The sequence below is a fragment of the Musa acuminata genome, chromosome BXJ1-10 (assembly GCF_036884655.1).
Source record: "Musa acuminata AAA Group cultivar baxijiao chromosome BXJ1-10, Cavendish_Baxijiao_AAA, whole genome shotgun sequence".
Taxonomy (NCBI): domain Eukaryota; kingdom Viridiplantae; phylum Streptophyta; class Magnoliopsida; order Zingiberales; family Musaceae; genus Musa; species Musa acuminata.
The window spans coordinates 934,095-1,078,273 of NC_088336.1; the positions used below are offsets into that span (position 1 = coordinate 934,095).

The window sequence follows — 144,179 nt, forward strand, 5'->3', positions numbered from 1 at the left end:
CCGGAACATTTCCTACGCTATTGATATGCTCCAATTACTCTATGCTCCATTTGTTATGAACCAAATATGTTTTGAATGACATGACACATATGATTTTATATCTAATGAGATGGTATCCTTGAGAATTCTTGAATTCTGCCTTACATTATGATACCTTACTTGTTTGAAATCGTTCCTTTTGTTCTGAATATGCTTTGTCACTTGCTGAGCTGTTTTTAGCTCACTCCGTTGTTATATAAAATCTTTCAGGTCAGCTTGTCACTCTTTGAGATGTTTGAATTGGGTTGAGGCAGTGGAGAGCTATTCAGAATTATGGGCAAGTTTTGTTGGTTATTATGTTATTGTTGTATAAGTATATTTTGTATGTAATGAAATGTTGTCGATGAACCGAAATGGATATACCTTGTAAAAGTGTTACAAGATCTCTTTTATTTGGAATTTCGGAATGTTAAGTCTAGTTTACGATGATATGAACTTCTGGTAAGTGGTTGGAGTTCTGATTGTATAAATTACTTAGCTTATTGATTTATAAATATTGTTCATGTTTGTTAAGTTGGCTTGGGTTGATATAAATGTGAATTATCGAGTGATATGATATATATTTATAAATTGCACAGGTTTTATAGATGTGAATTTGATAAAATATTTTTCAGTGTCCTTAAATGTTAGTTTGGATCCTGGATTGGTTTGTGATGAAAATTTTTATATCATCGATATTTTTGAGGGGCGTGACAGGTTTGGGCCGGATTCAAAGCCCAAACAGGACCTAGAAATCCTAGCCGGCGGTGGCACCGCTTGGGAGACTCGGTCTCCCAAGAATTCTAGGCGGTGGTACTACCCCTGTCAAGCGGTGGTATCGCCGGCAGTTATTGTTGCCAATGGTGGTACTGCTATAGCTCGGCCTCTTAGCTCTGTCAGGTGGTGGTACCGCCCAGTAATGGCGGTAGCACCGCCAGGACCCCGAAAATTCGGGATTAGACTTTTTTGGCTCCATTTTTGAAGTTATTGAAGCCTATAAAAACCTCACCATTTCCTACATGAAAGGACACGAAAGCATTGAGATAATCTTGAGCTATTGGGGTGTAAAAGTGTTGTAAACAAGTGCTAGAGTTCTCCTCCCTTTTTGAGTTTTGAGATCATTCAAGAGAGGAGTGAGACTTGTAAGGGTTGTCTCCTAAACCCGGCAAAAGGAGAAAAGTTGTAAAAGGTGGTTGGCCTTCACCTATTGAAGGAAGGCCTCTAGTGGATGTCGGTGATCTCGTCGGAGGAGGTATCTGAAAGTGGATGTAGGTCACGTTGACCGAACCACTCTAAAACTCGGTTTGTATTTACTTGAGCAACTTTCTTTTATAGCAAACTGCCTCTCCTCCTTACTGTGCTTTAACTACGTTTACATATGCTTTCAAGTAAACACCTTCCGAGATCAGCTTTAATCGTACGAAGATTTTATGAAAGCTTTCAAGTTCAAATTCTTTCCGAAACGGATTGAATCGAAACCATTCTCGTCGGAATCATTTTAAACGAAACAAGTCTTTTGAAATAGTAAAAGTTTTCACTCTTGTTTGGTTTAAAACCCAAGAGAGATGGCATTTGCCAAAAATCTAGAGGGTCATTCAATTACACGTCCGCCCATATTCAATGGGACGGATTATACATATTAGAAGACTAGAATGAGGATCTTCCTAATTTCAATGGATTTCGAACTATGGAATATTATAGAAAATGGATTTCAAAAGTCTTCTCTTCCGATGAATGATTGGAATGAGTTGGAGAAGAAGACTTTCGCTTTAAACGCAAAGGCTATGAATGCCTTGTTTTGTGCATTAGATAAAAATGAGTTTAATCGAGTATCGATTTGTGAAACGGCTTTTGACATTTAGCACACACTTGAAGTGACTTATGAAGGCACTAGTAGAGTGAAAGAGTCAAAAATTAATCTTTTAGTGCATTCTTATGAGTTGTTTCGAATGAAACCGAGTGAAACCATTGGAGAGATGTACACCCGATTTACGAATGTCGTCAATGGTATAAAAGGACTTGGTAAAGGTTTCTCAGATTTTGAACTCATTACTAAAGTTTTAAGATCCCTTTCAAAGAGTTGGGATCCTAATGTAACGGCCATTCAAGAGGCCAAAGATCTAAATAATTTTCCTCTTGAAGAACTAATTGGGTCACTAATGACCTATGAAATGACATATAAAGCCCATGAAGAGCTTGAGGACACCCTTCCAAACAACAGGAAGGATATAGTACTGAGAACACAAGAAGACCACTTGAAAGAAAACTCAAGTGATGAGGACTTTGATGAAGACTTGGCACTATTAACAAGAAAATTCAAAAAATTTATAAAAAAAATAAATTAAAAAATGATACTAAAAATAAATTTGAACCAAAGAAAGAACAAGTGATATGCTATGAATGCAAGAAGTTGTGATACTTCAAGAGTGAATGTCCCCAAGCAAAGAGGAGGCGACCAAAGAAGAAGGCGCTCAAAGCTACATGTGATGACTCAAGTGCTTCCGAAGAAGAGGAGCTAACCAACACTGAGCAAGTTGCTCACTATGCAATAATGGCCATTGAAGATTAGGTAACAAGTTCATTAGATGCAAATTTAACTTTCGATGAACTTTCAAGTGCTTTTCATGAATTATTTGATGAATGTAGAATTTTGAGGAAAAAGTACAATTCTTTGAAAAAGGAACATGCTTCTCTTATTAGCAATTTTGATAAAATAAAAATTAAGCATGAAAATAGCTTAGCTCCCTGCACAAAATGCCATGATTTAGAAATACTTCAAAAGGAAAACTTGCTACTCAAAGATACCTTGAAGAAATTTGAGGTTGGTAGCAAGTCCTTGAACATGATCCTTGCCAACAAGAGTCACGTTCATAGGAAAGTCAGAATTGGACTTGTGAGTAGCTCTCATCAAAATCCAACCACATTTATTAAAGGTCCTACCTTGCATGTATCACCTCACACCAAATGCAACTTTTATTACAAACCTGGATATGTTGCATACAAATGATGTCCATTCAAGAAATATAATCCACATAAATTGATTTGGGTTCCTAAAAGAATCCACATACAAATGAGATTCCTAAAAGAATCTCAAATGACTCGATGCAAAATGATAAACTATGTAGATCGAATTTTTAGGCACCCAAGGTGAAATGGGTATCTAAAAATCATCTTTTTTTTTGTAGAAAAATGTACCATCATAAGCTAGGAGCAAGAGATGATACTTTGATTTTGGATGCTTAAGGCTTATGACCAAAGATCCAAAAATAACTCATAAAGCTCTCTAGCCAAAATAATAAAAAGGGGATCATAGGAATTAAAACTGTTAGTTACAAAATGATACTTATAAGATCATGATGTAATAATTATTTGAAACCTTGTGTGTTAAACACTTGATCTTGATCTCTCAAACATAAAAACTCTTATGCACAAGTTCCCTTTCTAACTTCTTCTAGATTCCTAAATTTCTAGGATACATTCCCTCATAAATTCTTTTTTGGATTGAATTCTATCTAACAAGGTCATGAATCTGTGTTCGGACCTTCTTTGGATCACTCACATGAATCATGATCTTATAGTATGCGCAATGAGCCATATACATTTTTCCATACAAGTTTTTACGATGCTTGCGTATAAATTTTATATGATGAATCATGAACTTATTATAAACATATGAGTTCTATATAATGTTTGAGTATGGTATACATTTTATATGATCAATCATGAATGTACGAATCTTCTCCTCTTATGATGCAAATTTTTACATGATGATATAAATAAGGTTGTGTGCTTCACAAACAAAAATTTCTTTCAAGTTAAAATCACCCATGACAGCCCCACAAAACTATGTGAGTAGTGCTCACTACCTGTAGGCGGTGGCACCGCTCAGCTAGCGATAGCACCACCAGATGTTATGGGTGGCAGGCAATAGCACCGCCCAGCTAGCGGTGCCACCGCCCGCAACCTGCCCCCTTATAAACTTAAGTTAGGGCCGACGGTAGAACCGACCCCAACACATTCTGCACTCCTCCAAACAGCTCCAAACCGATTGCTCTCCCTCCAACTCAAAAATCCTCACTTCCCACTAGATCAAGGATCAATCTCCGACATTTTTTAAAAGATCACTAGAAAGGAGAACTACTAAGGTAATCTCTACACCAAACTGATTCTTCTTTGTATTACTTGTTCTTGCTCCTTATTTGCCTTTATTATTATAGTCTCAATGGCTTCTAAAAGATCCTCTAGGGACAAAGGAAAGAGGAGATTAGATGAAAATTATGACTCCCTATTTTTCGATTCTAATCAACATGCCCTAGAATTTTCTTCCATAGAGTCTAGACATGTTCATAAGGGTAAATATGTTGATTTAGATGAGTTAAGTGATTTGGAACCTATTCAATGGTTTGCTAATCTAGACATTCTCCCTATTCTTCAAATTAGTGAACCTATTTACCCTAGACTTGTTAGGCTATTTTACAATAATTTACATGTAGATGAAGAAGAAAGGGTATCTACCTATCTATTAGGTCATCAAATACTCATTACGGATATATCAATTTGCAACATCATAGGAATTCTGGTAAAAAAAAGGGGGTGTTATTTTAGAGGACAATGGGATGATGAAACAGTTGGGACTACTTACGTTGATGCCTTAGAAACAATTTTTGGCAATCCTAACTTAACGATTCTTCTAAAAAGCTGTGAAATTTTACTACCTTTAAGCACCAAAATACTTCATCACATCTTGATAAGTATCATTCTCCCAAAGCAATATCATCATGATGAAGTAAGCCAAATGGAACTAGGCACCATGTATTGGATCATGAAGGGATATAATAATTGTTTTGGTTACCTAATCCAACAAAACATGATAAAACTATAAAAAAGGGTCATGATGCTTCCATATGATGGCTTAATCACAAGACTAATCCATGCCTATGATATTGCTATTCCACCCGACGAAGAAATTATAAAACTAGACAGATTTAATATCATAAATAAAAATATATTTCGATGGATGAGATGTATATTTAGAAATGGTATATGGACTAGACTACTTGGAAGGACTAATCCCCTCCAACTCGAACCAGAACTTGAAACACCAATTTTTATGGGTAATCTATCTCCTCCAACTGGTCCCTTTGAGGAATCACCTCCAGTAGAGCAAGCACCTCTCACATCTATCGAAGACATAGGGATTCAGATGGATCGTTTTGAACAATGACAAGATTGACTTGAACAATGCCAAAATCAAATCTTAACTGAGTTATAGCAGATTCACCAACAGTTTGATACATTGTTTAGACACTTTAACTTTCCACCACCTGAATAAGCTGAGTATGTATTTGGGAAAAGTAGACACAATTCCTCTTTGTTATGTTGTAATCCTATGTTGTTTACCTTAATGTTGTAAACTTAAAATGCTACTTACTTTGATGATCGCAATGTTGTGCTTTGATGCTTAAAATGCTACTTACTTTGATAGTAAAATTCTACGCTAACTAACTTGATGGTTAAATTCTAAGCTTACTTTAATGAATATATCACTCTAAGAATTAGACTTAATATATCTTTTGAATGGATAAATTACATAATATATTTAATTGTTGGTGTATTATTTGATGATCAGTTGTGGAATTAGGAATGTTAAATTTGTCCAAATGCATGAGAAATGTATATATTTTTTAGACCATCTTTACGAATTTCTTGAATGGAGCTTTCATAAGATTATGCCATATTAAATTTACTTCATACTCTTGCTCCATCATTTTTGATACACTCAATCACTTCATGGATTTTATTGACAAATGCATCTCTCGGATTTATCTCTTGTGAATTTTTATTGAGAAATGGATTTGATATGATAATCCTCTCAATATGAAGGTTTATTCATGGAATTTCTTTTATCCTTCGTATGATGATTCTTTCACATAAATTCTTTCTTAAAGAAGGAAGAATTTTTTTTTATGAGATGAACACTTGCAATAGTGAGGATTTGATTTCACATGAATATCTTGATCCTTATGAAAATTGAAGCATGATTTAATGAAACTCTTTTATCATTTTTGACTTGATTCAAATCATTTCACAAAGAAGGTTCTTAATGAATTTCCTCCTTCTTTCCTTTTTCATGCATAGTTTTAATGAAAAAATGGGAGAAGTTGATGAAAACTATCTCTTTAACTATTAAATGTTGAGAACTTTTGAATGATAATATGAATGCTTGAAATATAATTGGTATGAATTTTTACAAATTGAAATGTGGCATGAATTTTTATCACACTTGTATTGTTGAATTGTTCTCCTTTTTGTTAATGATAAAGGGAGAGAAATAATATCAAAATGTGATAAATTGATGACAAATGTATGCAATATATTTCATCATATATACTTGAAATGTTTGCTTGATAAAATTTCTTCATTATGATAAGATATTTAGAGCTTAACTTGTAATTTTATAAATTGATATCTTGCCATAGAATAATGAATTGCTATCTTTGTCATCTTTCATATTTGAAATATCAGACTTGAAAATGGATGTCATGTCTTGACATTATTTTGAGAATGTTAGATCATGATAGGAATCATGATGTGCATATTGATAAGTTTAATAAATTTAACTTATCGGTTTGATTCTTGAATTTAAAGGCCTTGAATTCAAGAATGTCTTTTCTCAAGTATGACATATAGATAGGGGGAGTTAAGGTTAACTCCGTCATCAATTGATTGTCATTATCGAAAAGGGAGAGATTGTTGAATCTCAGATTTTGATGATGAAGTCAATTGTAAATTATTTTATCTAATCTATATGTTGAGAAAAGTGTGCAGGATTAACTATGATAGCAGTAAGACATAAAGTAGGTATTGCCGGAGTTAAGATCGAGATCTCATTGGGAGTTTGAGAGTTCGTCGGAAGTCCGGACGTTCGTCGGAAGTTCTGCCGAAACCAACCGAGAAGTCCAGAAGCTTGCCAAAGAAACTCGTCGAAGCTTGCCAAGAAGGTTGTCATGAAGTCCGGGAGCTTGCCAAGGAGTTCACCGAAGTATCATCGAGAGTTCATCGGATGTTCGCTGGAAGCTCGTCGGAAGAGCAATTGACACACCAGAACATGAAGTGCAGAAGTCATGTCTTAATTATCGTAGTTAGAGCGAAATTAAGTTAAGATTGGGAGGTAATCTCACTAACTTAATTAGGGGCCAACTGGGCCCTAAGTTGGGCTGGTTTGGGCTTGGATTTAAGGCCCAACCAAGACCTAGAAATCCTGGCCGGCAATGGCACCGCCAGGGCCGACGGTGGCACCGCTTAGGAGACTCAGTCTCCCAGGAATTCTAGGTGGTGGTACCACCAGTAATTATTGTTGCTAGTGGTGGTACTACCCCTGTCAGGCGGTGGTACCGCCAGAGCTCGATCTTTGAGCTTTGTCAAGCGGTGATACAGCCTAGTAATGGCGGTAGTATCGCCAGGACCCCGGAAATCCGGGATTAGACTTTTTTTGGCTCATTTTTGAAGCCATTGGAGCCTATAAAAATCCCACCCTTTCCTACATGAAAGGGCATGAAAGCATTGAAATAATTTTAAGCTATTGTGGTGTAAAAGTGTTGTAAACAAGTGCTAGAGTTCTCCTCCTCCCTTTCCAAGTTTTGAGATCATTCAAGAGAGGAGTGAGACTTGTAAGGCTTGTCTCTTAAACCCGGCAAAAGGAGAAAAGCTGTAAAAGATGATTGGCCTTCCCCTATTGAAGGAAGGCCTCTAGTGGACCCCAGTGACCTCGTCGGAGGAGGAACCCGAAAGTGGATGTAGGTCACATTGACCGAAACAATCTAAAACTCGGTTTTCATTTACTTTGAGCAACTTTCTTTTATAGCAAACTGCCTCTCCTCCTTACTATGCTTTAACTATGTTTACATACGCTTTCAAGTAAATACCTTCCGAGATCAGCTTTAATCATACGAAGATTTTATGAAAGCATTCAAATTCAAAATTCTTTCCGAAACGGATTAAATCCAAACCATTCTCGTCGGAATCGTTTTAAGTGAAACAAGTCTTTTGAAATAGTAAAAGTTTTTCACTGCACTAATTCACCCCCCCTTTTAGTGCCGCTCTTGATCCTAACACTCTTTTCCTTAATTTCTTTCTTTTATTGCTTACTTAGCTGCTTACTTCACTTTGCATTTACTCTAAGTCAAACTTAAACACTTTCTGATACGGGCTTTATCGAAACAGTTTTTCTACATTGAACAAGTTTTCAAATCGACGTAATTTTTACATCAGCACTAATTCACACCCTCTTCCCACCCACCCTCTCTTAATGCCAACCTGGTCTTAACAGTTCCATCTAATCAAAGTGATCATGGCCCGAGGAGATATAGTAGTGGAAAGAGTTCCATCCGAAGATAACATCATAGATCCACTAACAAAGTCATTGTCTCATATTGTCTTTAAGCGGGTCTGATGGGGATCAAATACATAGGTGATTGGCTTGAGATCAAGTAAGAGAGTGTTGGTCATAGGTGCCCTACAAGCCAATCACGTGAATGATGGCACATGTGACATGATATGCATTTTTTTTCTTATTATATTATGATATTTTATCACTTTATATTACTTGTTGCATATATATATATATATATATATATATATATATATATATATATATATATATATATATATGATATGCATTTTTTTTCTTATTATATTTTGATATTTTATCACTTTATATTACTTGTTGCATATATATATATATATATATATATATATATATATATATATATATATATATATATATATATATATATATATATATATATATATATATATATATATATATATATATATATATTGTGATGTCCATGGATCTATGCAATGAGAATCAGATCGTGATGAGATCACGATAATGAGACTGATTCGCCTTTAAGCACAGATCCTAAACAATCCCAATCATAGGTTACTCAAGAGGAACATCGAGATAACCGGACAGATTGGTGTATTGTATACCCGTACATATGATGGAGGCAATTGGTCTCATAGCTGCTCATGTAAGGATACTAGAGCTACAATGCAGGTGCTCATTGGAGAATGAGTTTACTAATTGATCAGTTCACGGAATGCTGGATGGTTAATGATACCTCATTGTAAGACAATGATTCCATTATCCCAGTAGTGTATTTGATCCTTAAACTTGAGATACCAAGGATGTCCTGTATGAGTACTTTACTATTTGATAGTGGAATTATAGGTCAAAAAGTTCTAGATCTAGCACAATCTATGATCAGGAGTGGTAGCCAACCTTACAAGGGCTATTGACTATCGATAGAGGATCATCCACTCTCGGTATCATGAGAGAAATATCCCATGTGTTCTTGCTCAAACAAATCCTTGGCTAGGAGAATTCAATTAGAGTGATACTCGAGGAGAAACCGTATGGGCTGTTAGGATCTGAGCGGCACTAAGAGGGGGGGTGAATTAGTGCAGCGGTAAAGTACGATAAACTTTTAACGATTTAAACACTTTCGGAAACTTCGTACGATAAATGCAACGTTTTGTTTGAAACCGTTTCGATTGCATTTTAACTTGAAGAGATACGTAAGGAGACAAAGAAGTAGGGCATTAAAGTGCAAATGGTTTGCAGTAATATAAATGACAATAAGTAAATGCAAACCAGAGATCACGCCGATTTTAAAGTGGCTCGGTCAAATGACCTACATCCACTTGCGAGGCCCCTCTTCGATGAGGCTCCCACCTTCCACTAGCAAATTTCTTGAAGGGGAAGGGTAAATACCCCTCTTACAACTTTTTACAAGCGGTTCACTCTCTTACAGATTTTCAGCAAGAAAGAAGGAGGTGAACACTAGTAAATTGAAAACAAGACTAGCTAAGACTTTTCTAAGACCTTTCTCTCAATCAATTGCTTCTCAAAAAGTTGTAATCTCAGCTGAGATTTGAGGGGTATTTATAGGCCTCAAGAGGATTCAAATTTGGGCTCCAAAATTTGAATCCTCTTTGGTTCCCGATGCTGGTGGTGCCACCGCCTGTCAGTTTCTGACACTGACAGTGGACTGGCGGTGCCACCGCCCAGCTCTCGGGTGCTGGGCGGTGCCACCGCCAGACCCTTCGGTTCACTGGTTGGGCTTTAAATTTAGCCCAAACCAAGTCTAATTTTGGGCCTAGTTGACCCCTAACTAGGATATAGGATTATCTCTTAATCCTAATCCTAATTACAAGTGAACTACAAAACTAAAAACATCCTAAGCAAGTTTTCAACCGCGAACGTCGAGTCTTGTTCCGGCGAGCTTTCCGACGAACTTCTTCCGACGGACTCCTAACAAGCTCCCGATCTTGTGATGACTTTAACGAGTAGCCGAGCCTTCTCGGTGATCTCCGTGAACCTCCGACGATCTCTTCGGCGAACTTCCGAAAATTCCGACAGGTTCCCGATTTCTTCTCGGTTGGTTCCGGCAGCATCTCCGACGATTCTTTGGACTCTTAAACGTCCATCGAACTTGACTCCGGTATCCTTGCTTTGTGTTTTCTGGTTATCGTAGTTAATCCTGCACACTTAACTCAATCATATGGATTAGATCAATTGACCCATCAATTTATTTTATCATCAAAATCCGAGATTCAACAATCTCCCCCTTTTGATGATGACAATCAATTAATGATGGAGTTAAACATAACTCCCCTTATCTATGTGCCTAACACTTCGATTTTAATCAAAATCTTTCGTACGTTAAGAACGGAACTTGAGAAATTTAACTTGAAGGCGTATTCTTAAAGTTGCGCAGCAAGAGTAATACAAACTAAAGCAGTAAGAAGATTTGCAGTAATGTAAATGACAATAATAAAAAGCAAACCAGAGATTACGCCGATTTTTAAAGTGGTTCGGTCAAATGACCTACTCCACTTGCGAGGCCCCTCTTCGATGAGGCTCCCACCTTCCACTAGCAAGTCTCTTGAAATGGAAGGGTAAACACCCCTCTTACAACCTTTTACAAGCAGCTCAACCTCTTACAAATTTTCAATAAGAAAGAAGGAGGAGAACTCTCTAGCAAATTGAAAACAAGACTTGCTAAGACTTTCTAAGACTTTTCTCTCAATCAAAATGCTTCTCAAAAGTTGTAACCTCACCTGAGATTTGAGGGGTATTTATAGGCCTCAAGAGGATTCAAATTTTGGGCTCCAAAATTTGAATTTTCTTAGGGTTTCCGGTGCTGGAGGTGCCACCGCCCAACCAGGCGGTGCCACCGCCCAGCGCTCGGGTGCTGGACGGTGCAACCGCCCAGCCAAGGAGGTGTCACCGCCCAGCTCTCGGGTGCTGGGCGGTTCCACCGCCCAGCTAGGCGGTGCCACCGCCTACAGTGTTTTCAGCCCGACTACAGTGTTTTCAGCCACTAGTTGGGCTTCAATTTTGGCTCTCTAGTTCGCTGGTTTAGCTTAATTTTTAGCCTAAACCAACTCTGACTTTGGGCCCAGTTGGCCCCTAACCAGGATATAGGATTATCTCTTAATCCTAATCCTAATTACAAGTGGACTACATAACCAAAACACATCCTAAGCAAATTTTCAACCGCGAACGTCGAGTCTTGTTCCGGCGAGCTTTCCGATGAACTTCTTCCGACGGACTCCCTGCAAGCTCCCAATCTTTGTGATGACTTTAACGAGTAGCCGAGCCTTCTCGGTGATCTCCGCGAGCCTCCGACGATTCCTTCGGTGAACTTCCGACACGTTCCCGATTTCTTCTCGGATGGTTCCGGCAGCATCTCCGATGATTCTTCGGTCTCTTAAACGTCCATCGAGCTCGACTCCGGTATCCTTGCTTTATGTTTTCTGGTTATCATAGTTAATCCTGCACACTTAACTCAATAATATGGATTAGATCAATTAACCCACCAATTGATTATATCATCAAAATCCGAGATTCAACAATCTCCCCCTTTTTGATGATGACAATCAATTGATGACGGAGTTAAACATAACTCCCCCTATCTATATGCCATATTATGAGAAGATAAAAAAACACTTGAATTCCATCCCATTGGATTCAAGCATAACCCGATAAGTTCTAATCGTAGAACTCTATCGTTATCCTCATTAAACAATAGTAAGTACGAAACTTTGATGAAAATCTTTTTCAAGTTGAAAGATAAGAGACAAATTTTACTATGACAAGAGATAAAGATTTTCAACTTGAATTGCATGATTATACATTTTAGACATGCATTCAATATGATCAATCAATCTTACGATATTTTCAAGGATTTTGCAAGGCATATAAGATAATCATCGATCGATCACTTTTCTCAAGGATTTTGCAATTCATATTTTGTCATGCTATTAAGAATGATATAAGTCATCACTTTTCTCCCCCTTTGTCATCAACAAAAAGGAAAATGAGACTTGAAGCACATATTTTGTCATACAACGATTTTATCATTGAAAATTAAGTATGCAAAAATATTTACGCAGAGTTCATTTTAGAGGAAAATTCAGCATGCATTCATATTATCTAATCTCTTCTTTCTATGAATAATAGAAATTGTAGATGTATAAGAGAGAGATTGGGATAAAAAATTCAAGTAATAATTTCACGAAGTCAAGATCATAATTCGAATACAAACTCATTCAAATCGTCAAATTCATGAAAATCTCAACATTACTTTTTAATCATCACATAAGGCATTTAAAGAATTTTTGAAACATTAAGCATACAATGTTTCAATCAAATTCAAGTCATGAATGCCAATACTTTCATATTTGTAAGTATCAATTCATGAATGCCAAAAGATATTATTTGTGATTCCAATTTTGCAAGATCAAGATTATGATTTAGATAAAACTTATTTAAATCAAATCGCTAACTTGAAATTCATAATCAAGTCATCAAAGTCGATTTCGAGATTTCACAACATGTCATATGGAATTTGAAGGAGAATGAGAGATGGAAAGAAGATGAAAAACTTTACGGAAAATCCAATCAAACAAGTTTATTGTTTAGGGACAATTTAACATACCTAATTCCCTTCTAATGAATTCAAATTGGTCTTCATTCAAGGCTTTTGTGAATATATCTGCTAATTGATGCTTTGTGTCAATGAATTCTAGAACAACATTATTGTTAAGGACATGATCGCGTATGAAATGATGCCTAACGTCGATGTGCTTAGTTCTAGAATGCTGAATTGGATTTTTAGTAAGGCATATGGCACTAGTATTATCGCATTTTATGGGAATATTTTCAAGGTGAATTCCATAGTCTTCTAATGTATTTTTCATCCAAATTACTTGTGCACAACATGCACTTGCAGCAATGTATTCGGCTTCCGCCGTAGATAGTGCAACTGAATTTTGTTTCTTGGAAGTCCAAGAAAAAAGTGCATGTCCTAAAAATTGGCATGTTCCGGATGTACTTTTTCTATCTATCCTGCATCCGCCAAAATCAGCATCTGCATAAGCTATTAGATCAAATTTTTCAGATTTTGGATACCACAATCCTAAATTTGGAGTTCCTTTAAGATACCTAAATATTCTTTTAACACTCTTAAGATGAGATAATTTAGGATTAGATTGAAACCTAGCGCAAAGTCCTACACTAAACATAATATCCGGTCTAGTCGCAGTGAGGTAGAGTAGACTACCTATCATTCCCCTATATATTTTTTGATCGAAACTTTCACCATTTTCATCCATATCTAACTTAGTCGCAGTACTCATATGGGTGTTTATTGCTTTTGAATTATCCATGTTAAATCGTTTTAACAATTCTAATGTATATTTGGATTGGTTAAGAAATATACCATCACTAAGTTGTTTGATTTGTAATCCCAAAAAGAAAGTTAATTCACCCATTAAACTCATTTCAAATTCAAGACTCATACATTTGGCAAATGATTCACATAGTGATTCATCCGAAGAGCCAAACACAATATCGTCAACATAAATTTGCACAATAAGAAAATTATTTTCAAAATGTTTAATAAACAATGTAGTATCAACCTTGCCTTTGGTAAAATTATTTAAAATAAGAAAGGAACTAAGCCTTTCATACCAAGCTCTAGGAGCTTGTTTTAAGCCATAGAGAGCTTTAGTCAATTTGAATACATGATTAGGAAGAAGAGAATTTTCAAATCCGGGAGGTTGTTCGACAAATACTTCTTCGGAAATAAAACCATTCAAGAAAGCACTTTTAACATTCATTTGAAATAGTTTAAAATTATTACTACTAGCATAGGCAAGGAGCATCCTTATGGCTTCTAATCGAGCCACGGGAGCGAAGGTTTCTTCGTAATCGATACCTTCTTCTTGGTTGAAACCTTTGGCCACTAATCTAGCCTTGTTTCTAACCACGATACCATTTTCGTCTTGCTTGTTTCTAAAGACCCACTTAGTACCTATGACTAAGTGGTCACTTGGTCTAGGAACAAGCTTCCATACCTCATTCCTCTCAAATTGGTTCAATTCTTCTTGCATTGCAATGATCCAAAAATCATCTTTTAAGGCTTCGTCAATGCATTTAGGTTCAATTTGAGAAAGGAAAGCGGCGTTATCACAGAAATTTTTGAAAGAAGAACGAGTTTGAACCCCTTTTGATGTATCTCTTATAATTTGCTCTTTTGGATGAGCATCTACATACTTCCATTCTTTTGGTAAAGAAATTTCGGAAGAAGATGCATTCAAATGGCTATTTTGAGGAGAGGGTTCATTTAAATTCAAATTATCAAAACCAAGATCATCATCAAAATCATTTTTCTTTAAATCAGAAATTTCATTAAAAACTACATGAATAGACTCTTCAATTACTAAAGTTCTTTTATTAAAAACCCGAAAAGCTTTAGAAACGGAAGAGTAACCAAGAAAGATGCCTTCATCGGATTTAGCATCAAATTTTCCTAAAGCATCCCTTTCATTTAAAATAAAGCATTTACAACCAAAAACTTTAAAATAGGAGATGTTTGGTTTTTTGTTATTCCATAATTCATAGGGAGTTTTGGATAAGGATGGTCTTATTAGGACTCTATTCATGATGTAGCAAGCCGTATTTACGGCTTCGGCCCAAAAGTACTTAGGTAAACTATGTTCATTCAACATAGTTCTTGCCATTTCTTGTAGGTTTCTATTTTTTCTTTCAACTACTCCATTTTGTTGAGGATTTCTTGGAGTTGAGAAGTACCCATTACTTTCGCAAAAATTTTGAAAGTCACGGTTTTGGAATTCACCACCGTGATCACTCCGAATTGATGAAATCATGAAGCCTTTTTCGTTTTGAGTGAGTTTACAAAATTTAGAGAAACACTTGAAGCAATCACTTTTGTGAGCTAAGAAATAGGTCCAAGTGTATCTAGAGTAGTCATCCACAATCACAAAAGCATATTTGCTTCCACCTAGACTTGTTGTATCAATTGGTCCAAATAGGTCCAAATGGATCAATTGTAATGGTCTAGTAGTGCTAATTTGATTTTTTGGTTTGAAGCTTGTTTTTATTTGTTTGCCTAGTTGACATGCATCGCATACTTTGTCCTTAATAAACTTTATATTTGGAATTCCTCGTACTAATTCTTGAGATGAGATCTTAGATATTGTTTTCATGCTTGCATGGCCTAATCTCCTATGCCAAAGCCAAGCATCATTATTTACGGCGGAGAAGCACATTTCATTACTTAGTTCATCAAGATTGATGGTATAGACATTATTTTGTTTTAAAGCAATCATAGTCATGTTATGATTTGGTTTTTTAATAATGCACATATTTGATTCAAATCTAACGATGTAACCTTTATCGCATAGTTGACTAATACTCAAGAGATTATGTTTCAATCCATCAACTAGTAAGACATCATCAATGGAAAAATTAAATTTGTTACCAATAGTTCCCTTGCCAATGATTTTGCCCTTGTTGTTGTCTCCGAAGGTAACGTACCCTTCTTCTTTGCTAGTGAGCATAGAGAAATGAGATGGATCTCCAGTCATATGTCTTGAGCATCCACTATCGAGATACCATCTCTTGCTCCTAGCTTGTGGGTTTGTCTACAAAAGAGGATGATTTTTAGGTACCCATTTGATTTTGGGTGCCTCAAAAATTGACCCACTAACTTTGTTATTTATTATTGAATTCTTTATAGTTCCTTTAGGAACCCATATTAATTTTTGTGAACTAATTTTCCTAAATGGGCATTTGTAGGCAATATGTCCGGATTTGCAACAAAAGTTGCATTTCATATAAGAGGAAACATGTAATGTAGGTCCTTTTATGAAAGTGGTAGGATTTTGATGTAATCCTTTTACAAATCCAATTCCATTTCTATTTGCGATGTGACCCTTGTGTGCAAGGATCATATCTAATCCTTTGCTACCAACCTTAAACTTGTTTAAGGTTTCCTTAAGAAGCAAATTTTCATTTTTTATTGCTTCTAAGTGCTCAGCATGGAGGAGTTTGAAGACTATCAAACTTATCTTGTAGCAAAGCATGCTCTTTCTTTAAGATACTTAACTTCTTGCTAACAGCTCTACATTCATCAAATAATTCATGAAAAGCGATAGATAGTTCTTCAAAAGATAACTCTTCATTAAATAAATCACATACCTCTTCTCCTAACGCCATTAGCGCGTAATGAGCAACTTGCTCGGTGTTGGACTCCTCTTCTTCGGATGCGCTTGAATCATCCCACGTTGCCTTGAACGCCTTCTTCTTCGATGTTCTCTTTTTGGCTTGAGGACAATCGTTCTTGTAGTGTCCCGGTTTTTTGCATTTATAGCAAATCACTTGGTCCTTCTTTTGTTCAAATTTGTTTTTAAATTTGTTCTTTCTTAAGTATTTCTTAAATTTTTGAGTCAAAAGTGCAATGTCATTATCACTGTCCTCATCACTTGATGTTCCTTTCAAGTGGTCTTCTTGTGATTTGAGTGCCATATCCTTCCTGTTCTTTGGAAGGGGGTTCTCGAGCTCGTCATGAGCTTGACATGTCATTTCGTAGGTCATTAGAGACCCAATGAGTTCTTCAAGAGGGAATGCTTTAAGGTCTTTGGCCTCTTGAATGGCCGTAACTTTTGGATCCCAACTTTTAGGGAGGGATCTTAAGATTTTAGTTACTCGTTCAAAGTTAGTAAAATCTTTACCAAGAGCTTTGAGTCCATTGATGACATCCGTAAACCGGGTGTACATGTCTCCGATGGACTCACTTGGTTTCATTCGGAAAAGTTCGTAAGAGTGCACAAGGATGTTGATTTTGGACTCTTTCACTCGGCTAGTGCCTTCATGAGTGACCTCAAGAGTTCTCCAAATATCAAAAGCCGAATCACACATTGAAACACGATTAAATTCGTTTTTGTCTAGTGCACAAAACAAGGCATTCATAGCCTTTGCATTTAAAGCAAAAACCTTCTTCTCCGATTCATCCCATTCGCTCATCGGAAGAGAAGATTTTTGAAATCCATTCTCGACAATAGACCAAAGCTCAAAGTCCATAGAAATGAGGAAGATTCTCATGCGAGTCTTCCAATATGTGTAATCCGACCCATTAAACAAAGGTGGTCGTACAATAGAATGGCCCTCTTGCATGCCGGAGTAAGCCATCTCTCTTGGGTATTAAACCAAATATGAGAGATAACCTTGCTCTGATACCACTTGTTAGGATCGGAGCGGCACTAAGAGGGGGGGGGTGAATTAGTGCAGCGGATTAAAACTTCGATTTTAATCAAAATCTTTCGTACGTTAAGAACGAAACTTGAGAAATTTAACTTGAAGGCGTATTCTTAAAGTTGCGCAGCAAGAGTAATACAAACTAAAGCAGTAAGAAGATTTGCAGTAATGTAAATGACAATAATAAAAAGCAAACCAGAGATTACGCCGATTTTTAGAGTGGTTCGGTCAAATGACCTACTCCACTTGCGAGGCCCCTCTTCGATGAGGCTCCCACCTTCCACTAGCAAGTCTCTTGAAATGGAAGGGTAAACACCCCTCTTACAACCTTTTACAAGCAGCTCAACCTCTTACAAATTTTCAATAAGAAAGAAGGAGGAGAACTCTCTAGCAAATTGAAAACAAGACTTGCTAAGACTTTCTAAGACTTTTCTCTCAATCAAAATGCTTCTCAAAAGTTGTAACCTCACCTGAGATTTGAGGGGTATTTATAGGCCTCAAGAGGATTCAAATTTTGGTCTCCAAAATTTGAATTTTCTTAGGGTTTCCGGTGCTGGAGGTGCCACCGCCCAACCAGGCGGTGCCACCGCCCAGCGCTCGGGTGCTGGATGGTGCAACCGCCCAGCCAAGGAGGTGTCACCGCCCAGCTAGGCGGTGCCACCGCCTACAGTGTTTTCAGCCTGACTACAGTGTTTTCAGCCACTAGTTGGGCTTCAATCTTGGCTCTCTAGTTCGCTGGTTTAGCTTAATTTTTAGCCTAAACCAACTCTGACTTTGGGCCCAATTGGCCCCTAACCAGGATATAGGATTATCTCTTAATCCTAATCCTAATTACAAGTGGACTACATAACCAAAACACATCCTAAGCAAATTTTCAACCGCGAACGTCGAGTCTTGTTCCGGCGAGCTTTCCGACGAACTTCTTCCGACGGACTCCCTGCAAGCTCCCAATCTTTGTGATGACTTTAACGAGTAGCCGAGCCTTCTCGGTGATCTCCGCGAGCCTCCGACGATTCCTTCGGCGAACTTCCGACACGTTCCCGATTTCTTCTCGGATGGTTCCGGCAGCATCTTCGATGATTCTTCGGTCTCTTAAACGTCCATCGAGCTCGACTCCGGTATCCTTGCTTTATGTTTTCTGGTTATCGTAGTTAATCCTGCACACTTAACTCAATAATATGGATTAGATCAATTAACCCACCAATTGATTATATCATCAAAATCCGAGATTCAACACCATATTATGAGAAGATGAAAACACTTGAATTTTATCCATTGAATTCAAGCATAAACCGATAAGTTCTAACCGTAGAACTTATCGTTATTCCCATTAAGCAATAGTAAATACGAAACTTCGATGAAAATCATAAGTCAAATGATAAGGGAAGATTTTTACTACGACAGGAGATAAAGATTTTCAACATGAATTTCATGATATAGATGTAAGGCATGCTTTCAATATGATTAATCAATCTTGTGATATTCTCAAGGATTTTGCAAGGCATTTTGCAAGGCATATAAGACATTCATATCACACAAGCTTTTGCAATTCATATAAGTCATGCTATCAAAATGGTACAAGTCATCACTTTTCTCCCCCTTTGTCATCAACAAAAAGGGAATGAGACTTGAAGCACATAATTTGTGATTATAACATCAGGAATTCAGCATTGATCATACAAAAATTTTATCATTCAAAATTAAGTATGCTAAAATATTTACGCAGAGTTCATCTTAAAGGAAAATTCAGCATTCATCCATTTTATCAAATCTCTTCTTTCTATAAATAACAAAAATTGTAGATGTACAAGGAAGAGATTGTGATTAAAAAAAACTTTCAAGTAGTAACTCCAATAAGTCAAGATCATAATTCGAATACAAATCCATTCAAATTCAATTCGTCAACTTGAAACTCATAATCAAGCCATCAAAATCAATTTCGAGATTCATAAAATATCATAAAATCATTAATCTTGATCAGATGGGAGCGGTGTTTGACTCAAGATAGGATAAGGTAATTTAACGTGTCATTTAGAATCGAAAGAGAAGGATCAAATTCACCGAGGAACGGAGAGAGGATGAAAAACTTTACGAAAAGTCCATTCAAACAAGTTTATTCTTAGGGACAATTTAACATACCTAATTCCCTTCTAATGAATTCAAATTGGTCTTCATTCAAAACTTTTGTAAATATATCTGCTAATTGATGCTTTGTGTCAATGAATTCTAGAACAACATTATTGTTAAGGACATGATCGCGTATGAAATGATGCCTAACGTCGATGTGCTTAGTTCTAGAGTGCTGAATTGAATTTTTGGTGAGACATATGGCACTAGTATTATCACATTTTATGGGAACATTTTTGAAGTGAATTCCATAGTCTTCTAATGTATTTTTCATCCAAACAACTTATGCACAGCATGCACTTGCAGCAATGTATTCGGCTTCCGCCGTAGATAGTGCAACTGGATTTTGTTTCTTGGAAGTTCAAGAAACAAGTGCATGTTCTGAAAATTGGCATGTTCTGGATGTACTTTTTCTATCTATCCTACATCCGCCAAAATCGGCATCTGCATAAGCTATTAAATCGAATTTTTTAGATTTTGGATACCACAATCCTAGATTTGGAGTTCCTTTAAGATAGTTGAATATTCTTTTAACACTTTTAAGATGAGATAATTTAGGATTTGATTGAAACCTAGCACAAAGTCCTACACTAAACATAATATCCGGTCTAGTCGCGGTGAGGTAGAGTAGACTATCTATCATTCCCCTATATGTTTTTTGATCGAAATTTTCACTATTTTCATCCATATCTAACTTAGTTGCAGTACTCAAAGGGGTGTTTATTGCTTTTGAATTATCCATGTTAAATCATTTTAATAATTCTAATGTATATTTAGATTGGTTAAGAAATATACCATCCCTAAGTTGTTTGATTTGTAATCCTAAAAAGAAAGTTAATTCACCCATTAAACTCATTTCAAATTCATGACTCATACATTTGGCAAATGATTCACATAGTGATTCATCCGAAGAGCCAAAAGTAATATCGTCAACATAAATTTACACAATAAGAAAATTATTTTTAAAATATTTAATAAACAATGTAGTATCAAACTTGCCTTTGGTAAAATTATTTAAAATAAGAAAGGAACTAAGCCTTTCATACCAAGCTCTAGGAGCTTGTTTCAAGCCATAGAGAGCCTTAGTCAATTTGAATACATGATTAGGAAGAAGAGAATTTTCAAATCCGGGAGGTTGTTCGACATATACTTCTTTGGAAATAAAACCATTTAAGAAAGCACTTTTGACATCCATTTGAAATAGTTTAAAATTATTACTACTAGCATAGGCAAGGAGAATCCTTATGGCTTCTAATCGAGCCACGGGAGCGAAAGTTTCTTCGTAATCGATACCTTCTTCTTGGTTGAAACCTTTAGCCACTAATCTAGCCTTGTTTCTAACCACGATACCATTTTCATCTTGCTTGTTTCTAAAGACCCATTTAGTACTAATGACTAAATGGTCACTAGGTCTAGGAACATGCTTCCATACCTTATTCCTCTCAAATTGATTCAATTCCTCTTGCATTGCAATAACCCAAAAATCATCTTTTATGACCTCGTCAATGCATTTAGGTTCGATTTGAGAAAGGAAAGCGGCGTTAGCACAAAAATTCTTGAAAGAGGAACGAGTTTGAACCCCTTTTGATGTATCTCCTATAATTAGCTCCTTTGGATGAGCATCTATATACTTCCATTCCTTGGGTAAGGAAATTTCGGAAGAAGGTGCATCCAAGTTGCTATTTTGAGGAGGGGGTTCATTTAAATTCAAATTATCAAAACCAAATCATCATCAAAATCATTTTTCTTTAAATTAGAAATTTCATTAAAAACTACATGAATAGACTCTTCTATTACTAAGGTTCTTTTGTTAAAAATCCGAAAAGCCTTAGAAACGGAAGAGTAACCAAGAAAGATGCCTTCATCGGATTTAGCATCAAATTTTCCTAAGGTATCCCTTTCATTCAAAATAAAGCATTTACAACTGAAAACTTTAAAATAGGAAATATTTGGTTTTTTGTTATTCCATAATTCGTAGGGAGTTTTTGATAGGGATGGTCTTATTAGGACCCTATTCATGATGTAGCAAGCCGTATTTATGGCTTCGGCCCAAAAATACTTGGGTAGACTATGTTCATTTAACATCGTTCTTGCCATTTCTTGTAAGTTTCGATTTTTTCTTTCAACTACTCCATTTTGTTGGGGATTCCTCGGAGTGGAGAAGTTGTGATTGTATCCATTAATTTCACAAAAATTTTGAAAGTTATGGTTTTGAAATTCGCCACCGTGATCACTCCGAATTGATGAAATCATGAAACCTTTTTCGTTTTGAGTGAGTTTACAAAATTTAGAGAAACACTTGAAGCAATCACTTTTGTAAGCTAAGAAATAGGTCCAAGTGTATCTAGTATAGTCATCCACAATTACAAATGCATATTTGCTTCCTCCTAGACTTGTCGTGTCAATTGGTCCAAATAAGTCCAAATGAATCAATTGTAATGGTTTAGTGGTGCTAATTTGAGATTTTGGTTTGAAACTAGTTTTTATTTGTTTACCTAGTTGACATGCATCGCATACTTTGTCCTTAATAAACTTTATATTTGGAATTCCTCGCACTAATTCTCTAGATGAGATCTTAGATATTAGTTTCATGTTTGCATGGCCTAGTCTCCTATGCCAAAGCCAAACATCATGATTTAAAGCGGAGAAGCACATTTCATTACTTAGTTCATCAAGGTTGATGGTGTAGACATTATTTTATTTTAATGCAATCATAGTTATGTTATGGTTTGATTTTTCAATAATACACACATTTGATTCAAATCTAACGATATAACCTTTATCGCATAATTGACTAACACTCAAGAGATTATGTTTCAATCCATCAACTAGTAAGACATCATCAATAGAAAAATTTAATTTGTTACCTATGGTTCCCTTGCCAATGATTTTGCCTTGGTTGTTGTCTCCGAAGGTGACGTACCCTTCTTCTTTGCTAGTGAGCATAGAGAAATGAGATGGATCTCCAGTCATATGTCTTGAGCATCCACTATCTAGATACCATCTCTTGCTCCTAGCTTGTGATGGTGTATGTTTCTACAATAAGGGATTATTTTTAGGTACCCATTTTCTTTTGGGTGCCTTAAAAACTGATTTAACTTGTTCATCATATTGCATAGAATTGATCATGGTTCCTTTAGGAACCCAAATTAGTTTGTTCGGACTAATTTTCTTGAATGGACATTTATAAGTTTTATGTCCATATTTGTAACAAAAGTTGTAATTGCTTTGGTGCCGAACATGTAAGATGGGGCCTTTAATAAAGGTGGTTGGATTTTGGTGAGTACTTCTCACAAATCCGATTCCACTTCTTTTAGGAACGTGACCCTTATTTGTAAGGATCATGTTCAAAGATTTGCTACCAACCTCGAATTTCTTCAAGGTGTCCTTAAGTAGCAAGTTCTCCTTTTGGAGAGATTCTAGATCATGGCATTTTATACATGGAGCTAAACTATCATGATATTCAATTTTTAATTTATCGATATCACAAGTGAGACAATCATGCTCCTTTTTTAGCAATTTGTATTTTCTACTAATTGTCTTACATTCATCAAATAACTCATGGAAAGCATTTAATAATTCATGGTAAGGTAAATCTGCATCAATTAAATCTGTTACCTCTTCTCCGATGGCCATTAGGGCGTAATGAGCAACTTGCTCGGTGTTGGACTCCTCTTCTTCGGACGCACTTGAATCATCCCACGTTGCCTTGAGCGCCTTCTTCTTTGATGTTCTCTTTTTGGCTTGAGGACAATCGTTCTTGTAATGTCCCAGTTTTTTGCACTCATAGCAAATCACTTGGTCCTTCTTGTGTTCGAATTTATTTTTTGTATTATTTTTAAATTTATTCTTTCTTAAATATTTTTTAAATTTTTGAGTCAAAAGTGCAATGTCATTGTCACTATCATCATCACTTGATGTTCCTTTCAAGTGGTCTTCTTGTGATGTGAGTGCCATATCCTTCCTGTTCTTTGGAAGGGGGTTCTCGAGCTCGTCATGAGCTTGACATGTCATTTCGTAGGTCATTAGAGACCCAATTAGTTCTTCAAGAGGGAATGTCTTAAGGTCTTTGGCTTCTTGAATTGCCGTAACTTTTGGATCCCAACTTTTAGGGAGGGATCTTAAGATTTTAGTTACTAGTTCAAAGTTAGTAAAATCTTTACCAAGAGCTTTGAGTCTATTGATGACATCCGTGAACCGGGTGTATATGTCTCCGATGGACTCACTTGGTTTCATTCGGAAAAGTTCGTAAGAGTGCACAAGGATGTTGATTTTGGACTCTTTCACTCGACTAGTGCCTTCATGAGTGACATCGAGAGTTCTCCAAATATCAAAAGCCGAATCACAAATTGAAACACGATTAAATTCATTTTTGTCTAGTGCACAAAACAAGGCATTCATAGCCTTTGCGTTTAAAGCAAAAACCTTCTTCTCCGATTCATTCCATTCGCTCATCGGAAGAGAAGATTTTTGAAATCCGTTTTCAACAATAGTCCAAAGCTCGAAATCCATGGAAATGAGGAAGATCCTCATACGAGTCTTCCAATAAGTATAATCCGACCCATTAAACAAGGGTAGACGTGTGATAGAATGACCCTCATGTATGCCGGAGAAAGCCATCTCTCTTGGGTATCAAACCAAATATGAGAGTGAGCCTAGCTCTGATACCAATTGTTAGGATCTGAGCGGCACTAAGAGGGGGGGTGAATTAGTGCAGCGGTAAAGTACGATAAACTTTTAACGATTTAAACACTTTCGGAAACTTCGTACGATAAAAGCAATATTTCGTTTGAAACCGTTTCGATTGCATTTTAACTTGAAGAGATACGTAAAGACAAAGAAGTAGAGCATTAAAGTGCAAATGGTTTGTAGTAATATAAATGACAATAAGTAAATGCAAACCAGAGATCACGCCGATTTTAAAGTGGTTCGGTCAAATGACCTACATCCACTTGCGAGGCCCCTCTTCGATGAGGCTCCTACCTTCCACTAGCAAATTTCTTGAAGGGGAAGGGTAAATACCCCTCTTACAACTTTTTACAAGCGGTTCACTCTCTTACAGATTTTCAGCAAGAAAGAAGGAGGTGAACACTAGCAAATTGAAAACAAGACTAGCTAAGACTTTTCTAAGACCTTTCTCTCAATCAATTGCTTCTCAAAAAGTTATAATCTCAGCTGAGATTTGAGGGGTATTTATAGGCCTCAAGAGGATTCAAATTTGGGCTCCAAAATTTGAATCCTCTTTGGTTCCCGATGCTGGCGGTGCCACCGCCTGTCAGTTTATGACACTGACAGTGGACTGGCGGTGCCACTGCCCAGCCAAGCGGTGCCACCGCCCAGCTCTCGGGTGCTGGGTAATGCCATCGCCCAGCCCAGGTGGTGCCACCGCCCAACTCTCGGGTGCTGAGCGGTGCAACCGCCCAATCTGGCGGTGCCACCGCCAGACCCTTCGGTTCACTGGTTGGGCTTTAAATTTAGCCCAAACCAAGTCTAATTTTGGGCCAAGTTGGCCCCTAACCAGGATATAGGATTATCTCTTAATCCTAATCCTAATTACAAGTGAACTACATAACTAAAAACATCCTAAGCAAGTTTTCAACCGCGAACGTCGAGTCTTGTTCCGGCGAGCTTTCCGACGAACTTCTTTCGACGGACTCCCAGCAAGCTCCCGATCTTGTGATGACTTTAACGAGTAGCCGAGCCTTCTCGGTGATCTCCGTGAACCTCCGACGATCTCTTCGGCGAACTTCCGAAAATTCCGACAGGTTCCCGATTTCTTCTCGGTTGGTTCCGGTAGCATCTCCGACGATTCTTCGGACTCTTAAACGTCCATCGAACTTGACTCCGGTATTCTTGCTTTGTGTTTTCTGGTTATTGTAGTTAATCCTGCACACTTAACTCAATAATATGAATTAGATCAATTAACCCATCAATTGATTTTATCATCAAAATCCGAGATTCAACATGGGCCTGATAGTACCATGCCCAGTATACGATATTTGGGATATTAGATGGATGAGGAATAATAGATACATGGTAACTGAGGACAGACATGTCCAATGGATTATATTATCCTATATCGTTTGGGGAATATGACGTAATGACCTAGTACATCCATAGTCGATGAGTCGAGTGAATTAATATGAAGATAATAATTCACTAAGCTAGAAGGAGTTCTGACAAGTATAACTCACGGCCAACTCGATATTGGGCCTAGAGGGTCACACACATATAGTAGATATTGCAACAAGTAGAGGTTCAGGTATGAGATATCCATCGGAGTCCTTTTCTTATTGGATATCCAATAAGCCCCTGAATTATTAGATATCCAATAAGCCCCTGAATTATTGGATCATCTGGATGAGATCCAATAAGAGCAAATAAGAGATTATTGGACAAAGATCCACTAATCTAAGAGGATTGGGTAATTTGATGGAGATCAAATACCCAATAGGGCAAGATCCACTTGGGTTAAGTGCTAGTCATAGGTGTCCTACAAACCAATCATATGAGTGATGGCACGTATGACTTAACACACAATCTTTTTTACTTATTATTATTATTTGACATTTTATCATTTTATATTGCTTATTGCATAAATATATAGTGATGTCCATGGATCTATGCAATGCAAATCGGATCGTGATGAGATCACGATAATAAGACCAATTTGTCTTTAAACACAGATCCTAAATAATCTCAATCATAGGTTACTCGAGAGGGACATCGAGGTAACCAAATAGACTAGTGTACTGTATACCCATCCATATGATGGATGCAGCTGGTCTCATAGCTGCTCATGTGGGGACACTAGGGATATAATGCAGGTGCTCATTGGAGAATTAGTTCACTGATTAATCCGCTCATGGAATGTTGGATGGTTGATGATGCTTTATTATCAGACAGTGATTCCGTCGTCCTAGTGGTATATCTAGTCCTTTGACTTGAAATACCAAGGATGTTCTGTATGAGTACTCCACTCTTTGATACCAAACTTATAGGTTTGGAAGTTTCAGATCTAGCACAACTGATTATCGGGAGTGGTAGCCAACCTTACGAGGGCTATTGAGTGTCGATAGAGGATCATCCGCTCTTGATGTTATGAAGTACTCATATAGATTATCGTGATGTATCTATAGTCCCTCATCCATCTAATATCCAAGAGATCGTATACCGGGCATGGTGCTGTCAGGCCCATATAGTTTCTACATGAGTTTCAATTTAATTGGATTCTCCCAGAGAACTCTTTTTCTTTCAATCCGAATGACCCTAACCAAGGATTTGTTTAAGTAAGAATATATAGGATATAGATCATAACAATCAAAGAGTGGTATATCTAGTCCTTAGACTTGAGATTCCAAGGATATCCCAGTGGTATATCTTCGCCCATTGAAAGAAGATCATTAGTGGACGCTGGTCGCCTCAATAGAGGAGGAATCAGGAGTAGACATAGATCACGATAATCGAACTACTATAAATTTGGTGTGTATCTTCTTTTTGTTCTTCATTACTATTATTTTTTCTACTTTAACTGCTTATTACATTTACTCTAAGTTATACACACTTCGATATCATTTTCGATACGGTTTTATTGAATCAAGCTTTTTCAAATCATTGAAGTTTTCTGAATCGATATCGTTTTCCGAAAAGCACTAATTCACCCCCTCTTAGTGCTAATTTCAATCCTAACAATACTCACAAAATTGATTCCTTCCTTTTACGTATATGATTTTTATTAGCAAGAATCATGTTTAATGATTTGCTATCAATTTTAAAATTTTCTAATGTTTATTATAATAATAAATTTTCTTTTTTTTTAATGAATCTAACTCTTCACATTTAGGAGTTAATATGTAATTGTCATATTCATTTATCAAGTTTACCAGAGAGAGAAACATGATCCTTTTTTAGCAATTTATATTTCTTACCAATTAATCTAAATTCACATATATATCATGAAATGCATCAAGTAATTCATTTCTTATCACCGCTTGACACAGCTTGGGAGACTGTGTTCTAGTAGTACCACCACCAGTTTGGGTGGTACCACCACCTAACTGTGGCGGTACCATCGTCGGGTTTTTTAATAAATTACAATTCATACTTTCTAACTCACAAGTGGTACCATCTCTTGGCCTGACAGTGCCACCGCTTGGCCCAACCTCAGGTCATTGAATTGGCCTTCCAATTGGCCCAATTCAATCTTTATTTAGGCTTAATGGGCTCTTAATCAAGTTGGCATAATTACACCTAAGACCAACTCAATTAAACACTTACACTAATTTGATCAAGACACAACAATTATAATCATAAAGTCTATGTTATCTAGCATATCATTAGTTCATTTGGCATTTCATCAGAACTTCTGGCATGTCGTCCTTTCCTTCGGTGTATTGCCCGATCCATCGGCATATTGACCTCCCACAACATCCGATCTTCTTGGCGCAATACCTGATCCTTCTAGCCCGATGCTTGATCTTTGACATGATAAACTCCGACCCAATATTTGATTCTCCTACTTCAATCGATTTGTCTTTCCATAATCGAAGTTTGTCCTGTGTCACTTTTCTCAAACGCTCATTAGTTCATAAACTCATCAATTGATTTCATCATCAAAATCCAGGATTCAATAAGAGAAACTAGAGATTGGTCCCATCGACCTTGAATACTATAAGGAAGATTCACAATTGATGATAGAATAGGTTGAAGCAAAGAAGAACTAAGAGAATTGTTTACTTGATGAGGTAGGAAATTCTGTCCTTCACGTTTCATCACTAAGGCAATAGAAGAAGAGGAACAACATCCCCAAAAGGAGGAAGATCTGCCTTCGTCAGAACATGGTGGAAGGAGTTAGATAATATTGACTCAGACTACTTGAGAAATAAGAGACATTCAACCATCACAATCGTTTATCCAATATGCAAAGGTAAAGGGGAAGGCAGCAATATTAGCTGCACCATGAGAAAGAATCAACTTGGGTGATGAGACACATTGTCAATTACATTTAGTAATCTGCTCACTTGTTGACATGATAGTGACATGGACAATAGTGCCTCGACCAATGATAGTAACGATGCCGAAAAATCGATGATCTCGTATATTAAGTTTGAGGGTCGTGCATCGACCGAGGAGCAGTATTTTACATATGCCACCCTTGATACAAATCATGGGGCTTGAGGAAGTAGTCATCAAGTTGACACACGAAAGGGAAAAGAGAAGGTAATGGATGATTTTGAGCAAACGCAATAGAGGCTACATGATGTAGATTCATAGCGAAGCTTATTATATTCCCAACCATCATATTATGGAAGATCTTACAGCCAACAATAGTATAATAATAGTTGGTCATTCTTCTCCAAGCAACAATACGATGATCAGTTTTATGATACAAAGCAATAAGTTAGTGGCAAAAGTAGAAGTTTTGACGTTCTCCAACCTCCGCACCAATACATTTCACAATCGTACTTACCATAGAAGCTGCCTCATACATGTGTGGTTTACAACAATCAGACTATGACTATCACCACATTGATGCACTAGTGGCATATAGTGTATCAGTATACTAAGTCGTGGGATCAATTTTAGAATTGAGTTCGACAAACATGCCATATTGATTATGCAGATATATAGGATCGAGGACCTTGATCCACCACTCATGGAGTCTCATTGTTCTTTTTTTGGTAAAACTAGTATATCCATCGATCGATCTATTTTTTATTTGATTCATTTGAAACTTAAAGTTTAACTCGTAACCTAATAATTCAAATTATTTCTTTTTAGATAATTTAACATCAACGAAAGAATAATCCTAAACGTGCCACAAAACTACTCCTTAAAGCTCGAAAAAGATGTATATTACTATTCCTTCCTAATTTAGAATATTTTAATAAAATTATACTAAATTTATATTGACTTCCAACTTAAAAACCCTAATCTATTTTTTTTTTATAGATAATTTTAGATATCTTTCTGTGTCATCGGCATGCACCACCATGCCAATTATAGATCGGTTGAACCTTCTTTATGATAATATTTTTAATGTTGAATAATAAAAGTTGAAATGAGCTTGAATTCTATATGATCGTTTTGTAACTCTCAGATTAAAAGGAGTATTTTATATTATCGAACTATATATCGTTTAGGATTTAGATAATTGGAAAAGAACACTAAAACAAAAGTAGCTGTTGAGCTGGATATTTGTAACCATTAAAAAAAGAATGGATAGGAAAATATGTTCGTGAATAAATGCACTTTTTTAAGATGAAACTGTTTTATGATAAGTCGTGCCAAGAAGGAGATTTGTCAAATTGCTTTTAGTTTGACTAATGACATTGTTATAGATAGATACCAATAACAAAAAGGACCAAGCAAAAGGGACGAAAAGGCAACCGCTAAAGAGAGCAGTAATGTCCCCTCTCAGATATATGACTTGTATTCTTTTCAACAAATAAACATGCGTCGTTGTACATTATCGAGTTATAAAACGTTAGGAGTAAGTCAAAAGGGTTTATGTGAGTTCTGAGCCGAGTTTTGGAGTTTCAAGGTGCCATTATTTAGCTTACTTTCCCAGGTGCCGTTGCAGATATGATATTCTTCGACTTATGAGGTAGATGGAGGGCTTCAGTCCTTTGAGTGCTTGGTCTGCCTCTGGAACTCTATGAGGTAGATGGAGGGCTTCAGTCCTTCGAGTGCTTGGTCTGCTTGGTCTGCCTCTGGAACTCTACAACTTGCTTGTTTACTTGTTGAATATCATTTGTGTAACATATAATAGCTTAATGTTAATTACTCTCAGATAGTCAAGCCGAAATAATAGAAGCTTTACCGTTTGCAGTTTTCCCGATAAGCCCCAATAATTGGGAGCATATTCTCCCAAGATATGATTGACTACTACAGCTGATGAACAAGCAGTAGCAGACTTCAGATCCATCAGAAAAATAGCCTCCAATTCACAAATTCCCTTGAAACACTAAATGAAAGGAAGCAACAATAATCAATGGCAGATACCAACACAGTAACCACAAAAGAAATGTAATTTCTCAGCTGTTGCAATAACATCAATTCTATTGTCCTTTTCATATTAGCGTTTTTCTTTGATCATCATCATCATCTTTGGCAAGCTTTTCGATCAGTAGTTCCATCATCATTTTATACATAGGCATATAATGATCATTTATCATAGTTCTCGAAAGCCTAATCTTACTATACAGATATCTTGGGGATTCATAGATCCCAACATTCTTTTCATCCATTATGACATTCTCCGTTGGATCAGACTCTGAAGTTTGCAACACCACCATATGCATGATTCTCCCGGGAGGGTAAAACTGGTGCGTTTCGAATGCAACTGCTGAAATTTGCTGCTTGTTAGCTTGCAGCACTGCATTTTCCTCATCCATTATTTTTTTTACAGCAGCCACTACATCCTCCTGACCGTCACCAACAGTAGAGTCAGATTGCTCATTGATTTCCTTTTCCAATTGAAACCATAAATCACCATCTGTCAATTGATCAACAGCAGAAGCACCACCAACTTGATCTTGTTGTATTAGCTCCTCTTTCTCTGTTTCCTCATCGTCTGAATCTTTGGAACTATCAAATTGTGGTTCATTCACCATCTCATTGTCGCAATAATCAACACTAATTTTCTCTGAATTTCTTTGTGGTGCAGATGGCAGAATAGGTTCCTTCTCTTTAGTGACTGTGCCAATAGCACGACGCCGTGCACCCATGCATGTCCAAGAGGAGAATGATGACTGGCTTCTAGCAACTGCTTGTGCAACATATTGTGCACGTTTAACCATAACCTAGTAAGAACCAAGAAAGTCATAACCTCAATAAAACTGATAGTCTAAGACCCCAACTAATGAAGCATGACACAAAATTTAGTCAGATTATAGCAATTCAAATGGTTTAAATAATGCAAGTGCACAATTGCTCAAGATTGAAAGAAGAAACTGCATGAGGTGGTAAATAATTGATCAGTTTGCTGAAAAGATAGTCCAAGAAATGGAAATGGAAGATCGCGTTTTATGACTGAAAGAGAAAGGAAAATGACTAACAAAACACGTGAATAGATAAGTGATATCAGTAATATTTGTTGATAGACAAGTATGAGAAGTGGACTAAAGCTATCATTCATTAGCAAGCAGGTAACAGATTGTCAAGCATAAACCATAGTTGTAAAAAATGTTGTATCAGAGTTACCAAACTCCCAGACCATACAATTCCAAAGTATGCTGCAACATGCATCAATCAAATCACTATTTCTACACATTCTGTGTAACTTGAGCTCTTATTACCTACTTTCACATATTATAAGATGCTTTACAAGCACAAAACCTAAACTTTCTCTGATATATATATTCATCTACCAGTTCAATGTATAAGTCAACAGATGACATTTAATTCATACAATCTGAGACGACCATCAAACAGTGATTCCAGTCACAAAGTCTATCTACTTTCCATATTGCATGATAAATATGATTCATCACTATGCTCTTGGAAACTTTAGAAACTATAACTTTCTTATATTATAAAACTGCAGTGTTCATATATATCTTACCTGAGTTTTGCTGGATACAGGCCGAAGTAGAGCACCAGCACCTGCAACCTTAGCCCTTGCACTAGAAATGGATGGCAAATGAGATCCTAGGGCAGATGCGGAGCGATAAATAACATTTAAGATTCTAGTACGCTGTATTTGATCTCTCAAATCATTTAACCATGATGATGCCGTCACCTAAATGAAGTTGACAAAATAAATATATAGTTATAAAATAGAAGATCAGCAGGAATAACATCAGTGGTGCTGGAAAGTCCTCACAGCAAATATTCAAAACAAGTAAATTGCAATGTGAGAACCTTGTACATCAATAGGATGGTTTATCTTGAATCACAGTTTTAACATTAGGTTCCATAATCAGCATTGTTCAAGGACAACTTGATTATCTTGTAACTTGAACATTCATTGGCTTGTCTACATGCAAAAAGAAATTAAATATTTGCATGACATGGTATAGATGTAGACAACTCAAAAACAGTGTTGTGCATGAACTTGATGTGATCAGATTGATTTGTGTCAGGCTTCCTTTCAGGCTAGATAGAGAAAATTTTCACATTACTGTCCAGCCATGTACCTAGCTGCTGGTCACTTTCACTTTCCTGTATCAGCGATGTACAACCGAATGAGTTCTAAAGAACATACCTTAATATTGGTGTTAAACAAATAGATGTAAATATACTAGAAAAGCACATGCCTATACTGGAAAAGACTACGTCAACAAGATCTCATGCTAAAAACTTTTACTTTGCCAAAATATAATACAATTCACATATCAAAAAAGCAACATTTAAAGCAGGTATTCCAACAGAATCTGAAGATACTTTCTAGGATTATGGGAGTAATTAGACATTGCTCAACAACAATCATGTCTGAGACTCGGTACAAATTTGCTAAACTAGATAATAAACCAGTAGATAACAAACCAGTGACAAAAGTATGATTGGTCTAGCAGACTAAACAAATACAAAATGCACATGCCATTTTCATCTTATCATCAAGGCCAGAAATATTATATAATAAATAGAAAAACTATGACTACCTCAGAAAACTAGATCACGACTACTAAACTAGATTCGACTAAATAAAGGACTCGATGATACCTCAGACCGAAGATCATCTATGGAAGCAGTTGAAAATGTTGGAACCAGGTCTGAGCCATTGACAACCGTAGTAATGAAGTCCTTGCCAGACTCCGCCAACTCCCATGTCATGCAAGCAGCTGGCATATAAAAAAAAAAAGAATTTAACAATGAAACTGCAATTACTAAGCATAATCTTGTATTATTCTCTGATTTTTCACAGGCCAAAATAAATTTATCATATGTTTATATCTTGACATCAAAGAGTCAGCATGGATCAGCTTGGGAGCTAAAGCTCCAGAGAACAGAGATCCATGGATGCTTCGACAAACATTTTGTATACGATTATCAACACAAAATTTCATTCACCAAAATTCTAGCCAAGATAGATTTAAATCCTAGTATGCTGGTGGGTGAAGATAAGCCAAAGTGTCCAATTGATAAAATTTGTTCCATCAACAAGGTGCAACCACAAAAAAATGCAAAGGTCCTAGCAATTTATTTGTAATAAAAATTATCTTTCACTGGAACCTCTACTTTGAAACAAAGATCATAATATGCAAAAATCATTCATGGTTACTAGCAAAGTGATGAGATGCTCTGTCTAGACCTGAATCGGAACCAAACCAGCATGGCAGTTTGCCAGTTCCAAACTGAACAGGAATCGGCCCTAGGGGGTTCGGTTTCGGTTCCTGGTTTTGGAAAATCGGAACTGATGGTTCCTAAACCGACAGTTCAGGTTTTGGATTGAATTGCTGATTCACAATTTTTTAAAAAAACTAAAAAGGCTTGATCAAACGAGCTTAACCGATCGTTGGGCTGACCATTTGAGCCCAAACAGTCCAACGATCGATTGTTAGGGGCAAATGACTAGTTTGCCCCTCCCAAAGTCATATAATGGTTATTTTCAAGGGTATTTTGATCATTTCATAATTAAAAAAATAAAATAAAATGACAAATTTACCCCTTTCAACAGCTAAATAACTAATTTTGGGGGCATTTTAGGGATGAAAAAACTCTAAAACCTATAAATACCACCTAACCTATCATTCTTCCTTACACATTTGATTAAGCATTCATAAGACTCTCTTTAGCTCTTTTACGCTCTCTTACGCTCTTTGATCACACTCTTTAAGCTCTCTCCCTGATTTTGATGGCAAGCGGAAACCATCACTTCACCGAGAAGAGTTTTGGAAGTTTGACTATAGTAATTCAAGAAATCTAGCACATTATCATCAAGATGAAGGAATTCAATATAGGAGCCAAAGTAAAGGCGAACATCTTGAAGCTTCATTTCAAGAAGGTCCGAAATATCGATGGCTCCTTCCATGTCATCTGCAATTACTACGGCCAGATTTTCAAATTCAACTGAAGTGGATATAGAACCTTTCAGAAGCATCTTCAAAAGAAAGAAAAATCCAATAAAAAAAATCAAACACAAATTTCCAAGTACCCCACTAATCCTACTTTTTATTTTTCCGTTGAAAAAATTTGCAAAGAATTATCTAGATTTATTTCTGTCGAACAATGTTTTTTAGTTTTGGTAAAAAAAAGTCGATTTTATTGATTATTGTCAAAACGTTTAGAATCTCGCTGCCAATGTATTCCTCGAACTACTCTTACCCACGTTGTATATAATCTTTTTAAAAAAGGAAAAAGGGTTTTACAAAAGTTATTTTGAGCTTTTGACGGTCGTGTTTCTATTTATTCTGATATTTGGAGTAACAAATACACTCCTCTAGGGGTACCACTTATTATTGGATTGATAATCAATTGGATCATGCAAAAATGAATTATTGCTTTTAGAGTTTTTGATGAACGACATACTACCGATAACATCTATAAAATGATAAAAACTATTTTAGAATGAATTTTTTTTTTAATTGGTTTTGACAATGCATTTGCAAATACCGCTTGTATTCCTGAACTAGAAGAAGTGTAACAACCAACTTTTGGTGGTGTTTTTCCAATATTAGGTGTTCTTGCCGTGTTTTACATTTATGTGTACAATATATGATGTCTTGAAAATTTTCTTTCTCCAATTAAGCAAGCAATTTCATACTTGTGAGGTCATCCACAAATAATAAGAGTGGGCTAGATTTTGCAAATTAAATGGAAAAAGACCCAAAAGATTTCCTAAGGACGTTCGTACCCGATTTAATTCTACCTATGAATTCTTTTAATGAATATTTTTTAATATAAAGAATTATTATGTACTTTTATTGCAAATAATGTTAGACAATTTATATCCACAACAATGACAAGTCTGTGTCAAAATTTTACTTATACTTTATGTGGTTTTTATTATCCTACTGCTTATATATTTTTAATTGTTTGTTTTATATGCAGTGCCCGAGATTCACACACACTAATTACAAATAGCAAGCCAATAAAAGTACAAATAATATATATATGTTACCCTCACTTCATAATATAATTTGTGATACCTATACTTAATAAATATAATAAATGATATGCTCATATTTTCAACCTTTAAGATTGAAGTACATGCTTTCCAAAAATATCATTCTCGGTATTCTATATAATGTTAGCTAAGCATGCATAAGCTTTAATGTTTACGTTAAGTATAGTGCAAGAAGCCAAAATGTGCTAGCGAACTTGAATATGAGGTTCAATTATGGTAATAAGCGTACATATAGTGACTAGAAGTGATGATTGAATTGTAATCGATGTTAAGTGAATCTTAAGACCTAAATAAGTTTTAACCAAGGATTGAAATATAGTACCATACCGGAGTTTCGACATTCGTTCGATACAGTACGGTACTGTATACCGAGCGGTATACCGTTTGGTATGCCGAAGCGACGTTGCCTCTCTTCTCCCCAAGTGGGGCGACGTCGCCTCTCTCTCTCTCTCTCTCTCTCTATATATATATATATATATATATATAAGTAAAAAAAATCATATATATATATTTATATTTATATATAAAAGTAAAAAAATTGACAATGTTGTCGAGGCGACGTGACGTCGCCTTTTTCGGCAACACTACCGAGGCGACGCGACGTCGCTTTTTCTTGCTTAGGGAGAAAGAGGCGACGTCGCATATTTATATTATATTATATTATATATATATATAATACTGCTCGATAGTGGGCGTTCCGTGTACCGATCTGCTGACGGACCGGTACATACCGCCCAATACGAGCGGTATTATTCGAAATTGTAATCCTTAGTTTTAACATAATTAAAATAAGAAAGTTTAGGTTTTAAACCTCATGTATATGGAGGATCATAAGCTACTTACTCATGGATGAAGTAATGAAAAATCAAATACGGATGCAAAACAAAGAGAAGTGTTGCACTATATGTTGAGATATTTAAGTGAGATTGAAGGATAAGTTTAGATAAAAAATGTTATATTTGTCCAAACCAAATTAAACTCAATTAGAATTGTTGTAACATTAAAATTATATTACTAAAAAAAATAAGAAAATAAACAAAAAGTTAAACTTAAAATGAGGCCTAATGGGATTAAACCATAGACCTCAAGGCAACCTCCTAAGCACCTCTACATTAATGTTGGCCTCATCCTCTTTAGCCAGCTGATAACCCACAATCCTTCCTCTCCTTCTTCAGCCATTCTCTCCTTTTCTCTTAGGGAGGCCAAGAAACTCCAGCTCTAAGGAAGATTAAGGTAAGAAAAACTCAACTCTTCCCTTGTCCTAGGGTTTCAGTTTTACAGATTATATGCTGATATTTCTAGCTGCTTTTGAGTAACCTAGACTTCAAATTTATCTGTGATGTTTGGATATGTTTTGGATGATTCTCTTATGGTTCTAAGGCCACTAATATGACCTTAATCTAAGATCGATGCATAAAGTTATTATGGTCCCAATCTATGGTACTCAGAATCCTCTGTTCTCTAAGAAGAGATTCTGTTCAAACTAAATTAACCCCCTTAAGGATATGATTAGGATCTAGCCTTTTGATATGTTTTAAAAAATTCTCTTTTCTGTGAGATTTGGAATCGAGTTAATACCACCTCTATACACTAAAACATGAGGTTTATAAGTTCAGACAGTCCGAACACAATTTCAGCAGAGTAAAATAGGTGTTGGTATTTGAATTAGAAGGGTAGTTTAAACTCCAAATGATTTGGTTTTAAATTGAATTTTGGTGTGTACTTAGTTTTATATGTTCTTTAGTTTTCTACAAAATTTCATGATAATTCAAGATCATTTGATCAGCTAGAATAGTAAAGTAAAATTTCTCCGGAGAATTGTGCGATGGTTTGATTGATGCTAGCTAGTTCATTTGATTATAAAGTGACTTGTTAGAAAATTTGGTGATGGAATCTATATAAATTTTTAGGTTAAGTATAGCATATTTTGTGAGGGATTTTATCAAAATTTTCTATCGATTATTGCAATGAATTGTTATAAATCGATAATTCAAAAGGTAAGGTTCTTAATTAACGTATCTCATGACCATATGCTGCCAATTTGATAGGTGTATCACTCCCTAGCACACTCAATCGTTAAGGAACGTAATCTTTCCTTAACATATTTATTTTTAAGTTCAATTAGATAACTATAAATTCAATTGACTACAAAATAGTGATCGTATAAATTATCATATCCATAATATATTTTGGAAAACATGTTTCGACTGATATGATCGTCATGAGCTAAATGTAAATATATATATTTTGTAAACATAAAAATATATTAATTACAATAAGAATGTCTTATATGCATGGATATCTAATGACGTGCAATGTGGGAGCGCACGTGTATTCTATGACATATGGTGTGAGAGTGTACAGATATGTTACGACATGCAATGTACGTATGTGTTATCAGATGCGGTGTAGGAGTGTATATATATATTATGAAATGGTGTGGGAATGCACGTATATATGATGGCATGCAGCGTGGGAGTGCACGTATATATAATGATATAAGGTGTAGAAGTTAAGGAATTTGGTACATTTCCTATACGTGCATATAAATATTCTGAATTATTTCGACATAGAATTTTACCTCTTTATTTTGCATATGTTATGTTCTAGGGTTATGCTTACGAAAAAAGTCATAGGATGAGGTGTTTATTGTTAAGTATCTCATGACGATGATTTTAAAATATGATATACATGACATGATGCATGCTCACTTGAATAAAACCATAAAGGCTTATACTTATTAAGTGATTACTCACTATAGATCATATTTTGTAAGTAAGGATACAAGTACTCCACCCAAGTGATTCGAAAGAGAAGTGAGCACGTGTAAGCCCATGCCAACGCAGATATGGACGTTGACCTATGGGCATTTAATGTGTATAAATTTTAGACATGTTATGTTTGGGTTTTCTTTCAGTTAGATGTTATAATTATGTCCAGGTGTCAAAAACATTGTGTATTAGGGGAAACCCTATCAATTTTTAGTAAGTTAGCATATTTTAATTTTTAGATTACCTACTTTCCGTTGCATTAGTATCGATAGCAGCAATGAAAAATTAAAATGTGACATCCTACTTTAGTCATACATAGTTAGCACTAATGCCTCGAGGGTAAATCAATTTCTATAAGGACTCAGAGTAGAAATTTATCAGGATGTAAAGATGATGATGAATGCCGTAGATATTCTTTATTCCCTAGTAGTAGAAAAGGCATTAGAGGCAACGGAGGTTGAATAAAGAATTCTCCAAGCCTAACAGATGCGTCGCAGCCAAGATATGCCAAGGAAGGGTAGGCCCCCACAATAGATTTTTGGCAACAAAAGAAAATGGCACCTAGGTCAAGGACAACAATAGAGGCAACCCAAATGCCCTACAAAAGGAAAAGTAGGCCAAACCAGGGTCTGCCGTACCGAGCCGTACCGCCCGGTACGGGCGGTACGTACCGGACCGACAGGTTTTCGGTACACGGACCGACTGTTACCGTTCCGAGGTACTATAGCACTATATTAGTTACTGTAGCACTGTAACAGTGCTACAGTACTCGGTACACCTGGGTGTACCGCTCGGTATACCGTACCATACCGGTACCGAGCCCAGGTCGAAATACCGGTACGGTACGGTATTGCGAACCTTGGGCCAAACGTCCTAATCTTCTCAGCTATTTCAAGCATAAAGACCCACTTGCCCTGAATGTGAGAAGCATCATATGGGGGAATATTTTAAAGGTAAAGGGCTATGTTCTCGATGTAGAAAGCCAGGACATTTAGTAAGGAACTGCATAACAATTTCATCATAATAGAGAAGAGTACTAGACAAAGTCTTTGTGATGACCAAGAAAGAAGTAGAGGCTAACTTATCAATAATCTCAAGTGAGATATTTATTTATGACATTTCCTTACATGTATTAATTGATTCTGGCGCCACACATTCTTTTGCATCACTAGCTTGTGTGAAGAAACTAGACAAACCATCTAAAACACTAAATGTGATATATTGCATAGTTGTCCATCAAGGGATATAATGTATTCAGGTCAGGGATTGGGATCATGTCCAATTCAGATTCCCAACAAAGAATTAATTGCAAACCTGATAATATTGAACATACAAGATTTTAATGTTATACTGGGCATGGACTAGTTGTCCAAGCATCATGCTTTCATTGATCGCAATACGAAGATGGTAGTATTTCAACCTCCAGGTTCAGTAAAGTTTGTATTTGCTAGTTTTAAAGAAAAGACATCAATCCCTTTTATCTCGACAATGAAAGCAAGGAGACTTTTAAATGGTGGTTGCATAGGATATCTAGCAAATGTGATTAACACTGGGGCGGAACCGAAGTTCAAGCCAAAGGATATGCCAGTTGTGAGCGAATTCCTTCAGGTGTTTCCAGAGGATCTTCTTGGATTGCAGAGATTGAATTCGTCATAGACTTAATGGCAAGCACTGAACCTATTTCCAAAGCACCTTATAGACTTGCTCCAATAGAACTGAAGGAATTAAATATGCAATTACAGGAGCTCCTTAATAAAGGGTTCATTCGCCTTAGCTTTTCACCATGGGGAGCACTAGTCCTATTTATAAAGAAAGGATGGGACGATGCGATTGTACATAGACTATTAGGAGTTGAATAAAGTAACTATTGAGAAAAAATACGCACTCCCCAAAATTTATGATTTGTTAGATCAATTGCAAGGTGCATCAATGTTTTCCAAAATTGATTTGAGATCAGGGTATCATCAATTGAAAATCAAAGACATTCTCAAGATAGCCTTTAGGACTAGATATAAGCACCTTAAATTTCTTATAATATCATTTGGTTTAACTAATACATTAATAACTTTATGGACTTAATGAAAAGGGTATTCAGGGAGCATCCAAACAAATTTGTGATTATTTTTATTGATGATATTTTGATATATTCACACTCTAAGGAGGAACATGCAAAACATTTAAGAATAACTTTGAGTACCTTTAAGGAAAACCAATTATATACAAAGTTTAAGAAGTATGAATTTTGGCTAGAGAAGATAATATTCCTTAAGCATAATGGATCCAATAAAGGGATATCGGTGGATCCAGCTAAGGTAGAAGCAATTAGTAACTAACCCAGGTCGACAATTGTAATGGAGGTAAGGAGTTTTCTTGAGATGGTAGGTTATTATCGATGTTTTGTAGAAGGATTCACAAAGATGGCATCACCTCTCACCCAACGGACAAGAATAAATATTAAACTTAAATGGACTGATGTTTGTGAAAATAATTTTCAAGAACTTAAAAGGAGATTGATTTCAACCTCAATTCTTGTTGTACCATCAAAGATAGGAAGATTTATAGTGTCTAGTGATGCATCCAAAAATGATCTAGGATGTGTTTTGGTGCAGAATGATAGAGTCATAACTTATACCTCAAGACAACTAAAACATTATAAAAACTATCTAACCCATGATATAGAATTGGCAGCAGTGGTGTTTGCCCTAAAACTTTGATGCCATTATCTTTATGGTGAGAAATACGAAATATACACTAATCATAATAGTTTGAGATATTTCTTTATTCAAAAGGATCTAAAAACGAGGCAGAGGAGATGGTTAAAGTTAGCAAAAAATTATGATTGTGTGATCAATTATCATCCTAGGAAAGCAAATGTAATTGCAGATGCATTGAGCAAAAAGTCAACCAATTTAACTACTTTATCGATGGTTCAAAGACTTCTCTATATAGAATTGCAAAAATTTGAATATGAGATGATCCTTAAAATTTTAATTAGGAGATTAGCAACTCCGTCACTGCAGCCCAGTGATTTAAAAAGCGTTAGGCGCCGAAGTCCCAAAACGCCCGAGGCGCTAGGTGATACTCGAGTAAGCAAGGCGCTCTAAAATATTAAAATAAAAAATATATAATATATTTAAAAATACAATTTATTTAAATAAAAATATAATATTAAATTCAAAATATACTATTAACAATATATTACTTAAGATAGAAGAGGAGAAAAAAATATTCTCTGAAATATTAAAATATAAAAATAAATAATATAATTAAAAATATAATTATTTAAATTAAAATATAATATTAAATTAAAAATATATTGTTAGTAGTATATTACTTAAAGGGGAGGGAGAAAAAATTATTAACAAAGAGAAATAGCAACAGCAACGATTTAATATATTGTTAATACTATATTACATAAAGTTAGAGGGGGGAGAAAAAAATGTTAACAGTAACATAGATAGCAGCAGTGCTACGAACGACACCAACGGTAGCGACGGAAGCTGCGGACAGTAGCAGTGACAGCGGTGAAAGTTGCGGATAGCAACAGTTGCAACGGCAGAAGCTGCGGACAGCAGCAGCAACAGCGGCGAAAGCTACGGATAGCAGCAGTGACAATGGCGAAAGCTGCGGACAATACCAGCGGCAACGACGGAAGCTCCAAAGGGTGTCCGTCGGTGGCGGAGGAACCTGTGGTCCTCTCCCTCGATAGTGGAAGTTCGCAACAGCAGAAGGAAGCTATGGGGGCCGTCGGACTTGTCCGTCGACAATAAAGGAAGGCTTGGTCCGCTGTGTCTGCAACGAAGGCAGAAGGAACGCTAGGGTTCCTCGGGGTCGCGCAGGCGTGAAGCGTGGTTTTGAGGTAAGAAACTACAAACTGAACCAGCCTTAAACCGGTTCGGTTTACCTAATAGAGTCGAGCGCTCGCCCGAAGCGCCCAGCACTTGCGTTCGGGCGAGCGCCCAAGCGATGCCTCATTGAAGCATGCTGCTTGGTGCACACACGAGCGCTTAGGCGAGTGCCTATTTAAATAACTGCTACAGCCAACCCTTTTGGGAAAAATTAAAGAGTTACAAGTTAACAACCTTTATTTGAACCGATTGAAGTATGATATTAAGATAGAAAAAAGAAAATATTTTCACATTGATGAAGGGGTAATCAGATTTCGGGATAGATTATGTGTACTAGAGGAGCTTGGACTAAAGCAAGAAATTTTAACAAAGCACATTCATCTCTATACTTGGTGCACCCTACAACAACCAAGATGTACAAGAATATAAAAAAGCACTACTGGTGGCCAAGAATAAAGAGAGATGTGATCCAATTTGTTGAGAAATATCTTACGTCAACAAATTAAAATCAAACATCAGATGCCAGTAGGTGCCTTGAGACTATTGCAAATACCCTAATGAAAATGTGAAAAGGTCAGTATGGATTTTGTCATGGGTTTGCCAAGACCAACAAGAGACATTATGGAATTTGGGTCATTATAGATAGATTAACCAAGACAACCTACTCCGTTAACTATTAGATGGATCAATATGCTCAATTATATACCCAAGAGATAATTAGACTCCATAATGTGTTGGTGTCCATTATGTTAGATAAAGACTCTAGATTCACATCAGGATTTACTAAGAGGATATACTAAGAGCTTGTGTCATGGACTTTAAAGGATCATTGAACAAATATTTACCTTTAATAGAGTTTGCCTACAATAACAGTTACTAGACAACCATTGGGATGGCACCATTTAAAGCACTATATGACAAAAAGTGCAAATCACCTGTTCATTAGGATAAGATGGGTGAAAGAAAATATTTGAGATTAGATTTGGTGAGAGAAACAACAAAAGTAGTAAACAAGATTCGCCAAAAGATGAAGGTAGCACAAAGCAGACAGAAATGTTATGCCGATAACAAGAGACCTTTGAAATTTAAAATAAATGATAAAGTATTCTTAAAGAGTCATGAGGTTTGGGAAGAAATGCAAGTTAAGTCCTCAATATATAGGACCATATGAAATTCTTGATAAAATTGGTGATGTGGCTTACAAACTAGACTTACCTCCTGCATTAGCAAAGGAGCATAATATATTCCAAATATCAATGTTAAGGAAGCCCATTTTAGATCCTTCACATGTCCTAGAAGAACAACTAATATATTTGGGTGAAAATTTAATGTACAAATTCTTGATAGTAAGGATAAAGAACTTTATAATAAGGATTACAATTTTGAATAATATCGCCCGTACCGAGCGGTACGTACCAGTCCGTCAGTTGACCGTTATACGGATCGCCCGTTACCGGATGAAATATATCAGGGTTTGTCGTACCGAGCCGTACCGCCCGGTACGGGCGGTACGTACCGGTCCGACAAGTTGTCGGTACACGGACCGCCCTGTACCGGTCCGCACTGTAGCAGTGCTACAGTACTCGGTACACCTCGGTGTACCGCTCGGTACACCTCGGTATACCGGTCGGTACACCCGTACCGTACCGTACCGAGCATGAGTCGAAACGCCGGTACGGTACGGTACGGCGAACCTTGAAATATATATATATATATATACATGATTTGCAGTACTGGTCTGTACCGCCCGATACGGGCGGTACGTACCGGTCCGACAGGCTTCCGGTATGCGGACCGCCTTTTACCGGTCCGGTACTGTAGCAGTACTGTAGTACTGCTACAGTGCTCGACACGCCTGAATATACCGCTCGGTACACCTGGGTGTACCGAGCGGTATACCGTACCGTACCGGTACCGAGCCCAGGTCGAAACTCCGGTACGGTACGGTATTGCGAACCTTGTATATATATATATATATATATATATATAAACGAGGCGACGTCGCCTTTTTCGACGACGTCACTAAGGCGATGCGACATCACCTTTTATAAATATATAAATATATATATATATATATATATATATACTGAGCGGTATACAGTATCGTACCGTACCGAGCGAATATCAAAACTCTTGTACAGTACAATATTTCAATCCTTGCTTTATAATAAGAAGATTAATTTAGTCAAAGTGCTATAGAGGAATCAGGCAATGGATGATTTACTTGGGAAAGGGAAGAAGAGATATGCGAGAAATATCCAGCTCTATTCAGGTACGAAATTTTACGGACAAAATTTTTATTAGGAGGGGAGGATTGTAGTGCCCGAGTCTCACACATACTAAATTACAACTAGTATGCCAATAGAAGCACAAATAATATGTATATGTACCCTCACTTCATGATATGATTTGTGATGTCTATGCTTCATAAATATGATAAATAACATGCTCATATTTTTTACTTTTAAGATTGAAGTACATACTCTCCAAAAATATCATTCTCAGTGTTCTATGAAATGTTGGCTAAGCATACATAAGCTTTAATGTTTACTATAAGCATAGTGCAAGAAGCCAAAGTGTGCTAGTGGACTTGAATATGAGGTTAAGTTATGGTAATAAGCGTAAATATAATGCCTAGAAGCAAGGATTGAAATTTCATACCATATCGAAATTTTGAGACTTATTCGATACGGTACGACACTATATACCGAGCGGTATATTTCGATATACCGCTTGGTATATATATATATATATATATATATATATATATATTACATATATATATATTACATATATATATATATATATTACATATATATATATATATTACATATATTTTGGTAAACCTCTCAGTTTACCTCTATGCGAGGCGACGCCGCCTCTCTTCTCGAGCGACGTCGCAAATAAAAAAAAATTACGATGTCGCAGATTAAAAAAAAAATTACGACATCGCCTCCCTTCTCGAGTGGCGTCGCCAAGGCGACATCGCCCAAGAAGTGAAGAAAAAAAAATCTTCGCCTTTCTTCGTCCCACGATGCTGATGCCTCTTCTTCGGCACACGGATAAGAAGTCGTCGACAAACGAGGAGAAGAGTAATCTCCAAGTTCTCCCTTTTTTTTCTTATTTCTTTCTTCCCCTTCTCCCTCTTCTTTCTTCTCCCTCGGTCACTGTCGACGATAACGCCTCAATCGACAGTACCGCTTGGTAGCAGGCGGTCTGTGTACCAGTCTGTTGACAGAGTAGCGAGTGGTATCATTCGGTATTGCAGACCTTGCCTAGAAGTGACGATTGAATTGTAATCGACCTTAAGAAAAAGGTCAAAAATATTAAATATATGGAGGATCATAAGCTACTTAGTCATGGATTGAGTAATGAAAAATTAAATGGGAGTGCAAATCAAAAAGGAATGTTGCACTAAATATTGAGATACTTAAGTGAGATTGAAGGATGAGTATAGATCAAAATTTTCATCTTTGTCAAAGCCAAATTAAACTCAATTAAAGTTGTTGCAACATTAAAATTATACTAGTAAAAGAAGAAAAGAAAAGAAAAAATTGAAATGAGACTTAATAAGATGGAACCCTAGACCTCAAGGCAACCTCTTAAGCATCGCTACCTTAATTTTGGCCTTATCCTCTTTACCCAATTGAAACCTATGATCCTTTCTCTCCTTCTTTAACTATTCTCTCAGGGAGGCTACAAAACCCAACTCTTAAGGAAGATTAAGGTAAGAAAAACTCAACTCTTCCCTTGCTATACATAGGGTTTCAATTTTACATATTATAAGCTGATTTTTCTAACTACTTTTAAGTAACCTAGACTTTAAATTTATTTTAGGTATTTTTAGATATGTTTTGGATAATTCTCTTATGGTTCTAAGGCCACTAGTATGACCTTAATCTAAGATCGATGCATAAAGTTATTATAGTCCCAATCTAAGGTACTCAAAATCCCTTGTTTTCTAGGAAGGGGTTCTATTCGAGCTGAATTAATCCCCTAAGGAATATGATTAGGCTCTAACTTTTTGATATGTTTTAAAAGATTCCCTTAGGGTTCTGTGAGATTTGGAATTAAGTAAATACCACCTCTGTACACCAAGATATGAGGTTTATAAATTCAGACAGTCCCAACATAGTTTCAGCAAAACAAAATAGGTGTTAATAATTGAATTAGGAGGGTAGTTAGACCTCTAAATGATTTGATTTTAAGCTGAATTTTGGTATGTCCTTAGTTTTATATGTTTCTTAGTTTTCTACAAAATTTCGTGATAATTCAAAATCGTTTGATCAGTTAGAATACTGAAATAAAATTTTTCCGTAGAATTGTGATGGTTTAATTGATGCTAGCTAGTTCATTTGATTATAGAGTGAATTGTTAGTCGATAATTCAAGAGATATGGTTCTTAATTAACATATCTCATGACATTATGCTCCCAATTTGATAGGTGTATCACTCCCTAGCATACTCGATCATTAAGGAACGTGATCTTTGCATGACATTTTCATTTTTAAGTTCGATCAAGTTTAATTCACTATAAAATAGTGGTCATATAAATTATCATATGCATAATATATTTCAAAAAGCATGTTTCAACTGATATAATAATGGGCTAAATGTAAGTGTATGTATTTTTTAAAAATAACAATATATGAATTACGATAAAAATATCTTACATGCATGCATATATGATAACGTGCAGTGTGGGAGTATATGTGTTTTCTATGACGTGCGGTGTGGGAGTGCACGGATATGTTATGACATGCAATGCACGTATATATTATGAAGTACGGTGTGGGAATGCACATATATATGATGACATGTTATCACAAACGATCGTCGCGCACCCGCAATAACTTCGTTCAATGAACCGTTCGTCGCTTTTGCATGCTTGTATAGAGACATGGCAGCATGTTTTGCCTTGGTTTTATGTGTTTTTGCTTAGAAAATGTAAGCGATGACAGTTCGCAGCGCTGTAGTGCGACCGCTCGCCGCGCCGGGCCGAACTGCCCCAAAATGGCTCCGTTCTCGCGTGCCACGGCTTGATTTCTGTACGCCGCAGCTGCACGCGAAACATCAACCATCTCAGCACCTTGGAACCCCCTGGGTGGCACAAGGCTGGATGGGGCTTCGCTATATTGTCAGGCGTTGAACAATCTTCACAAGTTCGCACGTTAACTTAACGGAAACTTGCCTTTACGCCCGGCACCCGGTGAGCAGTTGTTTATGGACTTGCAACTGTTCGTTCTACCTTCTAAATTCCTAGTTTTCTCCTTCCTCTCTTTTCTTTGTTGCACTTAAGGTGCTTGCTGAATTTCTTGTAAAGCTTCCCTCTTTACGAGACGTCGAGAGTTGTCCGTCACTCATTTTCAATTTAATCAACTTTCTATTTTATAAGTCCTTCGGGACCTGTACGAGGTTGCACCTAGGTTGAACCTTTGCGAACGCATATGTCGCAAGGGCGCCTCATGACTTAGGTGTTGAATCTCGGATTTTGATGATGAAGTCATGACTTAAGTGTGCAGGATTAACCACAATAGCAGTAAGACATAAAGCAGGTGTTGTGCCGGAGTCAAGATCGAGATCACGTTGGGAGTTCGAGAGTTTGTCGGAAGTCCGAACATTCGTTAGAAGTTCTACCGGAACCAACAGATAAGTCCAGGAGCTTGCCAAAGAAGCGCGTCGGAACTTGTCAAGAAGATCGTCGTAAAGTCCAGGAGCTTGCCGGGAGTCCGCCGGAGCATTGCCGAGAGTTCATTAGATATTCGCCGGAAGTACGTCGGAAGCTCGCCGGAAGAGCAATTGACGCATCGGAACAAGAAGTGTTGTGATCATGTCTTAATTATTATAGTTAGAGCGTAAATTAAGTTAGGATTAGGAGGTAATCCCACTAACTTAATTAGGGGCCAACTGGGCCCTTAACAATGCTGATTTGGGTCGGATTGAACAGCCCAATCAGCCATTGAAAACATGGCCGGCGGTGGCACCGCCCAAAAGACCCAGTCTCCCAGGTGGTCTGGGTGGTGGTACTGCCGGTAGTTATTACTGCCAACGGTGGTACCACCCCTGTCAGGCGATGGTACCGCTAGAGCTCGATCTTCGAGCTCTGTCAAGCGGTGGTACCACCGACAGTTATTGTTGCTAGCGGTGGTACCGCAGCTGTCAGGCGATGGTACCGCCAGAGCTCGGTCTCCGAGCTCTGTAACGCGGTGGTACCGCCCAGTATCAGACTGCAGGCGATAGTACCGCCCAATAATGGCGGTCGTACCGCCAGTATCCCAGAAATCTGGGATGAGACACTTTTTGGATCCATTTTTGAAGTCATTGGGCCTATAAAAACCACACCCTTTTCTGCATGAAAGGGCACGAAAAGTATTGAGATAATCTTGAGTTATTGGGGTGTAAAAGTGTTGTAAACAAGTGCTAGATTCCTCCTCCCTTTCTAAGTTTTGAGATCATTCAAGAGAGGTGTAAGACTTGTAAGGGTTCTCTCCTAAACTCGTGAAAAGGAGAAAGCGTTGTAAAAGGTGGTTGGTCTTCACTTATTGAAGGAAGGCCTTTAGTGGACGCCGGTGACCTTGTCGAAGGAGGAATCCGAAAGTGGATGTAGGTCACATTGACCGAACCACTCTAAAACTCGGTTTGCATTTACTTTGAGCAATTTACTTTTATAGCAAACTGCCTCTCCTCCTTACTGTGCTTTTACTACGCCTACGCCTCACATACGCTTTCAAGTAAACACCTTCCGAGATCGGTTTTAATCGTACGAAGATTTTACGAAACCGACGCTTTACATTACTGCAAATTTCCTTAATCTTCTCTTACACTTTTACGAAAAGCTTTCAAGTTCAAATTCTCTCCCAAACGGATTGAATCAAAACCATTTTCGTCGGAATCGGTTTTAATCGAAACAAAGTCTTTCGAAATCGGAAAGTTTTCCGCTGTACTAATTCACCCCCCTCTTAGTGCCACTCTTGATCGTAACAATTGGTACCGAAGCAAGGTTCACTCTCATTCGGTTTTAAATCCAAGAGAGATGACATTTGCCGGCAACCTAAAGGGTCATTCAATTACACGTCCGTCCATGTTCAATGGGACGGATTATACATATTAGAAGACTAGAATGAGGATCTTCCAAATTTCAATGGATTTCGAATTATGGAATATTGTAGAAAATGGGTTTCAAAAGTCTTCTCTTCCAATGAACGATTGGAATGAGTTGGAGAAGAAGACTTTCACTTTAAATGCCAAAGCTATGAATGTCTTGTTTTGTGCATAAGATAAAAAACGAGTTTAATCGACGATCGATTTGTGAAACAGCTTTTGACATTTGGCACACACTCGAAGTAACTCATGAAGGCACCAGTAGAGTGAAGGAGTCAAAAATTAATCTTTTGGTGGATTTTTATGAGTTGTTTCGAATAAAACCGAGTGAGACCATTGGAGACATGTACACCCGATTTACGAATGTCGTCAATGGTCTAAAAGGACTTGGTAAAAGTTTTTCGGATTTTGAACTTATTAATAAGATTTTAAGATCCCTTCTAAAAAATTGGGACCCTAAAGTAACGGTAATTCAAGAGGCCAAAGATCTAAATAATTTTCCTCTTAAAGAACTAATTGGGTCACTAATGACCTATGAAATGACATGTAAAGCTCATGAAGAGCTCGAGGACACCCTTCCAAAGAACAGAAAGGATATGGCACTGAGAACACAAGAAGACTACTTGAAAGAAAACTCAAGTGATGAGGACTTTGATGATAACGTGGCACTCTTAACAAAGAAGTTCAAAAGAATCATAAAAAGAAATAAATTTAAAAATGATACTAAAGGTAAATTTGAACCTAAGAAAGAACAAGTGATATATTATGAATGCAAGAAGCCGGGACACTTCAAGAGTGAATGTCCCCAAGCAAAGATGAGGCAACCAAAGAATAAGGCTCTCAAAGCTATATGGGACGACTCAAGTGCTTCCGAAGAAGAGGAGCCAACCAACACCGAGCAAGTTGCTCACTATGTGCTAATGGCTATTAGAGATGAGGTAACAAGTTCATTAGATGCAAATTTAACTTTCGATGAGCTTTCAAATGCTTTTCATGATTTATTTGATGAATGCAAATTAATTAGTAAAAAATATAAATTGTTAAAAAAGGAGTATGCTTCTCTTGTTAGTGATTTCGATAGATTAAAAGTTAAGCACAATGATAGTTTAGCTCTATGTACGAAATGTAATAAACTAGAAATACTTCAAAAGAAAACTTGCTACTAAAAGAAACCTTGAAAAAATTTGAGGTTGGTAGCAAGTCCTTGATCATGATCCTTGCCAACAAGGGCCACGTTCATAGAAAAGGCGGAATTGGATTTATAAGTAGCTCTCATCAAAATCCAACCACCTTTATTAAAGGCCCTACTTTGCATGTCTCCCCGAAACAAATGCAACTTTGTTGCAAATTTGGGTATGTAGCTTAACATTATCCATTCAAGAAATGTAGTCCACATAAATTGATTTGGATTCCTAAAAGAATCTCAAATGACTCAATGCAACATAATAAGCTATGTAGATCGATTTTTTAGGCACCCAAGGTCAAATGGGTACCTAAAAATCATCTCTTTTTGTAGAAAAATGTACCTTGATAGTGGATGCTCAAGGCATATGATCGGAGATCCATCTCATTTCTCTAAGCTCACTAGCCTAAATGAAGGATACATCACCTTCGGAGATAACAACAAGGATAAAATCATTGGCAAAGGAACCATAGGTAACAAATCCAACCTTCTTATTGAAAATGTATTGTTAGTTGATGGTTTAAAGCATAACCTTTTGAGTATTAGTCAATTATGTGATAAAGGATATATCGTTAGATTTGAATCTAATGCTTGCATTATTGAAAAACCATACAAAAACACATCTATGATTGCCCTAAAACAAAATAATGTATACACTATCGAGATTGATGATCTTTTTAATGAAATGTGATTTTCGGTTTTGAATGACAATGTTTGGCTTTGCCATAGGAGATTAGGTCATGCTAGCATGAAACTAATCTCTCAAATTTCATCTAAAGAACTTGTAAGAGGAATTCCTCATATCAGGTTCGTCAAAAATAATGTGTGTAATGCATGTCAACTAGAAAAACAAATAAAAGGTACCTTCAAACCTAAGAACCAAATAAACACCTCTAGACCTTTACAATTGATCTATATGGACTTATTCGGACCAATTGCTACATCAAGCCTAGGAGGTAGCAAATATGCATTTGTCATCGTGGATGATTATAGTAGATACACATGGACTTATTTTTTGACACACAAAAATGAATGCTTTAGGTATTTCTTTAAGTTTTTTAAACTTGTTCAAAATGAAAAGGGTTTTATGATTTCGTCAATTCGAAGTGATCACGGTGGTGAATTTCAAAACCGTGATTTCCAAGAATTTTGTGAATCTAATTGATACAACCACAACTTCTCTACTCCAAGAAATCTTCAACAAAATGGAGTAGTAGAAAGAAAAAAAAGAAACTTATAAGAAATGATAAGAACCATATTAAACGAACATAACCTACCCAAATATTTTTGAGCCGAAGCCGTAAATACGACATGCTATGTTATGAATAGGGTTCTAGTAAGACCATTACTTTCCAAGACTCCTTATGAGTTGTGGAACAACAAAAAACCCAACGTTTCATAGTTTAAAGTTTTCGGATGTAAATAATTTATTTTGAATAAAAAATATGCCTTAGGTAAATTTGATGCAAAATCCAATGAAGGAATTTTTCATGACTATTCTTTTGTTTCTAAAGCATTTCATATCTTTAACAAAAGAACTTTGATTATAAAAGAATATATTCATGTTGTTTTTAATGAAGTTTCCGAAGTTAAGAAAAATGATTTTGATGAAGATGTTAATTTTAATGCTTTGAATTTAAATGAAATCCTTTCTCCATCTAGCAACTTGGATGCATCTTCTTCCGAAACATCCTTACCCAAGGATTGAAAGTTTGTAGATGTTAATCCTAAGAAGCTAATCATAAGAAAAACATCAAAAGGGGTTGAAACTCGTTATTCTCTTAAAAATTTTTGTGCCAACACCGCTTTTCTCTCCTAAATTAAACCTAAAAGCATTGACGAGGCTTTAAAAGATGATTCATAGGTCATTGCAATACAAGAAGAGTTGAATCAATTTAAGAAAAATGAGATGTGAAAGCTTGTTCCTATACCAAATGACCATTTAATTATTTGTACTAAATGAGTCTTTAGAAACAAGCAAGATGAATTTGGTATCGTGGTTCGAAACAAGGTTAGATTAGTGGCCAAAGATTTCAACCAAGAAGAAGGTATCGATTATAAAGAGACCTTCGCTCCTATGGCTCGATTAGAAGCCACAAGGATGCTCCTTGCTTATGCTAATAGTAATAATTTTAAGTTGTTTCAAATGGATGTTAAAAGTGCTTTTCTTAATGGCTTTATTTCCGAAGAAGTTTATGTTGAACAACCTCCCGGATTTGAGAATGATAATCTCCCTAATCATGTGTTTAAATTGACTAAAGCTCTTTATAGATTAAAACAAGCCCCAAGGGCTTGGTATGAGAGACTTAGCTCATTTCTTATCAAAAATAATTTCTCTAAAGGCAAGGTCGATACTACATTGTTTATCAAAAATTTTGAAAATAATTTTCTTATTGTTCAAATTTATGTTGATAATATTATTTTCGGTTCCACGAATGAATCTTTATATGAATCATTTGCTAAAAGTATGAGTCTTGAATTTGAAATTAGTTTAATGGGAGAATTAACCTTCTTTTTAGGTTTACAAATCAAACAACTAAGTAATGACATTTTTCTTAGTCAAACAAAATATGCTTTAGATTTGCTAAAAAGGTTTAATATGGATAGCTTAAAAGCTATCAAATATCAATACTCCCATAAGTACCTCCACTAAGTTAGACATTGATGAAAGTGAAGAAAGCTTTTATCAAAAAGCTTATACGGGTATGATAGGAAGTTTACTATACCTCACCGCAACTAGACCGGATATCATGTTTAGTGTAGGTCTTTGTGCTAGGTTTCAATCTAATCCTAAGATATCTCATCTTAAAACAGTTAAGAGAATTCTTAGATATCTTAAAGGTACCACTAATCTAGGATTATGGTATCCAAAATCCGAGAACTTTGAACTAATTGCGTATGCTGATGCGGATTTTGCTGGATGTAGATTAGATAGAAAAAAAGCACATTGGGAACATATCAATTTTTAGGACACGCACTTGTTTCTTGGTCTTCCAAGAAACAAAACTCGGTTGGCACTATCTACAACCGAAGCTGAGTACACTGTAGCTAGTGTATGTTGTGCACAAGTTGTGTGGATGAAAAACACTTTAGAGAATTATAAGATTCATCTTAAAAACATTCTTATAAAATGTGATAACACAAGTACAATATGTTTAACAAAAAATCTCATTCAACACTCTAGAACTAAACATATTGATATTAGGCATTACTTTATATGAGATCATGTTAATAATCATGATGTAATCTTAGAGTTTATTGATACGAAACATCAATTAGCCGATATTTTTACAAAGTCTTTAAGTGAAGAACAATTTGATTTTATTAGAAAAGAATTAGGAATGTTAATTTGTCCGAATGCATGAATTTAATGTATTTTATGAATCGAACTTTCATGAGTCTATTTCGTTTTTTTTTTTAATCTTCCTTGGTATCAAGTTTACTTCATGTCCTTGCTCCATCATGTAATAATGTTGGATACATGGAATTCATTGACAAATGCATCTCTCACGAATTTCACTCTTATGAATTTTTTTTTTATGAGAAATGGATTTGATGTGATTATTCATGAAATTTCTTTTATTCTTTCACATGAATTCTTTATTAATGAAAGAAAATTTTATATTAATTTTTTAGTATGAGATGAACACTTACAAGAGTGAGGATTGATTTCACATAAATATCTTAATCCTTGTGAAAATTAAAGAATGATTTAATTAAACTTTTTTATCGTTTTTTAGTTGACTCAAATCATTTCACAAAGTTGGTTTTTAATGGATTTCCTCCTTTCTTTCCTTCTTCATGTAAAGTCATGATGAAAAAAAAAGGGGAGAAGTTGATGGAAGCTATCGCTTTAATGTTGAGAACTTTTGAATGATACCATGTCATGAATGCTAGAAATATGATTGGTATTGTCAAATACAAATTGAAATGTGCCATGAATCTTTACCACACTTGCATTGTTGAATTGTTCTCCTTTTTGTTGATGACAAAGGGGGAGAAATGATACCAAAATGTGGTAAATTGATGACAATGTATGCAATTTATTTTATTATAAATGCTTATATGCTTATCATTTGAAACATATTAAAATATAGAAAAAACATATCTTATAAAATTGATAAATGTCTTTCATATAAGATATCATGAGTTGAAATATGGCAAAAACATATCTTATCGTATCAAATTGATAAATGTCTTTCATATAAGATATCTAAAGCTTAACTTTCAATTTTATAAATGATATCTTGCCATAGAATAATGAATTGCTATCTTTGTCATCTTTCATATTTGAAATATCTTACTTGAAAATGGATGTCATGACTTGACATCATACTTATCACGGTATCTTGAGAATGTTAGATTATGATAGTAATCATGATGTGCATGTTGATAAGTTTAAATGATACTAACTTATCAGTTTGATACTTGAATTCAAAGGCTTTGAATTCAAGAGTGTCTTTTCTCAAGTACAGCATATAGATTGGGGGAGTTAAGGTTAATTCCGTCATCAATTGATTGTCATCATCAAAAAGGGGGAGATTGATGAATCAGATTTTGATTATGAAGTCAATTGTAATTTGTTTGATCTAATCTATATGTTGAGAAAAGTGTGCAGGCTTAACTACGATAGTAGTAAGACATAAAACAGGTGTTGTGCCGGAGTCAAGATCGAGATCACGTTGAGAGTTCGAGGGTTCGTCGGAAGTCCGGACATTCTGTCACGGACTTAGCTGGTTTTGCCTAAGTCGTGCGGCACCCTTGCGTGTCCGTCCGTAAAGGTCAGCCTCCCCGAAGCCTCCCATGGTCTCTTAGGACCCACAAAAGAGAGAACGAGTTAGAGAAAACGCCTCACTCGGGATCCACAAGCAAACATCTCTGAAAAACACTTTATAAACAATGCAAATTACAAACAGACTTTACAAGCTCTGAACAGTTGCACAACAAAGGGTAAAATAGTCCATTACAGACCGAAAATCTCTCGCACGTGTCCACATGACACAACCTTTATTTACAAGCCTAAAAAAGCCACCAACCTAACTAAAATGGGACTATTAAGCCTTCGGCCGTCCCTCTACATGTTGTGCAGAGCATGAACATACCAAAAGACACGGACATACATAAGCATTACATCAAACATCCTGTTTAGAAGTTTGTCCGTGACATTCTCCCCCACTTATTCCTTCGACGTCCTGTTTAGATATGCCTTTGTGGCACTCCTCCGAGTCCACCTCCATTCTAACTGATGCTTGATTTTGGGTAGCTAAGTCCCTCTGGACTCGTTGTCGCTTCCTCGCCCCTTTCGACCCCCTGCTTCAACACCTCTGTGTTCTCCAAGCAGCTCCCTTTGGTCGATGGAAAGACAGACTGCAACTCCCATGCATGGCCTCTACCATCATGTTGCAGGGTTTGCACCGATTCTGTTCTCCTTAGCTTCCTTGGTAGCAACGTTCGCTTACTCGACCTTGTCCTCTGACTTGTCGGGCACCCTTAAGCGAATATGGGCTCTTGAGCAATCCAACTCTCCAACTGCTTCGATCATACCACTGCATGATCAAGTCCCTCCTATGGGACTCACTGGTACTTGCATTCGAACTTTTCCCTTGGTGGAACCCAACCCCCATATGCTGATGACCAAGGTTTTCATCCGATGCACGCACGGAAGACCCGCCTCTGCGGTACCATGGCCTTCACTCCTTAAATCCATAGCCCTTCTTGCCGTCATGTTGTTCACCGAAGTGGAGCTTCCAGTAGCTCTCGATTATACCTCCGTATGATCTAGTCTCTCACGGGACTAGGTTGTGTGTATCGCATTGTCACGAACTGTTCCACCACGATCCACTGCACCATGTCGTCTCCTGGTGACATCTCTATTGCATTCTGATCCTTGTGGGATGAACTCGAATTGTGAACCCTTCATGTGTGGCCTCTGCCAATACATCGCAGGGTCTCTTCCACCTTCGATTTTGTTCGCTCCTTTGGCAATCGACCTTCATCCACCCACTCTTGGGTCACACCTAGATGAAGCACCGCTCTAGGACAGTCCGTCGCCTAGTAGCTCCCGAAGTCCCCCGACTTCGCTACAATTAGTGCATCGCTACAATTAGTGCACCATTGTCTGGATCCTGGGCCTCTAACCCTACCAGCACAATCTTCGCTGCGCACCGCTTCCTTCATAGCAACTTGAATGGCAACACTGTGGCATATTCTTCAAGAGCACCCGCCTCTGCGTCCTCTTGCCCCGTGCTAAGGCCTTCTGAACCTAACTTCGCCTCCGCAAATTGAGTCGCCTTAATTCCTCCATCAAATGCTCCTCCGAGATAAGGTGCATGTGCCCAGAAGCTCCCTTCGTCTTTGGCATCATGCAAGATGAGTCCGCTCCGTCAGAATGAATGACCCATGGAACAACATGATCCTACTCTTGCCTCTGCAAGAGTTCATGTCCTTGACCTCTGTCCAAGGAAAGCACTATGCCTCCGCTCCATGTTCCATCTTCTATACTAGCTCCCTTCATGCGGCTTGGGTACTTTGCCAAGTTACACCCAAGTTGCTCCGCTCCTCGTTTTACATTGAGTTGATGGTGGCCCTCGCGCCCACCATTCCACGGGTCAGCCCTCCCTTGAGTCCGATCTCCATATCGACTCCAAGTGTGCCTTCATTTGTGTTGCTTTGGGTCGCTCCCCCACTTGATCTCGCAATGCATCCACCAATGCATTCTCTCAAGCGAGATCATACGACGACTCCTCGCCACTTGCTCAGTCCATTGAGCTTCGTGGAGCTGTTGTTTGTTGAGGTATTCATCCTCAACTTGTGAGATTCGTCCCACATGATTCTCCCTTTGGAGAGCCGAGACTTATCCCTCCTGAATAACTATCCCGTTGGAGCAACATCTCTCTTCGTTTCGGAGACCACCATCCCCTTGGACTACTCCGATCTGCTGAACAAACTGTGCATTGTTCTGCCTCCTGCAAACACACTTGCTAGATTGCAACTCCACGTTAATACAGCCCCCGCTGCACCACTCAAGGCCTAGCAACATGCTGAACTCGTTGCACACTTCAGCCTCCTACGAACATATCCTTCACATGCCGAAGAGAAAGTTTCAATGCTCCATGGCGCCGAGTTTCGGTCGCCTTAGGATGGCCGTGAACATTCCATTGTCCGCATATAAGCCCATGCATGAGTACTGAATTCTTTGAGTTAGCAATTCCCCTCACCTCTGTGAGCTTTACCTCTGTGAGCTTTGCACAACTCTTTCGGTCGCTGAGCAACTCATTCCACCTTGGATGGTCTCATCATTTACCAAGCGCCTCGCTTGCCTTGAGCACCATCAAGTATGGTTGTCAACGTTGAGCCATAGCTCAAACTCAACCATCCCAACCTTTGTGCGCTCCGCATTCTTCCAAGCTTGTTTGTTCTCGTGGTGCCTCTTGCGCGAAGGGTTGGCCATTCCTCTGAATGCCAATCTCAGATGCCCGCTCCTCCGAGTGACTCCTTTTCCCTACATCTCCATGCCCGTTTTCCCCCAAACGGTCGCGCGTGTGCTGACTGCCCTCAACGCAGCCCCGCTAGGTCCCCCACGTTTGCATGCTAAGTGTTTCTATAAGTGCTTGTCCTGCTCTGATACCATCTGTCACGGACTTAGTTGGTTTTGCCTAAGTCATGCGGCACCCTTACGTGTCCGTCCGCAAAGGTCAGCCTTCCCGAAGCCTCCCATGGTCCCTTAGGACCCACAAAAGAGAGAACGAGATAGAGAAAACGCCTCACTCGGGATCCACAAGCAAACATCTCTGAAAAACACTTTATAGACAATGCAAATTACAAACAGACTTTACAAGCTCTGAACATTTGCACAACAAAGGGTAAAATGGTCAATTACAGACCGAAAATCTCTCGCACGTGTCCACATGACACAACCTTTATTTACAAGCCTAAAGCGACCACCAACCTAACTAAAATGGGACTATTAAGCCTTCGGTCGTCCCTCTACATGCTGTGCAGAGCATGAACATACCAAAAGACACGGACATACATAAGCATTACATCAAACATCCTGTTTAGAAGTTTGTCCGTGACATTTCGTCGGAAGTTCTTGCGGAACCAACCGAGAAGTCCAGGAGCTTGCCAAAGAAGATCGTCGGAACTTGCCAAGAAGATCGTCGTAAAATCCAGGAGCTTGCTGGGAGTCCGCCGGAGCATTGTCGAGAGTTCATCGGATGTTCGCCGGAAGTACGTCGGAATCTCGCCGGAAGAGCAATTGACGCACCGGAACAAGAAGTGTTGTGATCATGTTTTAATTGTTAGGATCGGAGCGGCACTAAGAGGGGGGGGGGGGTGAATTAGTGCAGCGGATTAAAACTTCGATTTTAACAAAATCTTTCGTACGATAAGAACGGAACTTGAAAAGTTTAACTTGAAAGTGTATTCTTAAAGTTGCGCAGCAAGGGTAATAAGGAACTAAAGCAGTAAGAAGATTTGCAGTAATGTAAATGACAATAATAAAATGCAAACCAGAGATTACGCCGATTTTTAGAGTGGTTCGGTCAAATGACCTACTCCACTTGCAATGCCCCTCTTCGATGAGGCTTCCACCTTCCACTAGCAAATCTCTTGAAATGGAAGGGTAAACACCCCTCTTACAACCTTTTACAAGCAGTTCAACCTCTTACAAATTTTCAATAGGAAAGAAGGAGAACTCTCTAGCAAATTGAAAACAAGACTTGCTAAGACTTTCTAAGACTTTTCTCTCAATCAAAATGCTTCTCAAAAGTTGTAACCTCAGCTGAGATTTGAGGGGTATTTATAGGCCTCAAGAGGATTCAAATTTGGGCTCCAAAATTTGAATTCTCTTAGGGTTCCCGGTGCTGGAGGTGCCACCGCCCAACCAGGCGGTGCCACCGCCCAGCGCTCGGGTGCTGGACGGTGCAACCGCCCAGCCAAGGAGGTGTCACCGCCTGGCTCTCCGATTTCACTGGTTTGACTTAATTTAAGCCCAAACCATATCTGACTTTGGGCCCAGTTGGCCCCTAACCAGGATATAGGATTATCTCTTAATCCTAATCCTAATTACAAGTGAACTACATAACAAAAACACATCCTAAGCAAGCTTTCAACCGCGAACGTCGAGTCTTGTTTCGGCAAGCTTTCCGACGAGCTTTCCGACGAGCTTCTTCCGACGGACTCCCATCAAGCTCCCGATCTTGTGATGACTTTAACGAGTAGCCGAGCCTTCTCGATGATCTCCGTGAACCTCCGACGATCTCTTCGGCGAACTTCCGAAAATTCCGATAGGTTCCCGATTTCTTCTCGGTTGGTTCTGGCAGCATCTCCGACAATTCTTCGGACTCTTAAACGTCCATCAATCTTGACTCCGGTATTCTTGCTTTGTGTTTTCTAGTTATCGTAGTTAATCCTGCACACTTAACTCAATAATATGGATTAGATCAATTAACCCATCAATTGATTTCATCATCAAAATCCGAGATTCAACAATCTCCCCCTTTTTTATGATGACAATCAATTGATGACGGAGTTAAACATAACTCCCCCTATCTATATGTCATATTATGAGAAGATGAAAACACTTGAATTTCATCCATTGAATTCAAGCATAAACCGATAAGTTCTAACCGTAGAGCTTATCGTTATTCTCATTAAGCAATAGTAAATGCGAAACTTCGATGAAAATCATAAGTCAAATGATATGGGACAATTTTTACTACGATAGGAGATAAAGATTTTCAACATGAATTTCATGATATCGATGTAAGGTATGCTTTCAATATGATCAATCAATCTTGTGATATTCTCAAGGATTTTGCAAGGAATATAAGACATTCATATCACACAAGCTTTTGCAATTCATATAAGTCATGCTATTAAAATGATACAAGTCATCACTTTTCTCCCCCTTTGTTATCAACAAAAAGGGAATGAGACTTGAAGCACATAATTTATCATACAAAGATTTTATCATTGATCATACATCACTCATCTATATTATCATTGATCATACAAAGATTTTATCATTCAAAATTAAGTATGCTAAAATATTTACGCAGAGTTCATCTTAAAAGAAAATTTAGCATTCATCCATATTATCAAATCTCTTCTTTTTATAAATAACAAAAATTGTAGATGTACAAAGAAGAGATTGGGATAAGAAAAAAAAATTTTAAGTAGTAACTCCAATAAGTCAAGATCATAATTCGAATACAAATCCATTCAAATTCAATTCGTCAACTTGAAACTCATAATCAAGCCATCAAAATCAATTTCGAGATTCAAAATATCATAAAATCATTAATCTTGATCAGATGGAAGCGTTGTTTGACTCAAGATAGGATAAGATAATTTAACAAGTCACCGAGGAACGGAGAGAGAATGAAAAACTTTACGGAAAATCCATTCAAACAATTTTATTCTTAGGGACAATTTAACATACCTAATTCCCTTCTAATGAATTCAAATTGGTCTTCATTCAAAGCTTTTGTAAATATATCTGCTAATTGATGCTTTGTGTCAATGAATTCTAGAACAACATCATTGTTAAGGACATGATCGCGTATGAAATGATGCCTAACGTCGATGTGCTTAGTTCTAGAGTGCTGAATTGGATTTTTAGTAAGACATATGGCACTAGTATTATCACATTTTATGGGAATGTTTTTAAAGTGAATTTCATAGTCTTCTAATGTATTTTTCATCCAAATGACTTGTGCACAACATGCACTTGCAGCAATGTATTCGGCTTCCGCCGTAGATAGTGCAACTGAATTTTGTTTCTTGGAAGTCCAAGAAACAAGTGCATGTCCTAAAAATTGGCATGTTCCGGATGTACTTTTTCTATCTATCCTGCATCCGCCAAAATCGGCATCTGCATAAGCTATTAGATCGAATTTTTCAGATTTTGGATACCACAATCCTAAATTTAGAGTTCCTTTAAGATACCTAAATATTCTTTTAACACTCTTTAGATGAGATAATTTAGGATTAGATTGAAACCTAGCACAAAGTCCTACACTAAACATAATATCTGGTCTAGTCGCGGTGAGGTAGAGTAGACTACCTATCATTCCCCTATATGTTTTTTGATCGAAATTTTCACTATTTTCATCCATATCTAACTTAGTCGCAGTACTCATAGGGGTGTTTATTGCTTTTGAATTATCCATGTTAAATCGTTTTAACAATTCTAATGTGTATTTGGATTGGTTAAGAAATATACCATCACTAAGTTGTTTGATTTGTAATCCTAAAAAGAAAGTTAATTCACCCATTAAACTCATTTCAAATTCATGACTCATACATTTGGCAAATGATTCACATAGTGATTCATCCGAAGAGCCAAAAATAATATCGTCAACATAAATTTGCACAATAAAAAAATTATTTTCAAAATGTTTAATAAACAATATAGTATCAACCTTGCCTTTGGTAAAATTATTTAAAATAAGAAAAGAACTAAGCCTTTCATACCAAGCTCTAGGAGCTTGTTTCAAGCCATAGAGAGCTTTAGTCAATTTGAATACATGATTAGGAAGAAGAGAATTTTCAAATCCGGGAGGTTGTTCGACATATACTTCTTCGGAAATAAAACCATTCAAGAAAGCACTTTTAACATCCATTTGAAATAGTTTAAAATTATTACTACTAGCATAGGCAAGGAGCATCCTTATGGCTTCTAATCGAGCCACGGGAGCGAAGGTTTCTTCGTAATCGATACCTTCTTCTTGGTTGAAACCTTTGGCCACTAATCTAGCCTTGTTTCTAACCACGATACCATTTTCGTCTTGCTTGTTTCTAAAGACCCACTTAGTACCTATGACTAAGTGGTCACTTGGTCTAGGAACAAGCTTCCATACCTCATTCCTCTCAAATTGGTTCAATTCTTCTTGCATTGCAATGACCCAAAAATCATCTTTTAAGGCTTCGTCAATGCATTTAGGTTCAATTTGAGAAAGGAAAGCGGCGTTAGCACAAAAATTCTTGAAAGAAGAACGAGTTTGAACCTCTTTTGTTGTCTCTCCTATAATTAGCTCCTTTGGATGAGCATCTACATACTTCCATTCTTTGGGTAAAGAAATTTCGGAAGAAGATGCATTCAAATGGCTATTTTGAGGAGGGGGTTCGTTTAAATTCAAATTATCAAAACTAAGATCATCATCAAAATCATTTTTCTTTAAATCAAAAATTTCATTAAAAACTACATGAATAGACTCTTCTATTACTAAGGTCCTTTTGTTAAAGACACGAAAGGCCTTAGAAACGGAGGAGTAACCATGAAAAATGCCTTCATCGGATTTAGCATCAAATTTACCTAGGGCATCCTTTTCATTTAAAATGAAGCATTTACAACCAAAAACTTTAAAATAAGAAATATTTGGTTTTTTGTTATTCCATAATTCATAGGGAGTTTTTGATAGAGATGGTCTTATTAAGACCCTATTCATGATGTAACAAGCCGTATTTACGGCTTCGGCCCAAAAATATTTGGGTAAACTATGTTCATTTAACATAGTTCTTGCCATTTCTTGTAGGTTTCTATTTTTCCTTTCAACTACTCCATTTTGTTGAGGATTTCTTGGAGTTGAGAAGTTGTGATTGTACCCATTAACTTCGCAAAAATTTTGAAAGTCACGGTTTTGGAATTCACCACCGTGATCACTCCGACTTGATGAAATCATGAAGCCTTTTTCGTTTTGAATGAGTTTACAAAATTTAGAGAAACACTTGAAGCAATCACTTTTGTGAGCTAAGAAATAGGTCCAAGTGTATCTAGAGTAGTCATCCACAATCACGAAAGCATATTTGCTTCCACCTAGACTTGTTGTATCAATTGGTCCAAATAAGTCCAAATGGATCAATTGTAATGGTCTAGTGGTGCTAATTTGATTTTTTGGTTTGAAGCTTGTTTTTATTTGTTTGCCTAGTTGACATGTATCGCATACCTTATCCTTAATAAACTTCATATTCGGAATCCCTCGTACTAATTCTTGAGATAAGATTTTCGATATTGTTTTCATGCTTGCATGACCTAATCTCCTATGCCAAAGCCAAGCATCATCATTTACGACGGAGAAACACATTTCATTACTTAGTTCATCAAGATTGATGGTATAAACATTATTTTGTTTTAAAGCAATCATAGTCATGTTATGATTTGGTTTTTCAATAATGCACATATTTGATTCAAATCTAACGATATAACCTTTATCGCATAGTTGACTAATACTCAAGAGATTATGTTTTAATCCATCAACTAGTAAAACATCATCAATGGAAAAACTAAATTTGTTACCAATAGTTCCCTTGCCAATGATTTTGCCTTTGTTGTTGTCTCCGAAGGTGACGTACCCTTCTTCTTTGCTAGTGAGCATAGAGAAATGAGATGGATCTCCAGTCATATGTCTTGAGCATCCACTATCGAGATACCATCCCTTGCTCCTAGCTTGTGGGTTTGTCTACAAAAGAGGATGATTTTTAGGTACCCATTTGATTTTGGGTGCCTCAAAAATTGACCCACTAACCTTGTTATTTATTTTTGAATCCTTTATAGTTCCTTTAGGAACCCATATTAATTTTTGTGAACTAATTTTCCTAAATGGACATTTGTAGGCAATATGTCCGGATTTGCAACAGAAGTTGCATTTCATATAAGAGGAAACATGTAATGTAGGTCCTTTTATGAAAGTGGTAGGATTTTGATGTAATCCTTTTACAAATCCAATTCTATTTCTATTTGCGATGTGACCCTTGTGTGCAAGGATCATATCTAATCCTTTGCTACCAACCTTAAACTTGTTTAAGGTTTCCTTAAGAAGCAAATTTTCATTTTTTATTGCTTCTAAATGCTCACACTTAGAGTATGGAGGAGTTTGAAGACTATCAAACTTATCTTGTAGCAAAGCATGCTCTTTCTTTAAGATACTTAACTTCTTGCTAACAGTTCTACATTCATCAAATAATTCATGAAAAGCGATAGAGAGTTCTTCAAAAGATAAATCTTCATTAAATAAATCACATACCTCTTCTCCTAAAGCCATTAGCGCGTAATGAGCAACTTGCTCGGTGTTGGACTCCTCTTCTTCGGATGCGCTTGAATCATCCCACGTTGCCTTGAGCGCCTTCTTCTTTGATGTTCTCTTTTTGGCTTGAGGACAATCGTTCTTGTAGTGTCCAGGTTTTTTGCATTCATAGCAGATCACTTGGTCCTTCTTTTGTTCAAATTTGTTTTTAAATTTATTATTTCTTAAGTATTTCTTAAATTTTTGAGTCAAAAGTGCAATGTCATTGTCACTGTCCTCATCACTTGATGTTCCTTTCAAGTGGTTTTCTTGTGATTTGAGTGCTATATCCTTCCTGTTCTTTGGAAGGGGGTTCTCGAGCTCGTCATGAGCTTGACATGTCATTTCGTAGGTCATCAGAGACCCAATGAGTTCTTCAAGAGGGAATGCTTTAAGGTCTTTGGCCTCTTGAATGGCCGTAACTTTTGGATCCCAACTTTTAGGGAGGGATCTTAAGATTTTAGTTACTAGTTCAAAGTTAGTAAAATCTTTACCAAGAGCTTTGAGTCCATTGATGACATCCGTAAACCGGGTGTACATGTCTCCGATGGACTCACTTGGTTTCATTCGGAAAAGTTCGTAAGAGTGCACAAGGATGTTGATTTTGGACTCTTTCACTCGGCTAGTGCCTTCATGAGTGACCTCAAGAGTTCTCCAAATATCAAAAGCCGAATCACACATTGAAACACGATTAAATTCGTTTTTGTCTAATGCACAAAACAAGGCATTCATAGCCTTTGCATTTAAAGCAAAAACCTTCTTCTCCGATTCATTCCATTCACTCATCGGAAGAGAAGATTTTTGAAATCCGTTTTCAACAATAGACCAAAGCTCAAAGTCCATAGAAATGAGGAAGATCCTCATGCGAGTCTTCCAATATGTGTAATCCGACCCATTAAACAAAGGTGGTCGTGCAATAGAGTGGCCCTCTTGCATGCCGGAGTAAGCCATCTCTCTTGGGTATTAAACCAAATATGAGAGATAACCTCGCTCTGATACCACTTGTTAGGATCGGAGCTGCACTAAGAGGGGGGGGGTGAATTAGTGCAGCGGATTAAAACTTCAATTTTAACAAAATCTTTCGTACGATAAGAACGGAACTTGAAAAGTTTAACTTGAAAGCGTATTCTTAAAGTTACGCAGCAAGGGTAATAAGGAACTAAAGCAGTAAGAAGATTTGCAGTAATGTAAATGACAATAATAAAATGCAAACCAGAGATTACGCCGATTTTTAGAGTGGTTCGGTCAAATGACCTACTCCACTTGCGATGCCCCTCTTCGATGAGGCTCCCACCTTCCACTAGCAAATCTCTTGAAATGGAAGGGTAAACACCCCTCTTACAACCTTTTACAAGCAGTTCAACCTCTTACAAATTTTCAATAGGAAAGAAGGAGGACAACTCTCTAGCAAATTGAAAACAAGACTTGCTAAGACTTTCTAAGACTTTTCTCTCAATCAAAATGCTTCTCAAAAGTTGTAACCTCAGCTGAGATTTGAGGGGTATTTATAGGCCTCAAGAGGATTCAAATTTGGGCTCCAAAATTTGAATTCTCTTAGGGTTCCCGGTGCTGGAGGTGCCACCGCCCAACCAGGCGGTGCCACCGCCCAGCGTTCGGGTGCTGGACGGTGCAACCGCCCAGCCAAGGAGGTGTCACCGCTCAGCACTCGGGTGCTGGGCGGTGCCACCGCCCAGCCAGGCGGTGCCACCGCCTGGCTCTCCGATTTCACTGGTTTGGCTTAATTTAAGCCCAAACCATATCTGACTTTGGGCCCAGTTGGCCTCTAACCAGGATATAGGATTATCTCTTAATCCTAATCCTAATTACAAGTGAACTACATAACAAAAACACATCCTAAGCAAGCTTTCAACCGCGAACGTCGAGTCTTGTTTCGGCGAGCTTTCCGACGAGCTTCTTCCGACGGACTCCCATCAAGCTCCCGATCTTGTGATGACTTTAACGAGTAGCCGAGCCTTCTCGGTGATCTCCGTGAACCTCCGACGATCTCTTCGGCGAACTTCCGAAAATTCCGATAGGTTCCCGATTTCTTCTCGGTTGGTTCTGGCAGCATCTCCGACGATTCTTCGGACTCTTAAACGTCCATCAATCTTGACTCCGGTATTCTTGCTTTGTGTTTTCTGGTTATCGTAGTTAATCCTGCACACTTAACTCAATAATATAGATTAGATCAATTAACCCATCAATTGATTTCATCATCAAAATCCGAGATTCAATATTAATTATCGTAGTTAGAGCATAAATTAAGTTAGGATTGGGAGGTAATCCTACTAACTTAATTAGGGGCCAACTGGGCCCTTAACAAGGCTGATTTTGGTCGGATTGAATAGCCCAATCATCCCCTAAAAACATGGCCGGTGGTGGTACCGCCAAGGCCGACGGTGGCACCGCCCAGAAGACTCAGTCTCCCAAGTGGTTTGGGCGGTGGTACTGCCGACAGTTATTGCTGCCAGCGATGGTACCGCCCCTGTCAAGCGATGGTACCGCCAAAGCTCGGTCTCCGAGCTTTGTCAAGCCGTGATACCGCCTAGACTGGGCGATGGTACCACCCAGTGTCAGACTGCAGGGGGTAGTACCGCCTAGTAATGGCGGTGGTACTGCCAGTACCCCGGAAATCCGGGATGAGACACTTTTTGGCTCCATTTTTGAAGTCATTGGGGCCTATAAAAACCCCACCCTTTTCTGCATGAAAGGACACGAAAAGTATTGAGATAATCTTGAGTTATTGGGGTGTAAAAGTGTTGTAAACAAGTGCTAGAGTTCTCCTCCCTTTCTAAGTTTTGAGATCATTCAAGAGATGTGTGAGACTTATAAGGGTTCTCTCCTAAACCCATGAAAAGAAGAAAGCACTATAAAAGGTGTTTGGTCTTCACCTATTGAAGGAAGGCCTTTGTAGGAGGAGGAATCCGAAAGTGGATGTAGGTCACATTGACCGAACCACTCTAAAACTCAGTTTGCATTTACTTTGAGCAATTTACTTTTATAGCAAATTGCCTCTCCTCCTTACTATGCTTTTACTACGCCTATGTCTCACATACGATTTCAAGTAAACACCTTCCGAGATCGATTTTAATCGTACGAAGATTTTACGAAACCGAAGCTTTTCATTTGTGCAATTTACATTACTGCAAATCTCCTTAATCTTCTCTTACACTTTTACGAAAAGCTTTCAAGTTCAAATTCTCTCTGAAACGGATTGAATCAAAACCATTTTCGTCGGAATCGATTTTAATCGAAACAAAGTCTTTCGAAATCGGAAAGTTTTCCGCTGCACTAATTCACCCCCCCTCTTAGTGCCGCTCTTGATCCTAACATTAGGTAATCCCAGCTAAGTCCAAGGAGTTGGCGCAAGGGTGCTTCACGACTTAGGCAATTTCAACTAAGTTCGTGACTTTGTCGTAAAGGTGCCTCACAACTTAAGCAATTCCAGCTAAGTCTATGACAGTGCAGTGTGAGAGTGCACATATATGTTATGACGTACGATGTGGGAGTGCACGAATATATTACAATGATGTGGGATGTGGGAGTCTATGTATATTATAATATGGGGCGTAGATCTTCATGAATTTGTTATGTTTCATACATGTGTATATAAGAGTCCTGAATTATTTTGACGCAGAATTTTACCTCTTTATTTTGCATATACTATGTTGTAGGGTTATGCTTGCGAAAGAAATCATAGGATGAGGTGTTTAATGGTAATTGTCTTATGACGATGATTTTAATTTATTGTTTTTATAATAATAATTTCTCTCCCTTAAATATTTAACTAATCCTTTTAACTTGATCCATAGATGAAAAAGTTTTGGAGGTGGTCCGTTTACTAATGATTAGTTTTTTTATTTCTCTAATTTTATCATCGATACCAACTTCTATTCCTAAACTTTCATTTTAAATAGTTAAATAATCACTTAAACCATCTATTCTAGTTTGACAATAAAAAACACAAGCAACAAGAGAAGTTCATGGAATATCAAGAAAATAATTTGTCCATTTTGATTTTGTTGTCATGATAGTCATATTTAAATCATGATTATTTTAATATGCTTTCAAAGCACCAACAATATATAACATCCTACTCCTAGTTCCACCTATACCCTATATGCATGACTAAAGTAGGATGTCATATTTTAATTTTTCATTATTACTATCAATAGGAATGTGACGGAAAGTTGACAATCTAAAAATTAAAATATGTTAACTTACTAAACAAAATTGACAAGGTTTTCCCTGGTACACAATGTTTTTGACACTTGTACATAATTATAACATCTAACTAAAAGAAAATCCAAACATAACATATCTAAAATTTATACACATAAAATGCTTATAGGTCATTGTCCATATCTACGCTAGCATGGGCTTGCACATGCTCACATCCCTTCCCAATCACTTAGGTGGAGTACTAGTATCCTTACTTGCAAAATAGGGTGTATAGTGAGTAATCACTTAGTTATAAGCCTTTGTAGTTTTATTTAGGTGAGCATGCATTTATCAAGCTCGAAATCCGAGCTCGAAATTTATTTGACTTCTTTTAAGTTTGGTGTCAGCACTACAGTATAAATTTTCGATTCTTGAATGGTCGATGTGATATATAACAACCTTTCTTATTTTAGTGATGATTGCAAAGCAAATACCAATAGCTCCAATGTCAATAGTACAAGCCTTTAGTGTGGGGGAGTGCATCTTGGATGAAACCCATTCGAGTATGATCCCCGAATCAGATGAAACTCAAACATGCATTAACAACTAGACAAAGACAGAGAAATGGAACTAAGAGATAATCCGTGAAGAGAACGACTGCTTATTCGGTTTAATGGGATAATTGAAACATTCAACATCGAAAGCTATTGAAATTTTATAATTTTACTTTTTTTTATATCTTTTTTGTCATTACACATTATACACTTATTTTCAAATTGTAAAAATAAAATTATGAATTTTTTTCATGTTTTAAATTATTTTTAATTAAAATTTAAAAAAAGTTGGTGATTCAAACTAGAACCGCCGATGGTTCCAATTCAGAACCGGACTATCTGTTTCGAAACTAAGGTCAAGGCTAGGTCTATCACCTACTTAGATTCATCAAGGAGATGATACCCAATAAAGCAAGGTGGTGATCCTCTACTCTCAAAATCACAAAGCAAGACAATGTCTATTGCTTTTTTTTTTAATTAACAAGCTTTAATAACTTATTGGTAAAAGACTTGTACCATATTGCACTCAAAAATTTGCTTCCCTAATTTAAATATTATATCAATAACACCACATCAATAATTAAAAAAAATGTCCCTTTGTGATTATAAAAAAGTAATCTAAGGTAATTTAATTATTGTATCTTCAGCAAGTAAATTAATGTACAGAGACAATAGATCAACAATAGAAGTTATTTATCTAATAAAACAATTAATGAAAAAGAATAGAGAAAAAAAGATTTACATATGATTTTTATTGATTTTGAGAAAGCCTATAATAGAGTTCCTAGAGATTTATAATAGTGGTTTTAAAAAAAAAATGTATTCACTAATTATATTGATGTTATTAAGGATATATATAATAATGCAACAGAAGAGATTGAGTCTTAATAGATTTAATAATTGGATAGGAGTCTGTTGGAGTACAGTTAATTGGTTCACTATACTAGCTTCTTCAGATATTAAAAAAGCACAACTATTAGTAAATCATCACATTTTACTCAAACAATAAAATGATAAATATAGATATATTAAGCCTTAACAGCTTTAATATTTAGGTAGGAGTATGTAGGAAAGAGTTAATTGGTTCACTAGCCTTACTTTTGGTTTGTAGGGGAAGGTTAGTTTGAAGGGATGCGGTAAGCATCAAATCACTTATTTTGATCATTGAGGACAAAATAAAATGTTTGACCTTTCTAAGTAAATTTGCTTTAAAGTCATGTGGTAAGCATTGAATCACTTACCTTGATCACAGAAGACAAAATAAAATGTTTGACCTTAGCATGTGAATTAGCTATTGTATTTAACTGAACCTGAATGATGACAAAAATTAACTATGAACTCATTGTTTTTTTTTTGAAGTTTGCAATGAAAATATTTTAGAACTTTTCTTGAAATGGATTCGAGAATAGCATGCCTTAATTTTTATTTGTATTTAGTTTCTCATTTTGTCAAAAAACCTGTTTTGTTATTACCCATCAATAAATCCAAATAGTATACACGCTTCTAAAATGGAAGACGATACCTTTTGGTAAGTTCTGAAATCTAAGCATTCAACAATAACAAAGAAGCTGTGAGACCCCAGCTATTTGGGGTCAGAAATATGACCTTTTTCCACCACTTGGTTCTGTTGAGAAAATTAACACTCTCCAAACTAAGAACCATTGGATTATTGTTCCTTACAATGATTTTGTCTTCCTCGGTCTCTTCTGATACCACTAATCTCTTTGAAATCAGACATACTAGTTATTTTTCTTCATATATACACCTATAGAGGATGTACATGATAACAGACACATTTTATATGGTATTACACATACTGTTTAATTTCAATGGAAAAAGTAACTAACAACAAACTTCCGTAAGATAGAGGATATTACCAATTATTTCTATCTATGTATACCAGTTGCATGTTTATAATAGATAAAGATTTAAAATTTTGGTCCAGTCCCAATACCAGTCAATGGCTGGATCAGCAAGGTACCAAAATGATCAGCACATTGACACTCAATGAGTCAGATACTGATTGTAGGTAGGAGTGAGAGATTGTGTGCTAAAACAGAGGAGAGTAGGACAATAAGGTGGATGTGGAAGAGGAAGAGGAGAAAGAGGAAAAGTAGGAGAAGAGGTCGAGAGGGAGGAGGTCTACTGACAAGAAGTGAAAATGGAGGCAGAGTGGTAGGGAGGGGGCAGCTGCGATAAAACAGAGAGAAGTCCATGAAGGAGGGGAGAAAGAGAGAAAGAGAAAAGAAAATATGAAGGTTAAAAGAGATTTGTGACAGGTATAAAAATTGAAAAAAAAAAAGATAATGATATTGGACAATAAGCTTATAACGTAGAATATTTTGATATTGTTTTGCTTACCACTTGATAAAATCCATAAGGTGAACTTACCATGTTGAGGATCAAACCCAACAAAATCATCTGATCCACATTTCGGTTGGAGCGGTAAAAACCAGTCCCATACCAACTAAGACAGATGATATTCTAAACTATGTAGTGGGTAGTTATAGATCCAATAAGAGTGTTACCAATATATAGGAAGAATGTTTGTAGAAAATTGCTAACGAAACATATTTCAGAAAATATATTGAAACCATATAACACTGACGTGCATGACGAAGTAACAAATGTATTTGTGAGAAAGTTATGTTGGTTATGTCACGTATCAACTTTCTAGGAAGTCTCTTGCTACTTTGATTCAAATTTATGCACAAATCTGACACATGATGGTGCATACTGCATAGAGCTAGCTTTTCCAAGAAGTATGTTAAAATATTCTAGTGGGTTATGTGGTCATCAAGTAAAAAAAAAATCATGACTTCTTTTTCACCATCTTTGAACTATATTAATACATTTTTTGATTCAGAAAGTAAAAAATATTGGATACTTGTAGGATTTCGTTTATGCTTGTTAAACCACAGAAAAAAGTAAGAAATCACATTTCAAAACTGGAGTTCCTATAGGGTTTTTGTTATTCCAGCTTCAAGTCAAATCTAAAAGTGACGACCAATTATGTAAAAACACTTCCAAATTCCAATCATACAAGGAAAATGAGAGATCACTAACTGAAAGAACATCATCAGTCCATTTATCATGGTTTATAACCTAGTTAAATGCATAGCTACTAAAGAACCCACATGATAAGGTTAAGTGGTATACACTATCACTGCCCTCATATCACAAACAAAAGCATTCCACATTTCAGATAGTTATGGTAGAAATATGTACATTGAAGTCAGCAACTTAAGACCATGAAACAAGGAGCACCTATGTAAAGTCCTGTAACAATAAGGGAAATGACATTTTGCAATTTGGAGAAATATTCACGAAAAATAAATCAATAGACTAGTGAGAGAAAACCACAAACCAAATCTGCCATTTATTGGAAATTGTTAAGGCAGTTTTTCTTACTACCTAAAAGATGTTTTAACCGATTGTAAAAGATATTGGAAATTATTAGGTTCTCCATGTGACAAGTATTTCAAAGGTTTCCATTGGACTTGCTGGAAATATAATCAATTGGTGATGAGATATTGGTATCACTATCATCATTTTCTTCACATGCCATAGTGGGTCGATAAATCAGATATCAGATTCTGAACTAGTGGGTTACATTGCTGGGGAATATGAAGATATGATGACAAAACAGATATATGGAACAAGGTAAAATGGGACTTAGTGAAATTAATTATTATAAGTTACATCTTCAATAGAATTTATGATCATATGCAATGGATGAGATATGTAGGTACATGCTTTATGCATTTATATGTGTTGCATAACAAACAATATGCAAACTAAAGATAGAATATACACACCCGGAGCAAATGCCACACAAGTGCTTGAAAAGAATTCTTTCCGCTCCCGAAGAATATATGTTAACAGTGCAGCAGTGCCACCTCCCAATGAGTGCCCAACAATCTAATAATAAAGAAGTAAATATTATGCTACATACCCATTACTCACAGGGCAGAGAATTATATGAAGCTACAAATGTGATAGAATAGCACCTAACAGGTGATACACAAGACAATTATTTTTAATTATTGACAAAGTTTTCTAGGTCAAAAGGCTCCATTTGCTAATTAGAATAATACATATACTTAATGACACAAGAAAATCTCTGAAATACACAATATGAAGTTTCCTGTCATGTTCATGTTGGTGGTAGTTGTGGAATATGTTCAACACATGTAAGATCTACTTATAAAAATATATACACATACAAAAACGCTGATGAGACTTGCAAAATGGCAAGACATGATGAACAAGTCATCTCATTTTAACACATTTATGTCAATGACAAAAATTATCTTGGACTGGAGATCACATAAAATTATTTACAGTAATGAATTAGTTGATGTACAACTACTAGTAGGACAAATGTTTATCATCCAAATAAGGCACCTAGACAAATTATAAAGTTTGGAAGTTTTGACTTACTATGGACATGGATCATCTAGATAGATGTCATAAACCTGTTTGGGTGATTGTTACGGCTATACTGAATTATAAATCATGTACAAGTATTATTTAAACATCGTAATGAATTTGTTGATATAAGAAATACTAGTAGGACAAGGGTACATCATCCACATAAGGGCTTCTAATATATTTTATACCTTTGATTCTTTGACTCACTATCAATATGAATGATCTGTGTATTTTCCATATACCTTTGTTCTTGAAATAAGTGTATTTGGGTGATTGTTATGGCTCCAAGTTAACATTATAGTGATCACAGATTGTTGAAATTGTACAATGACATAGAAACTTATAAAATCTGTGAAAAAGTGTATTAATAAATTTTAATGTCCATGTCCTATTTTTACAAGAATTTCCATATTAAATGTATCTATCTCATGTAGTTCACTGTCCATGCCTTGTAGCATAAAATTCACAACATGTATGTAACACCCTAGTTTAGTCTCATATCAAAAGTGGACAAATACTAAAATTGACTTATTGGATATATTATTATTAACCTAAGCTTAAGTATTTTAGACTAGTGGTTTAGGTTCAGCGAAATTAATGGGTTAGTTATCCCATCTGATCAAGTCGTAACAATTGGTGCCCCAATGGTAAGAGGCTTTAGTAGGAAAGAATCTTAGGATGAGGCCAAAGGACATGTCATAGCAAAGAGCCACCATTATAACACCCGATTTTAGTCCTACATTGGAAATTGACAAAGATTAGAATTGATTTATAAAGGTCTAATGGGTTAATAAGTCAATTATCCCATCAAGTTGGGTTAGTGGTCCAGGATCAATGAAGCTAACAGGGATTACTGTCCCATCAAGTTGAGTTGTGACAATGTGAATGTCAACAATGTTGTTCATGCATTCAGTAGTTAAAATTGACTATACATCAATTTTAACTACTGAATGCATCATCAAAAAGTTGATAAGCTATTTTGAGTAAATCAGGAAAATGTATCATCAAAAAGTGAAAATAAGTCGAAGGTTGATGAGATGTGAACATTCCAAATAATCTATCTGGCAAAAACCAATGAACTCAAATTTTTCTGTGTTGTCTCTTGAACATAATAAGAGAAGCATATAAACTTGTCATATGCATTAGTGCCTAGGATGCAAAGTAGGGGTCATAAAAGATTATACCTTGATCTTGAAATCTGGATGCTGATTGACTGCTTTCAGAAGGCATGGGGTAGTACATTTTGCAATCCAACGAGCAGCAGCAACCATCCCACAATGAGCATATCCTAGGACTAATTTTTTCACACCACCTTCATCTAAAACGGAGTGGTGAAAAGGGACCACTGCACCAGTTGCAGCTGTCAAAGTGTCTTTAATGCTATGGGTTCCTCGTATCAGCAGAAGAAAGCATTTGGTTTCCTTGTCATCTAAGATTGTGAAAGCTGGTTTCAAAAGCTACATAAAGGAAGCAACCAAGAGAACATTCCATAAATTCCAATTAGGCAATTTTACAGATGTTCTGAAATCCATATAATTTTATCAATAATATCTTCCCACCATCTTCACGGAACAAAGAAAGGATAGTTGTAGGTGCAGTGACTAATGATATATGCTAATCCTTACCCCTGCCTTAGGCTCTTGAAGAAGTACATCTTCTGGTGAATAGCCAGCAGACTCCAGAAAAATTGGAAATGGTCTCTTTGAGAAAAGATAGCAGAGGTTCAGCAATCTTAATAAACGAATCAATTCAGCCAGTACCTCAGGCCCCTTGAGTTCTACACAATCACTACCAGCATACACACTTGCGACATGCAGATTACCCTGAAATTGCATGCAACATTGAATTGATCATTGATAAAAAAACAAACAAAACTATATGTAATATTCCATAAAAACTAAATCAACCAAAAATTTGATGACATCCATTAATTGTAATTTCATACGGTTGATTTTTTTAATAAAAAAAATTTGATTTCACATTCTTCATCGACTGTTTATTCTTCATATACTGGGTAAACATTGGTGGGAGCCTCGGGTATATTCTTTTTTAATTCTCCATGGACCATTTTGCTCAGTTTCATCAAAAATGATGGTCGACTAGAACACAATTGTTGGTAAACATAGCAATAATAACAAAATTAATTTAATCGAGCAATCTCCTTGATTGGTACTCCACTGCAACAAAACTTCTACAAATATAAACATCCTTTTTCTATAGATAAGAATCAAAACTGAGGGCAGTCACCTAAAACAGTTTTGGCCTTCCAAAAGATGAAAGGTAACTTCTGCAAAGATAAAGCATGTAAATAAACATCATAAAAAACTAAAAGTAATTGTATGCAAATGTTAGGATCCCTTGAATTTTTGGGTCCTAAACTTGATGTAAATACATGTCTCTTTAGAGTTTCCTAGTCTTAGTAGGAGTCAGCTAGGGTTCTTATTTAGGAATTGCTCTTTTTTAGGACTCCTTGTCCTAGTGGACTAAGGATTAGAACTCAATAATATATGGGTGTAATGCCTTTGGCTAGTTTTTCTCTCTCAAGTAATGAAATATCATTTAGCCTTTAGCTAACAAGGAGGCCGATCCCCTTGAAGCGATCTTATCACTTTTCTCTTTTTTCTCTACGATAAAACCCTAGGGTCTTATCATCTGATATCAGAGTAGCGTTCCTTGGAGTGTTCGCAGCGATCCCTCACATTGCCCTCGGCACTTTCCAATGGTGTTCCTCGGTGTTTTCACAGCGATCCCTCATGCTGCCCTTAGTGCTTCCCAGTGGTGTTCCTCGGCGTTTTCGCAGCGATCCCCCACGCTGCCCTTAGCACCCTCTAGCCATGCCCCTTGGCGATTTCCTTGGCACTCGCTCGTGGTGTGCCCTTGGTGTTTCCTTGCGGTGTGTCGTCATCGACGCTGCCATAAACCGGTCCTCTCCAACACTACCATGCCTCTTCGACGCTGCCACAAGCAAGACGCTACCTTAAGGCCAACGCCATGCTACCAACAGCCACACCAAATAGGGCAGTGCTCATGCCCTTGACTCGAAATCAAAAATAAGAGTTAGGGATTACAGATCCTATAATCGTACGCAATGGCTACCGACAACTCAATAAAAGCCCAATTGGAAGCTTTGGAAGTCAGAATTGAGAACCGGCTGCAAGAGACTCTTAATGACTTCAGAAAGAGTTTATTTGAGAATTTCAACAAGTTTCAACAAAATGAAAGTTTGACTCCTGCAAGTAAACAATCGAACCAATCTGGAGATATAGGAAAAGGGTACCAAGAGCATGATAAAAGCTATCCACGCATGAAGATAGAATTTCCATAATGGGAAGATACAGATCCGACCAATTGGATTTCTAGGATAGAAAAAAAATTTCGCTTTCATAAAACTCCAGAAGACTCCAAAGTGGAAATAGCTTCAATCTAATTAGATGGAGACGCTATCCAATGGTATGAAACATATCATGGAGTTCCCTCATAGGAGCAATTCAAGAAAGGACTTCTTGTTCGCTTTGGATCCTCCGAATATGAGAATGTAGATGGGCAACTCGCAAAAATTCGTCAGACTTCTACGGTACTAGAGTATCAAAGCCGATTTGAACGACTATCAAATCAAGCTAAAGACTAGTCCGAACGGCAATTGGTGGGTACATTCATTGAAGGACTTAATCCAGATATCCGATGTAAAGTTAAGGCTCCCCAACCTCACACCATGACCGCTGCGATTTCTTCTGCACGATCGCATGAGGAAAAAATCAATATGGAGAATCGCCGAAACCAAAGTGTCAATAAATAGGTGATCAGTAAGCCAAATGTCATAACTGTTCCGGTCCAAAACCCTAACACCCGAAGACTAACCCGAGAAGGAACTTAAGGAAAGATCCGCGAAGGGTTTGTGCTAGCATTGTGATGAAAAGTAGAGTAGGGAGCACTGATGCAAACAAGGGAAGCTTTTGATGATTGAACCAATCGAGGAGGAACCTGAAGCTGAGGCTATAGACTCCGATCATGAAGGTACGGATAGTGATGAGGATATTGAACCAATCACACATAATGTTCATGCACTAGCTGGCTACTCTAATCCACAAACTATAAAAGTTGAAGGAACTTTGAAACATCAACCTATTACTGTTTTAATTGATACCGGTAGCACTAACAATTTTATGAATAACAAGGTTGCTACACGATTGTCCTATCACATTGAATGTTGTGATAAATTCGAAGTAAATGTCGTTGATGAACGGATTCTAACTTGTGATAGCAAGTGTTCCAAGATAAAATTGGTTATGCAGGGCTAAGAATTGCTTGTGGATTTTTTCTTAGTACCATTGGAAGATTACGAAGTTGTGCTCCGAATTGATGGTTATCAACCCTAGGTGATGTCTCTTGGAACTTTTCTAAACTAATCATGAAGTTCTTTATCAATGGAAAGCAGGTAATCCTAAAGGGAAGGCATGGTAGTAAGGTCACAACTATTACCAGCCACCGAATGGAGAGGGTTCTTCAAAAGACACACCATGGATTTTTGGTATAGCTACAAAGCATTGAAGAGGAAGCTACAGTACACGAACAAAACGAAGATATTCAATTATTACTCCGAGAATTTACAAATGTATCCGTAAAGCCGCAGGGACTTCCACCTCTTCGACCTCATGATTACCGAATTCCAATACTACCTAGGAGGGCACCAACTAACGTTCGGCCCTACCGATATCCACACCTCCAAAAAACCGGAATAGAGAAAATTGTTAAAGAAATGGTTTAAGGGTCATAAGAGCTAGTGTTAGTCCATACTCCTCTCCAGTCCTATTAGTAAAGAAGAAAGATGGCTTGTGGCGAATGTGTGTGGATTACCGAGCACCTAACAACATGACAGTGAAAGACAAATATCCTATTCTGATGGTAGATGAGCTGCTAGATGAATTGGGAGAAGTACAAGTTTTTACTAAACTGGACTTACGATTTGGCTATCACCAAATTCGAGTACATGAAGGCAACATTCAGAAAACCGTCTTCAGAATACATAATGGTCACTATGAATTTCTAGTAATGCCTTTTGGGTTAACCAACGCGCCCTCTACTTTTCAGAGTTTAATGAATGATATATTTCGAGCTCCCCTTCACAAGTTTGTTCTAGTTTTCTTTGATGATATTCTGATATATAGCACATCCTTAGAAAGTCATTTATTACATTTACGAGCTATTTTTACTATTCTTCGTGAGCATTGTCTTTTTGTCAAGAAATCAAAGTGCAGCTTTATGCAATCTAAGGTTGAGTATCTCGACCATGTTATCTCTCGAAAGGGCATTGTAGTTGACCCTTCTAAAATCTAAGCAATGAAAGATTGGCTAATTCCAAGATAAAATTAAAGCTCTAAGGGGATTCTTGGGGCTCAGGATTATTACCAAAAGTTTGTGAAAAAGTATAGCAAAATCAACGCTCTCTTGACATTACCTCTGAAGAAGGATACATTTAGATGGATAAAAGGGGCAACTCAAGCTTTTAACTCTCTGAAGACTGCAATGACTACTACACCAATACTTGCTCTACTCGATTTTAACAAGTTATTTGTGATTGAGTCTAATGCTTCTAAAGTAGGTGTTGCAGCTGAATTAATGCAGGAAGGCCATCCCATTGCTTATACTAGTAACGCACTTTCCCCCTCTCATTTGAATTTATTCGTTTATGATAAGGAAATGTTAGTCATTGTTCATGCAATCACTAAGTGGAGACCCTACTTAATTGGCCGATGGTTTCAAATGCATACTGATCACAAAAGCTTGAAATATTTCCTTAGAGCAAAAGGTTTCTTCTTTGGAGCAACAAAAATGGGTCACCAAGCTATTTGGATTTGACTATGTGATTATTATACGAAGGGGAGTGAGAATTTAGTTGCAGATGCACTTTCCCGCCTTCCAAAACAAGCTGACCTAGTGGCTATTTCTATTCCTACTTTTGAGACCTTAGGAATTATCAAGAAGGAATGGTTAGATGATCCTGAAATCCAGGATATTATTAAAAGGCTAGAAGAAGATCCGATTTCTATTCCTAATTACAATTGGGATTCCGTGTACTTACGCTATAAGGTCGAATTGTTTTAGCTCCACATTCTTCTTGCCAAGATATAATTTTGAAGGAGTTTCATTCATCATCAATTGCAGGTCATTCTGGATTTCTTCGTACATACAAACGTGTTCGTCAACTTTTCTATTGGAAGGGTATGAAAAAAATAATCAAGAAATTTGTTGCCGAATGTGATATTTGCCAATGTCATAAAAGTGAGACAGTTGCTACCCTAGGTTTGCTTCACCCCCTCCCTAATTATGCTCGAACTGACATATCCATGGACTTCATTGACGGACTTCCATCATCACAAGGGAAAACTACCATCTTTGTAGTTATGGATCGGCTTACGAAATACACTCATTTCTATGCTATACGACACCCTTATACAGCCGCAAGTGTTACCAGCACTTTTATTGAGAACATAGTAAAATTGCATGGAGTTTCACATTCCAATGTTAGTGACCGCGATAAAGTTTTTATTAACGCCTTTTGGACAGAGCTTTTTCGCTTGCAGGGTACCCAGCTGAATATGAGTACTGCTTATCACCCGCAAACAGATGTGCAAACCAAACTATTTCAAATGTTTTACCAGTGATAAACCGAAGGAATAGACCAAATGGCTTCCTTGGGTAGAATGATGGTATAATACCTCTTATCATTCTTCTACTTAAATGACTCCTTTTGAAGCAGTTTATAATCGAACCCCTCCCACAATTACAAAATACATGCTCGGCTCTTCTAAAGTTGATCAAGTGGACAAGGAATTACTTGACAGGGACAAAATTATTCAGCTTTTAAAGGATAACCTTATAGCCTCACAAGCAAGAATGAAGCAGCAAGCTGATAAATACCGAAGTGAACGAGAATTTGCAGTGGGTGATTGGGTTTTTCTTTGTCTTCATCCCTACAAGCAGACTTCTATAAAGTGTTGAAACGCATTGGTCCAGTTGCCTATCGCTTTTACTTGCCTTCAAGCTCTAAGATACATCTAGTTTTTCACGTTTCCTGCCTTAAAAAGAAGCCAGGTGAGGATAAGGTGGTGCAACACCATTTGTCAGACATTTCTTCCACTAGTGAGGTTTAAATTATATCGCAAACCATACTTGATCGACGGATTGTGATGCATCGCTGATATCCTATGACTGAAGTACTAGTGCAGTGGACCAACTTACCAATTGAAGATGCCACTTGGGAGTCCTATAAGGCGCTGAAAGAGAAATTTTTATAGTTTGTTGCTGCTCAGCCTTAAGGACAAAGCTGATTTGAAGAGAGGAGAAATGTTAGGATCCCTTGAATTTTTTGGTCCTAAACTTGATGTAAATACATGTCTCTTTAGAGTTTCCTAGTCTTAGTAGAGGTCGGCTAGGATTCTCATTTAGGATTTGCTATTTTTTAGGACTCCTAGTCCTAGTGGACTAAGGATTAAAACTTTGTATATGGGTGAAATGCCTTTTGCTAGTTTTTCTCTCTCAAGTAATGAAGTATCATTCACGGAGGCCTATCCCCTCAAAGTGACGAAAGGAGGCCGATCCCTCGAAGCGATCTTATCACTTTTCTAAATATCGTATAAAAAGAATAATCAACGCTTGCATACGAATAGAGATGTTAGAAGAGAGAGCGAACAGATAGTCCACAGCGATCCAAATGCACTTACCTGCCGCCTCATCAGATATTTAATCCCGAAGGCCAAATCCCCGATCGGCCACTTCCCCAGCGTCTCCGAGTACGTGAAACGAAGAGTCTCAACCAGCGTCGCCACAGCCTCCCGCCACGTCGCCGGCGGCTGAGCCGGCCTACGCGCGATCCTCCTCCTCCCGGCCGCCACTCTCTCCACCTTGTGCACACTCCCTCCACCGCCATGATCCTCCTCCCCGTCCGTCCTCGCTGCAGCAATCCTCCAGCTAAGCAGGAAGTACAGCACCACCGCCATCCCCGCCGCCGTCGCGACCGTCGCCGTCGCCATCGCCGATTCTCCCGATAGACACCTCCAATCCGCACACTAAACCCTAAAACTCTCCATCTATGAAGACCAGATAGATCCCTCATTCGCCATTAGAGGCGCTCTCGAGATTTCTCGGAATCTTAGAAGGGCAGTCCGAGTTAGAGGGAAGCCCGTCCTAGTCACAACCAACATATTGGTATTCCTAAACGACCCTCATCCAACTTCGTCCTTCGCCTTCAAATTTAGTAAATCTTCGAACTACCCATGAGGGTATTTAAGTCGATTAGATGCATCGTTATCGGTAAGGTGGCGCCTGTACGCGTTTGCACCGACACGATACGCAATTGCTGCGTGGGGCCCATTGCGCCGCGTCGCTTTATAGAAGAATTTAACCTAACCTGGCCAACGCCCTGCGGCTTCCGGGACCCAAAGCTGCACCCAGGGTGTGTCGACGGATGGAAACAGAGTCGGTGAATTTTTCTTTCCTCTCGTCTTCTTGTATGTGTTTTGGCTGGTAGATGAATCGGAAAAACTGGTAGATGAATCGAATCGGATCCACCTAAGATCAGAATTTGAATATGATGAATCGGTGATCCAAGTTTCTAAACTCCTCAATAGAATTCACATAAAAAATACAATCCCACTAATAGGATCCGAAACGATGATCCAAATCACAAAATTTTGAATTGGGAAAACACTTCCAATTTTGGTCCACATCGGGATGCTACTTTGTACGTCCACTAAGAAATTATCGGGAGACATTTGCTATATTTTTATTCAAGAGTTGGTGGGCGTGCAATGTCACCCACACTTGTCTCCATCTTAACGAAAAAAACATTTTTTTTTTGGGGTCAACGAATAAAACAATTACAATATAAGAACATGATGGGTTTGACAGCATGGTTAGAATTATTCATTTAAGGATATATGGTGCATCAAAAAAGATGTCATCATGAAACATCAGAATTTTAAACAACGTAACATAATTAATTGGAGAGGAAATGGTGGGTCAACCATTGGCTTTGGATAAGGTGAAGATAATGACGTATTTTGAATGGTGCAATGTTTTTCCAGTGGTGTGTAAAAGGAATCTTTAAATAGATTATTGTTAGTGCACAAGGGAGGTTGGATTCCCGGTAATCTCTCTTGTCATACATATCTTATGTTTGGAAAAAAAAAAAAAAAAACTTAATTCAAAAGCAAAGCAAAAGAGGTAATCTACTATTCGTTATATTCTTTAGTAACAAAAATTATGTTATTCGATCTCAAACTTATAAGCTAGAATAAAATTTTAAGTCTTGAATGGGTCAGTTCAACCAACAAATATGTTACAATTTAATCATCATCTTTGATCATTGATTGTAACATCAGATCAACCAAACCAACGTATCTAAGATCCATTCAACTTATATAATAATGTTTGAAAAACTTTACTATTCATTAGGATTAGGATTGATAAGTAATAGAAAATATAAAGTCAATCGGTCAATCATTCCTGATGTCAACGCCATGTTAGGTCAACACCCTTCTTCCAGTAATATGCTATGACAAATACATCGATGTCCGGAAGAAATATGTTATGATTTTCACCGATCCAAGGGTAAGATATAGATTTACTAGTTATAGGTGTCTTGCAATAATCACATGAGTGATGACACATGTGACGTAATAAATAGTTTTTTTACTTATTATTATTATTATTATATTTTCTCACTTTATATTACTAGATGAATAAATATATTATGATGTCTATGGATCTATGTAATGGGAATTAGATCATGATGAGATCACGATAATGAGATCGATTCACATCTAAACACATACCATAAATAATCATTGTCATAGGTTACTCGAGAGGGACATCGAGATAACTGGACAAACTAGTGGAACATGTTAGAAGATTAGACGTCGAGCTGGAGGATCGGTCGACGTATCGGCAAAAGGCTTCGGGCCATGAAGAGAGGAAATTATGCTAAAGAAATTTGAGTTGTGGAGGTCAACTAGTCGATTGGGCAATAGGGTACATGAGAGGATGATACGCCGAAGAATAAGATGAAGCGCCAATGAACCAATGAAATGCCAGACAATATTTGATTTAGCTTTGTAATAATTATCTAGATTGAAGTAGGTTTTAGGTATAATTGGGTTGGAATTGGACCAACTCAATTAGGGGTAAATTGGGCCCAAGTTTGAGCTGTGTTAGGCCAAGTGAAAGGCTCAAACCATGCCACTGACCCAACAAGTGGAACCGTCGGTGGCATAGTCTCCGAGACTATGTTAGGTGATGGTACCACCCAGACATAGTCTCCTAGGCAGTGGTACTACTAGACTGGATGGTGGTATCACCTAGTGTTAGTGCTGTAGGCGGTGGTATCGCTAGTACCCCGAAAACTGATTATGAGATATTTTTAAGCTCCAAGTTTGAATCCACTTAAGGCCTATAAATACCCCTCTCAGTTAACATGCACAAGAATTGAGAGCAAAAAAGGAAGAAAACGTTGTTATAATCTTGTGAGAACTCCTCTCAAACTCTAAGCATTAGTAAAGTTTAAGAGAAGCGGTAGTGGAGGTGTTAAGGTTCTCTCTTGAGCCTGTCAAAAGGAGAATCGAGTATAAAATGATAGTTGATCTTCGCTTGTTGAAAGAAAATTAGTAGTGGAAGCCGGTGGCCTCGAGTAAAGAGGAAACAAGAGTGGATGTAGGTCACGACGACCGAACCACTATAAATCGGTGTGCATTTCTATTATTATCATTTACTTACTTTGCAACTGCTTCACTTCCTCCTTACTTTGCTTTTACTACACATACAAATAAGCATTCAATTTCATGTTATCCTCCGAGAATGGTTTTTATCGTACAAAGAAATTTCAAACCGATGTATTTATCTTGTGCACTAATTTAAACCAACACCCCCCCCCTCCCCCTCTGAATGCCTCTCTTGATCCTAACAGTTGGTATCAGAGCGACGTTTTTTTTCAATTTGGTTTAACACCTAAAAGAAATGGCTCTTTTCAGTTGTCAAGAGAGTCACTCTATCATTCGTCCTCCTATGTTCAATGGGACGGATTACACATATTGAAAAACTCGGATAAAAGTTTTCTTACTTTCTATGAGCTTCGATTTATGGAATATTGTTGAACTTGGTTTTCAAACATCTTCTAAATCTATGAATGAACGGAGTAATTTTAAGAAAAATATTTTTCTTTGAATGCAAAAGCTATGAATGTTTTGTGCCTTAGACAAAAATGAATTTAATCGTGTTTCTATTTGCGAAACCGTTTTCAATATTTGGCACGCTCTTGAAACGACACACAAAGGTACTAGTAGAGTAAAAGATTCTAAGATAAATCTTTTGATGCGTGATTTTGAATTGTTTCATATGAAACCAAGCGAAACCATTGGAGACATATACACCCATTTTATGAATGTCATCAATGGTTTAAAAGCACTTGGTAAAAGTTTTTCGAATCTTGAACTTGTTAATAAAGTTTTATGATCTCTTTCTAAAAATTAGGATTCGAAAGTAACAGTAATACAAGAATCAAAGGACTTGAACCATTTTTCGATTGAAGAACTTATCAGGTCTTTGATGCCCTATGAACTTATCAGATCTTTGTCTTGTATTGAACATGAGAACTACCTTCTAAAGAATAAGAAGGATTTGACACTTCGAATAATAGAATACCACTTGAGTGATGACTCAAGTGATGATGATGATGACCTTGAACTCCTCACAATAAAACTTAAAAATTCTTAAAACAAGAATCAACGAACAAAAATGAACCTAAAAAAAAGAAGCTACAAAAGAAGAAGAAAACACTAAATGTGGCTTGGGACGAATCAAGTTCATCTAAAGATGAAGAACAAACAAACAAAAGCGAGGTGGTAAACTATGTCTTAACGGTTTTCGATAATGAGATAACCAAAACCCCTTTACTTTATTTTGAAATTACTTGATGCATTTCATGAGTCTTTTTTAAATTAGTTTAGAAAAATTATATATAAATTATTAAAAAAATATTAAAAAAATGAGACCATGCTTATCTTTCTTTGATTTTGAAAATGATTATGAAAATTACATGTTTTATGATAAAGGAACAAAATGTTAGATCTAATGCTTGTACATCTAATAAGATTAATCTTATATATGTTTTTAAGAAGTAATAATGTGTATCTTAATGATTTCCATATTGCTTTTTCGTTTAAAAATATTTTATGTTTAATGAAATCATACTTGATAATTTAATGATGCATAATGATTTGAAATGTTATGTTTTGAAATTAGGTGTTATACTTTTGATCTTATATCTTTCATGACATGATTCCTTTGTATTTATGATTTGTATATCTCATGATATAATTGAATCATTGATGTAAAGAAGGAAAATATATTACTACAACAAACAAAATGATTTTGATTAAAAATGCTTTATGAAATCATGCTTGATGAAATAATGTTATGATGATTTGAAATCATGCTTAATAAGTTTATATTTTAAAATTATGCATGATGATCTTTGTGACGATGAACTTTGATTTTAATCAATGATGCATGTTTTCATTTGGCATAAAAACTTGGGCATGCTCGTAAGAAATCAAATCACTTAAAAGGAAAGCATTTTTCTTGAAATTTTCTTTTTCTCTATTTTATCAAATTTTTAAAAAGAGATTAATGAATCTATTTATGTTATTTTATGAATCTCTTGAACTATTAAAGTAATTTTGATGATTTGACAATTTGAATGAGTTTTATCTATATCATGATCGAACTTGAATTCTTGGAATCAAAACTTGATAGTTTCTTTATATGAATCAAGATCCCTCACTTTTTATTCTCGAATGATAGTTTCTTTATATGAATCAAAACTTGATAGTTTCTTTATATGATTCATGTCATTTGGTATTCATATGATCTTATCTTTCATGATATGATTTTTACTATGCAAGTTCTCATCACCAAACTTTTCTTGTTATCCTTTACGTGATGATTTGAAAATTGATAAAAAGGGAAATGAATTGCACTATTATATTGTTATTCTCCTCTTTTTTCCAATGACAAAGGGGGAGAAAGAATTGCTACTATGCACATCTCAAAAGAGAACCTAAATTTGCTACCTAGCATAATTCAAGAATAAGCAAATCATGCTAGTGTGTACATCGCAAAAAGAGGCGAACTTGCTAGCTTGCTCATCTCAAGAGAGAAGCAAGAAGTACTATCTTGCAAATCTCAAGAGAAGCAATGTTTACTAAGTTACATATTTCAAGAAGATGCAAAAACATGCTATCTTGTGCATTTCAAAAATTACTAGCTCAAGATGCAAAATTTAGAAACTTGCACATTGCAAAAAAAAAAGAAAAACTTGCTAGCTTGCACACTTTAAGAAAATGCAAAAACAAGCTATCTTGCACTTCTCAAAAGAGAAGAAAGAAACTCACTAGCTTGAATGTTCTAAAGTGATGAAAATTTTGCTAAATAGCTAAGCCTTCATATCTCTAAAACTTGATAGTTGCACTTTTCCTTTTTGTTGATGACAAAGGGGGAGAAGATACGATGATATGAGAATTATACATGGTAGGATTTAATATACTTTAATATTTTGATACCATGATTATTTGAAATATTTATGATGATGCATGCAATATTATGATTAGTTCTTTCAATATTCATGAAGCATGCAATGATGAAATATTCATGATTAAATTTGCTTTGACTTGAATTTAGTTTTAATTCAAGGTTCTATCAATATGGCATATTGATAAGGGGAGTTAAGGTTAACTTCGTCATCAATTGGTTATTATCATCAAAAGGGGGAGATTATTGAATCTCAAATTTTGATGATGAAACCAATTGATACTATTTATGATTTGATCTACGTTTTGAGTGACATAGGAAGCTTCTATCAGGGAGAGACAATTAAAGAAGGAAGAATCATGTTGGGCCGGAGTGGAACATGTCAGAAGATTAGACGTCGAGCCGGATGATCGGTTGATGTATCGGCGGAAGGCTACGAGCCATGAGTTCGGACATTGGGCCAAGAAGAGCAGAAATTGTGCTAAGGAAATTAGAGTTGCAAAGGTCAACTAGCCGATTGGGCAATAGGCCGTAAGAGAGGATGATGTGCCGAAGAATCGGATGAAGCATCGATGAACCAATGACATGCTGGACAACATTTGATTAGCTTTATAATAATTATCTAGATCGAAGTAGGTTTTAGGCATAATTGGGTTGGAATTGGGCAAACTCAATTAGGAGCCAGTTGGACCCAAGTTTGGGCTGTGTTAGGCCAAGTAAAAGGCCCAAACAATGACTCAATAGATGAAATCATTGGTGGCACAATCTCCGAGACTATGTCAGGCGGTGGTACTGTCCAGACTAGTCTCCGATACTATCAAGCAATAGTACCGTCTAGACATAGTCTCCCAAACGATGGTACCACTAGACTAGGAGGTGGTACCGCCCAGTGTTAGTGCTGTAGGTGGTGGTACCGCTAGTATCCCGAAAACCGGGGATGAGACAATTTTCGGCTCTAAGTTTGAATCCATTTGAGGCCTAGAAATACCCCTCTTATCCTTAGTTAACATGCATAAGAATTGAGAGCAAAAAAGGAAGAAAACACTGTTGTAATCTTGTGAGAACTCCTCTCAAACTCTAAGTGTTAGTAAAGTTTAAGAGATGAGGTAGTGGAGGTATTAAGGTTCTCTCTTAAACCTGTCAAAAGGAGAATCGAGTGTAAAAGGATAGTTGATCTTCGCCCATTAAAAGAAGATCAGTAGTGGAAGCCGATGGCCTTGAGTGAAGAGGAATCGGGAGTGGATGTAGGTCACGATAACCGAACCACTATAAATCGGTGTATATTTCTATTATTGTCATTTACTTACTTTGCAATTGCTTCACTTCCTCCTTACTTTGGTTTCACTATGCTTACGAACAAGCATTCAATTTTAAGTTATCTTCCGAGATTGATTTTTATCGTACGAAGAAATTTCAAACTAATGTTTTTATCCACTGCACTAATTCACCCCCCCCCTCTTAGTGCCACTCTTGATCCAAACAAGGATGATTCTAGACTGAGCTATTCAAATTGTTGGGTTTAAGTTATACTTCTCCACAAGTCTCAAACCCCAAATGGATGACCAAATTGAAAGAATAAACTCACTCCTCAAGCAATATCCTTGGCACTATGTGAGTGCCAACCAACGAGATAGGGTGAAGCGATTGGACATAGCCCAATTCTCCTACAACTTGTAATGGAGTTATGCGTCCAACAAGAGCCCCTTCGAGATCATTATAGGACAACAACCGTCGACTCCTCACACCTGTTGAATCTCAGATTTTGATGATGAAGTCAATTGTAATTTGTTTGATCTAATCTATATATTGAGAAAAGTGTGCAGGATTAACTACGATGGCAGTAAGACAGAAAGTAGGTGTTATGCCGGAGTCAAGATCGAGATCACGTTGGGAGTTCGAGAGTTCGTCGGAAGTCCGGACTTTCGTCGGAAGTTCTACATGAACCAACTGAGAAGTCCAAGAGCTTGCTATAGAAGCTCATCAGAACTCACCAAGAAGATCGTCGTAAAGTCCAGGAGCTTGCCAAGAGTCCTCCGGAGCATTGCCGAGAGTTCGTCGGATGTTTGTCGGAAGTACGCCGGAAGAGCGATTGATGCATCGGAACAAGAAGTGCAGTAAACATATCTTAGTTGTCGTAGTTAGAGTGTAAATTAAGTTAGGATTGAAAGGTAATCCCACTAACTTAATTAGGGGCCAATTGGGCCCTTAACAGGCCTAAATTGGGCCGAAAGAAGCAGCCCATTCGGCCCTTGAATTCCTAGCCGGCGGTGGCACCACTTGGGAGACTCGGTCTCCCAGGAATTCTGGGCGGTGGTACCGCCCTTGTCAGGTGGTAGTACCGCTGACAGTTATTGCTGCCAACGGTGGTACCACCCTTGTCAGGTAGTTATTGCTGCTAGCGGTGGTACCACTAGAGCTCGATCTTCGAACTGTGTCAGGCGGTGGTACCACCCAGATTGAGCGGTAGTACCACCCAGTGTCAGATGTCAGGCGGTAGTACCGCCCAGTAATGGTGGTGGTACTGTCAGGACCCCAGAAATCCAGGATTAGACACCTTTAGGCTCCATTTTTGAAGCCATTGGGGCCTATAACAACCCTACCCTTTCCTGCATGAAAGGGCATGAAACCTATTGGCATAATCTTGAGTTCTTGAGCTTTAAAGTATTGTAAAGTTGAGTTCTCCTCCTTCATTTCTTAACCTTGTAACCATGCAAGAAAGAGGAGTGAGACTTGTAAGGGTTGTCTCCTAAACCCGACAAAAGGAGAAAAGCTGTAAAAGGTGGTTGGCCTTCGCCTATTGAAAGAAGGCCTCTAGTGGATGTCGGTGATCTCGTCGGATGAGGAAGCCGAAAGTGGATGTAGGTCACATTGACCGAACCACTCTAAAACTCGGTTTGTATTTACTTTGAGCAACTTTCGTTTATAGCAAACTACCTCTCCTCCTTTATGTGCTTTAAGTACATATATATACACTTTAACGTAAACATCTTCCGAGATCGGCTTTAATCATATGAAGACTTTACGAAATTGACGCTTTTCATTTGTTCAATTTACATTGCTGCAAATCACCTTAGTCTTCTCTTGCACTTTCACAAAAGTTTTCAAGTTCAAATTCTTTCCGCAACGGATTGAATTGAAACCATTCTCGTTGGAATCGGTTTTAATCGAAATAAATTTTTTAAAATAGCGAAAGTTTTCCGTTGCACTAATTCACCCCCCTTCTTAGTGCCGCTCTTGATTCTAACTATTAGTATCAGAGCAAGGTTCACTCTCGTTTGGTTTAAAACCCAAGAGAGATGGCATTTGCCGGCAATCTAGAGGGTCATTCGATTACACGTCCGCCCATGTTCAATGGGACGGATTACATATAGTGGAAGACTAGAATGATGATCTTTCTAATTTCAATGGATTTTGACCTTTGGAACATTGTCGAAAACGGTTTTCAAAAGTCTTCTCTTCCAATGAACGATTGGAATGAGTTTGAGAAGAAGACTTTTACTTTAAATGCCAAGGCTATGAATGCCTTGTTTTGTACATCAGATAAAAATGAGTTTAATCGAGTATCGATTTGTGAAACGACTTTTGATATTTGACACACATTCGAAGTGACGCATGAAGGCACTAGTAGAGTGAAGGAGTCAAAAATTAATCTTTTAGTTCATTCTTATGAGTTATTTCGAATGAAACCAAGTGAGAACATTAGAGACATGTACACCCGATTTACGGATATCGTCAATGGTCTAAAAGGACTTGGTAAAGGTTTCTTGAATTTTGAACTCATTAATAAAGTTTTAAGATCCCTTCCAAAGAGTTAGGACCCTAAAGTCACGGCCATTCAAGAGGCCAAAGATTTAAATAATTTCCTCTTGAAAAACTAATTGGGTCACTAATAACCTATGAAATGACATGCAAAGCTCATGAAGAGCTTGAGGACACCCTTCCAAAGAACAGAAAGGATATAGCACTGAGAACATAAGAAGATCACTTAAAGAAAACTCTAAGTGATGAGGACTTTGACGATGACTTGGCACTTTTAACAAGAAAATTCAAAAAATTTATTAAAATAAATAAATTTAAAAATGACACCAAAAATAAATTTAAACCTAAGAAAGATCAAGTAATTTGCTACGAATGCAAGAAACTAAGACACTACAAGAGTGAATGTCCCCAAGCCAAGAAGAGAACACCAAAGAAGAAGACGCTCAAGCGTATCTAAAGAAAAGGAGCCAATCAACACCGAGCAAGTTGCTCACTATGCACTAATGGCCATTGGAGATGAGGTAACAAGTTCAATAGATGCAAATTTATCATTTGATAAACTATTAAATGCTTTTCATGATTTATTTGATGAATGCAAATCAATTAGTAAAAAATATAAATTGTTAAAAAAGGAGCATGATTCTCTTGTTAGTAATTTCGATAAATTAAAAATTGAGCATAATGATAGTTTAGCTCCATGTATGAAATGTCATGATTTAGAAATACTTCAAAAAGGAAAACTTGCTACTCAAAGATACCTTGAAGAAATTTGAGGTTGGTAGCAAGTCCTTGAACATGATCCTTGCCAATAAGTGTCACGTTCATAGAAAAGACAAAATCCGATTTGTGAGTAGCTCTCACCATAATCCATCCACCTTTGTTAAAGGCCCTACCTTGCATGTTTCACCCCAAAAGAAATGTAACTTTTGTTACAAATTTGGGCATGTAGCTTATCATTATCCATTCAAGAAATGTAGTCAACATAAATTGATTTGGGTTCCTAAAAGAACCTCAAATAACTCAATGCAACATGATATGCAATTTAGATCGATTTTTGAGGCACCCAAGGTCAAATTGGTACCTAAAAATCATCCTCTTTTGTAGAAATGTATACTATCACAGCTAGGAGTAAGAGATGATACCTTGATAGTGGATGCTTAAGGCATATGACCGGAGATCCATCTCAATTCTCTAAGCTCACTAGTATAGACGAAGAATATGTCACCTTTGGAGACAATAACAGGGGTAAAATCATTGGCAAAGGAACCATAGGTAACAAATCCAACTTCTTTATTGAAGATGTATTGTTAGTTGATGGCTTAAAGCATAACCTCTTGAGCATTAGTCAATTGTTTGATAAATGATATATTGTTAAATTTGAATCTAATACTTGCATTATTGAAAAATCATACAAAAACACATCTATGATTGTATTAAAACAAAATAACGAATACACCATTGACATTAATGATCTTTGCAATGAAATATGTTTTTTGGTTTTGAATGATAATGCTTAGCTTTGGTATAGGAGATTAGGTCATGCTAGCTTGAAACTAATCACCCAAATTTCATCTAAAGAACTTGTAAGAGGAATTCCTCGTATCAAGTTCATCAAAGATAATGTGTGTGATGCTTGTCAACTAGGAAAACAAATAAAATGTATCTTTAAACCTAAGAACCAAATAAGCACCTCTAGACCTTTGCAATTGATCAATATGGACTTGTTCGGATCAATTGTTACATCAAGCCTAGGAGATAGCAAATACGCATTTGTTATCGTGGATGATTATAGTAAATACACATGGACTTATTTTTTGGCACACAAAAGTGAATGCTTTAGGTATTTTTCTAAGTTTTGTAAACTTGTTCAAAATGAAAAGTGTTTTATGATTTCATCAATTCGAAGTGATCACGGTGGTGAATTTAAAAATCATGATTTTCAAGAATTTTATGAATCTAATGGATACAACCATAACTTCTCTACTCCAAGAAATCCTCAACAAAATGGAGTAGTAGAAAGAAAGAATAAAAATTTACAAGAAATGACAATAACCATGTTGAATGAGCATAGCCTACCCAAATATTTTTTGGCCGAAGCCGTAAACACGACATGCTATGTCATGAATAGAGTTCTAGTAAGACCCTTACTCACCAAAGCTCCTTATGAGTTGTGGAACAACAAAAAACCCAATATTTCATATTTTAAAGTTTTTGGGTGTAAATGTTTTATCTTGAATGAAAAAGATGCCTTAGGAAAATTTGATGCTAAATCTGATGAAGGAATTTTTCTTGGCTATTCTTCTATTTCTAAAGCATTTTCTCTCTTTAATAAAAGAACTTTGATTATAGAAGAATCCATTCATGTTGTTTTTAATGAGGTTTTCAAAATTAAGAAAAATGATTTTGATAATGATGTTAATTTTGATGCTTTGAATTTAAATGAAACCCTTTCTCCATCTAGCAACTTAGATGCTACTTCCGAAACATCCTTACCCAAGGATTGGAAGTATATAGATGCTCATCTTAAGGAGCTAATCATAGGAGACACATCTAAAGGGTTCAAACACGTTCTTCTCTTAAAATTTTTTATGCCAACGCCGCTTTTCTTTCCCAAATTGAACCTAAATGCATTGACGAGGCCATGAAAGATGATTCATGGATCATCACAATGCAAGATAAGTTAAATCAATTTGAGAGAAATAAGGTGTGGAAGCTTATTCATAGGCCAAATGACCATTTAGTTATTAGTACTAAATGGGTCTTTAGAAACAAGCAAGATGAATCTTGTATCGTGGTTAGAAACAAGGCTAAATTAATGGCCAAAGGTTTCAACTAAGAAGAAGGTATCGATTACGGAGAAACCTTCGCTCCTGTGGCTCGATTAGAAGCCATAAAGATGCTCCTTGCCTATGCTAGTAGTAATAATTTTAAGTAATTTCTAATGGATATTAAAAGTGCTTTTCTTAATGGCTTTATTTCCGAAGAAGTTTATGTTGAATAACCTCCCGGATTTGAGAATGATAATTTCCCTAATCATGTGTTTAAATTGACTAAAGCTCTCTATGGTTTAAAACAAGCCCCAAGGGCTTGGTATGAGAGACTTAGTTCATTTCTTATTGAAAATAATTTCTCTAAAGCCAAGGTTGATATTACATTGTTTCTAAAAAATTTTAAAAATAATTTTCTTGTTGCTCAAATTTATGTTGATGATATCATTTTCGGTTCTACGAAAGAATCTCTATGTAAGTCATTTGCTAAAAGTATGAGTCTTGAATTTGAAATAAGTTTAATGGGGAAATTAACTTTCTTTTTGGGCTTACAAATCAAACAACTAAGTAATAGTATATTTCTTAGTCAAACAAAATATGCCTTAGATTTGCTAAAAAGGTTTAATATGGATAGCTCAAAGGCTATCAATACTCCTATGAGTACCTCCACTAAATTAGAAATTGATGAAAGTGGAGAAAGCTTTGATAAAAAACCTTATAGGGGTATGATAGGAAGTTTCCTTTACCTCACCACAACTAGACCAGATATCATATTTAGTGTAGAACTTTGTACTAGGTTTCAATCTAATCCTAAGATATCTCATCTTAAAGTAGTTAAGAGAAAACTTAGATATCTTAATGGAACCACAAATCTAGGATTATGGTATCCAAAATCTGAAAACTTTGAGCTAATTGCTTATGTTGATGCAGATTTTGCTGGATGTAGATTAGATAGGAAAAGCACTTCAGGAACATGTCAATTTTTAGGACACGCACTTGTTTCTTGAACTTCCAAGAAACAAAATTCAGTTGCACTATCTACAACCGAAGCCGAGTACATTGTAGTTAGTGTATGCTATGCACAAGTTGTGTGGATGAAAAATACTTTAGAGGATTATAAGATTCATCTTAAAAATATCCCCATAAAATATGATAACACAAGTGCAATATGTTTAACAAAGAATCTCATTCGACACTCTAGAACAAAACATATTGACATTAGGCGTCACTTTATATGAGATCATATCACTAATCATGATGTAATCCTAGAGTTTATTGATACAAAATCAATTAGCCGATATTTTTACAAAGCCTTTAAGTGAGGAACAATTTGATTTTATTAGATGAGAGTTAGGTATGTTAATATGTCCGAATGCATGAATTTGTTAAATTTGAGACTTTCTTAATTCTTTGATCACTCTCTTAAATTCTATGCTGAAAATTTTATGATACGAATTCTACATGATGATAAGGTTGTGTGCCTCAATAACATGTTTACTTTGATATTGGAAATTTTATGCTTTGATGTTAAAAATTTCTATGATGATGAGCATGATGCAATATCATATTTACTTTCATGGTCATGATTTCTATTGAATATTGAGAAGTTTTAATCATACATCGGATTCTTAATCTTTGAGTACTACAAAGCACTAATGATTTTGCCTCATGCAAGTAGTGATGAAAAGCTATGACAACATTTTACGAATGCATGAATTGAATGTATATCTTTTCCTGATTATCTTTCACTTAATGGATTTCTTAAATGGAGCTTTCATGAGTCTATGCCATATCAAGTTTATTTCATATCCATGCTCCATCACTTAATGATTTTTGATACATAGAAGTCATTGACAAATGCATCTCTCTCAGATTTATCCATTGTGAATTTTTATTGAGAAATGGATTTCTTATGATGATTCTTTCACATGAATTCTTTCTTAATGAAGGAAGAATTTTTTTTGAGATGAACACTTGCAAGAATGAGGATTTGATTTCACATGAATATTTTGATCCTTGTGAAAATTGAAGCATGATTTAATGAAACTCTTTTATCATTTTTAACTACATTCAAAGTTGGTTCTCAATGGATTTTCCTCCTTTCTTTCCTTCTTCATGCAATGTTTTGATGATAAATAAAAGGGAAGAAGTTAATGAAAGCTATCTCCTTAATGTTTGAATGATACTATGTCATGAATGCTTGAAATATGATTGGTATGATTTTTTTTACATGAATTTTTACCACACTTGCATTATTATATTGTTCTCCTTTCTTTCTGTTGATGACAAAGGGGGATAAATAATACCAAAATATGGTAAATTGATGATAAATGTATGCAATTTTACACTTGAAATGTTTGCATGTTAACTTTTCTTCATTATAATTAGATATCTAGAGCTTAACATTAATTTTATAAATTGATATCTTTCCATAGAATGATGAATTGCTATGTTTGTCATCCTTCATATTTGAAATATCAGACTTGAAAATGGATGTCATGCCTTTACATCATTTTGAAAATGTTAGATCATGATAGGAATCATGATGTGTGTATTAATAAGATTAAATGAACTTAACTTATCAATATGTCTCTTGAATTCAAAGGCCTTGAATTCAAGAATGACTTTTCTCAAGTATGGCATATAGATAGAGGGAGTTAAGGTTAACTCCGTCATCAATTGATTGTCATTATAAAAAAGGGGGAGATTGTTGAATCTCGGATTTTGATGATGAAATCAATTATAATTTGTTTGATCTAATCTATATGTTAAGAAAAGTGTGCATGATTAACTACAATGGTAGTAAGATAGAAAGCAGGTGTTGTGCCGGAGTCAAGATCGAGATCACGTTGGGAGTTCGAGAGTTCGTTGGAAGTTCTGCGGGAACCAACCGAGAAGTCCAGGAGCTTGCCATAGAAGCTCATCGGAACTCGCCAAGAAGATCGTCATAAAGTCCAAGAGTCCGCCAGAGCATTGCCGAGAGTTCGTCGGATGTTCACCAGAAGTACGCCGGAAGCTCGTTGGAAGAGCGATTGACGCATCGAACCAAGAAGTACAGTAAACATGTCTAAGTTGTCATTGTTAGAGTGTAAATTAAGTTAAGATTGTGAGGTAATTCCACTAACTTAATTAGGGGCCAACTAGACCCTTTACAGGCCTAAATTGGGCCGAATGGAGTAGCCTATTCGGCCCCTGAATTCCTGGTTGATGGTGGCATCGCTTGGGAGACTCGGTCTCCCAGGAATTCTGGGTGGTGGGACCGCCCCTATCAGGCGGTAGTACCGCCAGCAGTTATTGCTACCAATGGTGGTACCGCCCCTGTCAGGCGGTGGTATCACTAGAGCTCGGTCTTCGAGCTCTATTAAGCGGTGGTACAGCCCAGATTAAGCGGTAGTATCGCCCAATGTCAGATGTCAGGTGGTAGTGTTGCCTAATAATGACATTGGTACCACCAGGACCCCGGAAATCTAGGATTATACACTTTTAGGCTCCATTTTTTAAGCCATTGGGGCCTATAAAAATCCCATCCTTTCCTACATGAAAGGGCATGAAACCTATTGGCAAAATCTTGAGTTCTTGAGCCTTAAAGTGTTGTAAAAGTTAGAGTTCTCCTCCTTCATCTCTTAGCCTTGTAACCATCCAAGAAAGAGGAGTGAGACTTGTAAGGGTTGTCTCCTAAACCCGATAAAAGGATAAAAGCTGTAAAAGATGGTTGGCCTTCGCCTATTGAAGGAAGGCCTCTAGTGGACGCCGGTGACCTTGTTCGAGGAGGAAGCCGAAAATGGATGTAGGTCATGTTGACCGAACCACTCTAAAACTCGGTTTGCATTTACTTTGAGCAACTTTCTTTTATAGCAAACTGCTTCTCCTCCTTTTTGTGCTTTAACTACGTCTACACATGCTTTAACGTAAACATCTTCCGAGATCGGCTTTAATCATACGAAGACTTTATGAAACCGACGCTTTTCATTTGTTCAATTTACATTGCTACAAATCACCTTAATTTTCTCTAGCACTTTCACAAAAGGTTTCAAGTTCAAATTCTTTCCGAAACAGATTGAATTGAAACCATTCTCATTGGAATCGGTTTTAATCGAAGTAAGTTTTTTGAAATAGAGAAAGTTTTCCACTGCACTAATTCACCTCCCCCTCTTAGTGCCGCTCTTGATCCAAATAATACCTTAGCTATTGGTTATATAGGGAGTAGTCCATCAGTATATCACTTTGCAAAAGAATGACACCAAAATGTAGATATTGCGTGGGCTTATTTGGAGAAGGCAACTAAAAAGATAAAGTGGGCAGACTTGGGAAAGCAACTATAAGAGTTCAAAGTCGGCGACTTGGTGTTGGTGACATCAATCCAGTTCTTTAGGCACAAAGTGCACAAAGGATTGGTGTGCAAGTATGAAGGGTCCTTCCTAATTATTAGTTGGGCGAGCAATGTCTCCTACAAGTTGCAACTACTGCGTGGCTCAAAATTCATAATATTTTTCATGCCAGCAACTTAAAGGCCTACCATTTAGATCCACAAGATACTTCTCATAGCTTTGGTTTGGTGAAAGCTTCCCCAAACCAAAGCTAGTTGGGAGCTTGAAGATGCCCTACGACATGAAGAAGTAGCTATCAAAGCCTTCCAATATGCAACAATGAGGACATCAATAGCTTAAGTGGAGGAGAATATCATGAACAGTCGTCGCACACTTGCAATAACTTTGAAAAATATAAGCAATGATAGTTCATAACACTACAGTGCGATCGCTCACCACGTCGAACCAAATTGGCTCGGTTTTCGTGTGCCACAGCTTATTTTGCTGCAAACCGTAGCCTCACACGAAACGTTGACCATCTCAGCATCCTAGAATCCCCTAGGTGGCACTAGGAGAGATAGGGCTTTAGGGTTATGTCGGGCGTTGAACAATCTTCACAAGTTTGTGATGGGATAAAAAGAGAGAAACTTTTGTATCTGAACAAATAATAGCAGGCCGTAATACGCAGCAAAATTAAATGGAAATCATAATAAAATAAAACACCAAGATTTACGTGAAAAACCCCTATAATGTGAAAGATAAAAACCATGGGGCAAGCTAGAGAAAATCCACTGTAAAAATAATAAATGTACAAATCTCAAAGTCTCTTGCCCAAAACACAAGCAAAAATCACAAGAGAATAACTGTGATATAAGGATTACGTCACTGTGCACAATATCCAAAATCTCCCTAAGTAATTATAGCAAGAATCTACTATAGATCTAATCTAACCTGAGACGAGAATACTCCTGGATGATTGAGAATAGTCTCTTTGCGTTGTCCTTGTCTTCTTCCCTTTCCTTCTCCTATTTTTCTGTTCTTTTCTCTGCACTTTTCGAATCACGTAGTTGCAGTATTCTGGCCCTATTTGCAGCCACCATAGCCCTATTTTACCTTTCCTAGCCGCCACCATCTTTTGTTAAAATGGTTAGGATTTTTAGGTTAAAGAGAGGTGGGCTATGGGCTATTAAAGCCCACTATGGGCTAAACTCATAGGCTGTCAGCCTAACAACCTCCCCCTTCAACCCATAAGGGAGGTTGTCCTATGACTCCTCAATATGAAACCATGTCGAACAACTATTAGCACATCTCCTGCCTTTCTTTTAGTAAGGTCTTTGTCAATATGTCTGCTCCATTATCATCTATATGAATTTTCTTAAGTTGCAACTATTAGGATCAAGAGGGCACTAAGAGGGGGGGGTTGAATTAGTGCAGCAGAAAAATGACCCATTTCAAATGTCTTCATTTCGATTAAACCTGATTCCGATGAAAATCGTTTCATAAAGATTTTAACTTGAAAGTGTATGAGAGCATAGAGAATGTTAGGATCAAGAGCGGCACTAAGAGGGGGGTGAATTAGTGCAGCAAAATTTTTTTTGATTTTGTAAAATATTTCGTACGTTCGATGGAAATCGATTTAGAAAGATAGTAACTTAAAATGTAAGAGAGCGTAAGCATAGTGAAAGCAAGATGATGAGGAGAAGCAGTTTGCTATGAAATGATTTGCAGTTAAAGTAAATTGCTCAAAATGAAATGCAAATCAGAATTTAGAGTGGTTCGATCAATGTGACCTACATCCACTTTCGGATTCCTCTTCTGTCGAGGTCACTGATGTCCACTAAAGGCCTTCCTTCAATAAGTGAAGACCAATCACCTTTTACAGCTCTTTCTCCTTTTGTCGGGTTTAGGAGAGAACCCTTACAAGCCTTACTCCTCTTTCTTGAATGGTTACAAATCTAAGAGAGGGAGGAGGAAAACTCTAGCACTTTTACACCCCAAAGATTCAAGATTATAATCACACTTCGGTGCCTTTTCATGCAGAAAAGGGTGGGGTATTTATAGGCCCCAATGGCTTTAAAAAATGGAGCCAAAAAGTGTATCATCTTGGATTTCCGGGGTACTAGCGGTACCACCGCCATTACTGGGCGGTACTATCACCTGTAGTCTGACACTGGGCGGTACCACCACCTGATAGAGCTCGGAGACCGAGCTCTGGCGGTACCACCGTTGGCAGCATTAATTGCCAGTGGTACCACTGCCTAGTCTAGGCGGTTCCACCACCCAGACCACCTAGGAGACTGGGTCTTCGAGGCGGTGCCACTGCTGGTCAATGTCCAGCAACCTGGTTGGGCCTTGTATTCGGTCCAAACCATCCTAGATCTGAGCCCAGTTGGCCCCTAACATAGATGATGGGATTACCTCCCAAATCAACTCTAATTATCGTTCTAACTACGATTAAGGAAAGCATGGTCTGGTACGTCGATTTTTCACTCGGCGATCCTCCGACGAACTTCTCGGTGAGTCTTCCGGCGAGCTTCCAGCGAACTCTCAACCAACTCTTAGCTAGTCTTCTGGTGTGCTTCTGGCGATCTCCCGACGAGCTTTCGGTGAGTCTTCCAGCGTGCTTCCGGTGATCTCACGATGAACTCTCGGCGAGCTCCCGGTATATCGTCCGAGCTTCGACTCCGGCCCATCATCTGCTTTATGCCTTACTGCTATTATAGTTAATCCTGCACACTTATCTCAACACATGGATTAGATCAAATAATTTACCAATTGATTTCATTATCAAAATCAAAGATTCAACAATCTCCCCCTTTTTGATGATGACAACCAATTGGTGATGGAGTTAATCTTAACTCCCCCTATCTATATGTCATAATTGAGAAAAGACACTATTGAATTCAACGCCTTTCAATTCAAGCATCAAATTGATAATTTAAACTTATTATCATCATGCACTTCATGATTTACCAAATCTAAAGATGATACCACATATTCGTTGATAGAAATGATGTCAAGGCATGACATCCATTTTCAAGTCAAAATTACAGAAATTTTCAGCATCAAAGTAAGCACGATATTGCATCATCATACTCATCATTTAAAGAGATAACATGGAAATCAAAGCACATAATTGCAATCATAAAAGTAAATAGCATTTTAAGTGTACAACATCAAGGTAAACAACATAGGATTACAACATCAAAGTAAGCAGAATAAAAGAAAGGGATTCATTCATTTCTCCTCCTTTATCATCAGCAAAAAGTCATAATTAATTATTCAGGTGGTGGCCAGTCAAAATGTCTAAACAGGGTATTGAGTTGTTGATGAATCTATTGTAACTCAATCAAAATTTGATCTTGGCATTGTTCAAGTCGATCTTGACATTGTTCAAACCGAGCCATCCGAGTCCCTATGTCGTTGATAGATGAGGGAGGTGCTTGCTCTACTGGAGGTGATTCCTCATGGACCAGTTGGAGGAGATAGATTACCCTTAAAAATTGGTGTTTCAGGTTTTGGTTCAAGTTGGAGGGGATCAGTCATTCTAGGAAGTCTAGTTCATATACCATTTCTGAATGTACATCTCATTCGTCGAAGTAGATTTCTATTTATGATACTGAATCTATCTAGTTTTATGACTTCTTCGTTAGGTGGAATGGCAATATCATTGGCATGGAGTAGTCTTGTGATTAAGCCACCATATGGAAGCATCATGTCCTTTTTTGATAGTTTAATCATGTTTTGTTGGATTAGGTAATCAAAACAATTGTTATGTCCCTTCATAATCTAATACATGATACCTAGTTCTATTTGGCTTACTTCATCACAATGATATTGTTTTGGGAGAATGATACTTATCAAGATGTGATGAAATATTTTGGTGCTTAAAGGTAGTAAATGTTCGCAGCTTTTTGGAAGAATCATTAAGTTAGGATTGCCAAAAAATATTCCTAAGGCATCAACGTAAATAGTCCCAACTATTTCTTCATCCCATTATCCTCTAAAATAACACTCTCTGTCTTTTATCGAAATTCCTATGATGTTGCAAATGGTTTTATCCGTAATGGGTATATGATGTCCTAATAGATAATTAGATACCCTTTCATCTTCATCTATATGTAAATTATTGTAAAATAGCCTAACAAGTCTAGGGTAGATAGGTTCACTCATTTGAAGGATTGGGAGAATATCTAGATTAGCAAACCATTGAATAGGTTCCAAATCACTTATTTCGTCTAAATGAACATATTTACCCTTATGAACATGTCTAGACTCTATGGATGAAAATTTTAGGGCATGTTGATTAGAATCGAAAAGTAGGGAGTCATAATTTTTATCTAATCTCCTCTTCCCTTTATTCCTAGAGGCTCTTCTAGAACCCATTGAGACTACAATAATAAAGGCAAAAAAGGAGCAAGAACAAGTAATACAAAGGAGAATCAATTTGGTGTAAAGATTACTTTAGTAGTTTTTCCTTCTAGTGATCTTCAAAAGGATGTCGGAGATTGATCCCTGATTTAGTAGGAGATGGGTATTTTGGAGTAGCTAGAGGGAGAGCAAGAGATTTGGTACTGTTTAGAGGAGTGTAGAATGTGTTAGGGTTGGTTCTACCGTCGACCCTAACTTGGGGTTTATAAGGGGTAGGTTGCGGGCTGTGGCACCGCTAGCTGGGCGGTGCTACCGACTGCCACCCGTGACAACTGGCGGTGCTATTGCTAGCTGGGTGGTGCCACTGCCTACAGGTAGTGAGCACTACTCACACTTTATAGGTATGTTTTTTAGGTCAATTCCATAGTCCTTTAAAGTATTTTTCATCCATATAACTTGAGCACAGCATGCACTTGCAGTACTTAGCTTCGGTTGTAGATAATGCAATTGAGTTTTATTTCTTGAAAGACCAAGAAACGAGTGCATGTCCTAAAAATTGACATATTCCGAATATGTTTTTTCTATCTAAACTACATCCAGCAAAATCCGCATCAGCATAACCAAGTTCTTATGATTTGTACATGATTCCGGGGTGATTCATGGACGCCTCTGTTCTAGTTGATAACTTACATATTTATTATTGATTATGTTTATTTTTGACCACCACGGTGTTCTCAATCTTTCCACTGATTTGTAACCCCTCCTATATATTTGGCGCTCACTAAATCTACTCCTTAATGATTATAATAGCTAATTCTGAGTTAACGTGGGATGATTTAAAAAGAGCAAGATAGCTAGAGCAATCATAGACAGAACGGGATGGTGGATATAGAGTTTTGTAACTAATCTTTTGTTGCATAAGTGTGTAAAATATCTAAAAAATTATATTGAAAAATAGTATACAATATGCATGGTAGATCATTGAAAAGAGGTTCATTGACAGTGAGTATAGTTTTCTCCACGTGCAAGTTAGTTCGTACCAGAAATGGATAAAATAAGGGTTAATAAAAAGGGTTTACTTCTTTGACATGTTTCTGTCACGAGTTCGTCTTTACGTGCAAAACGAGGGAAAGAAAATAAGACTAAATTAATTCATCCTTTGGTCAAACCAAAGGGCAAAAAACCAGCTGACTTGCCAATTTTATCAATACTTATTGAAATTCCTTTCAACAAGAAAATTGAGCACACAAATAATATCGAGTAAAATAATTTAGGATTAACATTCTCACAATATTTTTAGCATTTAAGACAACTAGAATTCTCATTCAATCATGGAGGTATACTAAATGAAATGATAAATAAATTCATTACCATAATGGTAATGAGGAAAATTACCAGAAACCACCTATTGAATGGTGACAGATACAACAATGATTCCAGAGTTAAGGTTAATAACTAACGCATGTTTTTAGTTTTGCTTTTGAGTTGGACACCTCCATCTTATTTCTCAAGAGGAAGTTTCACAAAGTCCGAAGCCCGGAAAGCTCTATCCATGAGCTCAGGAATAGACAGTTTTAGATCGAAAGTAATTTTCTGGAGCACGTAGCAGAGTGTCGTGACATCCTGCATTGCTCTGTGTGCTGGTCCAACCAAAGGAATTTGGTAGTGCTCACGTAGTGCCTTTAATGAGGAGGAAGTAAGCTTTGTTCCTGCAAAATTAAAGAAGAAACAAAACAGATTCAATTAAATCACATAAGTTACTGATTAACCTTGACATATATTTGGCTATTTCCCGATTCCCCATCAAGTATTTAGATCTTGATATGATATTGATTTCAAATTTTCAATGACCTATTATCTCAGTATGATATGGATATATCAGATTACCGATTCATACCGCCTGATATCAACAAAAAAAATATAGTAAACACTTACTGACCAACACCATCCTATATGGTCCTGAATGATCCTTGGTTTGTAGCAGTCCAATTAGTATTTGATTCCTTGTTTCCCATAACCAGTAAAAGATACTGAAGTACAGTAGAAGCACAAACATCACTGGTGTTTATATAGAGCTAAGAGTTGCACGTGATTTATTGAGAGTCTGTTCCAAATTCAACTAATCCTAAACTAGTGCTAGGCTCAAATTTGGCAAAATCAGGTCAGATCTAGGGGTGTCAACAGGTCACTTCAGGTTAACTTAAGTATACCATGCCTTAACCTGATCTATCAATCATGTCAAAGAGCAAACTAGAACTCAGTTCAGTCAATGTGAATCACATAAAGGATAACATGATTAACCCATTCTTAACAAGATTTGAAATACTTACATACCTAAACTTGACACAGACAATAATCAATCCAGTAAGACCTATTTATAATAATAACATTCACAAACTTATCTAAAAATGGCATGTTTAACACATATAACAAGACAATCAATTGGTTGATTCAGGTCAGTTGTGCCAATTCCTAAAATTTTTTACCACTTGGGCTTATTGTGTCTAATCTGTTTGTGACCCTAACCCATATAAGCCTAAAAGATACCCGCTAGTCGTGTTGGGTTCTTATAGATTTGAAGTCAAGTATTGATGTCCCTGGTCAAATCAAAAGCATCCTGAATGAGTTTAACCTAGCAAGATTTCCTGAATTACCACATGATAGGGTCATATCCACAAGGGTGATTAAGGATGAATAACAGAATCAAGATCGAGATGACATACTGCACTTGGAGTTATTTCTGAAATTCAAAATATTCATTACCGTCTCAATGGTCATGTTTTAATTTCCCAACTATTTTCTGTTCCTCTGTAGGCCTTACTCATGATTTACCAGCCAATTACATTCACAAAGCAAATCTGAACAAGATTTGATTGTATAAGGTTGTAGAACAGAACCTGCTGAATAAATTTTCACTCAGGGACTATTGCGTCTAACCTATTTATGATCCAAACCCATATAAGCCTAATCCAAACCTCCTGATTCTGTCTAACCCTGGTCAAATCCAAAGCATCCTAAATACGTTTAACCTATCAAGATTTCCTGAATAACTATGCGATAGAGGCATATCCACCAGGGGGATTAAAGGTGTAAGAGAATCAAGATCGAGATAACATATTGAACTTGAAGTTATTTCTGAAATTTGAAGTATCGTCTCAATTCTCATGGATTATCAGCCAATTACATTCACAAAGCAAATCTAACAAATTTTGACTGCACAAGACGGTAGAAACGGTAGAATAGAAATGCTATACAGATTATAAAAATGCAATATAGACTTTCAAGATAACCCTAAATTGACATATATCAAGATAATCCTAAATTGACATATATCAAGATAAAAAAAAATTTAACCTAAAATAATACACTAAAATCCAAGAATTGCCAAAACTCTTTCTAGATTTTACAGTTATTGCAATCTGCATGACACTAACTAATCAAGAAACTCAAGTGATAGTTATGGCTTGTGACCTACACCGCCATATGTTTCTAGTAACTTACTTGTAAAATGAAGAACTAAATGTGACCTAATTAAATAAGACAAAAACTATGGCATGTCTATTTAAGAGCTAATTGTTTTAATAATGACCACAACAATAGTTAGACATCGGAACATATTCTTGAAGCTATAGGTTCTAGGAGTTATCAAATAGAAGGGAGTATATTATTTCTGTTGAAATACTCTTTTATTCTGGTTAGTGTAATAAACCAAGGTTCACAATTTTGATCTGTACTTATATACCGAGTGTTGATCAGTACAATACGTACCGAGGCATACTGACGGTATGCCAAGGCGAACCGAATGGTACACCTAAAATAGCTGAAAACTCTAATACATATTGTATTAGTGTTTTCAGCTATTTTAGCTAAAATAGCTAAAAGGTCAGTAACGGTCGATTTCGACCGTTACCGCCTGGTATAGGTTGGTAATGGTTGAAATTGATCGGTAATGCTCGGTATAGGTCAGTAATAGTCAAAATTTTGACAGTTACCACCCGATACAGCCCCATATCACCCGCTACGAGGGCAAAGATTTGGTACCACTCGGTAGCAGGCGGTCAGCATGCCGAGAGGCTCTTGGACCGGTACACCACCTATACCGAGCAGTACATATTGAAATTAAAAACCGTGCAATGTACATTGGCATTAAAATACAATCAACAAATTTTAAACTGGAAAGAGATTTACCATAGAAGAAATAAAATAGATAAAACAATGACCTACCATCTGGCTTCATCAATTGGCGTGCAAGAGGAAGAGTGTCAACAAACATCCAATCTGCTGGAATCTCCACCAAACAGCGCTGGAATTCTTTGATGATGAAAGGTACATCAAACTTACGTCCATTGTGAGCAACCCACAAAACCGGCCTTCCTGCCACTTGGCGGCTCCGAACATATTGAAGTAGGACAGGAAGCAACTCCCTAAATCTATGTTAACATAATGAAAGCAAGATACAGGAATTAAAAAATTTATTAAAGAAGCTCTTCAAAGCACCAGCATAGACATGAAATATCAAAAGTTCAGAAAAAGTTATATAAAGCAAATGTTTCTTCAAAAGCATTTTTCACATGTATTACACATGCTGGATATCAGCAGCCAATCATCTTTCAAAAAAACAATAACAGCAATGATTGCCCTCAAAATAAATGCAGTACCTTAGTTAATACAACAATTTTTGTTCCCATCACAACTTCCAATATGCTGTAACATAATATCACAAAGCAAAATTACAGTCTTATAGTAATTGCTTCATATTTCTATTGCAAGATACCATGATTTTATGTATCATGCCATCAATAAGGACCTCCTTGACTGATGAACGACAACAAAAAATTGCCTGTGATCAGATAACTAAACTAAAATCCAAAGGAAAGTGCAATACCCACTACATAATGCATATTTCAAAAAGAAAAATCAAACAGAGCCTTAACATACAATATGAAGCCTTAAGATACAACATCACTTAAAACAAATATAAACTTTTCCAAATCATGCACATGGCTTACAACTATGAAGATCAAAACAAATATTCCAAACTGTTGAACAGTATTGTCTGCATACGCCTGATAAATTGTGCATGTGCATGCATATCTGATTTCATGTGACTGAAAATAATTGAGACAATATGATTACTAATTCTAGCACAATAAAAAAAAATGAAAGCAATTAATTAAAAAAATCATGTTGTTAAAAATTCTTTGTCTAGTTAATAACACTCAACAGCAACATTAATTTTTAACTTGCTAGATAAAAGCAGCTTCCAGAGGTCCACATTTGAGAATTCTGTAAATTGATTTGTTTGCTCCAACATAAATACTGGCAAGAAGATAAGCAAATCTGAATCCTTCAAGATTAGAGATACATACGTTGGGACATCACGCCTGTTGACCATAGATGTGTCAATTCCATGAACAAATGCATTCAGTACATCTTTTTCAGGATTTACAAGGGTTTGGAATGTACTGTTCTTGCCACCAATAAGATCACGAAGTGCAAACTCAATAATCCTTTCATTTTGATGACTGAACCCAGTGGTTTCAATATCAAAAACGAGGATAGTTGCAGGACGGTCAACAGATTTCTTGAGAGTACTTTCTTGGATATTGTAACACTGAACAGCTTTAAGTTCATGAATTTCTTGCTGATGGGTATTCAAATTTGTTGTTGACGCAATTGTCACTTTCTCAAGTCTCCAGTCATGGCAGCCACATGATGTAATAAAACTCTGTGGCTCCTGTCTCAGTTCTTCTACTACATTTGTCAACTGTCGTAGTGGGCATCTCCTAGCATCAAATGATTTGTCAGGGACACATTTAGTACTTAACCTGAGAAACTTGATGGTTGAATTGCTTCCAAGACTGCTCCACAATTGATGAAAATTTCCTGACCAGATAGAAGCTAAGGACATTCTGCAAGGGGTGTCAATTCAGCATCAAGGATCTCCCAATGGAAAAAAGGTCATATGCAAATCATGAACATCTGAAATTTTGTAGATCAATGAGCATCAGTACACAATTACAAGATAGCACAGATATATGCTTTTAAATCCTGAATACAAACACAAGTAGATCAAATCAGCATGAGACTTATAAAACATATGTGACCCATTTAGTACTAAACCTGAAACTTGATAGTTGAATTGCCTCCGAGACTGCTCCACAATTGATGAAAATTTCCTGACCAGATAGCAGCTAAGGACACTCTGTAAGGGGTGTCAATTTGGCATCAAGGATCTCCCAATGGAAAAAAGGTCATATTGCAAATCATGAACATCTGGAATTTTGCAGATCAACAAGCATCAGTACACAATTACAAGATAGCACAGATATATGCTTTTGAATCCTGAATACAAACACAAGTAGATCAAATCAACATGAGATTTATTTAAGCAAACATATTGTTTAGAACAAAACATATATGACCCATTCAGTACCAAACCTGAGAAACTTGATAGTTGAATTACTTCCGAGACTGCTCCACAATTGATGAAAATTTCCTGACCAGATAGCAGCTAAGGACACTCTGTAAGGGGTGTCAATTCAGCATCAAGGATCTCCCAATGGAAAAAAAGGTCATATGCAAATCATGAATATCAGGAATTTTGCAGATCAATGAGAATCAGTACACAATTACAAGATAGCACAGATAGATGCTTTTAAATCCTGAATACAAACACAAGTAGATCAAATCGACCTGAGATTTATTTGGGCACACATATTGTGTAGAACAAAACATATGTGATATATTCTATTTAATTTCTATTCACAAAATAGTTCATTAACCTCTCAACCAAGGTTTGCAGTTTTGCATACTGGTATCGTACTCATCAGAGCTCAGACCAGCACGATATCGGTCCATGCCAATGTCGTACCAAGTGTCAGGAGGCTGTTACTTGACGAGTCTTGAAAAAAGCCTAAAAAGGCTTACAAAATAAAAAAGGAAACTACTTGGTTCAGAGCCTATACCGCTCTACACCAGGCAGTACGATCCTATATTGGGTGATACAGGGATTGTACCGCCCGGTAAAGGTCCAATATCGGATGTACCACACGGTTTACACAGGTCTGTGTACTGGTAAGCTGTCAGACTGGAAAATAGTGCTTGTAACATACCATTCCGGATTGTCACGGACAGTTTAAGGGGAAGGTGTTCAATGTAATGTCTATGGATGTCCTTGCCCTTTGGTTTTGTTCATGCATTAAACAGTCTACAAGGGGATAATAGGCTTAGCAGCTCCATTTTGGTTGGATTTTATGGCTTTTTCAGGTTTGTAAACACAGCATATTTGTGGTCGTTGCGCAAAGGTAAAACTGCCCAAAAACAAGGCCTCCAACCAGTCATTTTAGATGTTTTCCATGAGTAGATAGTGGCCAAAAATGGTAGCTATCTCAACCCCTTGGGGCTACCTAGGTGGCACATGACTAGATGGGCCTCTGGGGTAGTGTCTTGGGTTGGTTCGTCCCTTGGTTCCGTCATTGTGTCATATGGGCACTTGTTCATGCGGACTTTTGGGCACGGCAGACTGTCTTAGACCCTTTGTTATATGATCATTCAGAGCTTACGAAGTTCATCTTCATATTTTGCATTTTCTATCAAATGTTTGTTGAAATGTTTACTTGTTGGGTCCCGAGTTTAACACTTCTACTAACCCGTCTTCTCTTTTGTAAACTACAAGGTTATGAGGAAGCTGAGCCTTTACGACGGACAAATAAAAATATTGCACGACTTAGGCAAAACCAGCTATGTCTATGATATGATGGCATTGCAAACCTTACTCCACTACTGAAAAACACATAAGGTCCGCTTCATAGTAGGAAAACTATATTTCTTTTATGTCCATGGTTTTGAACATCATCCAAGCACCAAAGTGTTAAAGGGCATCTTCAGATAAAGAGTCACTATCAATTCACAAAAAATATTAACTTAAGTCTCACCTAAATTAGAAACACAAATAGAGTCAGATCAACTTACTGATACTGCCGTAAATAATAAAGTCTAGCACCATGTATAAATCAATTATCCCTCATTGCACAATGAAATAAACTTTAATACAGATATTACAAGGAAATGGACTTGTTGCCACAGTAAAAAAATTACTCTACTCGAAGTACAGTTATAGGGTGTATCCGCACAGCAATATTATAACAGGTTGCGTGGCAAAGTGACCAATAAAGCTTCTTTCACAGTATCACCACAATTGCTAGTGACGACAACCATAATCTTAGTTCACAGAAAGAAGAAAACAACAAATCCATCTTAGAAAAAGCAATGCCACTTCATGCTCGACGAAATGCTTACACGAGAATTACCGCACGAGTGGATCTATCCACGAAAACTGCTATATACATATGGTTACAGCTTATGTAGAACATTAAAAAACAAGCATCATGAGCACCCAATCAAGAACCACGAAGATCATAATCCAAACGACGACCTGCTTGACGATATTCCTAAAAGAAAACAGAAACGAGATATTACCAACAAACCCAATCGAATAAAATGAGGAATCACACGGGGCAAATCTAAGAGAAAGAGGCTACAAATTAGTAAGACGAGCGTGAGGAATGTGAAAGGAGGAGCACCTGAGATAGCCGCTTTGGTCTCTGGCAGGGGAAGAAGTGACAAGAATACAATCGGAACAGTGTCTGGGAGGCTGAGGGTGGAGGGGGAGGAAGGAATAGAGAACGATTAAGACAATAGGGGATAGTGGTGATTATAAAAGGTTTGCTTGGGGTGCGGGAGGAGGTAACGATTAAGACAATAGGGGATTGTGACCTTCCAAGCTTTTCTCGGATTGAGACTGCTACTTTCGGCTTAGAACCACTTGACATGGCACGTGCCACCGGCTGCGAGACCTGCGGTTAGAGGTGATCGGATTGGGAAAAGGTCGAAGAGGGAGGGACATGGTGATCCGCCGTCCGCGGAGGTGTAAATGGGTCGGAGGTGGTTTATCCCGAACTCGATCCAATTAGAACTCATGGTTCACATCCAACTAAAACTTTAGTTCTGCTCGGCCTCCAAAATCAAGCCCAAATTCAAAATCCTATTCTATGTCTGTTACGGCTCATCGTATTGTTGTGTCGACGAAAAACTTAGCACGTTCATTATAGATTAAATCATTAGGATTTAATCATTAGTCATCGAAACTGAAAGTCTTAAATCATTGGGTTTTTTTTTTGCTGCAGCAATTGATGAGGATAATAATGGCGATAAGACTCAGGTTGACGTCAGCTACCTCAGATGACGCCTCGGTTGACCTGACATCACCTGGTCAAACGGATCGAAACGTCGACCGAGGCACATTAAACATCCTGCTCAGGCTCGGTCCTTCACGCCACACCAACACCAGTGTCAGATGCTACCAGGAGTACGAGCTTGCCCCCTACAAGTGGGCACATCAAGAAACAGTAAGCTTCCCTATAAATACCCTCGCATTCTAAACGGAAAGAGGGAGAGGAGACAACTTAGCTAAAGAAACCCCCTTTACCATCCATTGACTTGATCGTCGGAGGGGTCGGGCCGAGCTCCCCGACCCGACCTTTGTGCAGGTGCGAAGCCGAAGGTCCCCAATGGACGCGCAGGCGAGGAGTTCTTGCCCGGAAGAAACGACGACCCCGTCCCGATTGGACCACCGTAATCGGCCACCTCAATAGTCTCGAGGAACGTCCCAGGGAGATCCCCGTCATCCGGACCCGAACCAAGCCGCGTCAATCCCAAGGCCATGGCTTAAGGTTGTTTACACTAACATTTTGGTGCTAGAAAGAGGGCCGGGATGTCGAGGGATCACCCGATTGGCTCGGACGAACCTGTGGCTGAGGGGTCACATCCGATTGGAGCTTCAGGGGAACATCCCCCGCACGGAGATCTTCGTGATGAACACCCTGCCACGACCTCAGAGCGCTATTGGTGGGTATTCAACGACCCGGGCTGGTCGCCGCCCGAAGGTGCCCCAGCCGACCCGTCGCCCGTGTCGTCCGAAGCCTTTCTGGACCTCGCCCATCAAGTCCGAGCTCTGACAAGTATGGTGCAAACCGTTATCCCACTCGTTTCTCATCCAGCGCACCCGCTTGCGATTCAACCACTGCGGCAACAGGAGCCGCCCGCTCGGGCCCACACGCCACTTCCGGAGTTCCCTACTTCGCCTCGGGTCCGATCGACCCCACTCGGGGATCGAGTGATGGAAAACCCGAGCGGCCGCCCGGAACCTGAGGCATTATCTTCCGATTCAACGGACTCCCTGCGAGCCCAGCTACGCTTTGTTAGTCAGCGGCTCGACGTAGTGGAGAAGGAGGTTCGCAGGTCAAAGGGAGAGCTCGGGGAGGATGCACACCAAGGGTCTCCATTCACACCCGAGATACAGGATCAGACAGTCCCCTCGAACTTCCAACTCCCCTCCCTGGACGCTTACGACGGCTCCACCGACCCAATGGACCATGTAGCCGCTTTCCGTGCCTAGATGGCACTGTATGGAACTTCTGATGCTTTGATGTGCAGGGCTTTTCCCACCACCCTGAGGGGGCCGGCCCACACATGGTACAGCGGCTTGAAGACCGGGACTATCACCTCCTTTGATCAGCTCGTCGAAGACTTCGAGCTTAATTTCTTAGCCTACGCCCAGCCAAAGCCGTCCGTTGCACTGCTCCTCGGACTCAACCAAAGGGAGGACGAGCCCCTCTCCCATTTTGTGAATCGCTTTACAACACAAATCCGGGAGTTGCCGGACGCTCATCCCTCTTTGTTAGTGCAGGCGTTTATGACAGGCCTGCGACCTTCCAGATTCTGTTGGTCCCTCATGGAGCGACCCCCCACCACAGTACTAGATATGCTCCAGCGGGCTAACCAGTACATCGCGGCGGAGTCCTGGGTGGCCATGAGGAGAAGGAGCGACTTTTGGCAGCGGGCTCCATAGAAGAAGTCAAACACCCGCGGTGGCTATCCGATGTAGTCCTCGTAAAAGGAATCTAGGCCCTGCCTCAGTCTCTTCCGAGCGAAGGCTCAGTATCTACCTGACTGTCTCCCGGCTCGCGGTTAACTTCTGCCTAACCCCCTTCTGTATCTGCACGGCTCGGTCGTAGACTGCCCGAGTCCACCTCAGCGCGGCATGCCCGCCTGAGCCGTGTCCCTCGATCGCATGTTGTCCGAGACCACACCTGCCTGGCTTGCCCGCCTACGTCGTGCTCCTCGGCCGCATGTTACCCGAGACCTTGGCCCCATGCTCCCCGAGACCACACCTGCGCGGCCAGCTCACCTGCATCGTGCTCCTTGGCTCCATGCTCCCCGAGACCACACCTGCGCGGCCAGCCCGCCTGCGTCGTGCTCCTCGGCTCCATGCTCCCCGAGACCACAACCTCTGCTCGGCCTGCTCTACAGAGTGTGCTCCTCGGCCGTATACTACCCGGGGTCACCGCTACACATCCAACCCTTCTTAGTTGCTAAACTCCACGATTCCCACACCCCTGGCAACGGACCGGCAAAACGCCCGGCTGGGACAGTTTCTCAAAGTCAAAGCCATACATCAGACCCCCCTTTTACAGCAACCGACGCATAGCTTCCTTCGGGGGGGGAATATGATGAGGGTAATAATGGCGATAAGACTCGAGTTGACGTCAACTGCCCTAGATGACGCCTCGGTTGACCTGACACCACCTGGTCAAACGGATTGGAACGTCGACCGAGGCACATTAAACATCCTGCTTAGGCTTAGTCCTTCACGTCACGCCAACACCAGTGTCAGACGCTACCAGGAGTATGAGCCTGCCCCTGTAAGCGGGCACATCAGGAAACAGTAAGCTTCCTTATAAATACCCTCGCATTCTAAACGGAAAGAGGGAGAGGAGACAACTTAACTAAAGAAACCCCCTTTACCATCCACTGACTTGATCGTCGAAGAGGTCGGGCCGAGCTCCCCGACCCGACCTTTGTGTAGGTACGAAGCCGAAGGTCCCCACTGGGCGTGCAAGCGAGGAGTTCTTGCCTGGAGGAAACGGTGATCCCGTCCCGATCGGACTACCGTAATCGGCCACCTCAGTAGTCTCGAGGAACGTCCCAGGGAGATTCCCGTCATCCGGACCCGAACCAAGCCGCGTCGGTCCCGAGGCCACGGCTTAAGGTTGTTTACACTAACAGCAACCCCACCATTTCAATTCAAATGCCTAAGTAGTATGAGAAGGTCTGCTCCCACCGAGTGTATTAAATTTTTTTTTTCAAAAAAAGGAATTTATTGTAAAATCATACCAGTACTATAAAAACCCTGCACATCAACATAAAGTTGATCCTAAAAAAAACCCTGCACATCAACATAAAGTTAATCCTCAAAAGAGGTAGGCCAATCCATCTTGCCAAAGGGTAATGATCCTATGCAATCGAACCTAGTTAGCAAGCCAATGTGCAGGTTTGTTTGCTTCCCTATATACATATGTACTATGAACATCATCAGAAAAATCAAAGAGTGAAATATGTTCCTACACCTATTTAAAATTGACCAAGGAGGTTAAGAGGCCTTATTAAGAACATCAACCAAGAGCTTTGTATCGGTCTTAATATGACTTTTTGTTACTCTTAGTTGCATCACCACTAATAAGTGATCCAAAATTGCTTTAGCTTCACAATATATTACAAAACATATTTGAACAAATAAACAATAGAAAATTAAGCAAGAACTAGTATATACTAAGAGAAAATATCATTCACTTCCTGACTAGTCTGATATGATCCATACTCATATATGTATTTGAGATATAAGTATTATGTTTTTAAGGTATAAGTATTATGCTCTTGAGGTGCCACCTGTATAAAGATTAGGGTCGAGGGAGGTTTCCTGATCCGATCCAACTGATACTCAAAGATGTTGAATCTCATATTTTGATGATGAAACCACTTGATATGTGTTTATGATTTAATCTTCGTTTTGAGTGACACAGGATGCTTCGATCAGGATGAGACAATTAAAACAGGAAAATCATGTTGTGCTGGAGGAACATGTTAGAAGATTGGACGTCGTGTCACGGACAAACTTCGAAACAGGATGTTTGATGTAATGCTTATGTATGTCCGTGTCTTTTGGTATGTTCATGCTTTATACAGCATATAGAGGGATGGCCGAAGGCTTAATAGTCCCATTTTAGTTGGGTTGGTGGCGGATTTAGGTTGGTAAATAAAAGTTATGTCATGTGGATACGTGTGAGAGATTTTTGGTCTATAATGGATCATTTTACCCTTTGTTGTGCAACTGTTCAGAGCTTGTAAAGTCTGTTTGTAATTTGCTTTGTCTATAAAGTGTTTTCGGAGATGTTTACTTGTGGATCCCGATTGAGGCGTTCTCTCTAACCCGTTCTCTCTTTTGTTGGTCCTAAGGGACAATGGGAGGCTTCGGGGAGGCTGACCTTTGCGGACGGACACGCAAGGGTGCCGCACGACTTAGGCAAAACTAGCTAAGTCCGTGACAGATGGTATCAGAGTGGGACAAGCACTCATAGAAACACTTATCATGCTAACGTGGGGGACCTAACGGGGCTGCGTTGAGGGCAGTCAGCACACACGCGACCGTTTGGGGGAAAACGAGCATAGAGATGTAGGGAAAAGGAGTCTCTCGGAGGAGCGGGCATCTGAGATTGACATTCAAAGGAATGGCCAACCCTTCGCGCAAGAGGCACCACAAGAACAGACAAGCTTGGAAGAATGCGGAGTGCACAAAGGTTGGGATGGCTGAGTTTGAGCTATGGCTCAACGTTGACAACTATACTTGATGGTGCCCGAGGCAAACGAGGTGCTTGGTAAAGGATGAGACCATCCAAGGTGGAATGAGTTGCTCAGTGAATGAAAGAGTTGTACAAAGCTCACAGAGGTGAGGGGAATTGCTAACTCAAAGAATTCGGTACTCATGCATGGGCTTGTATGCGGACGATGGAATGTTCACGGCCATCCCAAGGCGACCAAAACTCGGCTCTATGGAGCATTGAAACTTTCTCTTCAGCATGTGAAGGATACGTTCGTAGGAGGCTGAAGTGTGCAACGAGTTCAGCATGTTGCTAGGCCTTAAGTGGTGCAACGGGGGCTATATTAACGTGGAGTCACAATCTAGCAAGGGTGTTTACAGAAGGCAGAACAATGCACAGTTTGTTCAGTAGATCAGAGTAGTCCAAGGGGATGGTGGTCTCCGAAACGAAGAGAGATATTGCTCCAACGGGACAGTTATCCAGGAGGGATAAGTCCCGGCTCTCCAGAGGGAGAGTCATGTGGGACGGACCTCACAAGTTGAGGAGGAGTACCTCAACAAACAACAACTCCATGAAGCTCAATGGACTGAGCAAGCGGCGAGGAGTCATCGCATGATCTCGCTCGAGAGAATGCATTGGTAGATGCATTACGAGATCAAGTGGGGGAGCGACCCAAAGTAACACAAATGAAGGCACACTTGGAGTCGATATGGAGATCGAACTCAAGGGAGGGCTGACTCATGGAATGGTGGGCGCGAGGGCCACCATCAACTCAATGCAAAAACGAGGAGCGGAGCAACTTGGGTGTAACTTGGTGAAGTACCCAAGCCGCATAAAGGGAGTCAGCATAGAAGATGGAACATGGAGCGGAGGCATAGTGCTTTCCTTGGACAAAGGTCAAGGACATGAACTCTTGCAGAGGCAAGAGCAGGATCATGTTGTTCCATGGGTCATTCATTCTGACGGAGTGGACTCATCTTGCATGGTGCCAAAGACGAAGGGAACTTCTGGGCACATACACCTTATCTCGGAGGAGCATTTGATAGAGGAACTAAGGCGACTCAATTTATGGAGGCGAAGTTGGGTTCAGAAGGCCTTAGCATGGGGCAAGAGGATGCAGAGGCGGGTACTCTTGAAGAATATGCCATAGTGTTGCCATTCAAGTTGCCATGAAGGAAGCAGAGCGCAGTGGAGATTGTGCTGGTCAGGGCAGAGGCCCAGGATCCAAACAATGGTGCACTAATTATAGCGAAGTCGGTGGACTTTGGGAGCTACTAGGTGACGGACTGTCCTAGAGCGGTGCTTCATCTAGGTGTGACCCAAGAGTGGGTGGATGAAGGTCGATTGCCAAAGGAGCAAACAAAATCGAAGATGGAAGAGACCCTGCGATGTATTGGCAGAGGCCACACATGGAGGGATCACAATTCGAGTTCATCCCACAAGGATCAAAATGCAATGGAGATGTCACCAGGAGGCGACATGGTGCAGCGGATCATGGTGGAACAGTTCGTGGCAAATGCGATACACACGACATAGTCCCGTGAGGGACTAGATCATATGGAGGTATGATCAGGAGCTACTGGAAGCTCCACTTCGGTGAACAACACGACGGCAAGAAGGGCTATAGATTCAAGGAGTGAAGTGTTATAACCCTTTTTCTGAGCTTTTGAATAATGTTTATTGAGTCTGTTTAGTCTAATTATTTATTGATTCGGTTTAGTTCAGTTAGAGTCAAGTAGAGGTTTATTTAATATTTATTTATTATTAGAGTTCAAGTCCTGATGGACTCTGGGTGGAACTCTATAAATATGGATGTAACTGCTTCTTTTCAGTTATCTATGAAAAATACTATTATGTCTTTTGACAAACCCTAGGAGGTTGATCCCCTCGAAGCGATCAAGGAGGGCCGATCCCCTCGAAGCGATCAAGGAGGCCGATCCCCTCTAAGTGATAATCCCCTTTCTCTTCTTCTTTTTTACGATAAGACTTTAGGGTCTTATCATTTGGTATCAAAGCGACGATAAGACCTTTAGGGTCTTATCATTTGGTCTCAGAGCATCCCCATTTCTTCCATTTCTTCTACGATCTTCCATTTCTTCTAGTTAACAGAGGGCCAGCCCACTTGCCGCCCGTCGCTGCTCTCCGGCCAACAACCGACTCTGCCCCACTTCCGGCCAGAGTCCACCGCCGCCTCCCACCTGAGCCACCACTGCTGCCATGAGACGACACTACCAGTGTCCCACTCTACCGCAGCCCTGCTCCTCTTCTCTACCGCCGCTGCAGGGCAACTCCTTCTCCACCACCGCCGTCGCTTCCCGGCTGATCGATCACCGCCGCCCGCCTCCCAGCCGTAGCTATAAAAAAAAAGAGCTACCAAATGATAAGACCCTAAAGTCTTATCGTCGCTCTGATACTAAATGATAAGACCCTAAAGTCTTATCGTCGCTCTGATACCAAATGATAAGACCCTAAAGTCTTATCGTCACTATGATATCAATTGATAAGATCCTAAAGTCTTATCGTGGAAGAAAGAGGAGAAAAGGGAATGATAATGATCGCTTCGAGGGGATCAGCCTCCTTGATCGCTTCGAAGTGATTAAGGAGGGCCGATCCCCTCGAAGCGATCAAGGAGGCCGATCCCCTCAAAGTGATCATTATTATTTCTTTTTCTCCTCTTTCTTCCATGATAAGACTTTAGGATCTTATCAATTGGTATCAGAGCGACGATAAGACTTTAGGGTCTTATCATTTGGTATCAGAGCGATGATAAGACTTTAGGGTCTTATCAATTGGTATCAGAGCGGCGATCCTTAGCGTTCTCGCTGCCGTAGCTATCAAAAAAAAAAAAAAAGAAAGAAAGAAAGAAAAAAGAAAGAAAGAAAGAAAGAAAGAAAGAGAGAAGAAGAAGCAGCAACCGCCCACAGCCACGCACCCCTACTTCCCCTGCTTCCGGACAGCCCACCCGCCGCCCGTTGTTGCTCTCCGGCCAGCAACCGACTTTGCCCTACTTCCGGCCAGAGTCCACCGCCGCCTCCCACCCGAGCCACCATCGCTGCCAGGAGACGACGCTGCCAGCGTCCCACTCCGCCGTAGCCCTGCTCCTCTTCTCTACCGCCGTTGCAAGGCAACTCCTTCTCCACCGCCGCTACTGCTTCCCGGCCGATCGATCACCGTCGCCCGCCTCCCAACCGCAACTCTAGCCGTGCCCCCCCTTGGGTCGCAGCCACAGCCGCCGGTTGCCGCAGCCCCTCGTTGCAACGGTTGCAGAAACAATGTACCTCTGTTGCCACAACCCCTCGTCGATCGCAGCCGCGCCTCCACCAGCAGCGCTGCCTCCAGCACTCCTCTTTCCCTCTAGCACCGTCGCCGCCCAGCCGACCCATCACTACTGCGGGCCACCGTGCGATGACCGCCGCACGCCTCCCAATAGCCGATCCTCCTTGCTCTGCATCCGTAGTGCCAGAAACAAGGCAACTCACCAGTTGCCCTTGTTCCCAACCGTGACACCACCGACTCCTCCTTCTCCACCGTTGCCGCTGCTTCTCGGCCGCACGATCACCGCTGCACTGCCGTTGCCAGCATCGCCAGCGGCTTCGGCTGTGGTGCGATAGAAATAGAGCACCCTGTTTCCCATCTCCAGCATCGCAACTTCTCGGCCAGCGACGACGCTCGCTGCCTTTTTCTCCACCGCCAATGCTGTGCTCCGGCCAGCGACCACCGCTACTGCCAGCCACTGCAGCCTTCTCCTCAACCGCTCGTGATCCTTCTGGCCAACTCCTTCGGTGGTGTGACAAAAACAGAGTACGTAGCAACCACCACGTAGCAACAAAAATAGTGGCACCCTCTGCTATCGTAGCTGCCGATTGTAACCACCTTCGTCGCTCCCAGCCAACGACCAACCCCTCGTTCTGCAGAAGCCGCCCTCCAACAGCGAACGCAGCAACCGCAGCAAGTACGTTGCCTTGCCTCAACCCCAGCAGCGCACGCAACACCGATTCCTCTTCTTAACCTCGGCCGCATCAACGCCGCCTCCCCCTTGCTTAGCATATTCTGCCACAACCACAGGTTGCCATCACCATAGGTTGCCATCACCACAGCCTCAACCCCGTTGCTCGCCGATCGCCCCTTGGGTCACAGCAGCTACAGCCACATCAACGCAGTCGCCTTCCAACCCCGACGCTCTTACCTCACGCAGCGATAGAAACAGGGCAGCTACTCTTCCGCCAACGTAGCGACCGCAGCACTGGCCTTGGCGTCCACCTCCTTGGCAACTTCGCATTGACAGTGTTGATGCCCTTGACCGACACCAAAAACAGGAGTTGAGATTACTGATTTATAGTCTTACGCAATGGCCACTGATAACTCGGTGAAAGAACAAATGGAAGCATTGGAAATCAGAATTGAGAACCGATTGCAAGAAACACTTAATGATTCCAAAAAAAGCCTACTAGAGAACCTCAGCAAATTTCAACAAAATGGGGGCTCAAGTTCTACGTTGCACAGATATGAAAATACAGGAAAAGGGCCCCAAGATTGTGACACAAATTACTCACACATGAAGATGGAATTTCCAAGATAGAAAGATGGAGATTCGACCAATTGGATCTCTAAGGCAGAAAATTTTTTCCATTTTCACAGAACCCCAGAAGAATCCAAGGTAGAAATGGCTTCAATCCAGCTCGAGGGAGATGCACTCAAGTGGTACGATTGGTATGAAACTTTCCACGGAGTTCCTTCGTGGGAGCAGTTCAAAAGAGGGCTTCTTGTTCGCTTTGGCCCATCCGAATATGAGAATGTTGATTGCCAACTCGCCAAAATTCATCAAACTTCTACAGTGTTAGAATATCATAGTAGGTTTGAAAGATTATCAAATCAAGCTAGAGATTGGTCGGACCGACAACTTCTGGATACATTTATTGAAGGGCTTATTCCAAAGATCCGGTGTGAAGTTAAGACTCATCAACCCCATACTATGATAGCTGCGATCTCATTTGCAAATCTATATTAGAAAAAAATTAGCAAGGAAAGATCAACAAGGGGTTTGTATTATGATGAAAAATGGAGTATGTAGCACCAATGTAAACAAGGGCAACATATGATGATTGAGCCAATTGGAGAGGAACCGAAAGCAAAAGAGTTGGACTCCGATTATGAAGGTGTGGAAACTAATGAAGATATTGAAGCCATCACATATACAGTGCATGCATTGGCTAGCTATGCTAACCCACAAATTATGAAAATCAGAGGAACTTTGAAGCATCAGCCTGTCACTATGTTGATTGATACGTGCAGTACTAATAATTTTATGGACAGGAAAGTTGCAGCCCGATTAGCTTACCACATTGAAGGTTGTGACAGATTTGAAGTAAAGATTACTCATGGACAGATTTTAACTTGTGATAGCAAAAGCCATGAGTTTCTTGCAATGATTACTACACTAAAAGATCGACCTGTTACTTACACTGTCAAAAAGCAGAGACCATACTTGATCAACCGGTTGTGATGCGTTGCAGATAGCCTATGATTGAAGTGCTGAAAGAGAAGCTCCCCGAGATTGATGCTGCTCAGCCTTGAGGACAAGGCTGATTTGAAGAGGGAGGAACTGTTATGACCCTTTTTCTGAGCTTTTGAATACTGTTTATTGAGTCTATTTAGTCTAGTTGTTTATTGAGTCGGTTTGGTTCAGTTAGAGTCAAGTAGAGGTTTATTTAATATTTATTTATTATTAGAGTTCAAGTCCTGATGGACTCTGGGTGGAACTCTATAAATAAGGATGTAACTGCTTCTTTTCAGTTATCTATGAAAAATACTATTATGTCTTTTGACAAACCCTAGGAGGCTGATCTCCTCGAAGCGATCAAGGAGGGCCGATCCCCTCGAAGTGATCAAGGAGGACCGATCCCCTCGAAGCGATCAAGGAGGCCGATCCCCTCGAAGTGATCATTATCATTCCCTTTTCTCCTCTTTCTTCCATGATAAGACTTTAGGATCTTATCAATTGGTATCAGAGCGACGATAAGACTTTAGGGTCTTATCATTTGGTATCAGAGCGACGATAAGACTTTAGGGTCTTATCATGAAGGCCATGGTATCGCAGAGGCGGGTCTTTCATGCGTGCATCGAATTTTACATCGGATGAAAACCTTGGTCATCAGCATATGTGGGCTGGGTTCCACCAAGGTAAAAGTTCGAATATAAGTACCAGTGAGTCCCATGGGAGGGACTTGATCATACAGAGGTATGATCGAAGCAGTTGGAGTGTTGGACTACTCTAGAGCTCATATTCGCTTAAGGGAACCCGACATGTCATAGGACAAGGTCGAGTAAGCGAACGTTGCTACCAAGAAGCTAAGGAGAACAGAATTGGTGCAAACCCTATAATGCGATGGCAGAGGCCATGCATAGGAGTTGCAGTCTATCTTTCCATCGACCAAAGAGAGCTGCTCGGAGAACACAGAGGTGTTGAAGTAGGGGGTCGGAAGGGGTGAGGAAGCGACGATGAGTCTAGAGGGACTTAGCTACCCAAAATCAAGCATCAGTTAGAATGGAGGTGGACTCAGAGGAGTGCCACGGAGACATATCTACTGATCGTGAAGAAAAAGGATGTAGATGCAAGGCAACAGATAGTAGGGCCATGGGCATGGCAACGCCATGGTACTACAGAGGCGGGACTTCCGTGAAAGTCATTGATCCCTTGCTCTCATGGAGGGAGAGCGCTTGGTCGTGAAAGGGGCCGAGGAGGTGGAGCATGCAGAGGCAAACTCCAAGTACCGAGACAAGGCTAAAGTGCAGAGGCCAAGGATCTTCGTAAGACCGGTATCAACGAGCTTCTCATCATGATAGCTGAAAGTGAAGGACTTCGGGTCAGGCAAGAGTGCATGACCAAGGAACGAAGCAGACAGTACGCAGTGCTGTACCTTTGCTACTCAGTGGAGTAGGCGGTAGGGTTGATGGAGAGGATGGTACAATCCCAGAGGCGACCAAACCTATGAGAGAATCACTCCAAGTTGGGGTGAAAACTTCCTGAATTCCAAAAGTTCGATGGCATTGAGAAGGTGAATCACAATAACTAACTCAATGCAAGGAGTGAAACACTAAGTGCTTCAGAAGTGTGAGCAAAGAGCAGGCGAAGGCCAGTAACTAGCTCGATGCATGGAGTACAACCTTGAGGAGGTGGGCGAAGTCAAGTAACCTTTGCCTTCTCAACTCTTAAGAGACTGGGCGAAACCGAGTACCCCAATTCTCTTATCTATCTAGCAGAGGAGCTCTGCACATGTTCAAAGACCCTTCGAAGATAATGGAAGACAATAGTTGTCAAATCCTCACCAACAGTGATCAGTGCTACTGAGAGTAGATTGTCCGCTTCATTTCCCAACGAACTGCCAATCGAAAATGAAAGTGATGCAAACCTACTTGGAAGTGACAACTAAGTGAAGAAGAGTCAATGGGTAAATTTTATGGAGGAAGGACCCAAAAACTTTAGAAGTTTGCGAGACGATGCTCATTAAAGCTCCAACAAGCATCTACCCAGTTCAAGCAGCATGAGCATTTGAGAGACTAGCGCATAGTAAGGATGGTCTTTTCCTTCATCTGGAGGATCCACAAGAACCAACAAGGATCAACACAACTCAGCCAACCCCACACTAGAGTCAGAGTCATTGGAGAGTTGAAGCAGCATAGCAGATTAAAGGTACGACTACTCAAAAACAGCAGCGGAGAGCAACTGGGAGCCAAGAGGCACATTGCAACTGGAGTAGAAGATTGAAGACTCAGCAAAGGCGAGGAGTTGCAGTGTTGACAAAGGCTTCGACGAGGACGTCGAAGGAATAAGTGGGGGAGAATGTCACGGACAAACTTCAAAATAGGATGTTTGATGTAATGCTTATGTATGCCCACGTCTTTTGGTATGTTCATGCTTTGTACAGCATGTAAAGGGACGACCGAAGGCTTAATAGTCCCATTTTAGTTGGGTTGGTGGCCGCTTTAGGTTGGTAAATAAAAGTTGTGTCATGTGGACACGTGTGAGAGATTTTTGATCTATAATGGACCATTTTACCCTTTATTGTGCAACTGTTCAGAGCTTGTAAAGTCTGTTTGTAATTTGCATTGTCTATGAAGTGTTTTCGGAGATGTTTGCTTGTGGATCCCGATTGAGGCATTCTCTCTAACTCATTCTCTCTTTTGTTAGTCCTAAGGGACAATGGGAGGCTTTGGGGAGGCTGACCTTTGCAGACGGACACGCAAGGGTGCCGCACGACTTAGGCAAAACCAGCTAAGTTCGTGACAGTCGGGCCGGTGGATTGGTCGACGTATCGACAGAAGGTTTTGGGCTATGGATTCGGGCATTGGGCCAAGAAGAGCGGGTATTGCACCAAGGGTATCGGAGTTACGAAGTCAACAGGCCGATTGGGCAATAGGCCGCAAGAGAGGACATTGCGCCGAAGAATCAGACGAAGCGTCGAGGGACCAATGGCATGCCAGACAACTTGATTAATTGCTTAGGAGTAATTGTCTAGATCGAACTTTTGTTTTACATGTGCAGGATTAACTACGATAGCTTGAAGACATAAAGCAAGTCTACGAGAGTCCAGTTCGATGGGTGTTCGAGAGTCTGAAGATTCGTCGGAGATATTGCCAGAACCAATTGAGAAGAAATTGAGGACTTGTCGTAGTTTTCGGAAGACCGCCGAAGAGATCATCGGAGGTTCACGAAGATCACTGAGAAGGCTCGGCTACTTGCAGAACTCGTCACAGGATCGGGAGCCTACTGGGAGTCCATCGGAAGAAATCCGAAGGTGTATCGGAAGTCTGTCGGAAGATCATCGGAAAGATTGCCGGAAGGAGACTTGATGTTTGCCGGTTGAAAGCTTGCTTAGGACTATGTTTTCAGTTGTGTAATTTGCACATAATTAGGGTTAGGATTAAGGGATAATCCTATATCCTGGTTAGGGGCCAACTGGGCCTGATATTACCTAGTTTGGGCTAGATTTGAAGCCCATCTAGTGACCCATAGGATCGGGCGGTGGAACCGCCGGACTGGGCGGTGGCACTGCCCATAACCCGAGGATCGGGCGGTTGTACTGCCGGACTGGGCGGTGGCACTGTCCAGCACCTAAGAGGTTCGGCGGTGGCATCACCGGACTGGGCGGTGGCACTGCTAGTACACTGTAAGTGTCAGACACTGACAGGCGGTGGCACCGCCACTAACAAGCGGTGGCACCGCTAGCACCGGGAAACCCTAAAGCAATTCAAATTTGGAGCCCAAATTTAAATCTTCTTGGGGCCTATAAATACCTCTCAATTCTCAGCAGAGATAACAACTTTTGAGAAGCAATAGATTAAGAAAAAAGAATTAGCAAAGTCTTTAGCAAGTCTTGTTTTCAATTGCTTGAGTGTTCACTTTCTTCTTTCTCCTTGAAAATTTGTAAGAGTGTGAACCACTTGTAAAAGGTTGTAAGAGGGGTATTTGTCCTTCCCCTTCAAAGTGATTTGCTAGTGAAAGTTGGGAGCCTCATCGAAGAAGGCTTCGCAAGTAGATATAGGTCATTTTGACCGAACCACTTTAAATTGGTGTTTCCTTGAATGTGTGAGTATTTATCTTTCTGAAACCATTATTACATAGCAATAAAGCTTTCGGTTTTCATCTTCTCACTTTACTTGAGCTACTTATTATCGAATCGATATCTCCTTGCATTTACGAATTCGGTTTCAAATTTACAAGTTTTAATCCGCTGCACTAATTCACCCCCCCTCTTAGTGCCGCTTCGATCCTAACAATTGGTATCAGAGCCACAGTTTTTTACTTTGGTTTAACACCCAAATAGAAATGACCATTTTCGGCCTTCAAGAGGGTTACTCTCTCATTCGGCCTTCCTTTTTCAATGGGATAGACTACAACTTATTGGAAAACTCGAATGAGAGTTTTCTTACTTTCTTTGGATTTGAATTTATGGCACATAGTCAAAAATGGATTTGAAATGTCTTCTCTTCTAATGAACCATTGGAATGATTTGGAGAAGAATATGTTTTCTCTAAATGCAAAGGCTATGAATGCCTTATACTGTGTACTTACAAAAATGAATTTAATCGCGTTTCGAATTATGATTCGGCTTAAGATATTTGGAAAACTCTTGAGGTCACTCATGAAGGCACTAGCCGAGTGAAAGAGTCCAAAATCAACATTCTTGTGCATTCTTACGAACTTTTCTAGATGAAACTAAGTGAGTCCTTCGGAGACATGTACACCCGTTTCACAGATGTCATCAATGGACTTAAAGCTCTTGGTACAGATTTTTCTAACTTTGAATTAGTAACTAAAATTCTAAGATCCCTTCCAAAGAGTTAGGATCCAAAAGTTATGGCCATTCAAGAGGTCAAGGATCTTAAAATATTTCCACTCGAAGAACTAATTGGGTCTCAATGACCTACGAAATGAACAATATGATAAAAAGGGAACTCGAGAACAATCTTCCAAAGGACAAGAAGGATTTGGGACATAGAACACATGAAGAGCACTCGAGCATAAGCTCAAGTGATGGTGAACTTAAACTACAAATGAAACAAAAATTATAAAGCAAAAGGAACGGAACTACTTGCTTTAAATGCAAGAAGAACAAAAATTGGGATGAATTGAGCTCCTCCGAAGACGAGGAGAAAATCAATAAAGGCAAGGTGGCAAACTACGCTTTAACGGCTTTCAACGATGAGGTAATCGAAACCCCCTTAATTTATTTTGATATTACTTGATGTTTTTCATGATGTATTTTTTTTAGAATAATTATTTTTGAAAATTAAATATTTAAAAAATTTAAAATATGAAAATTAGGAATCATGCTTATCATTCTAGTAATTTTGAAAATAATAATGAAATTATCATATTTTATGTTAATGGAATAAAATGGTAGATTTCAATCTAATGATTATATGTATGATTTTCTTAAGAAGAAAAAAATGTGTATCTTGATGATTTTTTATTTTGATTGAAACCATGCTTAATATCTTAATGAAAATATTAAGAAGTTTAATATCATGCTTAATTATGATGCATGACTTTTGTATGGAAAACTAAGCATGAAAAGATAGATTCACCCAAAAAGAAAAATGCATGACTATAACAAATAACAAAATGAATTTGGTTGAAAATACCTTATTGTTCAATGAAACAATGATTGATGAATATGCTTTATAATTTCTTTGCCTTGAATGTCCTATCATGATAAATATTTTGAAAAGAAATGAAATCATGTTTGATTTGAAGTAATGCATAATGATCATGCTTAATGAGTTTTCTTTCGAAATAATGCATAATGATTTTTATGATTTATGGATTATCGATTTTCACGATAATAAAAGTGGTTTTTTTGATTTAAAAAATGATGCATGTTTTGATTTGACATAAATGAAATAGGCATGCTTATATGAAATAGTATAAGTGTCATGCTTGATGATTGTATACTTAATGATGTATAAAGTTATAATGAAAATATTGAAATTTTGATACTATGATTTGACAATTTTATGCATGAGATTTTAAAGTTATACATGATGATTTTTGTGGTTTATTGATCTTGATGGTTTTCATGACGAAATTTATTTTTCGATCCTAAATGTTGATGCATGGTTTTAACATAAGAACAAATATTTGAGCATGCTAATATAAAATCAATCACATAAATTGAAACAACTAAAAAGAGAAAAGTATTTTTCTTAAAAATTCTTTTTCTCTATCTTATTGACTTTAATGAATCTATTTGATCATCTTAAAAGTGATTTTGATGATTTTGATGATTTGAATGAGTTTCATCTAACCACGATTTTTATCTTGATTTCTGAAAATTATAACTTAAAATTTTATTTTATAAATCAAGATTGTCTTTTATGATTCTTTTTTTTCACTATTTGAGTTATTCAAAAAGAATCATAATATGTCACTTGATATTCAAAATTTATGTTCACTATTTATGCATCTCATCACCAAAATTCTTTTTGATATTCTTCATTTGATGATATGAATACATGAAACACTCATGATACGATTTTTATACAATTTCGTGTATTCATGAAATATTTATCTCATCACCTAATTAATTCTTCTTGATGTTCCTAATGTGATGAAATGATTATTATGATAAATTTATGTATACCATTTTGAATCTCTTGAAAGTAATGTTGAGACTTTGATGAATTTGACGATTTAAATTTGAATGAGTTTGTATTCAAATCATGATATTGATTTTTTGGATTTACTACTTGAGATTTTTTTTTAATCACGATCTCTTCTTTGCACACCTAAAATTTTTATTATTTATAATAAGAAGAGATTTGATAAAATGAATCATGTCTTTTGTAATTCAAGAGGTCTTATCTTTCATTACATGACATGATGCCATTGGATTTATGGCTTGTATGCCTTGAAATAATTGAAATATTTTGCACTATTTTGTTCTTCGCTTATTCTTTCTTGTTTACAATGATAAAATGAAAAAAATTATGATCATGCATGGTAGGATACAATTTGATAAATTAATACCATCATGATTTGAAACATTTATGATTTGAAATTATGCATGCAATTGCTTTTTATTGTGATGATATATGCATATAATGTGTATCATGAATGCTCTAAATGATGAATGTTTGGTATCATGATCAAAATATTGATAAATGCTATGATTTATTACCAAAATGATGTATCATGTATGATATGCTCATAGTGATTAATTTATTTGTATTATGCATGAAGTAAGGATACAAAAGTAAAGTTTTGAAGTTGTGCATATTTTAATTTGAAAATATAATGATACACAAATAAGATTGATACTTACCATTGTAATGATTTAAAAATTGATGCAAAGGGTTTTCCCTTCTTTTTGACAATGATAAAGGGGGAGATAGCTAGCTTGCTAGCTATCTAGCTAGCTTGCACAAGATAAGAGAAGCAAAAATTGCAAATGTACATAACACAAAAAGGGGCAAAACTTATTAGTTTGTTCAACTCAAAAGCAAGAAATGCTATCTTGTAATCTCAAGCAAAAATGCTATCTTGCAAATCTCAAAGAAGCAATATGTGCCAAATTACATATTTTGAAAAGAGGCAAAAATCTTGCACATCTTTTTGCTAACTTTTTATGTAAAAGTTGATAACTTGCATACTATAAATTTGCATACCAAATGTGCAATCTTGCCTATCTCAAGATGTAAAACATGCTAACTTGTACATCTAGCAAACTTGCATATTTCAAGAAGCAAGGGATGCTTTCTTGAACATCTCAAAACTGCTAGCTTGCATGTTCTAAAAGTGTTGTAAAATTTGCTAGCTTGTATGTTGTAGTAATTGCTATCATACTACCTTGCATATCAATGATAATAGCAAAATTGCATGATAATAAAACTAGAAGATTATATTTTTTCATGCAATGTATTGAACTTTATATCTCAAACACATAGAAAGTGACACTTTTCCTTTTTGTTGATGACAAAGGGGGAGAAGTATGATCATGTTATGTATGATGACGTGTTGTAAATATTCATGATAAATATTTGCAATGACTTGAATTTGGCTTGAATTCAAGGTTCTATCAACATGGCATATTGATAGGGGGAGTTTGTTTAAACTCCGGGAGTTAAGGTTAACTCCGTCATTAAGTGGAGGAGATTATTGAATCTCGTATTTTGATGATGAAACCACTTGATATGTGTTTATAATTTAATCTATGTTTTGAGTGATGTAAGATGCTTCGATTAGGATGAGACAATTATGTTGAATCTCGGATTTTGATGATGAAATCAATTGATGGGTTAATTAATCTAATCCATATTATTGAGTTAAGTGTGCAAGATTAACTACGATAACCAGAAAACACAAAGCAAGAATACCAGAGTCAAGATCGATGGACGTTTAAGAGTCCGAAGAATCGTCGGAGATGCTGCCGGAACCAACCGAGAAGAAATCGGGAACCTATCGGAATTTTCGGAAGTTCGCCGAAGAGATCGTCGAAGGTTCACGGAGATCACCGAGAAGGCTCGGCTACTCGTTAAAGTCATCACAAGATCGGGAGCTTGATGGGAGTCCGTCGGAAGAAGCTCGTCGGAAAGCTCGCCGAAACAAGACTCGACGTTCGCGGTTGAAAGCTTGCTTAGGATGTGTTTTTGTTATGTAGTTCACTTGTAATTAGGATTAGGATTAAGAGATAATCCTATATCCTGGTTAGGGGCCAACTGGGCCCAAAGTCAGATATGGTTTGGGCTAAAATTAAGCCAAACCAGTGAAATCGGAGAGCCAGGCGGTGGCACCGCCCAGCACCCGAGAGCTGGGCGGTGACACCTCCTGGGCTGGGCGGTTGCACCTCCCAGCACCCGAACGCTGGGCGGTGGCACCGCTTGGCTGGGCGGTGGCACCGCCAGTATCGGGAACCCAAAGAGAATTCAAATTTTGGAGCCCAAAATTTGAATCCTCTTGAGGCCTATAAATACCCCTCAAATCTCAGCTAAGGTTACAACTTTTTGAGAAGCATTTTGATTGAGAGAAAAGTCTTAGAAAGTATTAGCAAGTCTTGTTTTCAATTTGCTAGAGAGTTCTCCTCCTTCTTTCTTATTGAAAATTTGTAAGAGGTTGAACTGCTTGTAAAAGGTTGTAAGAGGGGTATTCACCCTTCCATTTCAAGAGATTTGCTAGTGGAAGGTGGGAGCCTCATCGAAGAGGGGCCTCGCAAGTGGATGTAGGTCATTTGACCGAACCACTCTAAAATCGGCGTAATCTCTGGTTTGCATTTCATTATTGCCATTTACATTACTGCAAATCTTCTTACATGCTTTAGTTCCTTATTACCTTTGCTGCGTAACTTTAAGAATACGCTTTCAAGTTAAGCTTTTCAAGTTCCGTTTTTATCGTACTAAAGAATTTTTTAAAACCGAAGTTTTAATCCGCTGCACTAATTCACCCCCCCCTCTTAGTGCCGCTCCGATCCTAACAAGTGGTATCAGAGCAAGGTTATCTCTCATATTTGGTTTAATACCCAAGAGAGATGGCTCACTCCGGCATGCAAGAGGGCCATTCTATTGCACGACCACCTTTGTTTAATGGGTCGGATTACACATATTGGAAGACTCGCATGAGGATCTTCCTCATTTCTATGGACTTTGAGCTTTGGTCTATTGTCGAGAATGGATTTCAAAAATCTTCTCTTCCGATGAGCGAATGGAATGAATCGGAGAAGAAGGTTTTTGCTTTAAATGCAAAGGCTATGAAAGCCTTGTTTTGTGCACTAGATAAAAACGAATTTAATCATGTTTCAATGTGTGATTCGGCTTTTGATATTTAGAGAACTCTTGAAGTCACTCATGAAGGCACTAGCCGAGTGAAAGAGTCCAAAATCAACATCCTTGTGCACTCTTACAAACTTTTCCGAATGAAACCAAGTGAGTCCATCGGAGACATGTACACCCGGTTTACGGATGTCATCAATGGACTCAAAGCTCTTGGTAAAGATTTTACTAACTTTGAACTAGTAACTAAAATCTTAAGATCCCTCCCTAAAAGTTGGGATCCAAAAGTTACGGCCATTCAAGAGGCCAAAGACCTTAAAGCATTCCCTCTTGAAGAGCTCATTGGGTCTCTAATGACCTACGAAATGACATGTCAAGCTCATGACGAGCTCGAGAACCCCCTTCCAAAGAACAGGAAGGATATGGCACTCAAATCACAAGAAGACCACTTGAAAGGAACATCAAGTGATGAGGACAGTGACAATGACATTGCACTTTTGACTCAAAAATTTTAAAAATATTTAAGAAAGAACAAATTTAAAAATAATATAAAAAATAAATTTGAACAAAAGAAGGACCAAGTGATTTGCTATGAATGCAAAAAACCGGGACACTACAAGAACGATTGTCCTCAAACCAAAAAGAGGACATCAAAGAAGAAGGCGCTCAAGGCAACATGGGATGATTCAAGCGCGTCCGAAGAAGAGGAGTCCAACACCGAGCAAGTTGCTCATTACGCGCTAATGGCTTTGGGAGAAGAGGTATGTGATTTACTTAATGAAGATTTATCTTTTGAAGAACTCTCTATCGCTTTTCATGAATTATTTGATGAATGTAGAACTGTTAGCAAGAAGTTAAGTATCTTAAAGAAAGAGCATGCTTTGCTACAAGATAAGTTTGATAGTCTTCAAACTCCTCTATGCTCTAAGTGTGAGCATTTAGAAGCAATAAAAAACGAAAATTTGCTTCTTAAGGAAACCTTAAACAAGTTTAAGGTTGGTAGCAAAGGATTAGATATGATCCTTGCACATAAGGGTCACATCTCAAATAGAAATGGAATTGGATTTGTAAAAGGATTACATCAAAATCCTACCACTTTCATAAAAGGACCTACATTACATGTTTCCTCTTATATGAAATACAACTTCTGTTGCAAATCCGGACATTTTGCCTACAAATGTCCATTTAGGAAAATTAGTTCACAAAAATTAATATGGGTTCCTAAAGGAACTTTAAAGGATTCAAAAATAAATAATAAGGTTAGTGGGTCAATTTTTGAGGCACCCAAAATCAAATGGGTACCTAAAAATCATCCTCTTTTGTAGACAAACCCACAAGCTAGGAGCAAGAGATGGTATCTCGATAGTGGATGCTCAAGACATATGACTGGAGATCCATCTCATTTCTCTATGCTCACTAGCAAAGAAGAAGGGTACGTCACCTTCGGAGACAACAACAAAGGCAAAATCATTGGCAAGTGAACTATTGGTAACAAATTTAGTCTTTCCATTGATGATGTTTTACTAGTTGATGGATTGAAACATAATCTCTTGAGTATTAGTCAACTATGCGATAAAGGTTATATCGTTAGATTTGAATCAAATATGTGCATTATTGAAAAACCAAATCATAACATGACTATGATTGCTTTAAAACAAAATAATGTCTATACCATCAATCTTGATGAACTAAGTAATGAAATGTGTTTCTCCGTCGTAAATGATGATGCTTGGCTTTGGCATAGGAGATTAGGTCATGCAAGCATGAAAACAATATCTAAAATCTCATCTCAAGAACTAGTACGAGGGATTCCGAATATGAAGTTTATTAAGGATAAGGTATGCGATGCATGTCAACTAGGCAAACAAATAAAAACAAGCTTCAAACCAAAAAATCAAATTAGCACCACTAGACCATTACAATTGATCCATTTGGACTTATTTGGACCAATTGATACAACAAGTCTAGGTGGAAGCAAATATGCTTTTGTGATTGTGGATGACTACTCTAGATACACTTGGACCTATTTCTTAGCTCACAAAAGTGATTGCTTCAAGTGTTTCTCTAAATTTTGTAAACTCACTCAAAACGAAAAAGGCTTCATGATTTCATCAATTCGGAGTGATCATGGTGGTGAATTCCAAAACCGTGACTTTCAAAATTTTTGCGAAGTTAATGGGTACAATCACAACTTCTCAACTCTAAGAAATCCTCAACAAAATGGAGTAGTTGAAAGGAAAAATAGAAACCTACAAGAAATGGCAAGAACTATGTTAAATGAACATAGTTTACCCAAATATTTTTGGGCCGAAGCCGTAAATACGGCTTGTTACATCATGAATAGGGTCCTAATAAGACCATCTCTATCAAAAACTCCCTATGAATTATGGAATAACAAAAAACCAAATATTTCTTATTTTAAAGTTTTTGGTTGTAAATGCTTCATTTTAAATGAAAAGGATGCCCTAGGTAAATTTGTTGCTAAATCCGATGAAGGCATTTTTCTTGGTTACTCCTCCGTTTCTAAGGCCTTTCGTGTCTTTAACAAAAGGACCTTAGTAATAGAAGAGTCTATTCATGTAGTTTTTAATGAAATTTCTGATTTAAAGAAAAATGATTTTGATGATGATCTTGGTTTTGATAATCTGAATTTAAACGAACCCCCTCCTCAAAATAGCCATTTGAATGCATCTTCTTCCGAAATTTCTCTACCCAAAGAATGGAAGTATGTAGATGCTCATCTAAAGGAGCTAATTATAGGAGATACAACAAAAGGGGTTCAAACTCGTTCTTCTTTCAAGAATTTTTGTGCTAACGCCGCCTTCCTTTCTCAAATTGAACCTAAATGCATTGACGAAGCCTTAAAAGATGATTTTTGGGTCATTGCAATGCAAGAAGAATTGAACCAATTTGAGAGGAATGAGGTATGAAAGCTTGTTCCTAGACCAAGTGACCACTCAGTCATATGTACTAAGTGGGTATTTAGAAACAAGCAAGACGAAAATGGTATCGTGGTTAGAAACAAGGCTAGATTAGTGGCCAAAGGTTTCAACCAAGAAGAAGGTATCGATTACGAAGAAACCTTCGCTCCCGTGGCTCGATTAGAAGCCATAAGGATGCTCCTTGCCTATGCTAGTAGTAATAATTTTAAACTATTTCAAATGGATGTCAAAAGTGCTTTCTTGAATGGTTTTATTTCCGAAGAAGTATATGTCGAACAACCTCCCGGATTTGAAAAATCTCTTCTTTCTAATCATGTATTCAAATTGACTAAAGCTCTCTATGGCTTGAAACAAGCTCCTAGAGCTTGGTATGAAAGGCTTAGTTCCTTTCTTATTTTAAATAATTTTACCAAAGGCAAGGTTGATACTACATTGTTTATTAAATATTTTGAAAATAATTTTCTTATTGTGCAAATTTATGTTGACGATATTATTTTTGGCTCTTCGGATGAATCACTATGTGAATCATTTGCCAAATGTATGAGTCATGAATTTGAAATGAGTTTAATGGGTGAATTAACTTTCTTTTTAGGATTACAAATCAAACAACTTAGTGATGGTATATTTCTTAACCAATCCAAATATACATTAGAATTGTTAAAACGTTTTAACATGGATAATTCAAAAGCAATAAACACCCTAATGAGTACTGCGACTAAGTTAGATATGGATGAAAATAGTGAAAATTTCGATCAAAAAACATATAGGGGAATGATAGGTAGTCTACTCTACCTCACCGCAACTAGACCAGATATTATGTTTAGTGTAGGACTTTGCACTAGGTTTCAATCTAATCCTAAATTATCTCATCTAAAGAGTGTTAAAAGAATATTTAGGTATCTTAAAGGAACTCCAAATTTAGGATTGTGGTATCCAAAATCTGAAAAATTTGATCTAATAGCTTATGCAGATGCCGATTTTGGCGGATGTAGGATAGATAGAAAAAGTACATCTGGAACATGCCAATTTTTAGGACATGAACTTGTTTCTTGGACTTCCAAGAAACAAAATTCAGTTGCACTATCTACGGCGGAAGCCGAATACATTGTTGCAAGTGCATGTTGTGCACAAGTCATTTGGATGAAAAATACATTAGAAGACTATGGAATTCACTTTAAAAACATTCCCATAAAATGTGATAATACTAGTGCCATATGTCTTATTAAAAATCCAATTCAGCACTCTAGAACTAAGCACATCAACGTTAGGCATCATTTCATACGTGATCATGTCCTTAACAATGATGTTGTTCTAGAATTCATTGACACAAAGCATCAATTAGCAGATATATTTACAAAAGCTTTGAATGAAGACCAATTTGAATTCATTAGAAGGGAATTAGGTATGTTAAATTGTCCCTAAGAATAAACTTATTTGAATGGATTTTTCGTAAAGTTTTTCATTCTCTCTCCGTTCCTCGGTGACTTGTTAAATTATCTTATCCTATCTTGAGTCAAACACCGCTTCCATCTGATCAAGATTAATGATTTTATGATATTTTGAATCTCGAAATTGATTTTGATGGCTTGATTATGAGTTTCAAGTTGACGAATTGAATTTGAATGGATTTGTATTCGAATTATGATCTTGACTTATTGGAGTTACTACTTAAAATTTTTTTCTTTTCCCAATCTCTTCTTTGTACATCTACAATTTTTGTTATTTATAAAAAGAAGAGATTTGATAATATGGATGAATGCTGAATTTTCCTTTAAGATGAACTCTGCGTAAATATTTTAGCATACTTAATTTTGAATGATAAAATCTATGTATGATCAATGATAAAATCTTTGTATGATAAATTATGTGCTTCAAGTCTCATTCTCTTTTTGTTGATGACAAAGGGGGAGAAAAGTGATGACTTGTATCATTTTAATAGCATGACTTATATGGATTGCAAAAGCTTGTGTGATATGAATGTCTTATATGCCTTGCAAAATCCTTGAGAATATCACAAGATTGATTGATCATATTGAAAGCATGCCTTACATCGATATCATGAAATTCATGTTGAAAATCTTTATCTCCTATCGTAGTAAAAATTGTCCCATATCATTTGACTTATGATTTTCATCGAAGTTTCGCATTTACTATTGCTTAATGAGAATAACGATAAGTTCTACGGTTAGAACTTATCGGTTTATGCTTGAATTCAATGGATGAAATTCAAGTGTTTTCATCTTCTCATAATATGGCATATAGATAGGGGGAGTTATGTTTAACTCCGTCATCAATTGATTGTCATCATCAAAAAGGGGGAGATTGTTGAATCTCGGATTTTGATGATGAAATCAATTGATGGGTTAATTAATCTAATCCATATTATTGAGTTAAGTGTGCAGGATTAACTACGATAACCAGAAAACACAAAGCAAGAATACCGGAGTCAAGATCGATGGACGTTTAAGAGTCCGAAGAATCGTCGGAGATGCTGCCGGAACCAACCGAGAAGAAATCGGGAACCTATCGGAATTTTTGGAAGTTCGCCGAAGAGATCGTCAGAGGTTCACGGAGATCACCGAGAAGGCTCGGCTACTCGTTAAAGTCATCACAAAATCGGGAGCTTGATGGGAGTCCGTCGGAAGAAGCTCATCGGAAAGCTCGCCGAAACAAGACTCGACGTTCACGGTTGAAAGCTTGCTTAGGATGTGTTTTTGTTATGTAGTTCACTTGTAATTAGTATTAGGATTAAGAGATAATCCTATATCCTGGTTAGGGGCCAACTGGGCCTAAAGTCAGATATGGTTTGGGCTAAAATTAAGCCAAACCAGTGAAATCGGAGAGCCAGGCGATGGCACCGCCTGGCTGGGCGGTAGCACCGCCCAGCACCCGAGAGCTGGGCGGTGACACCTCCTGGGCTGGGCGGTTGCACCTCCCAGCACCCGAACGCTGGGCGGTGGCACCGCCAATATCGGGAACCCAAAGAGAATTCAAATTTTGGAGCCCAAAATTTGAATCCTCTTGAGGCCTATAAATACCCCTCAAATCTCAGCTGAGGTTACAACTTTTTGAGAAGCATTTTGATTGAGAGAAAAGTCTTAGAAAGTCTTAGCAAGTCTTGTTTTCAATTTGCTAGAGAGTTCTCCTCCTTCTTTCTTATTGAAAATTTGTAAGAGGTTGAACTGCTTGTAAATGGTTGTAAGAGGGGTATTCACCCTTCCATTTCAAGAGATTTGCTAGTGGAAGGTGGGAGCCTCATCGAAGAGGGGCCTCGCAAGTGGATGTAGGTCATTTGATCGAACCACTCTAAAATCAGCGTAATCTCTGGTTTGCATTTCATTATTGCCATTTACATTACTGCAAATCTTCTTACATGCTTTAGTTCCTTATTACCTTTGCTGCGCAACTTTAAGAATACGCTTTCAAGTTAAGCTTTTCAAGTTCCGTTCTTATCGTACTAAAGAATTTTTTAAAACTAAAGTTTTAATCCGCTGCACTAATTCACCCCCCCCTCTTAGTGCCGCTCCGATCCTAACAAATTAAAGCAGGAAAATCATGTTGTGCCGGAGGAACATATCAGAAGATTGGACGTTAGGCCGTTGGATTGGTCAACATATCGACAGAAGGCTTCGAGCCATGGATTTGGGCATCGGGCCAAGAAGAGTGGGTATTGCGCTAAGGATATCGGAGTTGCAAAGTCAACTGGTCGATTGGGCAATAGGCCGCAAGATAGAACAATGCGCCGAAGAATCGGACGATGCGTCGAGGGACCAATGACATGCCATACAACTTGATTAATTGCTTAGGAGTAATTGTTTAGATCGAACTTTTGTTTTACATGTGCAGGAGTAACTACGATAGCTTGAAGACATAAAGCAATTCTACCAGAGTCAAGTTCAATGGGTGTTCGAGAGTCTGAAGATTTGTCGGAGTTGCTGCCAGAACCAACTGAGAAGAAATCGGGGACTTGTCGGAGTTTTCGGAAGTCCACCAAAGAGATCGTCGGAGGTTCGCGGAGATCACCGAGAAGGCTTGGCTACTCGCAGAACTCACCACAAGATTGGGAGCCTGTTGGGAGTCCGCCGGAAGAAATCTAAAGGTGTATCGAAAGTCGGCCGGAAGATCACCGGAAAGCTCGTGGGAAGGAGACTTGATGTTTGCCGGTTGAAAGCTTGCTTAGGACTATGTTTTCAGTTGCATAGTTTTCATGTAATTAGGATTAGGATTAAGGAATAATCCTATGTCCTGGTTAGGGGCCAACTGGGCCCGATATTACCTAGTTTGGGTCAGATTTGAAGCCCATCTAGTGACTCGTAGGATCAGGCGGTGGAACCGCCGGACTGGGTGGTGGCACTGCCCAGAACCCGAGGATCGGGTGATTGTACAGTCAGATTGGGCGGCGGCACCGTCGAACTCGGCGGTGGCACTGCCAATACACTGTTAGTGTTAGACACTGATAGGCGGTGGCATTGCCACTAACAGGTGGTGGCACCGCCAGCACCGGGAAAATCAAAAGCAATTCAAATTTGGAGCCCAAATTTGAATCCTCTTGGGGCCTATAAATACCTTGCAATTCTCAGCAGAGATAACAACCTTTGAGAAGCAATAGATTGAGAAAAAAACATTAGTAAAGTCTTTAGCAAGTCTTGTTTTCAATTGCTTGAGTGTTCACCTCCTTCTTTCTCCTTGAAAATTTGTAAGAGTATAAACCACTTGTAAAAGGTTGTAAGAGGGGTATTTGTCCTTCTCCTTCAAAGTGATTTGCTAGTGGAAGTTGGGAGCCTTATCGAAGAAGGCTTCGCAACTAGATGTAGGTCATTTTGACTGAACCACTTTAAATTGGTGTGTCCCTTGAATGTGTGAGTATTTATCTTTCTGAAACCATTATTACATAGCAACAAAGCTTTCGGTTTTCATCTTCTCACTTTACTCGAACTACTTATTATTGAATCAAAATTTCCTTGCATTTACGAATTCAGTTTTAAACTTACAAGTTTTAATCCGCTGCACTAATTCACCCCCCCTCTTAATGCCGCTCCGATCCTAACAGAAGAAATGAGTGAGTTCACCCTATTTTCCTATTTATGATATGTTTTTATGAGGGGAAGAAAGTTTGTGATGACCTTCTCTTGTAATAAAGGAGGAGAAAGGAGCTTAAAATTACCCTCTTTGTCATAGAGGGAGAAAAGAGAACTTGTAATTATCTTCCTTGTCATGATGAAAGAGAAGGATGCTTATGTTTTTTTTGCTTTGAATCTTCATCCACGTAGGTGTTGAATCTCGAATTTTGATCGATAAGTGTTTATGTTTTAATTTATGTTTTGAGTGACGCAGGATGCTTCGATCAGGATGAGAAAATTAAAGTAGGAAAAATTATGTTATGCCGGGGGAAAACATGTCAGAAGATTGGACGTTGGGCCGGACGAACGGTCGATGTATCGACAGAAGGCTTCTGGCCGTGGATTCGGGCATCGGGCCAAGAAGAGCGGATATTGCGCTAAGGATATCGGAGTTACAGAGTCAACTGGCCGATTAGGCAATAGATCACAAGAGAGGACGATGTGCCGAAGAATCAGACGAAGCGTCGAGGGAACAATGACATGCCGGACAACTTGATTAGTACTTAGTATTAATTATCTAGATCGAAGTGTGTTTTACATGTGCAGGATTAACTACGATAGCAAGGCATGAAGCAAAATGAAATCCCGGAGTCAAGGACGCAATTTCGTTGGGAGTTCGTCGGAAGTCCGAACGTTCGTCGGAAGTTCTGTCGGAACTAGCCGAGAAGTCTCGGAGCTTGCTAGAGAAGCTCGTTGGAACTCGCCAACAAGATCATCGTGAAGTCCAGGAGCTTGCCGGGAGTCTGCTAGAACATTGCCGAGAGATCGTCGGAAGTTCACCAGAAGAATAGACGTAGGGACTTGTTTAACTTAGCAAATGTCTTAGGATTTCGTAGTTAGCATGTAATTGGGCTTGGATTTGGGCCAACCCAATTAGGGCTAGCTTGGTCCATGTAATAACTATATTGGGCCTAATAAGAGGCCCAAACAATGCCCCAAGAAGTCTCACCGTCGTGGCACAATCTTCGAGACTATGTCAGGTGGTGGTACAGCCAGTCTGGGCGGTGGTACCGCCTAGCACTAGCCCCAGGCAGTGGTACCGTTAGACCTGGGCGGTGGTACCACCCAGGACAGTGTTAGTGTCGACTGACACTGGGCGGTGGTACTGCCTAGTGTAGGCGGTGGTAACGCCCATGCCCGGGGAACTAGGGATGGGAAAGTTATAGGCTCCAAGTTTGAATCAACTTGAAGCCTATAAATACCCCTCTCATCCTTGGTTAAAGCATATAAATACAAAGAGTTTAAAAGTGAAGAAATGCTGTAGAAATCACTTGAGAAATCCCTCCTCTAGCTTAAACTTAGATTTCTGTTTAGAGATGAGAGTGAGTGCTTGTAAGGGTTATCTCCTAAACCCGGTAAAAGGAGAAGAGGGGTATAAGAAAGAGGTTGATCTTCGCCTATTAAACGAAGATCGATAGTGGATGCCGGTGGCCTCGACGGAGGAGGAATCGGCGAAGTGGATGTAGGTCACGACGACCAAACCACTCTAAAATCTGGTTTGTATTTTACTTTGAGCAATTTATCTTTAATGCAAACCTCTTTAATAGCTTACTGCTTTCAATATATTTACAAATGTGTTTCAAGTTAAGATATTTACGAAACGGTTTTCATCAGAATCGATTTTATCGTACGAAAGTTTTTGAAGACGTGATTTTACCGTTGCACTAATTCACCCCCCCCTCTTAGTGCCGACTCTTGATCCTAATAATTGATATCAGAGCCTCGTTTTCTCTTTTGGTTTAACACCCAAAGAGAAATGACTCTTTTTGACTTTCAAGAGGGTCACTCTCTCATTCGTCATCCGTTTTTTAATGGGACAGACTACATTTATTGAAAAACTTGAATGTGAGTTTTTTGCTTTCATTGAATCTCGATTTATGGCACATAGTCGAATTTAGTTTTCAAAGGTCTTCTCTTCCAATGAACCATTGGAATGATTTGGAGAAGAAGACTTTTTCTCTAAATACAAAGGCTATGAATGCCTTGTTTTGTGCTTTAGACAAAAAAAAATTCAATCGGATTTTTTTGTGCGAAACAGCTTTTGATATATGACATACTCTCGAAATCACACACAAAGGCACGAGTAGTGTAAAAGATTCTAAAGTCAATCTTTTAATGCATGATTTTGAACTTTTTTATATGAAACCAAGCGAAACCGTTGTTGACATGTACACTTGTTTTACTAATGTCGTCAATGGTTTAAAAGCTCTTGGTAAAACTTTTTCGAATTTTGAACTTGTTAGTAAAGTTTTACGCTCACTTTCTAAGAATTGAGAATCGAAAGTAACGGCAATACAAGAAACAAAAGATTTAAATATTTTTTCACTTGAACTTATCGGTTCATTGATGACATATAAAATGGTGCACAATGCACATGATGAACAAAGCCACCTTCCAAAGGATAGGAAGGATTTCAGACTAAGAACAATCGAAGACCACTCGAGCATAAGTTCAAGTGATGGTGAACTTGAACTTTCAATGAAAATTTTAAAACAAGAATCAAAAATTAAAAATGAACTTAAAAAGAATAAAAAGAATGCATCTACTTGCTTTGAACGCAAGAAGAAGAATACAAATTGGGATGAATCGAGCTCCTCCGAAGACGAAGAGAAAATCAACAAAGGCGAGGTGGCAAACTATGCCTTAACGGCTTTCGACAATGAGGTAATTGAAACCCCCTCAATTTATTTTGAAATTACATGATGCTTTTTGTGATGCATGTTTTATTTTAATTTAGAATAATTATTTTTCTTGAAAAGTGTATGTTTAAAAATGTAATGAAAATACATAAAATTGGATCATACTTACCTTTCTAATGATTTTAAAAATAATCATAAAATATGTATATTTTATGATAAACAAACAAAATGATTTTTATTGAAAATATGAAATTATGCTTGATGAAATAATGTAATTTGAGATCATGCTTAATAAATTTATATTTCAAAATTATGCATGATGATTCTTGCAATTTATGGATTATCGATTTTTACCACAATGAAAGTGGCTTTTTCGGTTTTAAAAATGATGTATGTTTTGATTTAACATAAAAAGGCATGCTTATATGAAATAATGTAAGTATGACGATTTTATATTTAATTAAGCATAATTATTTGAAGAAATGATGATTCGATCTTGATGATTTCCATGATGATATTTGCTCTTTCAGTTTTTAAACTATGATGCATGGTTTTTATATGAAAAACTTGAGCATGCTTATATGAAATCAATCACTTAACATGAAACCTATAAAAAGGAAAATATATTATCATTGGAATTAAAATAGTGAATCTATTTATGTTATGAATTTTGTGAATCTCTTGAAAATGATTTTGATTTGACGATTTGAATTTGAATGAGCTTTATCTTGATTTCTTACAATTATAATTTAAATTTTCTATTGAATGAATCAAGATTATTTTCTATTTAAAAGGAGATTCGTCGGAATGGTTCATGGTCTTTTAGTATTCATGATCTTGATAATTATGTTTTTGAAACTTTATGTAAATCAAGATTGTTAATCATGATTCTCTCGTTTTATCAAAGAGAATATTTTTTAAAATAAATCATAAGTTGTTTTCTCTTGATTTTTTGATACCCACAATTTGAGAAAATGTACTTTGATTGAATCACTGTTATAAAAGAAAAAGGAAATTGTTAGCTTGCACATTGCAAAATAGAACAAAAATATATGTTAGCTTAAATGATAAAACATGAGATTATCTATAGTGCAAATTTATTGTTCTCATGTATAGATTGAAATAATGATTGGAATATTGATGTAATTATAAATGATGATTTGGTATTATGCATACAATACTTTAACTTATGATAATGATGCATGCAATGATGAAATATTCATGATAAAATAATTGTTTTGACATTCATGACTTGAATTTTCATCTATGTTATTTTCCTTTGTCATGATTTGAAAATTATTGTAAAGGAAAAAAAAGATACAAAATTGTATTCTTCCCTTCTTTTTGACAATGACAAAGGGGGGGAAAGAGTTGCTAATGTGCACATCTCAAAGAGAAAGATGCTAGCTTGCATAATTCAAGAATGAAGCAAAATTTTGCTAGCTTGCACTTTGCAAAGGAAGCAAAAATGACACTTCTCAAAAGAGAAGAAAAAACTTGTTATCTTGAACATCACTAGCTTCCCTATCTTAAGAAATAAAAATTACAAAAGTACTATGTTGCCTATCTTAAGAAGCAAAACTTGCAACTTACATATTGCTATAGGAAGTAAGAATCGCAAGCTTGCACACTTTAACACGAAGCTATCTTGCATTTGCTTTCAAAATTTTGCTAGCTTGTATGATGTAGAACATACTATTTTACTACCTTGCATATCTACAACTTGATAGCTTGAATGTTCTAAAT

The 144,179-nt window shown here is 38.0% G+C and overlaps 2 protein-coding genes across 12 annotated transcripts; both read right to left on the bottom strand.

Annotated features, from left to right (window-relative positions):
• Positions 1 to 30,789: 30,789 nt before the first annotated feature.
• On the bottom strand, positions 30,790 to 82,171 carry LOC135595141 (uncharacterized). The gene is made up of 7 exons (XM_065085663.1): positions 81,686 to 82,171; positions 75,590 to 75,787; positions 75,149 to 75,421; positions 73,349 to 73,451; positions 33,443 to 33,561; positions 32,343 to 32,519; positions 30,790 to 31,581 (listed from the first exon to the last, which is right to left on the bottom strand). Exons 1-7 carry the CDS (start codon positions 81,992 to 81,994, stop codon positions 30,850 to 30,852), a joined length of 1,911 nt encoding a protein of 636 aa, XP_064941735.1. The 5' UTR covers positions 81,995 to 82,171; the 3' UTR covers positions 30,790 to 30,849.
• Positions 82,172 to 104,006: 21,835 nt separating this feature from the next.
• LOC135583237 (exonuclease DPD1, chloroplastic/mitochondrial-like) lies at positions 104,007 to 111,685 on the bottom strand. Of its 11 annotated transcripts, none has more exons than XM_065085667.1 (7): positions 111,336 to 111,685; positions 111,052 to 111,203; positions 109,192 to 109,275; positions 108,874 to 109,026; positions 108,120 to 108,662; positions 106,975 to 107,180; positions 104,007 to 104,459 (listed from the first exon to the last, which is right to left on the bottom strand). In XM_065085667.1, the coding sequence occupies exons 5-7, from the start codon at positions 108,659 to 108,661 to the stop codon at positions 104,251 to 104,253; spliced, it is 957 nt and encodes a 318-aa protein (XP_064941739.1). In that variant the 5' UTR covers position 108,662; positions 108,874 to 109,026; positions 109,192 to 109,275; positions 111,052 to 111,203; positions 111,336 to 111,685; the 3' UTR covers positions 104,007 to 104,250. The 11 variants fall into 11 exon arrangements, with proteins under 11 accessions (XP_064941739.1, XP_064941737.1, XP_064941740.1 ...); XM_065085665.1 differs by having other exon boundaries at positions 108,120 to 108,732; positions 111,063 to 111,203; positions 111,336 to 111,684; XM_065085668.1 differs by having other exon boundaries at positions 108,120 to 108,732; positions 108,874 to 109,095; positions 111,063 to 111,203; positions 111,336 to 111,684.
• Positions 111,686 to 144,179: the final 32,494 nt, after the last annotated feature.

What these genes read in the sequence shown, in the direction of transcription:
- LOC135595141 (XM_065085663.1), bottom strand. Translation starts at nt 81,994, where the DNA reads ATGGCGACGGCGACGGTCGCGACGGCGGCGGGGATGGCGGTGGTGCTG. An exon ending in AATATCTGATGAGGCGGCAG is followed by an intron (nt 75,788 to 81,685) that starts GTAAGTGCATTT and finishes ATGCAATTTCAG; the next exon opens with GGTAATCTGCATGTCGCAAG. An exon ending in TAGATGATCTTCGGTCTGAG is followed by an intron (nt 32,520 to 33,442) that starts GTATCATCGAGT and finishes AACTTCATTTAG; the next exon opens with GTGACGGCATCATCATGGTT.
- LOC135583237 (XM_065085674.1), bottom strand. Translation starts at nt 108,661, where the DNA reads ATGTCCTTAGCTTCTATCTGGTCAGGAAATTTTCATCAATTGTGGAGC. An exon ending in AACAGGCGTGATGTCCCAAC is followed by an intron (nt 107,181 to 108,119) that starts GTATGTATCTCT and finishes ATGTTAACATAG; the next exon opens with ATTTAGGGAGTTGCTTCCTG. An exon ending in CCAATTGATGAAGCCAGATG is followed by an intron (nt 104,460 to 106,974) that starts GTAGGTCATTGT and finishes TTAATTTTGCAG; the next exon opens with GAACAAAGCTTACTTCCTCC.